Genomic DNA, 143,051 nt, shown 5'->3' on the forward strand with positions numbered 1-143,051 from the left:
GGATCCTAAAGCAATTGCCTGGGTCCAGCATGGCTGCCTAGAGGTTAAAGTCCTCGCCTTGCACATGCTGGAATGCCACAAGGGCACCAGTTTGTGGGCAGCCTTGCTTCCCATCCAGCTCCCTGCTTGTGGCCTGGGAAAGCAGTCGAGGACGGCCCAAAGCTTTGGGACCCTGCACCCGCGTGGGAGACCTGGAAGAGCTCCTGGCTCTGGATTGGCATAGCTCTGGCTGTTGTGATCACTTGGGGAATAAATCAGCCATAGGAGGATGTCTCCACCCCCCCCTCTCCTTCTCTCTGTATACCTGACTTTCTAATAAATAAATCTTTAAAATTTTTTTTTTTTAAAAACAAATACCCATCAGATTAAAAACCGCCCATGTCCTCATTCAAACTGGGGGTGGAGAAAATCCCAACGGCTGATTGGGAGAATGGTCCCCTACTTCTTCTGCAGAGGAGGATTCATAGCTCTCAAAGGCTTGGTGGGATGAATGCTGAAAATCTGCCTAATTCTCTCTCCATTGATAGAGATCAATTTTAGCTTCATAGAGACTACGGTTGATAAAAAGACCGAATCATGATGTTGGAATACAGTTCATAAGACAACAGTATGAATTAGACCCCAATAGACAAAAGATACCCTGAGAATCAAAAGGAGGAATGTAGTGGGACTTTCAAAGAACCCCTCCCCTATCCTCCAGAAAAGAAACAAAACAAACAGGGGAAAAAACCCCAAAAATGCTAAATGATGGTTAACCAAGGCTTTTCTGAAAAGAGGGTGGGCAGAAGGGACTTTGAAAAGAAATGCCCAGATACTTCTAGGGGATCCATGCACCCCCCAAAAACACATTGCTCAAACACACTGCACCAATTTCTTGGGATCCAGTCTACACAGCGGTGACAAATTGTGGGATGTTAACTGAGCGTGAGTTATAAAACTAAAAGTTGTTTGTGCTAAAGTATTTAGGGTAACGGTATGCTTTGCTTTAGGGCCCAGAATTTGGAGAAATGTTGCTCTAAGCATTTAAGATATTTGAAATTCTGGGAGGATATGTGATATCTCATTATATAATGTGGACAGGGTAAAATATATATATATATCTCCTACCAACCATTTAACAATTATTTTATAATGAAAACACCCCAAAAATCCTATTCACATCCACTATTTTATAGGTTCGTGTTCAATATCCAGTTTGCAATGCCAGTCTTTCCCATCTATGACCATTTTCATATTTTTAAGTTTTTCAGAAATTCTTTCCATGAGCCACGTAAGTATCCCTCCCGATTTGATTCTTCCTTCCTCTTGGAAATGCTGCTGTGTGAAGAGTGATAGTTTTATTTTCTCAATTTTGCTGTTGGAGGTGACCCTCTCCCTTCTCTTTCCCAGTTCTTTAAGGAAGAGATCCTCAACCTGCTATTCCAAGTGACTGGTTGTTTAAACATCTGTGATTCCTTCTATTGTAATTTTACTTCTTGGGCATTTGTTTCTTTTTCAGATCGTTGTTCTGTTAATATCTTCTCCTGTTTTTCCAACAATTTTAAAGCAAGGCAAACATGCCGGCTGGCACTTCAAGTTACAGTGGGGGCGTGGCTGTCTACATACTTAACTAGATGTGGGATGGAAATGGACAGGGTGCATAGTCAATCTTAAATAAATAAATAAGCAGTAAGAGCTTTGTGTTCCAGTAGAGGCAGGTTTTAAAATGGCGATTTAAAACCCAAATGAGGGACTTCAAGATTTGAGAATATGGGTGTCTCACACTCTAATAGTTGACCGGCGATAACATACTCACCCTTGAAATCTTCAGTCAGGCTTTGCCATCTCTTGCTTGCAATCTGCCCTTTGTCAAGTTTCTCATTGAGCTGCGTCGTTCAGGAACCTGACGGGGAGACCTCAGTAACTGAGACGTTTTTCTAATTTGTTTTTTTTTTTTTTTCTTCACAATATTTGGAAACACCGCTCTCACACAAAAAGGAACGATCAGGTTGCCCGAAGCTTGTTGCACGACTGAGTGCGTGGGAGCGCTGCCAGCCCCTTTGGGCGTCCTGACCGCGCCTCTCCCATGGCCACCACGCCTCGCCTCGCGCCCCACTGCACCCGGTCACGGTCACGGCTCCACGAGCCGAGCTCCTGCTACCACCTCAACGTCTCAACTGCTGTTAGACCCAGCCCTGCTCCTTCAACAGCGGAGCCATGCTGCTGCTTCTGGCGTTTGTCTCAGGACTCAGTGGTCTGCACGCAGGCATTGGTGAGTCCCGGGCCAGGCTCCCGAGGGGGACTTCGCTCATCCAAGGGATCTGGATTTGGGGGGCCACCTGTCCGGGCCCCGACTTTTCCTTGCTTCGATGCTCTGTTTGCTTCCCATTCTCCAAGAAAATTTCCTTCTTCATTATCAGGGTTCTCCCCTCTGGCCGCAGCATTAACCGGATTATTCTAGTGCCCATACGTCTTGATGCCATTGCTGTCAAGTGTTTACTTGGTCTAGTTTCAAAAGACAGAACTGTGTGCGTACACGGAGATGGATAAACACTTCATGAAGGGTTAGGAAAAAAAAAGTCGTGAACAATGACTGGAAAGACTGGGAAGGAAAAGAAGTATCGATGAGTTTAAAGTACCTGCAAATGCAGAGAAAAGTTGCAGAATTAGATTGAGTAGTCTCAGATCCCAACCAACAAAATGACACCATTTGCTTTTTTGTTTTTAGATACTCAGAAGAACTATATACAGACCACAGTTCCTGAGAAGATTTCATCATCCAACGCCAATGAAAATCCAGAAAATAATGTAATTGGAGCACAGTCCTGATGTGTTTTACTTGCTGACACATTTCTCTAACATGGTGACTACAGCTGTGATGTGTGGGCAGGAAGCAGCGTTGGTGGCTCCCAAGAGTGAAGGGGCAGGATAGTTTGATACCTAAGGGTGTGAGGTCGGGATTCTGTTCAGGACGAAGGGTTTTAGGGACCAGTTCTCCCAAACACATAATTTAATGGAGATGGCAAGCTCTGGGGCTTTCCCTAGAGCTAGGATTCAGTTGGAGCAAGTAAAGAAAAGCATACGTGTAGGCTCCAAAGCCTGTTTTTTTTTTTTTTTATTAAAACATTTGAAGATATGTTTCCACCGAGGATGGTTTTTTTAATGGTGCTGCATTGAAACATTATCTGTCTTGATTGCTGAATTTTCTAGTACCTTATTCCCAACTATACAGATTGCCGTAGCCACGTGGTCCGGCTTTTAGTAAATCAGGAAGGTTCTGCATGTGGATAATCCTTGGGGCAATTTTTTTTTAAAGATTTATTTTTATTGCAAAGTCAAATATACAGAGAGGAGGAGAGACAGAACTATTTTCTCTCCAATGATTCACTCCCCAAGTGACTGCATCGGCTGGTGCTATGCCAATCTGAAGCCAGGAGCCAGGAACTTCTTCCAGGTCTCCCACGCGGGTGCAGGGTCCCAAGGCTTTGGGCTGTCCTCGACTGCTCTCCCAGGCCACAAGCAGGGAGCTGGATGGAAAGTGGAGCAGCCAGGATTGGAACCGGCTGCTTCTGGTATCAAATAACCAATTTGCATTATAATCATCCATCTCCAAGTTTTCCCCGTTTTATAGATTTAAAAATCTATCTTCTCTTTTTTGCAAATGAATATACTCATTTTATGTTTCTCTTTTCCCCATTAGCTCTTTCCTAGTCTTTTTTTTTTTTTTTTGGTTAACCAGTTTTTTTTTTAATGTAATTTCTAAAAAAGATTTATTCATTTTTATTGGAAAGGCAGATATACCGAGGGAAGGAGAGACAGAGCGAAAGATCTTCTGTCCTCAGGTTCACTCCCCAAGTGGCTATAATGGCCTGAGCTGAGCAGATCTGAAACCAGGAGCCAGGAGCTTCTTGTGGGTCTCCCATGTGGGTGCAGGATTCCAAGGCTTTCAGCCATCTTCTACTGCTTTCCTAGGCCACAAGCAGGGAGCTGGATGGGAGATGGAGCAGTTGGGACACAAACAGGTGCCCCTGTGGGATTCTGGCTATGGACTTATTTAACCTTGTTTAGCTGGTTTTATTTACCAACATGTCCTCTGCTGAACATTCAAGTTCATCACCTCTAAAGTTCTGTTTTCCATGAAATACCCGAATGTAATCCAGGCAGGTTATCTGGTACTTTAAAACAAGGAGCACCTGTATTTCAGTTCCCAGTAAATTTCACCTACTTCCATTTGCAACCTCACCAGTAATAGAGTGAACGTGAACATGTCTAGAAACATTTTATATTGAGAAGACTTCGTCAGGTTAATGTCACAGGCTGGTGTTGTAGCAGAGAAGGTAAAAGCTGTGGTGTAGGCATCCCATGTGGGTGATAGTTGCTGGGCTGGCTGCTCTACTTCTGATCCATTTCTGTGCTTATACATGTGAGAAAGCAGCAGAGGTTGTCCTAACTCCTTGGGCCTTTGCACTCCTGTGGCATGGATGAATCTGCTGGCTACTGGCTTTGGCTAGGTCCACCTCTTGCCCAACTAGGTCCTTGTAGCTATTGGAGGAGAGAGGCAACAGATGGAGGACCTGCCCGTTCCTCCCTAATGTTGTGTGTGTTTGTGTGTGTGTGTGTCTAAATCTCTGTCCTTCTCTGAAACTATACCTTTTCAAGCAAATAATCTTAAAACAAGTTTTAAAGCAGAATTGTTGTCAAAGATAAAAACTAAAAATATAAAAGGTATTTCTCAAATACCTATTAAATTTCAGACCCTTTAAAAAAGAGATTTATTTATTTATTTATTTATTGGAAAGTCAGATGAAATTTATGGAAAGAAGGGAGACCGAAAGATGAGAACCATTTTCCATCTACTGGTTCATTCCCCAAATGGCTGCAATGACTAGAACTGAGCCTATCTGAAACCAGGAGCCAGGAGCTTTCTCTTGGTCTTTGCAGGGTCCCAAGGCTTTGGGTCATCCTCTATTGCTTTCCCAGGTTATAAGCACGAAGCTAGATGAAAAGTGGAGCAGCTGAGACATGAACCAATGTGAGTGTTGTGGTTTGCAAGATGAGGATTTAGCCATTGAACCAGGACTGGGCCCTAAATTCCAGACACTTGAAAACTGTTTATTTTGCCTTTGAGAGGGAGCGATTGAGGGAGAGAGAGAGAGACTTCACCTGCTGGTGTTTACTTGCTTGTTGTCTGCAGAAACAAAGAAGCTAAAATTGTGAATTGGGAACTGAGTCCAAGTCTCCCATGTGAGTGAGTGGCCGGAGCTCAGTTACTTTTGCCAGCAGCCCTGCCTGCCCCGGTTGATGTTAACAGTAAGCTGGAACCAGGAGTCAGACCTGGGGCTCACGCTGGGTAACAAAATGCAGGCTGTGTGACAGTTGCCATCTCAAATACCAGGTCAAATGTCAACTCCTCAAAGACTTTCGTATGGGATGTTGCCATTCATTTAGTCTACTTAAAACAAACAAATAAACAAGCAAGCAAACCAACCAGGAATTTAACTGCATATGTATTGTAGGAATTATGCATTTGCTAAGACCATTAGGATCTAATATATGAAGAATTAATTCTTACAATTTTTAAATATTTTAATTTAAAAAGTACCAGGTATGAAAGAGTTTTACACACACACACACACATTCAGATACCGAGATAAAGATATAAAAGTCTTCCAGAAATATGTATATATATGACATATACTTTACCTTATTCCTTATTCTAAATACAACTAAAACCACTGTAAATAATATATCAGATGAATAAAATAAGGCTTATAAAAGTGAACGGATGGCAGACGTGTTAGAATATGATAACCTTATAAGGTTTGTGTATGTCTTGTTTATTAAAAAAAAATACTCCTTAATTTTAAAGTCAGTTACAAAAAGAGTGGAGAGATGATGGCCGTGGCTGAGCAAGGCCAGGGCAAAGCCAGAGGAGAGAAACTCCTGCTCCAGGTTTCCTACTTGGGGCCCAAATGCTTGGGCCACTGCTGCTGCTTTCCCAGGCACGTTAAGGGGATGGCACTCAGTTAACGGACTTGGATGGAAGACTAGCAGCGGTCCTCGAAGCAGCACCTGCATGGAATGGTGACATTGCTGGTGGTGGCTCAACGCGTTCTGCCACAAGGCCAAGCCTTCCTGTTTCTCTTGCTACAGCATTTATCCCATACAAAATTAAGTGATTAGAAACTTCAGTGGCTGTTTCTCTGGCTAAAATAACTTTGAAATAGCCAGATGCATAGCTTAAGTTAATGCTACTGTCTCTCCTCTTGCTCTTCCCTCTGCTACTTTCCGTTCTGTGAGAATGTGTTTGTTTACATAGATAAGCAACATGCAATGGGACTTACTGTGATAATACTACGCAAAGTATCAGATTTCCTTTTTTTTAAGGATTTATCTTTTTTTTTTTTTTGGTTTGGTTTTTAATTGGAAAGGTAGATATATAGAGAAAAGGAGATAGAGAGAAAGAATTTCTGTCTACTGGTTCACTCCCCAAGTGACTGCAATGGCCACGGCTGAGCCAATCCCAAACCAGCAGCCAGGAGCCATTAGCTTCCTCCAGGTCTCCCAAGCAAGTGCAGGGTTCCCAAGGCTTTGGGCCATCCTCGACTGCTTTCCCAGGCCACAAACAGGGAGCTGGGTGGGAAGTGGAGCAGCCGGGATATGAACGAGCACCCATATGGGATCCTGGCAGATGTAAAGCAAGGATATAGCTACCAGGCTACTGTGCTAGGCCTGTATCACATTTCTTATAGCTCCCTTCATTGGGATTGATTTTGTCAATAAGCCGGAGGAGTTTGCCTTCCTACATGGGAGCCAGGGGCCCAAGTGCTGGAGCCACCACCTGCTGCCGTCCAGGATGAATTAGCAAGAAGCTGGATTGGAAGTGAGTAGCTGGGACACTAACCAGCACTGAGGTATGGGAGGAGGTCACCGTTGTCTTCTACAACGCCAGCCCAGGACATTTTTCTGTGGTATTCTCGGTGGGTCTTTCAGAGATAACAATCAAAAATTGTCACTTCAGTTTCTGTGCCAGAAATGCGAATACAATGAAAGGCAGATGCGTGCACAGTATAGATCCTTGTTTTCAAGTTTAGACTCCTGAGGTTTCAAATATCAACACGGGAGGGAAAGTCGATATAATGGCTTTTTGCGCATATATTTTGTCAATCATTTTATGACATTACTTAGAGAAAGCATATTACTTAGTACATTATTTACGAATTTATTGCTTGTAATAAATTTATTACTTCTAATAAATAATAAATATATATTACTAAGTACTAATGCAAAAGCAAATCTGATTTTTTTTTGGTTACTCTTGTTACAGGTTGGTTATGTAATTACTTTAGAAGGAAAGCAGTATTTTATCCATGTCAAAAAACAGTAAGTTATTATTTGGTCATTTAAAATCTCAATTCTTTGGTTTGTTGACTTGTTAAAACATCTGCTAGTGGAATAATTGCAACTGAAAAGTGCCATTCCCTCCTACATATCAGTCAAAATATTAGACACATAAAATAGAATCAACCATAGTGCATGGTTAAAGAATTTATAATAGAAGAAGACACATTTAAATATAATACTAAAGAAACAGAATTTTGTGATATTTAGGAATTTCAAATACTTTAGTCGTTGCTCAAAAAATACATCCATCACAGTGTAATAAACAGAAGCATATTTTTGAGAGAAAGGGGTGGTTTGTTTTTGTAAGATTTTGGGGTGGGCTTTTCCTCCCCACTGCAACATGAAGACAAGAATTTGAACTCCTGAGGAGGCTGAGTAGGTATGTAAGGGCATAGATTTAGTAGTAAGCTGTACTAAAAAAAATTAAAACAAAACAAACAAAAACAACAACCCCCCCCACATATATAGGATTTTTATAAATAACTCATTGCCTGAAGTCTGAAACTTGGAAAAAGGCCTGTGTTTAGAATCTTTTTACATCTGTCATCTATTTATCAATTTCTTTTTGACATATCTAGCAAGTTAGGGTGTTTGATTAATTTGAATTTTTGTTATTGTGCAAAACTCTAGCTAAAATGCCCATCTTGGAGCCTTACATAATTGACATGAAAGTTTTCAGATGATAGGATATACCAAGTAGATGGGTACCACGTTAAATTCCTTAGTAGAAACAAGAATTGTATGTAAATAATATCGTTTCCGATTTCTAAATTTCTTCTGAGCATGTTCTTGTGATTTTTGCCTAGATCATTTTTATCTCCAACAGCGGTTACTCATTATTATGACAAATATGATGAAGAACTTCATACACCTTTGATAACTCAGGTACAACTTAGCTTTTTAACAGAGTTCTTCTGCAATGAATAATATAAAATATTTTGCTAATTTTTACAAAATCACTTGACACATTAATTGGAATTTAATGCCCTGGACAAGGGCTTATTTCTCCATGAAACAAACTCATTGGATAATTGTAAGTCATATCGAAGTATTTAGGTTACTAAAGTAATAGCTGTTAATAACTTGTGGGATTTCTTTTTTGAAAGAAATTATCCATTTGTTTTTTTATTTGTGAATTATTTTTTTTTTCAGATGGATTGCAATTATAATGGATATGTTTCGGGTTTCCCAAATTCTCTTGTGACACTCAACATTTGTTCGGGACTCAGGTTGTAGACTATTTAGAGACATTCATCCTGGCGATATTATATCCTGCTAATGTATGAATTACTCCTTGACATGTCTTTGCCACTTCTACACTCAGTTTTGTTACTTCGGTTCCATAAGGAATGAGTCAGAGGAGCCTTGAGTTAGAGTTGTGCCCCCTAGACCCGAGAGAGTGCTCCTGGTACTGACAGAGGCTGCTCTTGGAGATGTTGAGCAACCTTGAGTGTAAAGGGTATTGAATGGCCTCTCAGTACTTTTCTAGGTTTTAAAAATCCTGTTTCTTATTTCGTGATATGTAGAATATTGGAAACTGCACAATGCCAGAGAATGATAAACATTGTGGCTATGTACTTAGTCATTTTCGTGCATGAAGCATCTTCATTTCAGCCCACACACAAAAATTACTTAAGCATCAGAACAGAGTTAGGTATATCAATGAGAAGGGACGTAGGAATATGAAAAGCATACGTAGAATGACGTAGAATATCTGGATATTGGGAATGGGGCTTAGCATATTTAAGCCCAGATCTACGATTTCTTTAAAATGATAAAAAGGAGGAGATATTTGGTCCAGCAGGTAAGATGCCTAGGCCCCCACGTTAGAGTACCTGGTTTTGAGTTTGGCTCCAACTCTTGACTTTGACTTTAGCCTGAGGGACAGCAATTTGGTCTCAAGTCATTGGGTTGCTGCCATCCACATGGGAGACCTTGATTAAATTCCTGGTTCCTGGCTTCAGCTAGGAAGAGCTCCGAACCATTCCACTGATTGATCTGGGAGATGATCAACGATGGGTGCTTCCTCTTCTGCGTGTCTGTGTAAACAGCTGGTTTTCTCTGTGTCACAGGAGACCACAGTCATAGATTCATAATATAAAACAATATCCGTACTCTTTTATCGTGGTATGCTTCTGCTGCAGGACACGAATAAGCAATGCAATAAAGTAAAAAAAAAAATAGGGTGCTTTTGAATATTTAAAAAAATCTAGCAAAAATGTCTTTTTAGAAATATTTGATTCTAATTTTGGTAGAATCATTTCAGACTTAAAAATATTTCTACATTCAGGGGCTTAATTCAGTTTAAGAATATTTCATATGGAATTGAACCAATGGAGGCCCTATCAGGATTTGTACACCTGATTTATGAAGAAAAAACGGATGAAAGCATTATTCGTCTATTTGAAAATGACATGAATAATTTGCTTTATGACTCCAAGAATGCAATCAGAAAATATCCAGAAGTAAGTGTTGTTTTCTTATCTTACTTCCTTCAATACGCTTTTTGTAAGTAAAACTATGTTTTTCAGAGCCAAGTTTGATTGGTGACCTGCAAATCTTAAAATTATCTTACTTTTCCCACAAGACTCTACTACTTTGAAAATGGCTGTGGAATTCTCTTATGTTTATTATTGTGCCTGATATTAGATGAAAGTTTAGGAAAGATTTAGGTAGTTAATCTTGGACACAAGAAGATGTAAATGCAAGATGGAAAGAAACTACACCATTTTCAAATGAATTTTAAAGATTTATTATTTTTTTTTTATTGGAAAGGCAGATCGGATTTACAGAGAAAAGGAGAAACAGACAGATTGTTATTCTGCTGGCTCACTCCACAAATGGCCACCATGGCCAGAGCTGAGCCAATGCAGCCAGGAGCCTCTTCTAGGTTTCTCATGCGAATACAGGGTCCTGTACTTCTTTCCCAGGCCTTAAGCAGGGAACTGGATAGGAAGTGGAGCAGCTGGGATACCAAACAGTGCCCATATGAGATCCCAATTCTTGCAAGGTGACGATTTAGCCATTGAGCCATCATGCCAGGACCACAAAAGTTTTTACATTGAAAGTGAAACTTTTTTTTCCTTCAGTCAGACAAATAAAAATATTAAGTGATCTGAATCTATTAAAGTTTTTGTCTTAAGAGCATTCAAAATGTATAATTTCAGTAGCTTATACAAGGTACAAGGAAAGCAAACTGATAATATATTCCTCTACAAAATTTTGCAAAATCTTATCAAACCTGTCTGTATTACACCACCATTTTTGTAAATAATATTAGTGTTTTACTAAGTTATGTTATTTGACAGAAGTAGGAAGTGGGAAATCAGCCCCTTTGTGTGATTCATATGAAATTTTCAGTAGGCTAAGAAAAGTAAATATTTGCTCTGTAAACATGTGATGTTCAATTTCAGTTATTGCAAAAATGAAAGAAACATGAGTTCTTATAAACCTTTGAAAGTGTAGTTCAAAATTCATCCTACTCAGAGTAGAGAGCACTTTTTGAACTGTGATATTCAAAACAACATCTACATTTTGCACTTGGAAATAACCTTGCTATATATGACCAGTAGCAACACCACTTTGAGTACAATTTTGACACTCAATCTTTGGACTATAATTTTAGTAGAAAGGTAATTTTTCATGAATTCCTTAAAACCTCTTATGTGTCTTTTGCAGAGAACTGACTTTTCTAAGTTATTCCAACGAAACATTGAAATATACGTTGTTGTGGATAAAAATCTGGTATGTTTTATTTTTTTGTATCATTGCTTTTTTTTTCTGTTTTTATTATTATATTTTGACAATCTTTACATAGTTAATTAGGGTAAAAAGGTTCAAGGGCTACAGGAAAGTGGGTGAGACTATTATTTTTTCCATATTGTTTCCTTCATGTTTAAAGGGGGTATTAAGGGAGAAGGCCCATCCAATTTCCCACCCTCCCCAGGTCCCGGATGTAGGGTATGCTCTGAGGTTCTTGCTCAGGTGGTTTGATATTTCAACAGTTATGAATCGCTGCCAGTCTTGCCACTCCAAGCACTATGAGGTCTTTGAAGAATCCACTGGTTGACATAGTCCATCATAGAGTCTCTGTTTGCCCCGTATTTCACTGCTAAGATATAGCTGAGATGGTTGGTTGACCTGTTCTGTCTTCTGTCTTTTCTTGGTTTGGGTTCTGAGTCCAGCGTTTTGATTGGGGAGATCTCCAAGGAAACTGTCTGAGGTGTTCTCAAACCAGATTCTTGTATGTGCTAGCAAGTACAGGGCCTGGCACAGTCCATCGCCCCGATCAGCTGGTGTTTGCAATTGCTGGGTTGGTTCTGTTTTCACTCCTGACTTCCACTGGAACCAATGAGTGTTGCAGTCCAGCCTGGTTCTGCCCAGCACATACTCGGCCCTCGCATAAACCAGTGGGAGCTTATTTTCTTTTTAATATTATTTACATAATTGAGAGGGATGCACACCCACGTGGGTCTCTAACTAGGGTGGGGAGGATCAGATGTGGTGGAAGGTAGGTGGACACATAGTTTTGTTCTTTTTTGTCCTCGTGTGCCCACTGGCAGGGGGAAGGAGGGCTGCTTCTTGCTGTCGTCAGCACCCGGAGATGGAGGATGATCCTTTGATGATGTCTTAGATACCCCAATGTGGGGAAGAGCCTTCTAAAAGTTTTGCTTGGGTGGTTTCGTTGTTTCCAGGTTGAGAAGAGCTTTCCAATTGTTGTCAAGTATTTGTCAATTATTGGTTGACCAAGCCCACCTTAGTGAATTCACAGACTCAGGATCATGCTGCAAAGTTTGACCAGGAAAATTGTCCAGCCTGTTCTGCTTTCCATTCTCTGATGAGGCAGTCAATATCCCTTGTTGGCCTAGATGACCTGGCTGTCATGTCTCCACATGCCATCTGTGCATGCTGTTCTCTACACACAGGCATCAGCAACTTGGGAGATAGAGTCCTGACACGTGTACTCCAAGGTCAAACAACACATCCTGTTGGTTTTTTTTTTTTTTTTTTTTTTGCTGGGATCAGGATTTGAGTCCAGTGGTCCAGTTGGAGAGTCTCCCAAGAAACTTATATGGAGTGAACTCAGGCGCTAGCCAGTGCAAGGTCCAGTTCAGTCTTTCACCTGCACAGCCAACTCACTTTCCAGTAGATGCAGCTGTCTGATTAGTTATCTGCCAGTCCCACACTTCATGTGAACAGATGGCTGCTGTGCCCCAGCCAGCTAGCCTGCCACACGGTCTAGTCCTGGCACATACGGACAGATGCGATGGCTGGTTGGGGCCAGGCTACGTTGGCATTCCTGTAAGTTAGTATCATATCTGTGAGCTCGCAATCCACAAGGAAACAAGCCATTGTAAGCAATGTTCTAGCAAAACTAAAACTAATAGATTGAAATTGAAAACACAAATAGGTATTCAATAACAGAAAGAAAAAACCCTTGCACCCCAAGGGAATTTGTTGATTCTGTAAGACTATGGGGTAGGAAAGCTGAGCCAGTTGTTGGCAGGAGTAATGAAAACAAAGCTCCATGACTTCCTGACAAGCTGGGCATTGTAACTTAAGCTGATCTTGTACAATGGCAACATATACCCTGAGATCACACACCCCGACAATGGTGTTGGTACAGTTCATCGTGCAATTTGTTAGGGAATTTTCTCTTTGGAAACATGGCCTGCTGCTAGAAAAATCATCCCATTTCTCTTAATTGTTTTCTGATGTGTGTGTGTTTGTTTCAGTGGTTACAATGTCTAATGATATGTAGCAAAATGATAGGTGGATGATTTGGCTCAGAGATTCAGCACTGAATCCTAATTTTGCCCATTATAAATGTATAATATTGTTATTGTAGTTATAAATTCCCCTGTAACATTAACCTTGTCATCTTTCTAAAAGATTTATTTGAAAGAGTAACAGAGAGAGAACTATCCAATGGTTCACTCCCCAGAAGACCACAACAGTCAAGGCTGGGCTAGGCTGAAACCTGGAGTCAGGGGCTTCATCTGGGTTTCATGTGAGTGGCAGGGCCCCAACACTTAAGCTATAGTCTATTGCTTTCTTGAGCGCATTAGCAGGGCCTGGACCAGGAGTGGTGCAGCCAGAACATGAACTGGAACCCACTGAGTCACAGCCAGGGTAAACATATCTGTTTCCTGGAATATTTAATGTTTGTTTTGTGTGAAGGCATTATAGTCTTTTCTTCTAATTAAGTGATAACTTCTTACTCCTCTCTAACTTTAACTTAAAACACATTAATCAACGTTGCTTGATATGCTTCCCAACCTAGCCATTTTGAAGTTGCATTAATTACATGCAAGAGTCAGATGTATACAGAGAGGAGACAGAGAGGAAGATCTTCCATCAGATGGTCAATTCCCCAAGTGACCGCAAGAGCTGGAACTGAGTCCATCCGAAGCTAGGAGTCAGGAGCTCCTTCTGGGTCTGCCACATGGATGCAGGTCCCAAGGCTTTGGGCCGTCCTCAACTGCTTTCCCAGGCCACAAGCAGGGAGCTGGAAGGGAAGCGGGGCTGCCGGGATTAGATACAGCACCCAATGGGATCCTGGTGCATTCAAGGTGAGGACTTTGGCCACTAGGCCACTGCGCCAAGCCCAAGGATTTCAATTTTTCTGTACCAAAATAAACATCTTTTAGTTCCACATACCATAAGCTTTTTGAGGTACTTTTATATAAAACAAAATTTCCAGAACTTAAAAACAAATATATTTGTTTGTAATCATATTGATATGGTATAACCTTGTTATATCAGGTAAAGAAAATAAAAGTAATATAATAAATTTGAGCAGCACAATGAGAAAATATGGCTGTACAGAAGAAAAATAGCACATTATATATTTGATGAGAATCAGTAAGTAGCAGATCCCAGAATTAACCAAAGATTATGGCAGCAAATAGCAAAATACTGAAATTGTGCATATTGTATATTGCTTTACTTCAGTCACTTTATGCTGGCAGTGACTATGAATTCTGCCTGGTCTGAAATAGAAAATTCTTAATTAACTCTGGCCTGCTTGGGGCCCGGCACAGTAGCCTAGCGGCTAAGGTCCTCACCTTGAAAATGCCAGGATCCGCTACGGCCGCCAGCTCTAATCCCGGCGGTCCTGCTTCCAATCTATTTCCCTGCTTGTGGCCTAGGAAAGCAGTCGAGGACACCCCAAAGCCTTGGGACCCTGCACCTGTGTGGGAGACCTGGCAGAGGCCCTGGGCTCCTGGCTTCAGATTGGCGCAGTTCCAGCCATTGCAGCCGCTTGGGGAGTAAATCAATGGACAGAATATCTTCCTCTTTATATATCTGACTTTGCAATAAAAATAAATAAATCTTTTAAAAAAGTAAAGTAAATGAGGGTGAAGTATTATTTCCTGGATATTGCTTAGTAATGGAGGTCTTCTTATTATTTTTTTACATTAATCTCCCCTGCCTCTTCCTCACCCTCCCTCCCTCCTCATCTCTGTCTTCTCCCCACCCTTCCTCCTCCCCCACCTTCACCTTTTTCTCCTTCTTTCCCTGGTTTCCGTTTTGCTTGGCATGTCGCAATTGGCTTTTCACATTTTCAGGCTGCTAGCTTCTTCAGAATCCAGTCAGAAATGCTGAGGGGAAAATAGTTTCAATGCACCACCCGAGAGAAGAGTAACGTGAAAGAAAATGCCATTTTAGTATGCAGGGTGACACCGTTTGGAGTCCCAGCTGAGAAGGAGGCAGAAGTTGGCTCCACTGCTTGGGCCTTTGCAGCCATGTGGGAGGCGTGCCTGCAAGCTCCTGGCCTCCACACGGCCCGCGCTGGCCAGCTGGGGAGTGAACCCTCAGATGGCATCTCTCTGTCTCTTTCCCTGTCTCCCTCTCTCTCTGAAACTTACAAACGAATAAAGAAATCTTTAAAAAAATATATACAAGCCATGATGTATCATTTATTACGTTTCACTGGTTGTAATGCCCTAACATGTGTGCCATTAGCTTCGCTTTCATTAGCTTTAATTGTTTTCATCCGCTATGTAATATGGAGCCGTCTTAGCTGTATTAAGTGGTAGGACTAGAATAAAGTCTATACAATATGTATTTTTGGACATGGAAACCTAACTTAACCATAGTTAATAAGGATTATTTTTTTTCTTTGAAGCATATCATTTTTGGACTGGGGCTCTATTTATTAAAAATAAGTATACATGACACTACATTTTGATAATTTAAGATTCAGTTCTCATAAACAGTAATACTATACGTTGAGAATAATTGGACAAAGTGTATTTACTGAACCTTTATGTGCATTATCAGTGTGTTTCATTTGGAACGTAGTATGTTCCACATGGTCAGTGATGGGATATATTGGATGCATGTACTGGCTTTTAAACACAATTTGCTTTTTGCAGTTTGTTTACATGGGCTCTGACACAAAGATCGTAACACAGAAGGTTCTTCAGATAATTGGCCTTGCCAACACTGTAAGTTCTTACAATTTTTGAAATTAATTCTATAAAGACACAGAAAACATTAAGTGATGTATATGAGTTGCCATTCTGCTTAATGCTTTTCGTAACTAAAATATTGCAGTAAACTGATTCCAGTGTAAGCATACTATAGTGTTTATCTAAACGTTTTAAATGTCTTCCTTTTAGATTTTTGCTCCGCTCAAGTTGACTCTTGTAATATCATCAATTGAAATCTGGTCAAATAAGAATAAAATTCCTACGGTAGAGCAACCTCATCTTACTTTATTTCGATTTTTAGAGTGGAGAAAGGACTATCTTAAATATCAGTCACATCATTTTGCATTTTTATTTGCGTAAGTGTCATATGCTGTGTTGTATAACAATGAGTAGCAACACATGACAGCCTTGTATTTATGAAAACTAAAGATTAACGCCATATATACTCAGTTTTTAAAATCTGACAAATACAAAGGGGGTGAGAAAAGCCGCAAGCTGGAGTTCCTGTGCGAGGAGAACTGGTGCAGGGCAGGACAAAGATTATCAAAGAACGTATAAGTCTAATGTTCCAAGTGTGTTTGAAAGTATTAACACTACTGTACTACTAAAGCTGAGTAGGAGTATGTTGTATTTTATCTCTTCCTGCCACCAGAAAGACAAATAATAAAAAAAACTACTGAAATAAGCAAGTTTATTTCTTTGCAGTTTTATATTGTCTTGAAAATTTTGAGCTTCGTACTTATATAAAGGGAGCAAAGTGCAAGTATTTCAAATATACAATGTTAAAAGCATAGGGGTACGTTCCAACCTAATTTCCCTCCCTCCCAACTGCCATTCTTCCTGCTTCTTCTCTTAATCTTTTAGTATTCGTAATGATATATTTACAATTTGCTGTCTAATCAAAAGCTTACCCCTCTGCTAAATGAAGAAATTAGCATCATTAATGATTTCATTAATGATTTCATTTGTGTTACAAATTTTATTGTCTATGTTTCTAAATTCATGTCTCTAATTAATTCTAATTAATCCACGTTTTTATTTGCTGAAGACCAAAATTAACAAATTACACTATTATCCGGAACCAATATAGAGAAAAATACAACAATTTTTAGTTCATTAATCAGTAAGAGGATTACAGAAGTGAAAATCTGAGCTGTGTATATAAAAGGGAAACTGAATGTAAATTTCACCAATGAATGTGTTGGAATTTTGAACGATGGTTAAGTGTCATTATTATCATATATCTAGAGGTTTTTCAGATTCATCATTGGCATGTTGAAATATTCTTAAAAATATTTATTTTTCATGGAAAGACAGATTTTACAGAGAGAAGTAGAGACAGAATGATCTTCTGTTTGCTGGTTCACTCCCTAAGTGGCTGCAGCGGCTGGAGCTGAGCTCAGCTGATCCAAAGTGAGGAACGAGGATTTCTTGTGGGTCTCCCACATGGGTGCAGGGTTCCCAGGCTTTGGGCCGTCCTCCACTGTTTTCCCGGGCCACAAGCAGGGAGCTGGAAGGGAAATGGAACAGCTGGGATACGAATCCATGCCCAAAAGGGATCCTGGAGTATGTAAGACAGGAGGACTTTAGCCACTAGGCTACCATGCCAGGTTCTGAAATATTCTGCTAAGAATTTTTTTTATCAACATTAAAATATTGATGTTTTGCATTGACAAATGATATTTAAATAGTTAAGTTAAAAAAAATCATGGTGCTTAGAACACAGTTAATTGTCCTGCTGTATTAACTGGAAGGAAAGTTGTTATTATTAATTATAGAGTTTTACAATGCGCTTATGAGGAAAAATATGATGTTTTTAGACTTGGGAAACAGCATGCCCTTCTAGGAGCCTCGCTTCCAGGGAAAATATGTGACAAGGAATTTGCGGCAGGAGTTGCTCTGGTAGGTCATTTTCAAGTGTTCTCTACATATATTCATGCTTCAACCTTTCTCAAATATTTGAAAGAATAAGCAGAAAAGTAAGTTTACCATTTTCTTTTAGCTTGTCTCTGATTTGCAACAAAGATATTTTGTATTTTTAAAAGTAAATATAGAGCATTTAAAAGTTGATCATGCAATGTGACTTTTATTATTATGAATGTATTTCGTGCATTTCAAAGAAATTATGCTAAGGACACTTGATCTTTCTTGCCCCCCCTTTTTTTTTTCAAATGAAGTGGTTTTAATTTATGTGTAATCTCAGGCATAAGGGAGCTCAACATAGTGTCCAACAAGGAGAAGTAGAGAGATCGCTATTCAACAGTCATACAGCATGGACTGTAAACAGTAATCTGATCATAGCTTGTTGACTTCATAGTTGTACATTCAAGCTTGTTTGCACTCCACAAATAGACACAAATCAGAGAGAGCATGTGATGCTTGTCTTTTTGAGTCTGGTGATTTTCAGTAAGCACAATTCCTGTCACATTTTAAAATATCTATTTTTTTGCATAAGACAGGATTTTATTCTTTTTGAAGGTGAGTAGTATTCCATTGTGTGTATAGGTATATAGCCATCAACTGATGGGCATGTGGGTCAAGTCCACATCTTCATTATTGGGAAATGACCCACTTTAAGCACAGGAGTGCAGACCACACTATGCTGACTTCATTTGGAAGCGGATGTCTGCATGAGAAGGCAGATGGATCTTCTGCCTGAGGAGTCTGCATGCGTGTGTCTTCCATAACCGTCTTACAGTCCTACTCTGTTAGGATCCATTTTTTTCCTTCCCTGTTCACCCTGCATTTGCGGTTTTTGATTTCTGTATGATAGCCGTTCCCAGTGGAGTGAACTCTCACTGTGGTTTTGATGTGCAGATCCCCTTTTTTCTGTTTCTGTGGACGTTTTGAAGTTCATTGTTTGAAAAGTGACTGTTCTTGTCTTTGCTTCTCTCTTGCGGGCATTTTGCTACTGTTGAGTTTTGTGAGGACCTTACACATCCTGGATACTAATCCTCCGCCAGATCCATAGTTAACCAACAGTTTACCCGACTCTGTTACTTGCTTCTTCAAGCAACACACTTTTCTTTTCTGTGCAGACATGTCTCAGCTTGTCAATCTCTCAGCTTTTGTCAGTTTCTGTTGTTGATACCAGAGTTTCTGGAGTCTTATGGGGGAATTCTGTGTCTTATGGTGTTTGCCCTGTTTTTTTTTTTTTTTTTTTTTTGCATAAGTGTCTTTGATCCATCATAAATTGTCTTCTGTATATGGTATTAGGGAGAGTCTTGTTTCATTCCTCTGGATGCCCAGATCCAATTTCCTAGCCTCAATTTTGAAGAGATGGTCCTGTATCAAATGAACTTTTCAGTTCATTTCTTAAAGCTTTGTTGGTTGTAGATGTATGGATTAATTCCTGTGGTTTCAGTATTCTTCTTTTGGTCAATATGTTTATTTTTTTTTTTCTGAAAGTACCAAGTGATTTTGGTTATTACTTCCCTGTGGTATGTTGTAAAATCTTGTGTTTAATGCCTCTAGCTTTGTTCTTTATTTTTGTTTTTATTAAGTGGTTTATCCATTCAATGCCTCTTCTGCTTATATTGTGCATATATATATGTGTGTGTGTGTGTGTGTGTGTGTTGGAATCTTTTTTTCTTTATTTGAGACGTGTGGGTTGTAACGAATGTGTAAGTTACTTTTATTTATTTATTTATTCATTTATGTTAGTTATTTTTAGTTGGCATGGCCATTTTGGTAGTATTGGTTCTTTTAATCTACAAACATGGAGATTTTTTTCCCCCCCAATTTGTTCTGTTTTCTGTTTTTCTCCTTAATGTATTGTTGTTGTTTGCTGTAGATAGCTTTCATATTTTTGGCTAAATTTATCCCAAGGCAATTAATTTTTAATTTTTGTTTTTTACTGTGAGTGAATCTGTTCTTATGAGTCCTTGTTTAATCATGGCGTTGTTTGTGCATACGTAATGCTGCTGAAGTGTATGTTGCTTTTATAACCCGTAGCTTTGCCAAACTCTCTTTGGGGTCCCAGTAGATTCTTGACCTCAGTGAGTTGGTTTCCCTCGCCAGAGGATGATGTCATCTGCCAACAGTGGCTTACACTTTGTACCCTTTGATTGCTTTTGATTGTCGGAAAGATCCAGCTAGAACATCTGGCTGGTGAGAATGGGGACCCCTTTCTGGTTACAGATGTTAGATGGAAGTGCTTCCAGCTCTTCTCCGTGCAAGAGGACGTTGGCTGTGCGGATGTTCCATGTTGTGTTGAGGTCTATCTATATACCCAATTTGCTTAATGTTTTTATCATGAAAGGATGTTGTGTTTTATCGAATACTTTTCCTTCTTCTGTCGCTATATGCGAATGGTTTGTATTTCTCAAACTATTAGAGCTCTGTGACATGATTCTTGATTTTTCCAAGTCGAGCCATTCCTGGGGTATATCTGATGTGGTCTGGCTGGATGATCTTTTGATGTGTTTTTGGTTTTGATTAGCTAATATTTTGCTGGGATTTTTTTTTTTTTTTACCAGTTCTCTTTCTTTTCACATCTCTTTCTTTGCCTTACCTGTTTCTAGTTTTAGAATCCAGGTGATTCCAGCCTCGTGGAAGCAATTTTAGTGGACTAGTTCCCTTTTAATTGTTTTGAATAATTTAAGAATCAAGGTGAGAATTAACATTAGTTTTTTAGATGTTTTGTATAATTCAGCCATGAACCCAATTCGCTCATGAGCTTTTTATTGCTGTTCTTGCTGTTGTTGTTGGGGTGATACTTATTACTGATTTATGCTCCTTCTTGTTTATTGATGTGCATAAATTTGTATATCCTTACATCTCAATTTTGGTGAATTTTATGTTTCCATAAATCAAATCTATCATTTCCTGATAAACAGCTGTTTGTATAATCCTTTATTTCTGTGACATCTGTTGTAACATCTCCTTTTGGGTTTAATTTTACACGTTGTTTTCACAAAAACAAACAAAAAAACCCAGAGCTCTTGCTTTAAGTCATCTTTTGTGTTCTATTAATTTTAGAATTTGTTGTTTTTATTGCATTGTGAGATCACTAATTTTCTGATTTTGCAGTTTATGGATGTACTTCCTAATTGCTATAAATTTTCCTCTTAACACTTTATTTTTGCTACATCCCATACATTTTGATATGCTGTACTGTCACTTCCATTCATTTCTAGGAATTATTTGACATCCCTTTTGATGTCATCCATCACACACTGTTCATTTAGATGAATATTGTTAATGCTGCATGTATTTTAACATTTTGTAGAGTTTCTTTGATCATTAATTTCAAGCTTCATTGCATTGTGGTCAGAAAATATATATATGGCATTCTTTCAGTTTTGTTGAATTGTTTAGAGTTGTTTTATCACCTGATAATGGATGTACCCTAGGTAAAGTTGTAGGCACTGGTGAAAACAATGTGTGATTTCCAACTGTGGGATGAAATGTACCACGTGCATCAGTGAAGTTGACAGTGTTATCCGTTCTGTTGTTGATGTCTTTATGTGCAATTAACTGTACATGGATGGAACTGGCATGCTGAAGCCCCCATTGTTATGATGATGGAACATTTGTGTCCATTTACGTCCTTAAGATTTATTTCAAACACCTGGTTACCCTAGTAGTGGGTGAAATTACATTGAGTGTAGTCACATCTTCATTTTGAATGGAATCCTTAATGATTACCTAAAACCATGTTTGGCTCTTTTAATTGATCCTTTTTGCCTTAAAATGCATTTCATCTTACATTAAGGACTATTTCTGCTCATGTTTGATTTTTCATTGTTGTTTGCAGTTATATTTTTTCATTCTTTCGCTTTCGGTGGGCATGTATCTCTGTTGGTGAGGTGTGTTTCTTGTGGCTAGTCTGTATCTGGTTCTTTTTTTTTTTTTAAGTCATTTGGTAGTACTGTATGCTTCATTGGGATATTTAGTCCATTCATTATGCAGGCAGTCTAATTGGACATTTCTTACTGCTAATCTGCACATTTTAGGGAGTTTTAAACATTTGATTACAACTTCTCATGCTGAAAGTCTTCCCTGATCCTATGCATTTTCTATACTTAGATGTTTTTATGTTTCTGCAAATTAGGGATGTTTTTTCCCCTATTATTTCATTGAATAAGTTTTGTAAGACATATTGTTTTTTTCATTCCTTAAAGAATCAATACTAAGATACATTTGCGTGTTTTCTGGTATCTCATAAATCCAAAATCCTTCTTTGTCTAGTTTTCTCTCTCTTTGTTCTTATTTTTGTATCATTGGAGCATTTCCAAATATTTGTCTTCTGCCTCAGCTATGTGCCTCAGATACGTTTTCTTTTGTTTAATTTCTTCTGTCTCGCTCTTCTTATATGTTTGATGTATTTTCAAATATTTGTCTTTTGCCTCGGATATTATTCTGCTTCATCTGCTTTTAACAGCTCTATACACTCTATAGCATGAACTGGGCTTTCCATAGTTCCATGCTAAGCACTCAGGGTGTTCTGAGCTTTCTAGCATGCAAGTCACGGTGTGCAGTGTTCCCAGAGCCACAGAGGGTCATAGGATCCACTTTCTGTAGTGTAGACCTCTGTGTCCACAGCGTGAGCCTTCCTGTCCCTCCAGCCCACTTGAAGTGGATTGGCCCATGGTTTGCCAAATTTCTCCCATTCTACCAGGTGTGTTTTCAATGTGTTTATTATTCCATTTGCTATGCAGACACTTCAGAGTTCGATGTAATCCCACTTGTGTAGTTTTGCTTTTCTTATCTGACTTTTTGATATATTATCCAAGACATGATCGCTTATTTCGAGTCTTAAAGTGACCTGGTAACTTTTATTTTCTAGCAGATGTGTAGTTTTATGTCTGTTATTTAGGTTTTCAATTAACCTTAAGTGAATTTTTTATATGGTAAGATAAGGGGTCTAACTTTGCTTTTTTTTTTAATGTGACATGTAATACTTTTATTTGTTTATTTTTTCCATATTGTTTCCTTCATGTTTAAAGGGGGGTGTTAAGGAAGAAGACCCAGCAATTTAACTTTGCTTTTAGTCATTGGTGAATCCACTTTTTTTTTTTTATTGTTGCTTACATTGTATTATGTAGTACAGTTTTATAGGCACTGGGGATTCCCCCCACCCCTCCCATACCCCTCCCCCCATGGTGGATTCCTCCACCTTGTTGCATAACCATAGTTCAAGTTCAGTTGAGATTCATTGCTTGCAAACACTTGCCTAGCATAAAGTTCAGCGTCTTATTGTCCAGATAAGTTCAGTGGCCTCTTGGGGAGACCTTCTATGGTCTGAAGATAGGTCTAACACTTTTTCACAAACATTTATCGACAAGATTGTGCTTCATTCAATGTACATGTTGTTTTAGATTTCTTTTAATGTGGAACTTTTAATTACTGCTTCAGTTGCATTACTTCTCTTGGTATTTTAGATTTTCTATTTGTTCTTGTTGAGTTATATGCATACAAAAAATGTGACCCTTTCTTTGAAGTTTTCTAGTATGTTATCACATGTTTGTGCATGGTAGTTTTATATAATTGTTTGTGATCCTTTGTGTATATATGCGTGTATAAATATTCAGCGAGAGAGAGAAATTTATAATTGCTGATTCACACTTGACATGGCTACAAAGCCAGCTGCTAGAAGCTTATTCTGCTTTTTCTTTTTGTTTGTTTTTAAGTGTGTGACAGGGAATAAGTACATTGGAACATCATCTGCTGTACAGGATGCTGATCTCACAGGAAATTGATTTCCTTGCTGCACCACAGTGACGACCACATCGTTAACACATTTTTAAAATTCAATTTTGAATGCTAATTTTTGATCGCAGCAAAATAGTTAATAGCAAATATATTATAATTGATCATTGATATTATTTTCCTTGTTCTTTTCTTTGTATTTAGTATCCAAAGAGGTTTTCCCTGGAATCGTATACTATCATTATCGTGCAGTTGCTTGGAATTAGTTTGGGATTAAATTATGACAGTGATGACAGCTGCTACTGCTCAGGAGATGTTTGCGCAATGATGCCAAAAGCAATGTAAGAACATTTTGTTTATTAAAATTACATATTTATTTTTTAAACTTCATTTACATGCACATGTATTTATGTTTATGTCAAACTGAGATAATTATCAATGAGAGAACAATTTACAAAAATTCATCAATGTCCATATCAAACAGGCCAACAAATGTCTGTGGTTTCTGAATGTCCACGGGCTCTCTTTCCCACTGCTTTGTCCAAAAGCTAGATTCAGAGGCAGACTTCACGATCAGTTCGTACCCATTTTGTGATTGTAGTGAGGAGGTGATATCTATGAACTGAAAACTGCAAAACATTAAAATGCTGAAATAAAAGAAAATATGCCATGCTTATGGATTTGATGAAACAATATCATAAGAATATCTTTACAAACCCAAATCAATTTTCAAGGTTAAAATTCATAAAACTCCAGTTTCATTTTTCAGGGAAACAGGAGAAACATCACTGATAAATTCAGGTATCCAATTCAAAATTGAGAGAAAAAGTACACGAAACAGTAACCTCATACAACCAGGATTCAAAGGATGCTACAGACATATGAGGTTTCTTCCAGTCATTTGGGAAAGTGGAAAAGTAAAACTAAAAGTAAGGCTTACTTTGGGACCAAATGAAAGATCCATGCAAATGAGGGGCTTTCAAAGGTTAAAGGAAAATGCGTGTTATTTTAAAGATATGTGTAAGTTTAAAAAACTTGTTTTCCCTGCTTTTATTATTTCTAATTTATATATTTTTATTTTGAAGTTTTCAATTATGTGGTACAATTTTGTATAGACTGGGATTCCCCCTGAAACTCCCGCCCCACGACAGATTTTCCCCATTTTACTACAATGGTGTAGTCCTTCGTAAGGAATCACAATTCCATCAGTCTCTTATTTAACTGTACCCCAACATTGCTGGTACAGACAATGTCAGACAGTCCAGCAACCCATTGTCTACACATTTCCAACAGTTTCATTGGGAATCCATCTTTCATCTGGAAGCAGGGATGCACGTTGCATTATATCCCTACATCTGGATATGGTGGTTCCCAGTACTCACTCCATCACTATATACATTTCCATGATTGAGAAGTCATGAAACAAGCTCAACACCTGGTATGAGTTAGAACAACTGCAACAACAACAACCATGACAAAAACATTACAGCACCATGAAAAGCACACCACAGAGTAACCAGCACATGGCTGACAAGAGGAAACACAAAAGTCTCTTGGGAAAAATGATGCCACCGTGTAATCCACGAATCAGCAATGAATTATACAAGAGAAAAGAAAGTCTTTGGAATAAATAAAACTGAGATAAAGAATATCAAAACACACGGGATGCTGCCAAAATGAAAACAGAAACAAAACAAAAAGCAAACCAGTATGGATTTAATTATTGAAGTTACTCTTTCCATTCTGATTTTCTTATGTAAGAGAGAACATACGGTATTTGTTCTTCTGTGATTGACTCATTTCACTGAGCATAATGGTCTCTAGTTGAGACCACCTAGTTGTAAATAGTATAATTTCATTCTTAATAGCTGAATAATATTCCATGGAGTAGATGTACAATAGTTTCTTTAACCACTCATTTTTCGATGCACATCTGGATTGTTTCCATGTCTTTGCTATTGTAGACTGTGCTGCTGCAAATACAGGATTACAGATCCCCTTCTCACATGTAGATTTCACTTCTATTGGGTATATTCCTAGGAGTGGGATAGCTGGGTCATATGGCAGGTTCATTTGCAATTCTCCAAGCACTCTCCATACTGATTTCCACAGTGGTTGTACTAGCCCACACTCCCACCAGCAGTGAAGGAGGGTACATTTCTCCCCACATCCATGGCAGCAGGTGTTGTTAGTTGAGTTCTGAGTGTAGGCCAGTCTCACTGGAGGTAGGTGGTAAGTCAACATGGTTTTCATTTGTATCTCTCTGATGGGTAGTGAGCCTGAGCATCTTTTCATATGTCTGCTAGCCATTTGAATCTGTTCTTTTGAAAAATGTTTGTTCATTTCTTTTGTCCATTTTGTTAGTTTTTTTTCCCTGTTCCTGGGTTTCTGAAGCTCTTTGTAAATCCAGGTTATTAGTCCCCTATCACTTGTGTAGTATGCAAAATTTTTCTCCCATTCTGTTGGTTATTTCTTCACTTTGTTGATTGTTTCCTTTGCTGTACAGAAGCTTCTTACTTTGATGTAGTCCCGTTTGTTAATTTTGGCTTTGACTGCCTGTGCTTTTGTGTCTTTTCCTTAGACAAGTCTTTCCATGTTCCTATATCTTGGAGTGTGCTTCCTATGTTTTCCTTCAATAGTTTGATAGTTTGTAGGTGTAGATTTAGGTCCTTGATCCATTTAGAGTAGATGTTTGTATAATGTGACAGGTGTGAGTCTTGCTTCTTAATTTTGCAAACTGCTACCCAGTTGTCCCAACAGCATTAGTTGAATAAGCCAGGCTTTTTGCCTGAATTGTTTTCAGTTTTGTTGTCAAGGAATAGTTGGCTATACATGTGTGGGCTCCCTCCTGGCGTTTCTACTCTGTTCTATTGTTCTTCTCTTTCTGTACCAGTACCAAACTATTTTGACAACTCCTGCTATGTAGTATGTCTTGTGGTTTGGAATTGCAATTCCTCCAGCTTCATTTCTATTTTTCAGGATAGCTTTAGCTATTCATGGTCATTTGTGATTCCAGATAAACTTTTGTATCATCACTTTTATTTCTGAGAAGAATGTTGTTGGGATTTTGATTGGGATTGCATTAAATCTGTATATTATTTTTGGTAATATGGTCATTTTGATGATGTTGATCCTTCTAATTTAGGAGCATGATAAGTTTCTCCAGTTATCAAGGTCTTCTTCTAATTCCTTTAAAAAAATGTCTCATAGTTTTCATCATAGAGACCTTTCACATATTTAGTTAGCTTAATCTCTAGGTATTTAAGATTCCTCTCCTCTATCTTAAAAGGGACTGTACTTAAAAATTCTTTCTTATCCATGGAATTATTTGTGTACACTAGTGCCATTGACTTGTGTTCATTAATTTTGCCTCCTGCTACCCTGCCAAAGTCTCTTATGAGTTCCAATAGTCTCTTGACCGAGTCTTTTGGTTCTCCTAACTTGAGAATCGTGTCATCTGCAAATACGGATAATTTCATTTCCTCATTTCCAATTTGGAGTCATTTAAATCCTTTTTCTTGCCTAATAGCTCTGCTAAGGACTTCCAATACTATATTAAAGAGTAGTGGTGACAGTGAACATCCCTGTCTAGTTCCAGATTTTAGTGGGAAGCCTTCGAGTCTTTCTCCATTTATTATGATGCTGGCATTGGATTTTTTGTAAATTGCTTTGATTGTGTTACAGAATGTTTCTTCTATGCCTATCTTGCTTAGGATTTTCAGTATGAAGTGTTGTTGGATTTTATCAAATACCTTCTCTGCATCAGTTGAGAGGATCATATGGTTTTTATTTTTCAATTTGTTGATGTGATATATCACACTTTTTGATTTGCAAATTGTGAACCATCCCTGCATGCCTGGTGCAGGTGAATGATCTGCCTGATGTGTTGTTAGATCCTATTGGCTTGTATTTTATTGAGGATCTTTGCATCTATGTTCATCAAGGACATTATTCTGTAGTTCTCTTTTCTGTTGTTTCTCTGTCTGGCTCTGTTATTAAGGTAATATTAGCTCCATAAAAAGAATTTGGAAGAATTGCCTCTCTTTCTATTTTTTGATAAAGGATGTGAAGAATTGGGGTAAGTTCCTCATGAAATGTTTGGTAGAATTCAGCAGTGAAGCCATCTGGTCCAGAACTCTTCTTGGTTGGGAGAGCTTTAATTACTGATTTAATCTCAGTGCATGTTATTGGTTTATTTAGACTGCTAATTGCTTCTTGATTCAATTTGGTGGATTGTAGTATCCAAAAATCTGTCCATCTCTTCTAGGTCTTCTGATTTGTTCACATATAGTTGCTTGTAATAGTTCCTGATGATTCTTTGTATTTCTGAGGTATCTGTTGTTATATCTCCTTTTTTGTCTCTGATGCTATTGATGTGTATTTTCCCCCTCCTTTTTTTGATTAGTTGGGCTAGTGGGGAGTCACTTTTGTCAATTTTCTCAAAGAGCCCGTTCTTTGATTGATCTTATGTGTAGTTCTCTTAGTCTCTATTTGGTTTATTTCCTCCCTCATTTTGACTATTTCTTTTTTCCTACTAATCTTGGGGTTGCTTTGCTGTTGCTTTTCTAGTTCCTTCAGCTGTAAGGTTAGCTGATTTACTTGACGCTTTTCTAGTTTCTTGACTTAAGCACTGATTGAAATGAATTTTCCTCTTAGCACCACCTTGATTATGTTCCATGAATTTTGATATGTTGTTTGATGCTTTCATTTGTTTCAAGCAATTTTAAAATTTCCCCTTTGATGTCCTCACTAACCCATTGCTCATTTAGTGACATATTATTCAATCTCCCGTGTTTGCAAGTCTTCCTTGGTGTTTTGACTTCTTGGTCTCTAGCTTCACTCCATGATGGTCTGAGAAGATGCATGGTATGATTTCAACTTTTTAAAAATTGCTGAGGCTTGTTTTGTGGCCTATAACATGATCAATTCTGGAGAAGGTTCCACATACTGATGAAAAAAAAGTGTGTTCTCTGTTTGTAGGATGAAAGGTTTGATAGATGTCAACAAAGTCCATTTGCTCTATAGTTTGGGTGAGTTCTATTGTTTGCTGATTTTTTTGTTTTTTGATCTGTCTATTGATGTTAATGGGGTATTAAGGTCTCCTAGTATGATCGTATTGGAGTCTATGTCTCCCTTTAAATCGTTAATATTTGTTTCATGTAGCCAGATGCTTTGGCATTTCGTGCATATTCATTTATTATTGTGATCTCTTCTTGCTGAATGGATCCATTGATCAGTATGTAGTATCCTTCTTCGTCTCTTTTGATGCTCATCGCATCAAAGGCTATATCATCTGATGTAAGAATGGCTATACCTGAACATTTTTCCTTACCATTTGCTTGAAATATTTTTTCCAACCTTTCACTTTCCATTTTCTCTGATCTTTATTGGTGAGATGTGCCTCCTGTAAGCAGCAGATGGTTGGGGTTTGTTTTTTCCTCCAGTTCTCCGATCTGATGAGTTAAAGCTGTTTACATTCAGAGGTATTATTGGTAAGGGGTAGTTTAGTCCTGTCATTTTGGTGACAGGGCTGCTGGCTTTCAGCTCCAGGGACCACGCAGACCCTGCAGGGTGTGAAACTGGTGCTCCCTTTCACGCTGGATCAGTTCTGTGTGATCAACCAGAAACAAGCCCCCTCTGGGCAATTCCATCAACTCTGTTCATCAGGGATTTTTGCCTGTAATTTTCTTTATTTGTTGTGTTTGTTTCCAGTTTGGGAATTAATGTCATACTGGTCTCATGGCTTCCCTAAAGGAGTGTGGGAGGATTTCCCACTTTTTAAAATTATTTTGAATGATAGAAGAATTGTAATTATTTTGTCTAGAAAAGTTTAGTGGAATTCAGGCAGTGAAGCCATGTGGGCCTGGACTCTCCTTTGTGGGAGGGTACTTATTATTTTTCCAATATCTGTGTTAACAATAGATCATATTACGTTTTCTAGGTCAACATCATTCAATTTTTTTTTTTTTTATTGTTGCTTACACTGTATTATGTAGTACAGTTTTATAGGCGCTGGGGATTCCCCCCACCCCTCCCCATACCCCTCCCCCCATGGTGGATTCCTCCACCTTGTTGCATAACCATAGTTCAAGTTCAGTTGAGATTCATTGCTTGCAAACACATGCCTAGCATAAAGTTCAGCGTCTTATTGTCCAGATAAGTTCAGTGGCCTCTTGGGGAGACCTTCTATGGTCTGAAGATAGGTCTAACAGAGTAAAGATCCGGTCAGTTAAAAGCCCCAACAAGGCCTCAGTATCAATATACAACATTATGGAATTAATTGACATAGTAATGGGTAAACAATATGTTAAGAATAATGCGAGTTCCATTCTTCGAAACATCTGGGTTGAGACAGTATCAATGACAGGTTCAAAAAATAACAAACAACCAAACAAAAAATTACAGGTTAAATCAAGGCAAACATGTGGTATCTAATCTTTTGGGATTCACTCATTTCCCTTAGCATTATAGTTTCCAGTTGTGCCCATTTAGCCACAAAGAACTGCAATTTGTTTTTTTTAATAGCTGAGTAGTATTCCATGGAGTAGATGAACCAAAGCTTTCTTATCCAATCTTCTGCTGATGGGCATTTCGGTTGCTTCCATGTTTTTGCAATTACTGATTGTGCTGCAATGAACATAGGGATGCATGTTGGTTTGTCGTAAAACAGGTGTTTTGGATATATTCCTAGGAGTGCTATTGCTGGGTCATATGGCATGCAGATTCCGAGTTGTTTGAGTGTTCTCCAGACTGATTTCCATAAAGGCTGTACCAATTTGCAGCTCCACCAGCAGTGGAGTAGGGTTCCCTTTTCCCCGCATCCTCGCCAGCAAGCGTCGTTGGTGTTCTTGTTTATGTGGGCCAATCTTACTGGTGTTAGGTGGTACCTCATCGATGTTTTAATTTGGATTTCCCTTATTGCTAGGGAGCTGGAACATTTTTTCATATGTTTGTTTGCCATTTGGACTTGTTCCTTTGTGAAATGTTTGCCCATTTCCCTTGCCCATTTCTTGAGTGGCTTGTTTGTTTTGGTTTTTTGGTTGTTTTGAAGTTCTTTGTATATCCTGGAAATTAGCCCCCTATCGCCTATATCGTGTGCAAAGATCTTCTCCCACTCTGTGGGTTGCTTTTTTACTTTGTTGATTGTTTCCCTTGCTGTACAGAAGCTTCTTAGTTTGATGAGGTCCCATTTGTTTATTCTGTTCTCAACTGCTATTGCTTTTGGTGTCCTTCTTAGAAAGTCGGAACCTACTCCTAGGTCTTGCAGTGTATTTCCTACATTTTCTTGTAAGAGTTTGAAGGTTTCTGGATGTAGATTTAGGTCTTTTATCCATGTAGATTGGATCTTAGTGTATGGTGATAGATGTGGGTCTATCCTTTTGTTTCTACAGGCTATCAGCCAGTTGTCCCAACAACATTTACTAAAGAGGCCTTCCCACTTGCTTGAGCTATCATTGGTCTTTTTGTCAAAGATTAATTGGCTGTATTTGTGTGGGTTCCCTTTTGGTGCTTCTATTCTATTCCATTGATCTTCCTTTCTGTCTTTGTGCCAGTACCAGGCTGTTTTGATAGCCACTGCTCTATAATATGTCCAGAGGTCCGGGATTGTGATTCCCCCTGCTAACCTCTTATTTTTCAGGATGGTTCTAGCTATTCGTGGTTTTTTGTGTTTCCAGATGAACTTTTGAATCATTGTATCCAGTTCCGTGAAGAATGTTTTGGGCAATTTGATTGGAATTGCGTTGAAAATGTATATTGCTTGTGGTAGTATAGACATTTTAATGATATTGATTTTGCCTATCCAGGAGCACGGGATGTTATTCCATCTTTTGAGGTTTTGTTCAATTTCCTTTTTAAATAGTTTGTAGTTTTCTTCGAATAGGTCTCCTACGCTTTTGGTTAGATTTATTCCCAAATACTTCATACTTCTCTCTGTTGTTTTGAATGGTATCCTGTTGGTTAGATCTTCTTCCATCTTGGTGTTATTTGCGTACACTATGGCTGTTGATTTTCGTTCGTTAATTTTGTACCCTGCCACTCTGCCAAACTCTCGTATAAGTTCTAGCAGTTTCTGTATTGAGTCTCCTGGTTTTTCTATGTATAGGATTATGTCATCTGCATATAGTGAAAGCTTGACTTCTTCGTTTCCTATACGTATGCCTTTGATTTCTTTTTCTTGTCTTATGGCCTCTGCAAGTACCTCTAGGACTATGTTGAATAGCAGTGGTGATAGCGGGCACCCTTGTCTTGTTCCAGATCTCAGTGGGAAGGGTTCTAGCTTTTCTCCATTCAGTATGATACTGGCGTTGGGTTTTTCATAAATTGCTTTAATTATGTTGTGGATTTTCCCATCTATGCCTACTTTGGCTAGAGTTTTTAGCATGAAGAGGTGTTGGATTTTGTCGAAAGCTTTTTCTGCATCTATTGAAACTATTATGTGGTTCTTGTTTTGCAGTTTTTGGATATGGTTTATAACATTTATGGATTTCCGAATGTTGAACCATCCCTGCATTCCAGGGATGAATCCTACTTGATCCGGATGAATGATCTGTCTGATGATTTTTTGAATTCTATTGGCTAGGATTTTGTTGAGAATTTTAGCATCAATGTTCATCAGAGAGATAGGTCTGTAGTTTTCCTTCTCTGATGGTTCTCTGTCCGGTTTTGGGATTAAGGTGATGTTGGCTTCATAGAATGAGTTTGGGAGGGTTGCTTCCTCCTCTATTGTTTTGAAGAGCTTGTAGAGGATTGGGGTTAGTTCTGTTCGGAATGTTTTGTAGAATTCTGTAGTGAAGCCGTCTGGGCCTGGGCTTTTTTTCGTTGGGAGATCCTTGATGACTGTTTCAATCTCTACCTCGGTTATGGGTTTATTTAATTCTGCAGTTGCCTCCGGACTGAGTTTTGGTAAGTGGTGGGAGTCCAAGAACTTTTCTATTTCTTGGTGGTCCTCAAATTTGTGGGAGTACAGTTCTTTGTAGTAATTTCTAATTATTTTCTTAATGATTGCAGTGTCTGTTGTTATGTTGCCTTTTTCATCTTTAATGCTATTGATTCTCACTTTCTCTTGTTTTTTTTTGGTCAATCGGGCCAGTGGAGTGTCTATTTTGTTTATTTTCTCAAAAAACCAACTTTTTGATTTGTTGATTTTATGTATAGTTTTTTTGATTTCTATTTGGTTTATCTCCTCCCTTGTTTTGATGATTTCTTGTTTCCTATTGTGCGTGGGACTCTTCTGCTGCTGTTTTTCCAGATCCTGGAGGTGTGAGGTTAGTTCCTGTATTTGGCGTCTTTCTTGGGCCTTGACATGTGCTCCGATTGCGATGAATCTACCTCGTAGCACTGCTTTGGCGGTGTCCCACAAGTTTTGGAGTGTTGTATCAGAGTTTTCATTGGTTTCCATAAATTTTTTGATCTCATCTTTGATTTCTTCTCTGACCCAATGTTCGTTTAATAGCATATTGTTCAATTTCCAAGAGTGCCTATACTTCCTGGGGAGTTTTGAGTTGTTGATTTCCAGTTTCATCCCATGGTGGTCTGAGAGGGTACATGGTATGATACTAATGTTTTGGAAGTTGTTTAGATTCGCTTTATGTCCTATCATGTGGTCGATTCTGGAGAAGGTGCCATGTACCGCTGAGAAGAATGTATAGTCTGTGGCCTTAGGATAAAAAGTTCTATATATGTCTACTAAGTCCAGTTGTTCTATTGTTTGTGTGAGCTCTGTTGTTTCTTTGTTGAGTTTTTGTTTCGTAGACCGGTCCATTGTTGTTAGAGGTGTGTTGAGATCGCCCACAAGAATTGTCCGGGTGTCTATGTCTTCCCTTAAGTCTGTAAGTAATTGCTTTACGTAACTAGGTGCATTAAGATTCGGTGCATAAACATTAATGATGGTGATTGCTTCTTGATGGATCATTCCCTTCACCAGTATAAAATGGCCTTCCCTGTCTCTTTTGATGTTAGTTAGAATGAAATCTATCTCGTCTGAAATTAGGATAGCTACCCCAGCTTTTTTTCCTTGTCCATTAGCGTGAAATATCTTTTTCCATCCCTTCACTTTCAGTTTCTTTGCATCCTTTCTGGTTAGATGCGTTTCTTGTAGGCAACAGATGGTTGGGTCTTGTTTGATGATCCATTCTATTAATCTCTGTCTTTTGATTGGTGAATTTAGACCATTTGTGTTGAGAGTTAAAATTGAGAGTTTGCAATTTTGCCTTGCCATGTGATTGTGTTGTGTGTGTGTTGTTGCCTATGTAGTTGTCTTGTTTGTGCAGCTTTTAGTTTGGAGACCTTCTTATTTGCCATCTTTGTTTGTGATTTGCCTCCTTTTTGTCCGGGACTAGCGCATTTCTAAGGAGACTTTGCAGAGCTGGTTTTGTGTAGACATATTCTTCTAGTTTTTCTTTGCTATTGAAGTATCTGATTTCGTTCTCATATACAAATGAGATCTTTGCTGGGTAGATTATTTTTGGTTGACAGTTGTTTTGTTTCAGGACTTGGAAGATCTTTGTCCATTCTCTCCTTGCTTGTAGGGTCTCTTCGGAGAAGTCAGCAGTGATTCTGATGGGTTTTCCCCTGTATGTGATCTTTTCTCTACTTCGTACTTGTCTCAGGATTCCTTCTTTGTCTTCATTGGAGTAGAACCTGAGCACCGTGTGTCTGGGTGAAGATCTCTTTGGGTCATGTCTGTTGGGAGTTCTCTGTCCATCCTGTATGCGGGGTGGATTCGTGTTCCAAGTGTTTTGGAAGTTTTCCTGTATAATTTCATCAAGCACTGCTTGCATCCCAGATTCTCTTTCTACTCCCTCAGGGAGGCCGATGATCCGAATATTCAGTTTTCTAAGGTAATCCTTCATCTCTTGCATCATTTTATTAGTTTTGCTGAGGTTTGTCTCCAGCTGTTTAATTCGCTGGGCACTTTCATTTTGTGTGTCTTCTGTTTCAGAGATCCTTTCCTCTGCCGCATTTATTCTGTTGATGAGGCTTTCAATTTTATTCTCTTGGGCATCCAGTTTGGTTTTGATTTGTTGTATTTCGGTGATTATGCGGTTCTGGTAGTCTTCCAGCTTTGTGTCCACGTCTCTGAGAAATTTTAGCATTATTTTCATCAATTCCTTTGCTGGTAACACGTCCATGTCTTCATCTCGCATCGCCGATATTGATAATGGCTTTTGGCCCATGTTTGGTGGGGTGCTGGCTCTTTCATCTGGAGCACAGCTCTTTCTGGTGGTTTTTCCCATTGCGTTGGTGAATTCTGGTGGGGCAAATGAACCCGTGTGTTGAGGGGCTGTCAGATGCTTTCCTGTAGAGATTGGAGCCTGCAGACGTGGTGTTGTCGAGCGTGGTAATTTTCAAGGCACCGTTGGTGCGTTCTCAGGGCCCGGGGCTGTAGAGCACCACCTTGGGGGCCCAGTGGATTCCAGGCACACTCTGGGCACCTCTTCTACAGGTGTGACACCCCAGGGCGTGGAGGGATGGAGGCGCTCTCTGGGTGTGCCCCCTGCACGGGAATCCGCAGGACTTAGAAGGTTTTATGTGCTTTCTCCTTGCGTTCTCCGTGTCAGGGACTGCAAGGTTTTTCAGAGCCCACCTGGTGCGTCTCCCACACACGGGACTGTGGGTGAGGCACTTTCCAGGCGTGGCTCTTGTGCAGTGAATCCACCACTCGTGGTGTGTGGATGTTCAGAGCCCCTGTTCCTGTGTGGCTCTCTCACACCGGCCCTTAGCGGAGGAGTGGCCCAGGCGCCCTGTTATAATTTCACGGCAGGTTCGCACCGTGTCAGTGTGATGCAGGAGTTTTCAGTGCTCTCCTGGTGGGTCGCCCACGCTCAGAACTGCAGGGTGGGAGGCGAGAGGTGAGCAGTTCACCCTATGGGAGTGGTACCTGCGTGTCGGGGACACACAGCACTACACTTCCCAAAGCTGGGCAGAGCTCTTCTGACACCTGACACCTGCGCTGTGGAGGCGGCTGCTGCAGGCGGGGCCGCCTAGTCCGCTCGGCGCAGCCGCTCGGCGCGGCGACCAGGGTCTTCCTGATGTTATCTCACTTCCACCAGGCAGGATGTGGAGGACTCCAGATCCTCGCCAGCAGCCTCTGCGCACCGAGACGCACTGGCCCCCCCAGTGTAGGAACACCCGAGGCGCCCCCCCGGGGCCCCCTCAGCCACCAACACCACTGCACGCAGTTCCCAAGGCACAAACCCAACAGTTTCAGTCCGTCTGCCCCGCGTTCTCAGAGGCTAAAACCTCGGCAGGGGTCTAGGAATGCGGAGGCTGCCACGTCAACCCCCCGGCTCACCAAACGTTCGGCCGCTGCAGTCTGCCTCCACCGCTGCCGAAGGCCTCCCGCCGGCGACGATCCGCCCGATCTCCCCGCCTCCGGGCTGTCCGCGTCTCCCGTCAGGCCGTTTTCAAAAGTGACTCAGCAGGTCTGGAGTGGGATGTCGGTTTCTCTACCTTTGCCCTGCTCCGTTCTCGCTGTTCTTCCGAGTTGTGTGGATCTTTTTGGCTCCACACTGTCCCAGGGAGCCTCACGGACCTCTCCCTGCGATTCCCTGCTGTTCCTCTTTGCTGCTTCTGTGACTTTCTATCCCTCTTTCACTGGAGACTCCCTCACAGCCTTCCTCCTACGTCGGCCATCTTCTCTTCTCCCTCAACATCATTCAATTTTGATGGATTGTATTTGTCCAGAGATGTATCCTTTTTTTTTTTTTTTTTTTTTTTAGATTTTCCAATTGATTGGCATATAGCAGTTCTAACAATTCCAGATAATTATATCTTTGTGTTGTTGTATCTCCTTTTTAACGTCTGATTTGTACTGATTTGGGACTTTTCCCTGTTGTTTATTGGTTAGGTGTATCTATTTTGATTATTTTTTCAAGGAATTAGCTGTTCACTGATTCTACATATTTTTGTTCCAAATTTGCTTATTTGCTAATTTTAATTATTTCTTCCTTCTTTATAATTTGGGATTTGATTTGTTGATGTTTTTCTAGGTTTTTGAGATGCCTTGATAAATGATGTATTTCCCATATGTTGATGCAGGCATTAATGACTATGACCTCCAAGTCCCTCTTAACACTGCTTTTGCTGCATGGGTTTTAATATGTTCTCTTGTCACCTCAATTCATTCCCAGGGTATTTTTTAAATTTCCTTTTTGATTTATTCTATGACCTGTTGCTCATTGAGTAGTGCTGTTTGATTTCCACATGTTTGAGCATATTACAGTTTCTTTAGTTGTTCATTTCCAGCTCCAGTCCATTGTGTTCATAAAAGATACATGATACAATTGGCAGAGCATGGTCATTTCCGGAACAGGTCTTACGCATACTCTGCCTTGTCAGCTTGCACTCTAGAGCCTGTAGAGGGTTACAGATGTGCCTCACAGTCCTTGATAGGCACTCATTCCCTTTAGGTCACTAGCCCAGACTCAAAAGTCAGTGAGGAACAAGGGTTTTACCCTTGGCAAAAATTATCTAGTCATGTGTTTCCACATAGTTGCAGCCACACGCTACAGCTATAGCAACCATTGCTGATCTTAAGATGGCACATTATCCTTGACCGATTGAATGCCCCTTGGGAGAATGGGAGAAAAGAAGTTGGCTTTGCTCATGGTGATTTGTGGGTTCCCTTTTCCCTACTCTAGTTCCAGTCCAGTGTGGAGTCAGGTCAGGTGTGGTCAGTGAAAGTCTACATCACGCAGTGGCCTGGCTAATAACTCTGGCTGTGAGGACCTGCTTCCAGCTCGTTCTCCTGACCTGCCTTTCCCCCCATCCCTTTCGTGGTGTCCCCATTTACTGCTGCAGGATTACACACTCTACGCTTCTCCATGGTGTCTCTCTGCTCTTTGATTTCCACACAAACTTCTCTTCACTCTCCCACAGCAATGTACCTTCTCTGCTTTTCTCTTGCTAACATCCCCTAGTCAAAATAAGCATGTCTTTTCCCTAGTCAACCATCTTGAAATACCTAGAAATGAACACATTTTAAGATATATTAGGAAAGCAAAATGCATTTTTAAAAGTATGACTATCACTTTCTGTAAGTAATAGAACTTTATTAGTAACAAGATTCTGTTCACTTATTTAAAAGGCAAAGTGAAAGAGAGGAGAGATAAATCTTTCATTTGCTGATTCACTCCCCGAATGGCTTTCGTGGCTTGGGTTGAGGCAAGAAGAAACCAGGGTTCCAGCAGTACTGCTGGGTTTTCTCCAAGGGAATCAGGGGCCCAAGCACTCGTGCCATTTCCCACTGCTTTCTCAGACACGTTAGTAAGCTGGATTGGAAGCAGGTTATCTTGAGACTTGAACTGCCACTCATAGAGGATGTGAGTAGCACAGACGAATCACAATGCAGATGTGAGAATTTGGCTCTTTAGAACTATTTTCAGAACAATGTAATGAAAAATGTATAGACCTACAACAATAATTGTATGTTATACATACATTTTTTTTGCATTTTAGATTTTCAAGGGGTATTAAGGATTTTAGCACCTGCAGTTTGGATGACTTTAAATCTATCACTTCACACTCTGACGCTCAATGCCTCTCGAACAGTAATTACAGTCCTTTTGAAAAGCCATTTTACAAACAACAAAACCCACAGAGAGTGTGTGGCAATAATATAATTGAACAAGGGGAACAATGTGACTGTGGCACTGCAGCGGTTAGTATAAATTTTAATTTTTTTTCTTAGTTTCCTATGTACGTGTAAAATAGCACTTAACAAAAGACATTTGAATAATCTCATTCTGCAGTAAGATAAGTTTGAAAATACTTGCAACTCTTTGAGAAATATGGGACCTTTAAATACTCTAATTTTATTATTTTAGAGTGTGGGCAGCTTAGGCTCTCTAGATAATTTTTAATTTCCAAAAATTGCCGCTGACATTGTTAAGTGTCTCTATTAGCTCCACATTTGAAATGAATAACTGCAAAGAATACCGCAGGTGTTGAGGGAATATCCAATAAAACAGCCAGAAAGAATATTTCCACGTATACATTACAAGACCAAAATCAAAGACAGTGCAAAGAAGGGAACGTACAGGCCAGTTTCTATAACAAACACAGATATAAAATTCTCACAAAAATATTAGTAAACAAAATTGGACATGGTGAAATCATATTTACTTCAGCAATGCAAGGACGACTTAACAGAAGTACAATTATGGTCTTCAATCCGTACGTTTGAAATACTTGTAATTCGTTCCGTTTACAAATACTAAATATAGTTAAAAACCAATGAATATCTATATGATCACATAAATTGAGGAAGGTATTTGACAATGTTGTGCTCATTTTCTCAATAAATCTCTTAATCGTAAGTGTAATTTAAAAATGGTCAAGGCCAAAACAGCCATTAATGAGGATCGAATTCTCAGTGGAGAAAAATTAAAAGATTTTCCACTGAAATACATTAAAAGGTCAAGATGCTCACTGTCATTGGTTTTGTTAGAGCTGATGCTGTAAGCACAAGAAAGAACACTCCATGAAGAAAGAAGTAAAGGGATTCCAAGGAGTGCAATTGCAGCTTACTCTCAGGTGCCATGATCATGTATGCAGAATACTCTCACCAGTTCCAAAAATTAAAAGAAAAAAGTGAGACTATTATAACTAAGAAGTTGACATACAAAACTGGTAGCACTTTTGTATTCAAAGAGTAACTGGACTGAAAAAAATAAACCACAAAGAGAAATCTAATGAGCAGTAACATCAAAATATTTAAGAGTAAACATAAACCTATGAGGTTAAAGCTACGTAGATGTGACAGCCTGTGAAAATGACTTCTTTATAGTCAAACAAAAATTCAGACTACAATAGCAAAATCACACAAATGGGATTACAGCAGACTTTAAATTTTGTGTACAATAAAGGGAACAATAATGTAAAAAACATAACCTACAGGCTTGTAAATATCCGTGTTTATGAAGAGCAGAAATGGGCAGGTAGCCTGAAAGGATATAGGGAGGAGGTGGTGAGCGTCGCTAATCCTTAGCTGATTTCCACATCGAATGGGCCCCATGGGACACATGCACACCTGCTACAGGCAGCTAGTGACCACCACATTGAACTCTGTGGGTCTAGAACATCATGGTTTCCACCTTTCCTAAGGAAGGTCGAGATTTTAGGATTTGAACAAGTATAGCAAATGGTTTTACATTTATAAAAATTATTCAACTTGGGGATTTATTTGGGTATAAAATATCTGAGATGCACGTTATTATTACAAGAAAGAATATAAAGAATTTGGAGAAAATGGTAGTTAGGGTATCTGATATCAGTTTCTCCCAGGTTTAAGTTTGGTTCTATAGCGGTATTGCTCAACTTACATGAAATACAGTGAGACACACTTGTTTTTCTAGTACTGAATAAGATGTTGGTTCTTGTAAATCTATAAGGATGGGATTATAGAAACTGTGACTGCAACACATGCTTTATTCTTTGTAAATTTGTCTGTTGCAGTTTTATTGGATGGGGTCTGGCTATATCTAATTAAGTGCCTCCACATTTCTCTATAGAACTGTACACATAAAGATTGCTGCGATCCAAGAACTTGTACAAAGATAAGTGGCAAAGACTGTGGCTCTGGAGAATGCTGTACAAAAGGTTGCAAGGTAAGAACGAGTGATAGTGGTACTCCACAGTCTCTTCCAGAAAATAGAAGAGAAAAAAAAATCTACAAAAGCATTACAAGAAAAGACAGTATTCGCTCAGGCATTTAGATGTAAAAGCAGGAGCAGACACTTGGTACTGTGCTGGGACTGACTGCATCGCATCTGTCAGAATGCTGGAGTCCAGTGCAAGCTTTTGATTTCATCCTATCCCAAACACCCTTGGGCATTTGATGGCTCTGGGAGTTTGGGTCTCAGGCTACCCATGTGCAGGAAGCTCAGGTCCAGTTCTTGCATTTTAAATTTAGTCTTGCTCAGCTCCAGCTGTTGTAGGCATGTGGGAGAGTGCGCCAGTGGACAGAGGATCTCTGTCTTTCAAATAAATGAAAATAAATAAATTAAACATTTTAAATTTACTATGAAAGATGGAAACCTGTGAACAAAATTAACGCATTTGACTGAAGGGATCTATCTCAGTAATGCAACATCAGTTGAATCAGCATAAAACTTCATGTTAGGGCCCGGCGCGGTGGCACAAGTGGTTAAGGTCCTCGCCTTGCACACCCGGAATCCCATATGGGCGCCGGTTCTAATCCCGGCAGCCCTGCTTCCCATCCAGCTCCCTGCCTGTGGCCCGGGAGAGCAGTCGAGGATGGCCCAAAGCTTTGGGACCCTGCACCCACGTGGGAGACCCTGAAGAGGCTCCTGGCTTCCGATCGGCATAGCATCGGCCTGTTGCGCTCACTTGGGGAGTGAATCATCGGAGAGATCTTCCTCTCTGTCTCTCCTCTCTGTATATCTGCCTTTCCAATAAAAAAAAATAATAAAAAAAAATGTTAAAAAAATGTTTCTATTAAAAAAAAAACACTTCATGTTAATGAAATAAATACAACATATTTCCAAACAATGAAGAAGTATGTGTGTGCATGTGTGTGAAATGTTACCCACTCTTCATTCATTGCATGTTTGGGCAAGTGTAAAGAGCGCTGGTGAAAACATCAGAGCAGGTAGCCTTTTGAGACAATGTGTTCATATCTTTTGAGTATTATTGGATTGCATCGTTGCCTTCGTTTTTAGAGAAAGAAATCTCTGCATTTTTTCTGTAGTGGTTCCATGAGTTCCCCGTTCTCCATACCCTTGTTACTCTCTGACTTTTGGGTAATAGGCAGCCAGGAATGGATATCTCACCGTAGTTTTGATGAACAGTTCTCGGATGGCTAGTGGTGCTCAGCGTTTTTTTCATAAATGTACCTTCATTTTGTATTTCTGCTTTTGAGAACTATCTATTCAGACCCTTTGCTCATCTTTTAAACTGGATTGGTTGCTTTATTTATGTTAATTTTTTGAGTTGTTGATATATTCTGGATGTTAACCCTTTGTCAGATAGGTTACTTAGAACTTTTTCCCATTCTGTCAGGTGTTTCTCCATTCTTTGTTGTATGGAAACTTCTGAATTTGATATAAGCCCGTGTTTTGCTATTTTATTTTTGCACTTGTGCTTTGTGGGTGTTATAATTGCCAATCAAATTTTTAAAAGATGTATTGATTTGTTTGAAAGACAAAATTACAGAGATAGGATGAGAAACGAAGTAAGAGAACTTCCATTTGCCAGTTTACTTGCCAAATGGGTTTCACAGTGGTGACTGGGCTAGGCCAGACCAAAGTCTGTGGTCCTGGAGCTCCATGTGAGTCTTTAATGTAGTGTCAGGAGTGCAAGTAGAACCAGTAGAGTGATGAAATATGGCTGAAAAAGTATTCAAGGTCAGGTCAATATTGTGGCACAGGAAATTAAGTCTGTGATGCAGGCATTCCATTTGGGTGCTCATTTGATACCAGCTGATCCACTTCCTATCCAGCCCTCTTCTAACAGGCCCTGAAAAGCAGTGTAAGATGGCTCAAGTTCTTGTGTGCCTGCTCTCACGTGGAAGTGCCCAGTAAAGCTGCTGCCTTCTGCTTTCCACCTTTTCCAAACTCAACCATTCTGGTCTTTGAGGAGTGAGCCCGCAGATAGAAAATTGCTATCTCTGCCTCTCCCGCTCTCTTTAAACTCTGCCTTAAAAAATAAATAAATAAGCAAAACATCAACGAAAAAGCACTTGAAATACTTTAATACTCTTAGTTTTTTTTAAAGATTTTAAAAATTTATTTTTATTGCAAAGTCAGATACCAGAGAGGAGAGACAGAGAGGAAGATCTTCCATCCAATGATTCACTCCCTAAGTGAGTGCAAGGGCCAATGCTGTGCTAATCCAGAGCCAGGAGCCAGGAGCCTGCTCCAGGTCTCCCACGTGGGTGCAGGGTCCCAAGGCTTTGGGCCATCCTTGACTGCTTCCCCAGGCCACAAGCAGGGAGCTGGATGGGGATTGGAGCTGCCAGGATTAGAACCGGTGCACAAATGGGATCCTGGTGCGTTCAAGGTGAGGACTTTAACCGCTAGGCCATTGGCGCCTGGCCCAATACTCTTAGTATTAAAGTGATTATAACACAAGGAAAGTTTCTACTGATACACATTTGTAAAATGGTGAACATTCTGAAGAAAAGAGGTATTAACCATTTGCATAGGATAATAATGATAGCCATGAAACTTTGGGGCAAGTGTGAAGAAAGGTGAGTACGCAGAGACAATGGTGAGATAGACGTGTTTTGGCAAAAGCAGGTATGCTGAGCTGAAGCTCTGGAAGCTACCGTGAAAGCTGACTCAGGGAAGTGGCTAGCATTGTGGTGTAGTTGGCTAAGCAGAAATCGGTGTCTCCAAGTCCAACGTCAGGGCACTGATCTGAGTCCTGACTGCTCTGGATCCCCTGGGAAGGCAGCTGACGATGGCTCAAAGCATTGAGACCCCTGCTACGCTCATGGGACATCTGGATGGATCCCTGGATCTCGATGTTGCAAAGCCCGTTGTAGCTCTTCAGAGGTTGTACTACTGGATGGAAGCTTTCTGTTTCTCCCTTACTCTACCAGTGCCTTTCAAATACATATAATACAACAACATTTCAAAAAGAGTAAACATTGAATGCATTTATGGCAACTGACAGAAAAAGCTGTTTGGCAATATGATACATCAAGTAAAGTTTATTCTGCGTGTCCTTCAAATAGCGTTTTGTTGTTGTTGTTGTTTTTGTGGCTCAGTGGGTTAAGCCACCACCTACCTGCAAGCTACCATCCATATGAGTATCAATGTGTGTTCGAGTCATGGCATTTCTGACCCAGTTCCCTTTTTAAAACTGAACATGTCCCGAGTTCCTATGAATCAGGTGCAAAACCCAGATGGAGTTTAAGGCTCCTGACTTCATTTTGATATAACCCTGACCATTGTGGCCTTTTGGGGAGTGAAGCAACAGATGAAAGATGCTCTTTCTATCTCTTGTTTTTGCTCTCTTTCAAGTAAGTAAGCAAATAAGTCAATAAATAAATAAATAAATAAATCTTTTTAAAAATCTTTTAAAACGTATTTTTAAAGTTTGTAAGCACACTCACCATTGTGTACATTTTTGCTGATTCTTACACGAACATTGATGTATAGAGAAATTACAAGCCTCTAGTATGAACACAGGCAAAAATGGTTACAATGAACCTTTTGTTAGCTCTTCTTTTTATCATTCTTTTTTTTTTTTAATAGCAGAACTTCTGTATCTTTGAACTTGTAGCTTCTCTGTCATGACCATTACCCCTGACTTGAACATACAAGAACTTCAACCACACGAATCTTTTAGGCTTGAGTAGTGAACAAGATAGCTTGTCCCTGGGTTTGACAACTTAGGAAAGAAACAGATGGACATGTAGAGGCTAGAGAGAAAAGGAGTGGAAATATCCTTGATCAGTAATCTTATATTACCTTTCTCTCCCAGGTAAAACCACGGGGTGTGTTGTGCAGGGATGTCAAAGATAAGCAGTGTGACTTCCCGGAGTATTGCAACGGGGAGAGCCATATCTGTCCACGGGACACTTACACGCGCAATGGGGAGCACTGCGAGGACGGTGACGCTTTCTGCTATGAGGGGCTATGCAACACTGCCACAAAACAGTGTAAAAAGTTAATTGGAGGCGGTAATGAACATCTTCTTTTCTTCTTAAGTTATGATTATTCCGAAGTATTTTATTTCATACTCTAAGGCAAAAATGCAAACATGCTTCGTTAGCTGACTCGTCTGACCTAGTGTGTCGTGATATCAAAAGTCATACTTTGTTTGAGTCTGAGAAAAACTTCTGAATTTATGTTCGTAGAAGCAAGAGATATCAAATAGAAATCAAGCTTATAATATTGTATAAAATTTGTAGTGATGGCGTCTAGTTCAGACTGAATGCAAAGAAGGACTTTTCTTTGAGTTAATAAGATTAGACTTTAGAGTGCTTACTGTCTAAAATGGGCTTCTGCACCTAACCAGTCAACTTGATCAGGTACAAAGGGTCAAGGGCTACAGGAAAGTGGGTAATACCATTGTGTCCACGCTAATATCATCATTTTCCCTCTGTATCTAGGGTCAGGGGAGAAAAAAAGGAAGAAGCCCCACCCAGCCTCCCACCCAATCCAGGTCCCCGATGTGGGGCACGCTCCGAGGGTCCTGCTCAAGCAGTTTTGATAGTTCAACAGTTCTGAATTGCTGCCAATCCCGCTGTTTCAATTGCGATGAAATCTATTCAGAATCCACTAACTGACATAGTCTCTTCATGGTTGGGCTTCTGAGATCAGCAGTTCAGTTGGAGGGATTTCCAAAGAAACTTCGTCTGAAGTGATCCCAGATCTGACTCTTGTGTGTGCATGCCAGTACAGGGTCCGGCACAGTCCATCGCCCTAATCAGCTTATGCACATGCTGGTCATTGCAACTGTTGGGTCAGTTCTGTTTCCAGCCCTGTCTTCCCCATGAACCAATGGGTATTGTAGTCTAGCCCAATCCTGCCCACTTCATACTTGGCCCTCATGCAAACCAGTGGGAGCTGCAGCCTAATTGGGGTGACTCCCCATAACCCTCACAAGACCTGCCCCCTACCCTGGTTCCCATGCTTGCCAGTATGTAGCATAGACTTGTTCAGTCTGTCTCACATCTCATTTAGCCCTCGTACATGTCAATGGACATTAAAGCCTAGTTCAACCCAACCAACACTACTATCCAGCCCACACACATACTGACGGTGCCTTTCTGTCTAGCCACTCCAGCCCCATCCTGGTTTTCGTGCCCTCCAGTGGGAGTGGTAATCCAAGAGGGAGGTGCCCACTAATTCCCTACTAGGCCACTCCCACTCCCTGATTATGCACTCTCCAAGTGGTTCTGGAGTTGATCTTGACCGATTTAGTCCCCAGTGCCAGCCTCTGCCATCTGATGCTGTGGTAAAGCCCAACCAACCCTCACCCACTCTAATTTTTGCTTGTACCAGTCAGAACAGTCAGCCCAACCTGGTTTTTCCCTGATCTAGCTCACATGAGGCTCACAGTTGTTGTCGCCCTGCCTGGTCTGGTCTGCCTCCATCCCAATTCACACTCTCCAGTGGGAATGGTTGTCCAGGAGGGAAGCTCACATTCCCCCTGCAGGCTTTGCCCTTCCATCCCTGGTTCTCAATATGTGTTGTAGGGGCGCTGTGGCCACGTTTGGTACGGCTCACCTCACCATGGCTTTCTGTAATGTGCATTGGTTTGTCATGACCAAACCTGGCCCAGCCAACACTCTGTTCTGGTGTTCGGATTTTCCAGCAGGTGATGTGAACGGGTTCAGCCTGTTCTACCCCCAGCCTAAGCCAAATGTATGCCAGTGGATATCTTTCTCCGGCTTGGTCTGGGATGCTCCCTATAGTGGTTCTTGTACTCACCTGCAGGGACTGTGTCCCAATAGAGGAGTTTCCCAAGCTCCTCCATCAGAACCTCTTCCTGTGCCAGATCTTGTGCATGCTGTTGGTCCATGTGCCAGCCCTACCTAGTCCACCTCTTGTCCTAGTAGGAACAATGACCTTTCCTTACTGCCCTTCAATCCATTCCAGTTCTTACTGTTGGATGTTTCAGCCCAGTCAAGGTTCATCCGTACCCAGACACTGCTCACACATGGCTCAGTAAGGGCAGAGACCTAACCTAGTCCATCCTATATCTACCCAGGTTCTCCAGAGTACCAGATGGTGCTGGTGTCTAGCCTAGTTAGGTATACCTAGTCCCATTCCACACTTGTACCAAGGGAGATTGCAGCCATATCCAGATCAGAGAACACTCCTGCACTTTCCTGGGGGAACCCCCACCCATCAAGGGTATACTCTCACAGCTCCCCAACCATGCACATGCCAGTGGTTGCTCTGACCCAGTTGGCTTAGCCCCTCACCTGTTTCAGCCTTTGCCTTCGATGCTGTGGCCTAGTATCTCTGGCTCATGCAGACCAGTCAGTGTAAGAACCTAGTTTGGTATGACCTGTGCTCCAGCCTGATTTCTGTTCTTCCTTGTGAGTTGAGGTTTGCTTGGCCCTGTCCACTCTGCCTGCTTCCAGTTGCAGCTCGACCCACTCCACATCCTATTTTAGAATGCACATTTGCATGCTGCTGCTTTGACCTGCCCAGACTGTTGCCGGTTCCCTTATAGGTAAGTGATGGTTGGTTCCATGGTCACACGTAGATCAGCCCATCACCACCCCAGCTCGTGAGCTAACCTGTGGGGTTTGTATTTCCATAGGGTTGGGCCAACACTTCCCCCACAGAATCTGCCCCCAGATCAGGTTATCCCATTGTGCTGGTTAGTGTCTTGACCCTGCCAAGTGTGTCCTGTCCCCTGTTCCACAACTCGGTCAGGTACTGGTACCTAGCCCTGCCAGACAGGCCCCCATCCATAGCTTTTGTGTGGACTGGTGTGTGGCAGTCGGTGTTGCTCTACGTTAACAGTCCATCTCAGGATTCCCATGTGGGCTGGTAAATCAGTCTGGCCCAAATAGATGTTATGGACTATCCCTTCCAAACCACTAGGTCTCTGTCCCCACACTTGTCAGAAAGTTCCATGACTCCGTTGCTGGGAAGCACCCAGAATTCATCCCTCATTTATACTCACACTGGCCTTTTCCATGGATGTCCCTAGACAGCAATTACATATCCTAAAAACTCCAGAGCTTGCCGCTGGGTGGTGAGCAGGCAGAACCTGGCGGCCAATAGGCACATTGGCTGCCCAAACCCTAGGAATTGGTCACCGCCTGCTGGCAGTGACTCTGGCCTGAGTCCCCAGCATTGGGTCTGGCCTGGCTGGGACAGCTCCCACAGCTGCACACTGCAGGGGGCTCCATTTGCCCCAACCCCATGGCTGAACTGATAATTTTTTTTAATAGATAGGTTAGGTCATTGGAATATACAACCTCCCACACACAGCACGAGCATTTCTGTCTCTGACTTCTCACTAGGATTTATGTAACTAGGTCTTTGCAGAGTTCTCTAGATATCTTAGATGACATAAGTGCCAAGAATTGAAGGGAAATTAAACTAAGATATATTTTTTCTTGATGGTTATTATACCTTTTTTCTGCTTTTACATCAGCATCATTAGCTGACACTTCTGGAAAGACAATGGTGATAGAACTGAATTTGAAATAAATCTAGATGCACACAAATGATTCATAAAACTAGGATAATATAAAAGTAGTTCAAATTAATGATCTAGTGCCCATACAAGTGAAGCCAGGATTCATTTATGGCAAGATTCATTTGGAGCTAGAAAATGAATGCCAGTGTCTCAGAACATTGCACAAATTTATTGTTTCTATAGCATTAGCACTTGATTTTGTGTAATTTCAAAGCCCTCTGTGAAAAGTGTTGGGTATGGGGCGACACTGGCTCAGATAGCATAGTTCTCGTATTGGAGTCAAGCATGACATCCAAATTGCTGTTATTTCTAAATAATTGTTCTTCAGTCCTTCTGACGATGAATCAGTGGGTCTAGGAAGTGAGGAGTCTGCCTCTGACTGGTGGTTTCTTTGTACTTGCATATATATTATATATATAATGTATGTTCTCCTGCTTTATAAGTCTGTCATGGAGCTTGTTGGTAAAAGGAGGATGTTGAAAACACTTTCCTCAAAGACTTTATTCAATCAATAAACTCTGCTTTTTTGAATAAGTTATCTATGGCCTGTAAACTAAAATGGCTTTGGATAGGATTTGATATTCTGATGAAGGTATTAGCTCTGCAAGATAAAATTAACAGGATTCAGAGGTAATGGCCAATAAATATCTTATGCCCCATTCTAACACAAATCCAAACTTCTGCTAATTCGTTAGTTTCTGTTCACAACATATTGGATGATGTTGTCCTATTAAAATGCATAGCATAGATATCAAGCAATGACATTTAAAACAAAAAATATATATATAAATTTATACTGGGAGGTATATTGATTTTAAGCAATATACATTTAAAAATATATAGATAAGTAGAGGAAAGACATCTCATTTGGAAATGTTACCACCTCTAATCTCCTTTTGTTTTAAGTCTAGCTCCTACATTTCTGAAAATGGAGAACTTTCTATTATAAACATAATAAAAATTATTTTAATAGTTTTGGTCATTTGCCCTCCAGAGGTTAGAAAGTCTTACTAGTTATAAAGTCAAATACTGCATGTGTATATACCAGCACATTGAGTTGTATGGTACATAAATGTATCTGAGTGCTTATGTAATAGTGTATGTAAGAGTTTGATGTTAATATTTTAGGACAGTTATTATTTTCAGACATGGGGGTAAGGAACTATCCTGTGTACTGTAGGATGTTTGACAGCTAGACAAAGTTACTGGAGACAGTTTTGGTTCTCATAATTGGAGTGAGGTTGATACTTGTTTGCAATAGTTACTAGATAGGAATCCTTATCCATCTTATTCTACACAACCTGCTCCCTACTGCATGAATTATTGCAGTCATGTCAAGTCTGGGACTCCTTTCTCTTGAGAGCCACTGCTATGGCTACTTGAGTTCTTTGTGACTCTGAGAGGGATTGCATTTCACATTGAGTTATTGAATATATTCTCCCAGAGACTGGAATATGTAGAGAATGTTCTCCAAGTATGAAAATCTGAAGTGAACCCTCTTGCCACTTAGTAGTGGTGATCGCAAAAGATCACAATAATTTTAACATGGAATAACCAGAACGAAAGCAATTCTTCACGAAGCCACCAAGTGACAATGCTGGAGAAACAATTATGTATACGTTTGAAATGTGTCTAAAATTAAAATTAGACAGATTGAATATTTAAGAAAATTAAAGCAGATGAACAGTGATGCTCCTTCTGATTTTAAGAAGTTAAGACATTTCTTCAATTAATGCCATAAGGTTGTAAATGGTTGTTGATGTTATGTTGGGGCTTTTAATTGATTGGGATGATACCTTGCTGGCTTTACCTTCAGACCAGAGATGGTCTCACCAAGAAATCGTTGAACCCACTAGGATAATAAGACGCTGGACTTTATGCTTGGTAAATACTTCCAATGAAAGAACCTCAACTGAATTTGAACTGTGGTAACGCAGCAAGGTGGAGAAATCCACCATGGGGAGAAGGTTCGAGGAGGGGTGGGGGAAATCTCAGTGCCCATAACACTGTGTCACATAATGCAATGCAATTAATAATAATAAAAAAATACTAACACCTCAGCTTAAGGAAAAAAAAAAGAAAAGAAGTTAAGACATTTCTTGAGATACTTTCATCCCACTTGGGAGTTCAGTTCTAGTCTGCATTCTGAATTTCAAATTCTCATTGATGCATCCTGAAAGACAGCGAGGGATAGTTTAAGAATTTGTGTTACTACCACCGATATGGAAGAGTCAGCTTAGTTGTCAGCTCCTGTCTGCACTCCGGTCCAGCCCTTTCCAATGTGATCCAGCAGTAAAAGTGCTATTTTTATCTCCTCTCTTTCTTCTTCCCTCTCCTCCCTCTCTTCCTCTCTCTCTCTCCCTCTCTCTCATTCTCCTCTTTCCAACACCACTCAAATAAAATTAATTAACTAAAAAGTCAATGATTGTTACTTAGTAATGATATGAGAAAACAGAGATAAGAAGCAGGAGAGTTGGAACAAATGCTCAAAGAGTTTGTTGTCACTACTTTTCTGGAAGTGCAGTTTCTCTTTTCTGGAAGGGCAGTTCCATTTTGGAGTAAATGTAAAACATATGTTCAAATTGAGTAGAGAACAAAGACTAAAAAGAAGCAATTTTGTGAAATGGAGAAGGGCATAATTATTTATTTCCCAACAATAGAGTATTCCAGTGATTTGCTATTTACTGTGTATTTGAGGCAGAGGAATTTTGGCCAGACTTAACATTAGGAGTTGTCCCTTTCATCTATTCCTTATCCAGTATCATTTTAATGCTAATATGGTAAACTTCTTTTGGGATCATGCTATGATTTACAATATGAGTATTTTGTTATGACATAGTTTAAATTCAATATATGTAATTTACTTGAGATGTTGTTTTCAGATACTAGAGGTGCTCCATTTCCGTGTTATGATGAAGTAAATGCCAGAGGAGACAGATTTGGAAACTGTGGCAGAGATCCTTGTAATTATCCGTATGTATTAGATGATAATATTTTGTTTATATGTAGATTTTAGATTACAATGAAAACACATGTTTGGCTGGACTCCTAGAGACAGAATCTGCATTGAATGGCTTGATGCAAAGCCTCCCATTACATGTGTCCACTGACTAGTGTTAATTGTGACCACTTGTGTTCACTGTAGCTCAATTCACAATAGCTAGGATCAACATATCATCATGACTGGATAAAGAAAAATGTATATATACATATGCACACACACATATAATGCATGTATATATACATATGCATACATATAAACACGTAACAAAATGTATGGATACATTTTAATAACTCTATATATGTGTTTATTTTATGTACATTTTATATCATATGATATATAAATATATTTATATAATGTAAATATATAAGATATATGCCTTTATATTCATGTCTATTTTGCATATGAATACAGAAGAGTTTATATAATGTATAAGTATTTACTTATAATGTGTTTTATATATAAATATATCTTTATATTTTATACATCATACATATATAAAAGCACATACCACAGAATATTATTCAGCTACAAAAATGTAACCCTATCTTGTAACAAAATAGATGAAAATGGATTCATTTTGCTTAAGGATATATACCAGTCCCCCAAAGATCAGCATCTCTGTTTTTTCCTTGATGTGTGTTAACTAATCATCAGAATAGCAAAATGTTATCCATGAGTAAGGTTCACATTTGGGGATTTGATTATTGGTAACAGCCTCTGTACCGTTGAGGAGCAGCTTTATAATTCTGCATCCTATTTGCTTAATTCTTTATCTAAAGCTTGGTTTTGCAAAGTGAGCTGATATTATGCCATTATTCATATTAAAAAATAATAATTATGGAAGAAGGAGGATAGGGAATATGTTGGGAATGTGGATAACAAGTAAAATAGGGTGGGAAGTACCACACTGCATCAGAATCTGCACTGTGAAGTATTTGAAATTTGTTCACTTTGTGTACATAATTTAAAAATTGAGCTGTGACCCTGAAAGGCCTTCTAGACATGGTGTCAGGTAATTCACATAGTTTTACATACATCACATGGGAAGAGTGTGAATTACTGCACACATTTAAAAAGAAAATTGAGTACTGGTGATCAGTTCCTCAAATTCTCACCTCAGTGTAGACTATCTGGGTTGTCAAATTGTAGAAATCTTCAATTTTTTCTTGACAAATTGCCTTAGAAAGCAACAGGAACCAACTTTTAAGTGAGTGTGCTCAAAAAAACTTCACTGAGGAAAAAAAAAGATGATGGAGCTTTGGTTTAAATTAATAAGACATTCTTCTACCTTAACTCTTTCAGAAACTTGTTATTTCAATAAATAACAACATGCTTTGTTTCTGTTTTATGTTTTTAGAGATTTGCTATGTGGCAAACTAGTTTGTATATGGCCACACAAGTCATTTGTATTACGTACAAATTTATCTGTAATTTACACACATCTATATGACGAAATGTGTGTATCAACATATAAACCAGCTGCCAGACCACAAGATCAACCTACTCTCACAACATACAACACAGCACAGGACAGAGATGAAACATTTGTGTCTGACGGCACCATCTGCGGTCCTAATATGGTAATTAGTTATGAAAATGCAATTATAATATTTGTATAATTGTACCCATTTTGAAACCAAGCCAGTCATTTCATTTTCTAAATTTTATATTGTTACACAATACTTGCAAGCATTTTGAAATGTGTAATTCAGTTATATGAAGTGCACAGTGTTTCACAATTATCATAATTATCCTTTTCTGTAACATCCTTTATCTTTTATAACTAAAATTATATACTCAATTTACAATAATTCCCTGTCCTTTTTTCCACCCTTTAGCCATCACCTTTCAGCTTCTCTGTTTTTTATGAATTTGCCTCCTACAAGTATCTCACAGAATTATGCAATATTTTTATTTTGTATTTGTTTCACCCAGATAAAGGCATTTAAACTTTAGGTGCACTACAGCAAAAGTTATAATTTCCCTCCTTTCTGGAAAACTCCTTCCTGAACCCTCTTTTGGGCCAAATTATCTTCTGTATATGAATCACCCATTTTGTTGATGAATATTTATAAATAGTGTCTTTTGAATAATCTGCCCTTACTTATTTTGGATATATGCTCAGAAGTGGAATTGCTGATAGTTCTATTTTAGTTTTGGACTATTCATCATGTTATTTACCACAACATCACTCTACATATTCCTACGGTGTACAAAAGCTTAAAAAAATTCTTCATATTCTGACCAACTTTTTTTAATGTGAGCCATTTTAATGGTTCTAATGGTGTGGCATTTCATTATAGTTTTCATTTGATTTTCCCTACTAATTATTGATTGTTAGCATATTTCCATTGTCTATATTTAAAAAAAATTATTTATTGTACATGTAAGACAGAGTTAGAGTAAGTGAGATCAAAAGAGACAGAGATTTTCCATCCACTGGGTCATTCCCAAATAGCTAAAACAGTTGATGCTAGGATGGTCTAAAGACAAGTGCCAGGTCTCCTGCATGACTGCAGGGGGCACAAGCACCTGGGCTGTCTTCCACTAATTTCCCAGGCACCCATATGGAAAGACAGCATAGTCGGTGGAGCATTTTATATCCTTTGCAGTAAATTTTATATCATTTCCCATTTTGAAAACAAGTTTTTTGTTTATTTATATGAGTTCTTTATATATTTTAGATATCAATCCCTTAGCAAATATTACTTTATTTCTGTGTTGTCTTTTTAAGTCTTTTGTTAGTATATTTTGATGTGCATATACAAAAAAATTATTTTGTGTGTCTGTGTGTGAAACGCAACAGCTTCTTATTGTTGCTAGTGTCCTCATAATAGGTCCATTGCTTCATAATGTATCATTACTGTCTAATAAAGCCTGAAGCTTTTCTTCCTCTGCATTTTCTTTTAAGAATGCTTTAGGCTTGAAGTCTTGAATCTCAGTTTTTGGGCACATTTTGAGTTAATTTTGTATGTGGTGTTCATCCTAGAGCCAGTTGGTAACTAGTTTCTCTAGCACCTTTTATTGTAAAGACTGTCAATTATACCTTGAGTGAATTTGGAAACCTTGTAAAAGTCATTTTATTATAGATGCAAGGCGCTATTTAGTCTCCATTTTCTGTTCCTTTATTTTTCTGTCTTTTTTAAAAAAATATTTTTGCTGCTTTTTATAATTTCATTTTATGATATGGTTCCATAAGCCCTGAGATTTCCCTATTCCCTCCCCAATTCCCTCCCTCCTCACTGAGTTCCCCTATATCATTACTATAGTATAGTTCTTCATACACAGCCATGTTTCCATCATTGTGGGCATGGACAATGGCAGAGTCCAGCAGCCTATTATAAAGATATAGTAAACAGTTTCACTGGGAGTCCATCTTTGGAAGTACAGATTCATATTGCATTGTATCCTCACATCTGGATATTATAGTCTCCATTACGCAGTTACTGTACATCCCTTTAAACGAAAAGCCACAAAACAAAACCAATGACAGGAAGAAAAATAGAAATTTGCAACACCATGAAGTTAAATAACATGCTGCTGACTGACTAATGTGTCACTGAAGAAATGAAAAAGAAAATAAAGGACCTTCTTGAAGAAAATGATGCTACTGTATGATCTGAGTCACCTAAGAATGTAATGAGAAGAAAGTATTTTGAAGAGATGAAACTAATAAAAAAAAACACCAAAATCCATGAGATACAGTTTCTGCTGATTTTTGTTGGTGAAATGTGTCTCCTGTAGGCAAGAAGTAAGTGGGTTTTGTTTTTTAATCCAGTCTACTAATCTGTGACATTTGATGGATGAGTTTAAGTCATGTCCATTCAGGGGTAATAGGAATGGGTGGTAATTTGGTCCTGTCATTTTATCAATGGGCTGTTCATTGATTTAGTCTTGTGTTGTCATTTTACTGGGATGTTCTTCCCATTTGCATTTGGTTTATTGTATACTATTCTTTTTCTCTGTCAAGAGAATATCTTTTGAGCATCCTTTGTAGGGCAGGTTTGGAAGAGGCATATTCTTTTAATTTTTCTTTATTGTGGAAGAATTTTATTTCATTTTCAAAAACAAGGAAAGCTTTGCTGGGTACGTTATCCTAAGGAGTCAATTTTTGGCTTTTGGAATCTGGAATATGTCACTCCATTCTCTTCTGGCCTGTAGAATTTCCTGTTAGAGGTCTCCTGTGAGGTAAATTGCCATTTCCTTTGTAAGTAAATTGATTTTTTTTCATGAGCACATTTAAGGATTTTTCCCTTATGTTCAATTGAAGAGGGTTTGATTATTGTGTGTTGTGGTGAAGTCAACCCTGTTGGGAGTTCTGTGCCACTCCTGGATGCAGTTTCCCAATTCTTTCTCCAGATTAGGAATTTTTCTCTTATTATTTCATTAAATACATTTTTAAAAACCAGCTTCTCTTTCTGCACCTTCTGGATCTCTTATATTTGGCTTTTTAATATTGTCTTTCAGTTCTTGAATAGTTTTTTTTTTTTTTTAGCTTGATCTAGCTCTGTTTCCAGCTTTATCCCCCTAGTGACAGAAATTTCTTTCAATTCTGTGATTTTTTTCTTCTGCCTCCTTCGTTCTATTGTGGAGACTCTCCGCTGTACTTTGCCCTGTTGTATTCTTCATTTCTGATGGATCAGCTTTCATTTGATTTATCTTCAGTGCAACATATTCCTTGAAATCCTTGGATGCATGCTTTACATGCTTCTCATTGTAGATAAGAAGCTTTATAACAAGTGTTATGAACTCTGTATCACCCATCTTCCCGATGTTTTTCTCTGTGAACTCTGAGGTTGGCAAACAGTTTTGCTACTTTGCAGGGGGAGATTTCAGTCATATTCATTGTGTCTTTGTCTCTTTTTTTGCTCTTAGTCATTGTACTTCTAGTTAGCAGATTCTTGTCCTTGGAGCAGGTTTCTAAACTGTGTCACCCACAGGTCTACAGTTCGAATTTACTTATTAAAGTTGGTATACAGCTATTTGTTTGCAGTCACTTGTGCCACTCCCTCCAGTGAGTTCTAGGTCTGGGTTCTTAGTTTTCCACCATGGTCTCTGTAGCTCAAACTCCTGGCTCATCACTCTCCACCTCCTGTGATACTGTGCTGAGACTGCACCGTTATCTGTACAACCTTTCTTCCACTTTCAGTTCAAGCATGTCCCAGGATTAGGTATAGGTAGGTTATTGTTGGTGGTGATCTTGCCGGAACCTTTTGTCTGTTAAGTCAACATTTGCAAGACATTGTAGTTGGTATTATTTTCCTGTGGGGCCAGTGCAATGCACAAAACTCAGTGAGTTTGCTCTCTGCTCAGTGCACGTGCAGCTCACTCTTGTCCCTGCATTCTTAAAGTTTTCCCATACTGTACAAAATAACACCTGATGTGCCACTGCTAGAGTTCTTGATTTGCTGGCCATCATGTTGGAGGGCTACCATGACTTATCTTGGATAGAACCTGTAGGATGCCACGTTGCAGTTCACTGATCCAGAAATGAGTTTACTCCCAGCTCACTGCATGCACAGTACTGTCCATAGCCTTTGCCTTTTTAAACAAAGTGATGCCCAATTTGGCTCTAAGGGGTGGACTGGGCAGTGAAATTCACTCTGTTTCTGCACTGCCCATCTGGGATCTACTGCTTTGTCTCTGCTCCTAGTCAAATAAAAAAGACAGGTGGGAGGGAAACTTCTTTTTCTGGGTTTATTCCCTGATCGCCCAGTGAAAGTCCCTTCCCGCGTTGTGGCTGGTGAAGTTCTGGCTGCCACTGCAACTCAAACGCTGCTCGCTGAATGCTGCTGGGGTATCAATCACTGCAGCGCTACACTGTTGTGTCTGCTGCTTTCCTATGTCTGTCAGTCTCAGGTGCCCCTGTACTGTTTTTCTGGAAGGCGCCTTCTCTGGTTCACGCTTACCAATGTTTCTCCTTCTGTTTTAGCATGTCTCTATTCCACCATCTGATTCTCCCATTTTCCATTCTTTTCTATGTTTCTCTAAGTGCCCATCTGTTTATGTAAGTGGAGCATTGAAGATTTTGAAATTGAGGAATATAAATTTGCCAACCTTCTTTTTCAAGATTGTTTGGGCTGGTTAGGATTTCATGAATTGCACGTTGATTATTTTATCCCCCTGCTGCTGAAAACTCAGTCTCTATTTCTAGTGCCAAGTGAAAAATAATAAGGCTTGTGGCAAAGGAAAGGGAATGCTTAATCTAACCATAGATGAGGATGAGGGCTGACTGACACTTGAAGAACTACAGTCCTGCTTAGTGAGAACAGTCTGAGGTTCCTGAGGAAGCTAGAACAGATACTGGGCTGCTGACCCAGGTTCTAAAGCCAACTCTGCATCTGCTGACAGAATGTGGATGTCAGTGCAATCCTTCTGGACACTTGCGAGGAGTTGCAAACAAAGCAGCTCCAGAACATTGTATGTCTGAGAGCTGAAAGAGGCAAAGGATCATGTTAAGATATTTCAGCGTTTCAGTAATCAAAATGAAACCCACTCAACCAAGCCAGTATTATCATGCTCTCCATTTTCTGTAACACTTGCATTTTGTTGCAACAAATTGAAGCCTCTGGCAATGCTGAATGGGGAGGGCCAGATTACTTAGGGATTGCAGCTGGATTTCCCTAGGCTTGTTTCTAAAATCCACGAGCATACATTACTTCTTTGAACACACTCACTTTTTCGTCACAAATTCAGATGTTTGTTTTTGTTCATAAGAATGTGAAAAGAATGGTATATGTTGGCCTGATTACACTATTACTTTGCTGAGTTAATTTACTAGTGGTAAGGTTTTCTTGTTTCTGGTGAAATTTTTATTGTACATGTCAGATCATGGTATATGGAAAAGATATTTTTACTCCTTCCTTTCCAAATTGGATATGACTTCTTTCTGTAATTTACCTAATACCTCTGTCTGAACCTTCCTGTGTTACACTGAAAAGAAATGGGGGAAGCAGCAGCTATCTTTGTCTTATTCAGTTTTAATGGAAAATCTATAATTTATAATTTTTCATCATTAAGTATTAAATATGTATCTCCTTATGTTGAAGTGATTTCCTAATTTGTTTTTAAATCATGAAAATATTTTGCATTGTGGCAAATTCTTATTTCTTAACTGCTGTGGATCTTTTGTGAAAATATGGACAGTTACAAAGTATCTTTTGATCATGCAGCAGGTAATAGGATTGACTCTTTTCTGGTAAGGCTGCTCATTGGCAGTTAGTTTTTGAGTCTTGTCAAAAGCTATGACAATGCTTACCCCATACATTTTATTTAAAAACCATAGTTTTTTTTCTTTCCTTGTTTAACTTTGTGTCATGTGATTAATTCATATTCTTTGAATTTGAATTAATAACTTAGATTCCTTACATCCTCAATGCAAAAGATTCTGGTAAATTTTTATTCATTGTGTTGTTGTCTGCAAATTGTCTAATCAGTATTAACTTAAACTCTGAATGTTGCACCTGCAAGATTAATTCTTTAATTCAATAGTTAAAATTGCTTGGTTCAACTTGTTCTTGTTGGCACAGTGAAAGCCCTCATTTCTCTTCTGAATTTCAGAGAATTGGCATTTGTCATACTTTGGAGAAAATTAAAATACATCTGGTGGATGAGGCGCTTACATGGCTAAGATAATTTGATGCCATTATCAGTAATGTAAGAATGGAGACTGGCAAAATTCTTTCTTTGGTGCTATAGAAAGCATTATTTACTATGAGTTTGTTCAAAGTTTCTTTTGGAGGAAGTAAATATGATGAAGTCAAGAGTTTTAACAATTTTCTAGATGTTTTCAATACACTTTTGTGTCAGATCTACCATACTAGTAACAGTGATAAAATTTATATTAATTACTTGAAAACTTAGCCTGAGATAGTTGAATTTCTTTGGTATAACAGTTCATAATATGTACTTCATAAACTATTATCTAGTTAAGAAATATGAAGAACACCAAGTCTAATCTTGGCTAGAATCCTTATGGTTTATAATGGAACAAATCTTTTCTGCTTTACAATAGTTGTTTCTGGAATCTCTTGGCACCATTTGGTTCAAAATCATCCAGAAGAAAAAGAAATTGAATCTGAAATCAAATATATGAAAATTCAAAATTAGGCTTTATAAAGAAGTTGTGACTATGTGATGAAAAATAACCATAGGCGACAGATCCTTTAATAAACCTGATAGAATGAGAGCTAACATAAACAAGGGAGAAAGTTGTAACATGATAGCTCTGCTATGAATGTACAACTTGGGTTCAACATGGTGGCATAACAAGCTGTTGTCCATCTACTGTGAAGATATCCCATGTGGGCACCATATAGTGTCCCAGTGGCTCCACTTCCAGTCCAACTCTCAGATTATGTTCCTGGAAGGCAGTGGAGAATGGCTCAAGTCTTTGGACCTCTGCATGCTCATGGCTCATGGCTGCTAGTTGGCTTAGATGTGAAAGTTGTGACCATTTGGGAAATGATCTAGAGAATGGAGACCTCTTTCTCTGTTTTTCCTCTCTGTGTAAAATCTACCGTTCCTTTCAAATAATACTGAATAAATATTTAATTCACAAAATCAAATAGCTTGTAAAAGAACTACTTTTTTTTGTTCAAAGTACAATTATTAACACCTCTATACTCTGAGAATATTGTATAAAAGGTAAAGAAGTGTCGTGTAGTATTTGTGTTAACAATTTAATCCACACCAAGTTTCATTTGCACATTAAGAAACCAAATAAAAAATTTAAATTGGTGTGGAACTAGTCATTCATACAATCACATTTCATAAATTATCTTAAAATAAGCTTACCACAGTCAACACTAAGAGCTTAGCATTTAAAAAATTTTTTTAAGTTTCACTATTTTATGACACAGATCTATAGGCTCTGGTATTTCCCTTCCTTTCTTTGCTGATCCCCTAGCACCCACTAATTCCCCCTATATTGTTTCAATAGTATAATCCTTCAAAATCATTCCCAAGGTTATCATTCTGCTATTTAAGCATATCTTGACAATGAAGGCGTGGACAATGACAGCAAATCTAGCATCCTATAGTCAAGATATGCTTAACAGTTTCATTGGGAGTCCATCTTTGACTTGGAAGTAGAGATGCACACTATATTGTATCTTCACATATGGATATGATAACCTCTGTTACACAGTTACTATACATCTCCTTAAACAAAAAGCTATAAAATAAAATCAACAACAAGAAGAAAAATGGGAAATTAACAACATGAAGTTAAATAACATGGTACTGAATGCCCAATTTGTAGCAGAAGAAGCAAAAAGAAAATCGAAAACCATCTTGAAGAAGATAATGCTACTGCATGACCTATGAGTCAGTGAAGAAACTGATAATATTGTTGAGGGATGGTGCGATAGCCTAGTGCCTAAAGTTCTCATCTTTTGTGCACCAGGATTCCATATGGGTGCCTATTCTAATACCAGCTGTTCCACTTCACATGCAGCTCCCTGCTTGTGGCCTGGGAAAACAGTTGAGGATGACCCAAAACCTTTGGATTTTGCATCTGCATGGGAGACCCAGAAGAATCATCTAGCTCCTGAATTTGGATTGGTTCAGTTTTGGCTATGGCAACCACTTGAGAAGTGAACCAGTGGATAGAAGATATTTTTCCTCTCTGTTTCTCCTTCTTGCTATATATATGCCTTTCCAATAAAAATAATATACTTCTGCACCTCCTCAACTGTTGACATATGCCTTGTTAGAGTTATAAGGCAGTTTGGACTATTCCTAAAATCTGCCAAGTTCAGTAAAAATTATGCTTCAACACTATAAACTGCTAAATACAAAAATGAAAATAGACACGAGGCAGCTGAGTAGTACCCTATAGGCATTTTAAGGTGTATAGCAGCCGGTTGTGTATAAACTAAAATTGAAATGTCAATGAATTAGCCACAGGAGGTGGTTAAGAACTTGCATTTTCTTTTTTTTTTAAAGATTTATTTTATTATTTTTATTGGAAAGGCAGATATACAGAGAGGAGAGACAGAGAGGAAGATCTTCCGTCCGATGATTCACTCCCCAAGTGACCACAACGGCCGATACTATGCCAATTTGAAGCCAGGAGCCTCTTCAGGGTCTCCCACGTGGGTGCAGGGTCCCAAAGCTTTGGGCCATCCTCGACTGCCTTCCCGGGCCACAGGCAGGGAGCTGGATGGGAAGCAGGGCTGCAGGGATTAGAACCAGCGCCCATATGGGATCCTGGTGGGCGTGCAAGGCAAGGACCTTAACCACTTGCGCCACAGCGCCGGGCCCAGAACTTGCATTTCCTAACATATTGGTCACTCGATACCGTGTCAATTAACTCCATAGTGTTGTAAATTGTTGTTGTTAATGTTATGTTGTGGCTTTTCATTGGCTGGGATGATATTCTGCCAGCTCTGCTTTCAGACCAGAGATGGTCTTCCCCAAGAAACCGTTGAATTTATCTGGACAATAAGATGTTGGACTCTATGCATGGTCAATGTTTGTAGTGAAGGAATCATGACTAGATTTGCAACAAGGTGGAGGAATCCACCATAGGGGGAAGGTTTGGGGAGGGGTTGGGTGAATCCTAGAGCCTTTGAAACTCTGTCATAAAATGAAATGAAATAAAAATGTGAAAACAAACAAACAAACAAAAAACAGTAAATATTTTCAGAATTGATGAAGAAATAAAATATTAAAGGAAGGATAAAAATAATATACATCTTCAAAAAGAGTGTATTTTGAAACTCATAATTTTTTTTACATTTTTAAAAAATTATGAGAGTTTTGTAGGTTCTGAGATTTCTCTTACTTTCAAAGCCTCCATCCCATTGGTTAATACAACAGTATGGTTTTTCATAAACAGCCATAAATCCAATATTCTGCTATTTAAGTGTATCCTGATATTACAGACATGAACACTGGCAGAAAGACCATCCTCCTTTTGTCAAGACGGAGGCACAATAAATATTACTGAAGATCCTTGCAAAGCAGCCAAAGCCTTTGCCAACCTCAGAGTTAACTGAGCAATACATTGAGGTAATGGGAGATACAGAATTCAGAAAACTCATTATTAAGCTTCTTATCCACATTGAGAAGCACATACAGCAGTTCAAGGAACTTAAGAAATATGTCGCACAGAAAATAGCAACACTGAAACAAAATCAAGCAGAATTATTGGAGAAGAAGGATACAATAGAGCAAATTAGACGAAAGCCTCAAGAATAGAATGCATGTAGAAGAAAGAATCTCAGAATTGGAAGATATGTCTTGCTACAATGTGGAAGAGATGGAGCTGGGTCAAGCTAAAGCAGGTATTCAAGAATTAAGAGACACTGTTAAAAGGCCAAATTTAAGAGTTATGGCAGTTCCATGAGGCTCAGAAAGGGAAGCTGGGTTTAAAGATGTATTCAATGAAATAATAAATGAAAATTTCTCTGACTTAACGAATAGGGAACCAATATACAGGAAGGGCACAGAAACACAAATAACGTTGACCAAGAACAATTTTCATCATGACGTATCATGATCAAGCTCTCTTAAGTTGGACATAAGGAAAAGATCTTTGGATGTGTACACAACACACAAAAAATCAATTGGCATATAGCAAACGCACAGTAAGACTCACAGCTGACCTCTCAGAGGAAATTCTACAGGCCAGAAGAGAATGGAGCAACACATATCAGATTCTAAGAGGAAAAAATTGTCATCCCGGAATAACATATCCAGCAAAGCTTTCCTTTGTCTTTAAAATGAAATAAAATTCTTCCAGAGTATAGAAAAGCTCAAAGAATTCACCTCCCCTAGATATGCCCTACAAATCATATTTAAAAATGTTCCCTTGACAGAGAAAAGGAATGTGGAAGCAAATGTGGAACATGCCAGTTATTCTGAGGACCACTCATAACTATTTGGGTTGGAATCTGTAGGATGACAAGTCAGTATTCTTTTTTCCGTGGCACCAGTACCTTACATTGGGCCAGAATTGAGTTTACTCTTGGCTTAGTGCGTGTATAGCTCACTCTTGTCCCTCTGGCCCTGCCACCTTTGCCACAGTGCACAAAATTTCATGCAATGTGGCACTGGTGGGGTTGGCCCGTGAAATCCACTCTGTTCCTGAATTGCAGTTGAGATCTACCGCTCTGTCCCTGCTTGTGGTCAGATATAACGAATCAGCAGGACAGACAGTTCTTTACCGTGGTTCACCTCCTAATCTCCTGGTGAACTCCTCTTCCAACCTGGTTGTGGGCTGAGCTCTGATGACCAATTGCTAATAACTGCTGGGGTATTGTCACTGTAAAGCCTCTCCATTTTTTCTGCCTACCACTAATTCTTTGACATAGTTCCTGGGTATAATTGTTAAGCACAAATTTGTTATCTTTATGATAATGCTTTGATAACTACATGTAAAAAAAGCAGATTTATGTGTCACATCTTTTCATTTTAAACATATGGAATGCATGAATCTTCCTTCCTCTTGAGATAAAAGGAATTGACCTCAAGTCTCCATGCCAGGCTGTTCTGAGTCTTCATTTCCACATATTCTAACATTAGTATAAGTAAAAGGCAAAACACATCCAAATCCACTTCAGGACATTCTCAATTCCAGTCTAATAGTCATAGGTGAGCATAGGATATTTATCTTCCTCAAAGCACATCTAGCACCAAATACAAAGAAAACAAAACAACATGTAGTTCTGTATATGTGATTACATCTTCAAAATCTGAAGATCCACAGTTTATTCAACACAGTCACAGTATTTGCTTATATTAATGGACTTTTTGTGCTTATTATGAGCAATCTGAATCCTGGGATTTAAAAAAAACTCACACATTAGTTATGTATTTAATACTACTGCTCAGCTGACATTACTTCTCATTTCCTTTTGTTTTATTCTAGATATGTATCAACTTTGCTTGTAGAGTAGTCAATTCACTGCACAATACAAAACTTTGTGAAATGTCGGACCATTGTGGTGGTAACGGGGTAAGGAACTGTAGTGATTATTTTAAGCTCTATGAACAGTTGGGAATTTTTAAAGAATGGTTTGAATCATTCTTTAAAATGATTGGGTCCTTTTTTATGCTCTGCGGTATTACCAACCTGAGATTTCTATTTTTAATTTCATATTGCTTTGGTCCTGCAGATAAAAACATTTAATAACTCTACAGAGTGGGTGGAATATAAGATGCAGGATTGTAGGCATCGTCCTATAGGAAGAGCGGTGCTTTCCTGTAACACAGAGAAAAATTAATGAAATCTATTAGGGTTCTCTTGCTGTCTTACTATGTAGAATCAGACTAAAAGCTGGAAAGTAGATGGCAATTATTGAGACATTGTGTTGCTAATGATTATTGTGGGGGATGCCATGTGAGGGGATACAGCTTGAATTTTTTTTTTTTAACAAATTGATTGACAACATAATCTTGAGCTGCTTTCCAAACCATGGACAACTGCAAGAACAAAATTGACAAGTTCTCCATGTAGGATACACTCCATAGCATGGAATGTTAACTATGAAGTATGTATATACTGTGTACTAAGTCTTTATGAAAAGATATGGTGCAGATAAAAATCATCATTATTATTATAGATTTGCAACAATTTTAATCACTGCCATTGTAAGAAAGGATTTGCTCCTCCTAACTGTACAGCAAAACCAGGAGAGTTTGGCAGTGTTGATGACGGTCATTTCCAGGCAGGCGGTGAGTCTCCTTAATTCTTTCTGGACAGAATTAACATGATTTATTAACAAATAGTGTACCCATTATTAGTAGCATTAAAAGTATATATTTGATCACTTGTAATGGCAATGTTCTGTTAAATTGTTGTCTAATATAATCCTTGGCTAAAATAGTGTCAATAGTCATGTTATATGAAGTCCTTAACATGTTTCAAGCTGTTTTTTTTTTTTTTCCTTCTTAAGTACATCTGTAATTTACTTCCAAGACAGTATGGCTGCTGCAAAGTATTTTGAGATCAACTATGCCACAGCAAACTGGGAACAAATAGGTAGCATTTGCTGATTTTATAAGAAATTGGAGCTCCCGCCCCCCCAGGAAGGGGGAAGATAACCATCCCACCACCACCTCCTTTTAAGACTTTAAAGGTTCTGAAACTCTTGGATAGACTTATGTGCATGTCCATAGTGATCTACTTTTAGATAGATAGCATACAACTGCTTAAGTCTGTTTCTTGCTAAAAATAAAGTACAATGACTCTGGATCTAGCACTATCTGCAGACGTTATTTTCATGTAACAATGTGAAAATTGAGATTTATTTGACTTCTATGATTGGTTCTGTAATGCTGGTAGAAGACTAGTAGTGGGTTATTATGTGCATTCAGGATTTTTTTTAATTAATAATATGTGCATTTATAGAACTGAAATGTTGTTCTGGGATAATGTTGATAAAAGTATTCTCATCACATACAGAATCTCTGGCATTTTTTTTTCATTTTTCTATTAATATTATTGTCATTTTGTGACACAGTTCTCTAGGAATTTCCCATGCCCCCTCCTTATATCTCTGCCCACCCCCCCATGGCACTGAGTTCTTATATATCATTTCTATGGTATAGTTCTTCATGAACAGTCATAAATCCATAATTACAGGCACGGACAATGGCAGATATATTGTCAAGATGTATTTAACAGTTTTCCTGGGAGTCCATCTTTGATTTGGAAGTAGAGATGCGTACTGCATTATATCCTCACATCTGGATATGATAATCTCTATATATCCTCTTAAATGAAAAACCTCAAAGCAAAATCAACACGAAGAAGAAAAAGAGAAAACTAAAATGCCATGAAGTTAAATAATATGCTACTGAATGACTAATGTGTCGCTGAAAAATAAGACAGAAGAAAATGATTGCAACTGTATGATCTATGAGGCAGTGAAGAATTTAATGAGAAAAAAAAGTGGTTTTGAAGAAATGCAATTTAAAATAAAAACATCAAAATCCATAAAATCTATTTTCCACTAATCTTGGTTGGTGAGATGTGTCTCCTGTAGGCAAGAAGAGATGGGTTTAATTTTTTTAAATCCAGTCTGCTAATCTGTGATGTTTGATTAATGCATTTACACCATTTACAATTCAAGGTTAATATAAATAGCTGGTAATTTGGTCCTGTCATTTAAGCAATGGGTTGTTCATTAATTCAGTCGTCTGCTGTTCTATTGGGAAGTTCTTCATATTTGCCTTTTGTTTTGGTGGATGCTATTATTTATCTCTGTCAAGAGAACATCTTTAAGTATCCTTTGTGGGGCAGGTTTGGAAAAGGCATATTCTTTTCGCTTTTCTTTACTGTGGGAGAATTTTATTTTGTTTTCAAAGACAGAGGGAATTTTTTGCTTTTAGAATCTGGAATATGTTTTTTCCATTCTCTCCTGGCCTGTAGAATTTCCTGGAAGAGGTCAGCTGTGAATATAATTACCATTCCTTTATATGTCGGTTGATTTTTTTTCACAAGCACTTTTGAGGATCTTTTCCTTATTTTTGGTTGAAGAGAGATTGATTATTACGTGTTGTGGAGAGGATTGCTTTTGTTCTACCCTGTTGGAAGTTTTGAGCTCCTCGTGGGTGTTGTTTCCCAATTCTTTCTCTGGATTAGAGATGTTTTCACTTATGATTTCAATGAGTACATTTTTAAACCTAGCTTCTCTTTCTGCGCCTTCTGGAACTGCGGTAACTCTTATATTCGGCCTTTTAGTAATGTCTCTTAATTCTTGCATACCTGTTTTAGCTTGATCCAACTCTACTTCCAGTTTTTTGTTGGTTCTCACTTTGTAGCAAGACATACCTTCCAATTCTGAGATTCTTTCTTCTACATGCATTCTATTCTTGAGGCTTTCGTCTGAATTTCTAATTTGCTCTATTGTATCCTTCTTCTCCAATAATTCTGCTTGATTTTGTTTCAATGTTGCTATTTTCTGTGCGACATATTTCTTAAGTTCCTTGAACTGCTGTATGTGCTTCTCAATGTGGATAAGAAGCTTAATAATGAGTTTTCTGAATTCTGTATCTCCCATTACCTCAATGTATTGCTCAGTTAACTCTGAGGTTGGCAAAGGCTTTGGCTGCTTTGCAAGGATCTTCAGTAATATTCATTGTGACTTTGTCTCCTTTTTTGCTCTTGGTCATTATATTTCTGGTTAGCAGATTCTTGTCCTTGGGGCAGGTTTCTAAGCTGCATCATCCACAGGTGTACACTTTCATTTTACTTATTGCAGTTGGTACATTGTGCTTTGTTTGCATTCTCTTGTGCCACTCCCTCCAGCAATTTCCAGGTCTGGGTTCTTCAGTTAGACTTCCACCATGGTCTCCGTAGCCCCAGCTCCTGGCTCACCACTCTCCACCTCCTATAATTCCATGGTGAGTCTTCAGCACTGTCTGTACAAACTTTCTCTCACTTCTGGTTGGAGGAAGTCCCAGGATTAGGGAGACACCAGGTGTCCTAAGTAGCTAGGTTTTTGGTAGTATTGATCATCACAGAACCTGCTGGCCATAAATCTGAGGTCCACATGAACCTATTTTGAATTGTAAGATGCCAAGGTTGGTATTATTTTCAATGTAGGACCAGTACAATACACTGAGCTCAGTAATTTTACACAGGCGCAGCTCACTGTTATCCCTGCACTGTCAAAGCCTTTGCCATCCTGTACAAAATGGCACCTGATGTGCCACTCATGGAGTTCTTGATCTGTCAGCTGTTAGGTCTAGGGCTACCAGGATGTATGTTGAGTGGAACCTGTAGGATGCTACTTTGTTGCAATGCACTGAACCCGCAGTGAGTTCACTCTCAGCTTAGTGCTTGTGTCATCCTGTCCCATAGCCTTTGCCTCCCTACAGAAGATGGCACCCACTTTGGCTCTAGCCAGGGTCTGGGCTTGAAATCCACCCCGTTCCCACACTACTTGTTTCGCATCTACTGCTCTGTCTCTGCTCCTGGTCAAATCAAACAAACCAGTAGGACAGGCATTTATTTGCCTGAGTTTATCACCTGAGCTCCTGATGGAGCTAGCTTGCCTGTGGAGTTCAGATCACTGCTTGCTGACTTCCACTGGAGAATCTGGTCACTGCAACATCACACCATTGTCTTTGCTGTTTCTCTGTGTCTGTCAGGCTCCAAGTGTTCTACTGTATCAGTCTGTTCTCCCCTATTACTGGAATGTGTCCTCTGTGATTCACCTTAGTTAAGAGTTCTCTGTCTGTTTAGACATTGTCTTACCCTATTCTGTCATCTTGATTCTCTAGCATAATTTTAAATTGCTATTTTCCATTGTAGGGAGAAGTGATATTGTTGGAAGGCATGCTGTTTTTAAAAAAAAACAGTTGCATCTCATTTTATATATTTCCCTGCCTGTGTTTATAATTGTTGGAGCTGTCTTACTGAAACAGAATAAAATAAAAGAGATATGGTACAGAGGAGATACTGAAAGTGACGGAAGTGACAGGTAAACTGAAAGTGGAATTATTCCTTTCTCATCAGTAGTAATCTAAAGCTATAAGTAGTTTCATAATAAAACTAATAGTAGTATAAGAAGATGCCCAGAGACACGTGTGAAGTTGACTTGGATGTTCAACCTGTGTTTTTTCAGTATCATTTATTACTAAATCTACCCAATTTGTGTTCTGAATCGTTATTGGGAAAGGTTAACCTGGAGGTTCACTTATTTAGTGTGTTTGCTCTTTCCCTCTCTAAAAATAACCATGTTGTATACAAGATAAATGAGACTTGGTTGGAGTATATTTCAAAGAAGTTTGAAAAAAGAAATTGATAAATGTAAGTTCTCAGCAATTGGTTTCTTTTATGAACAACTGCTTTCCTAAATATTGATGATGTCAGTTTGTAAACTCATTTCTTCACTGGAAATAATTTATGCAGTAAATAATATCAGGGTAAGAGAATACGAAGCAACACTATAGAAAAAAAATGTGTAAGAAAATTTCATTTAGCTTTAGAAAACTTTAAGTATAAAATCGTACATGTTATAAAAATTATAAATAATTTCATCCTTTATGATTATTCTCCATTAGTTCTATGAAATGATAATCATCTTAATACAATAAAACTTTGAATATAATTGTTAATGAAAGTTTCATATTATTTATAATCATTGAAGCTATAAGTATTAAAGCTTCATATAGAACCTCTATTCCTAATTTGTACTAATTTCCAAACAATTCACTCCTAGTTTTAACTTTCAACAACTGATGTAAAGAACATAAATATGTCTTATGAGATGGAGAAAGAAATACATAGAGAGATACACTATCTGAAAATTTAAGTACTATTTTATGGTTTTGTCTTAATTGAGTATAAGGAATTAGGCATACCAAGGAAAAAGAGGCCCAGGCTATACAACTGTGGGCATACAACATAAATGAATGAATACATATAAAAGGAAGATTAAGGGAACCAATCGAATAGCAAGTGCTTAATGATATTTTTTTAAAGATTTACTTATTTTTATCGAAAAGCAGATATACAGAGAGAAGGAGAAACAGAGAGGAAGATCTTCTATCTGATGATTCACTCCCCAATTAGCCTCGATGGCGTAGCTGAGCCCATCTGAAGCCAGGAGCCAGGAGCCTCTTCCAGGTCTCCCATGTGGGTGCAGGGTCCCAAGGCTTTGGGCCATTCTCAACCACTTTCCCAGGCCACAAGCAGGAAGCCGGATGGAATTTTAAGTCATTGGGAAGAAATATTAATTTGAATAGAGCTTTATTTGAAAGTAGTGCTTCAAGTCACCTTTTAATTTGGGGGATTTAAAATTTCCTAAGTGGAAAAATTTTATCTATGTTATAGGTCAAAAACAGAAGAAAGCGGCTCCTCCATTTCACAGTGAGTATAGAACAATGTGTTGAACTGTTTTCCTTGGTATGTTTTCAGTATTGTTTAGGGTCATATAAAAATGATTAGTTTGAATCAAAAATATATTCATAATATTCCCAATGATACTTTATGGAATTCATCTTAGTGATAGCTCAGCTTTTATGAAGGACTTTTGAGCATACAAACTAGGATGCTTGTTCATTCATTTTCTTTCTCTTCCTGCCACTCTTCTTTTCTCCTTGCCCCTCCCTTTCTTCCTCTTTCCTCCTTCCTTCCTTGTTTTGTCCACTCATTTGTTCCTTCCTTCCTGTCCCTCTTCGAGGCCAAAACTTAATTCATTTTTATTTATGCGATACACTTTTACATTAATTCCATTAAAACACAAAGCCAGTTTGCTGAATTCAAAGTAGGTGACATAACAATAGTTTCATCAATATGTAACTCACAGGGTCTGTACAGCTTTGTTAATGTAATTTAAATAATCATGACAGAGTTATTGCAAGTTATAGGTTGGCTGTGGTTCATTTAAATGGTAATTTACAATGGAAATTAATTTTATAAAACTTAACCTACATTTATGTCTCATTTATAGGCACTTGGCCTTTTAGCTAGCCAATGAATGCTTATTCCATTCTTCCATCTTACAAAAAAAAAAAAAAAATGGTGCATCGGTTGCAGGGGCCCAGAGACCTGAGCCATTCTCCAATGCCTACCCAGGCTGTATGTGCTATTGTGATTGGAGGAGTCAGGAAATGATGTATGCCCGTATGGGATGTTGTTGCTGCTGGAATATGATTAGTCCACTATGCCAGCATGCAGACCCCTGTGGTGTTTTTTTTTTTTAAGTTTCTGAAGATTGGATTATGGCTTTAATAGGTGGTCTATCTTAGAGTAGGTTTCATGAACTGATGGGGAAAAACGTGCCTTCTTCAACCATGGGATAAAAATTTCTATAGATACATGGATTAAGTCTGTCATTTCCTGGTTGAATTTCCTGGTTGATGACAGTGGACTATGTTTTGATAGTAATGAAGGTTCCCCATTATTGTTGTATCGGAGCCCATTTTCCCCTTAATTTCCATTGGCAATTGTTTAAATAACCAGGTGCACTGGCATTTAGTGCATATAGATTTACAGTCACAGCTTTTTATTCTTGAATTGATCTCTTCATATTATGTAGCGCTCTCGCTTCTCATTTTTTGGTTAAAAATTTTTATATTAACATGGTTGCACCTACCTATTCTTTCTCTTTCTGTTTGATATCTTTTCACCTTCAGTCTATGTGAGTGTGAGAGTATGATTGCCGATGTGTCTCTTGACCCTCCCTCGCACCTCCTTAGCAATCAGAAGAAACGCATGGATCTTGCTTGTTTAAAAACCCATTCAGCCAGTCTATATCTGTTGATTGAAGAGTTTAGGCCATGGGTCATTTGTATTCAGGGATATTATTGAAAGACTGCAACTTTTGCCTAACGATTTTCATTGTTTTCTTTTTATTTCCTTCTTACATGGACTAAGAGATTTTCTACCTTCCATTCTATCACTGGTGACTCTCATTCCCCGTTTCCGTGTGTTGCACATCCTCATGTGTCTGGCTTGTTGGATGATGACACATTCTTTTCTGTTTTTGAAGAAGGTCTTTATTTTGCTTTTATGTGTAAATGAGAGCTTTGCTAAGTGTGGTATTCTGAGTTTCAATACCTGGATTTGATCTCCCCGTTCTCTCCAATGTGCAGGGTTTCTGATGAGCAATCTGCTGTATATGTCTGATCAGGGACCCTAAAACTGTCTTTTTTCCTCAGGCGTTATTAACGTGGGGGTGTCTCAGCCATACACCTCCCACCCGGGGAATGGGGTGCGGCGATGGCATTCCCTGGAACACTTGTCCTTACATTAGCAATCAAGCACAGCCTTATATAGGGTGGGTCCAGAAAAACAAGCCTTAGGGTAGTAACAGTATTTTTATTGGATTTAAGTATCTACCACATGAGCCTAGCCAGTCAGTACAACTGTCACGTACTTTGCCATGTGGCACTGTGTGGCCCACCACAACTTACAACTTACGTAACTCACCCGAATTCTGGAGTAGTTTACTACCAGACTATCACAAGATTATCACAAGATGGGTGTGGGCTAGGACAGGCCGGGGCAGGAGGTGATAGTTACTGGAAAGTACTCAAATTACCGGAAGAGGCTGAGGGGAGGGAGACAACCGGAGAGCACAGCCTGCTGTGAACTGCACGGAGTCTCAAGGTGCCCCCAAGGAGAAAAGTCTCAAGGCATGTGCCAAAACCAAGCTGGAGGGTGGGGGCGTGTCTTGAGTCTCTAGACATGCCATGTTATTGAGCAGTCTCTCACCAGAAGCTGAGCAGATGTAATAGCTCTACAGTGGGATTTCATAGCGTCCAGAACCATGACATTAAAAAATTCATTATTTGTAAATTATTCAGTCTTGAATATTCTTTTCCAACAGCAGGAAATGGACCAAGAGAACTGATGATTTTAAATGATTTTTTCACATCCCTTCGGCCATGTTTCCGTGTTTTTAGAGTAATGTCAGTTATTTTGCTCATTTTTAAAATCGGTAATTTCTGTTCTTGCTGCTGATTTGTTAGTTATAATTGCTATGTATTCATCTTTTATAATCAGATGGTTTGCAAATTTTTCCACCCATGCTATGCCTTTTTCTTTACTATTTCTTTATCATAATGACGATTTTATATTTAAATGACTCTATTTATTTATTTATTGCTTATGACCTGAACTACTTACAAGGCACTTTGCTTATTGAAGTCATTAAGTCTCAAATATGGGTATATAAACACTTGGGATATTTTCCTAAGCATCTTCTACAAAAGTATTTATAATTAAGGCAAGTGTGATTTTTTTTTTCCTGGCACTAATTTGAATCATTTTCATCTTTTCATTTCAATACACTTATAAATTTTATAATAATTAAATTACAAAGATGTTACTCGGAACAAAAAGGAAACAGAGTCCCACTGACATTTTGCTCTATTGTGTTTTGTTTCCTCCTACAGCGACAATCTCTCACCACCTTGAATGTTAATCCGAGGAGCAGATGCTTACCAGTGCAGCATCAGAAATGACCTAAATCAAGAAAAAAAAAAAAGTTTAATCCTTTCTGCCTCATCTCTGCTCTCACCACTGAGTGTTTTGACTCCTGCAATAATAAATTCTCTCTGCCTCATCCTCCCGTGGAAGGACAATGCCTTCTGTCTCTGTCCAGTCCCAGATTTTTCCCACACTTACAAACCTAATAAATGTGCAGATGAGGCTGGGGATCGGAGGAATCTGGCCCAAGAACATGGTCCCTTGTAGATAAGAGAGCCCGACAGTTCTTCCTATCCCCAGGACTGGGCATAGCCTCTCCTGCTTTGTGCAGCTTGGGCTCCCTGCATCTCCCACCTCTGTAGGAGCCTCCTCCACCCCTTCAGAGTTGCTGGTGTGCTGCTAGTCTGAGATTGTTCCCAGTTATACCTACTCAGACAAGATCCAAATCCAGTCTTCCTTTTACTTGTTGATTTAGAAAAGTATATGACTGTTGAGTGTCTTTCAAATTCCTGCTTCCTAAATGGTAGATTAATCAAGAAGTTTAAGAAACCACAGTCTTCAAGGCTACTTACCAGCACATATCTTTTTGAATATCATAGGCCTACTACTGCATTTTTTTGAGTTCCTCAATTTTTGTATTGTTCAGATCTGATTGAACTTGGATCTACCTGTGAAATATTATGATGTGTGGCTTAACTATCTTAACAACTGTGCTGAAATATCAAATGATAGTTTGAAATTGACCTTTATTGAAAATCATTTCTATAACCTATAAATCTGGATTCTCTGCCACCTCTAGAGAGTTGTATAATATTTACCAGAAGAGCACTCCCCCAAGGTCAAGTCAAAATCCTTCTGTTTTCATCTAAATGTCTTGTTGGAAGTACTTTTTCTTTCCAGACTTTAATCTGTCCCCAACTCTTGCTATATCAAAGTAATTTGGTTTCAGGAATGCTAGGGGACCCGGCGTGGTTTGGATAAGGATTGTCTGTATGCTACAGTAGGGGGAGGGACTGTGTAGTTCAGAACTGTGCTGTTACAGATATGGAAAAGCTGCTGAGAGACACCATGGCTGCACCAGCAAAATGGCAAGATCATCAAAGCCATAGTCTAACAACCTTGCAGTTGGAGCCTCTCAAATACTTCTTAACTGCAAGATCTATGGAGAGAAACAGCATGTAAGGCAGTCTCTGAGGCTAACTTCCACTTTGACAAACTAGAGCAAGTGAAATGGGTGAGTAGGACTTTCATATGGTAGTAAGCATTCTTTCTCTGAAATCTACAGAGGTTTTGTAGAAAGCAGTGAGAGGAAAGATTCCAAGATGTAATAAAAATGTCTTGCAGAAAAGCCATTTTGCTTTTAAATAGGAAAAGGAAGAGCGAAGATTTCATTCCAAAGGTGTGGCCAAAACTGATGTTTTGCTACCTGAGATAAAAGTTCTGTTATGCATAATTAGGATGTAGACATGGGCATGCAGATGTCTAAATTTTGCCTGTCACAGAGACATAAATTGCAAGTGAAGAAATTTACATGGACATACAAACAACAACAAGAATTATCTAACAGTGGGAGAGTAAGCACATTTTTATGAGTCAGTGTGGCCATTCCACAAAGAAATAGTTTGCATAAGTGGACGAGAGGGTTATCCAAAAGGGAGGAGGAGGAAGAGAGGAAAAATACCAGTGTAGCATTACTAGCCATGGTCTGTGATGTAAAGAGAGGAGCATTAACCATTTGTAGTCTCTTATGCTTTAGCATTCATGGAGCTATCTTGAATCCTCATTTTTACTTTTTTTTTTTTTTTTTGACATCTCCCAGATGAAGCAGGCACATCTTTGAAAAGGGGGTATCGTTGATTGACAGGTAAAGAGGATTCTAGCTCACTTAGATCTAGCTGCCGGCCCATCCATACCACTTTAATCCCAGATAATTAATAGCAATTCCCCCAACATATTTCAGTTTGCCAGTGCCTGGAATTTTAAAAGTACATTGTTGAAAACAGAGCATCTAACAGATTATCATCTAACAGATTATCATGCATGGGTCCCAATCAATGTCTCAGTGGCTAAATCCTCACCTTGAAAGTGCCAGGTATCTCGGCTGGTCCACTTCCCATTCAGCAACCTGCTTATATTCTGGGAAAGTAGTAGAGGACGGCCCAAAGCCCTGGAACTCTGTACACATGTGGCAGGCCTGGAAAAACTCCTGGTTCCTGACTTCAAATTGGTTCAGTTCTGGCCATTGCGGCCAGCACATGGAAGATCTTTCTCTCCGTGACTCCTCCTCTCTCTAAATCTGCCTTTGTGATAAAAATAAAATTGATCTTTAAGAGGAAAAAAAGATCATCCACATCAAATTATACATAAAAAATTTATTCTTGTTCATGACCTAATTGAAGAGGATTGGCGACTTCCAGCAGAAATTAGTCAACATCAGACACAGCTAAGTTGATTCAGCTTCAAATGAAGCAGTCTGTTTAATGAATGAAAACAAAATCTTGGCATCTAGAGCAGCTGCAGACAAGAGCAGCCTCCCCGACCCCAGACACCTCAGAAAACCCCAGGAAAATATCAGAGACTGAAAGTCCACAGATCTGAAAGGCCATGGGGAAGGGCAACAGAAAAACAGGAAGCAACAGAAATGAGGAAACTGCTGAATCTCGTGGGCACTGGTGCTTTTATTGTCTTTTCTTCTGCACTACACGACTCATGCAGTAGCATCAAATTCTCCAAGATTTTTAAAGTTTCTTTTTCATCACGTTAGGACACATTGGTCATTTTGTAGCATTTTGTTTAGCTTCACATTGGTGCACATTTTCTGTTTTGCATCCTGCTTCAGATTGTATTTTCTTATAACACAAGTGTAGTGTAGACTGACAGTTCCGGATGTTGAGACATAGCTCAGTATGCCTTTCTGCATCCAGACCAAAGATGAATTTCCAGTGAAACCTTTGAATATGTCCTGACAGTAGGAAGCTGGGGTCTCTGAAATTGCCCAGACCTGTAATATCAGGAAACACTTCAGCAGCAGAATAATGGACTGATGCCTGTTCATGAAGGACATTATGGTACTAGAAAGGAAATCATTAGTAAGAGGGAGGGGACTTGTAGAGGGAGATGGAAAACTTCAGAGCCTATGGAAATGTATCATAAAATAATAATAATAAAAGAAAAAAGAAAGAAAATGTGGTGGTAAAGAAAATACTGGCAGTGGAATAATTAGTACTAGCATTGTGCAATAGAAAGTTAAGCCACGTCCTGTAATGCCAGAATAGTTTTTGGGTTCCAGTACATATCCCGGCTGCTTCTAATCCAGTTTTCTGCTAATGTGTCTGAGAATGCAACAGATGATAACCCAACTCCTTGAGGTCTTTCACACATGATCGAAACCATGACAGAATTCCAAGCTCCTCGTTTCCACCTGGCCCAGCCCCAGCCATTGTGACTGTTTAGGGAATGAACCACTAAATAGAATATATTTCTCTCTGATCTGACTTTCCTTTCTATAAATCTGCCTTACAGATAATAAGAAAAGGCCTGGCACATTGGCCTGGTGGCTAGTCCTCTCCTTGTACTTGCCGGGATCTCATACGGGCACTGGTTCTAATCCTGGCAGTCCTGCTTCCCATCTAACTCCCTGCCTGTGGCCTGGGAAAACAGTCGAGGACAGTCCAAAGCCTTGGTATCCAGAATCCACGTGGGAGACCTGGAGGAAGTTCTTGGTTCCTATCTTCAGATTGGCTCAGTTCCGACCATTGCACTCACTTGGGGAGTGAATCATCAGATGGAAGATCTTCCTCTCTCTTCTCTTCTTGGTTTATCTGACTTTGCAATAAAACTAAAATAAATCTTAAAAAGATACAAATAAGAAATAAAATTAAGTAGCATATTTGTGAATCATTCTGTTAATAACATGTAAGGCCAGTAGAAAGCAACTATGCATACATACGGAAAACCATTTCATCTAGGAAAATATGAAACTATTTTTTAAATTGATGCGTTTATAGGTGTTCTTAAAACATGTATATTGTTAATAGTTTTATTACATAATTGACAAGACAGTCATGAGTTCAATAAATTAGTTAATAAGTGAGTCATTTTGGTAATCAAAGGAAAGTGATGTCAGGTTACTTATTGGGATCATATGCTGATAAAATTATCTTTATTTTTGAAGCAAAAAGCAAATAACTTCATACACTAATTTTTTCTGTGCTTCATTTCTGTTACTACAAATCATGTAATATATTTTTTCTCCAGCCTAACTTTGCTTATAATTAGGGGAACTTCACCAAACAATGATCTACAGCAATATATTTAGTTTTGCTGGGTTGCAAAGCCTTTTCCAAGCAAACCAGGAAAAATAGCCATAGGTGTCCTGAGGAATAAAAATCAAGCTGGTGGAATCACAATTCTAGACCTCAAAACATACCACAGAATAATAGTCATCAAAACAGTCTGGCACAAAAACAGAAAAGGCCAATGGATCAGAATAGAAACCACAAAAGCAAGCCCACACATCTACAGCCAACTAATCTTTGACAGGAAAATTGAAAATAATGCAGGAGAAAAGCCTAATCTATTCAACAAATGCTGTTGAGACAATTGGGTAGCAGTGAGCAGAGGCAAAAAGCAAAACACTCACTTGCCTCCATATGTAAAAATCAGCTCTACATGTATTGAGTACCTAAATCTACCCAGAGACCTTCAAACTACCAGAGGAGAACACGCAAAGCACACTGCAAGATGCAGGAAATGGGAAGGACTTCTTAGAAACGTCACCAAAAGCACCTCCAATCAAAGCCAAACTAAACAAATGGGACACCAACCTGAGACACTTCTGTACAGCAAAGGAAATGATCAACAAAGTGACGAGGCAATCGACTGAATGGGATAAAACTTTTGTGCACTACACAATTGATAGGGGACTAATATCCAGGAGTTGCAAAGAGCTTCAGAAACTCAAAAACAGCACAACAACAACAACAACAACAACAACAAAAACCTGTGAAGAACCAGGCAAGGGAAATGAACAGACATTTTTCAAAAGAACAAATCCAGATGGCTAACAGACATATGAATAAATGCTCAGGCTTGTGAGGTGTCAGGGAAATACAACTGAAAACCACATTGAGGTTCCACTTCACTCCAACGAGATTGGCCTACATTCAGAACTCTACTAACAACACCTGCTGCCGTGGATGTGGGGAGAAAGGTATCCTCTTTCCTTATTGGTGGGAGCATAGGGTAGTACAACCACTATGGAAGTCAGTATGAACAGTGCTAAGAAAACTGAAAATTGATTTGCTGTATGACCTAGCTGTCTCACTTTTGGGTATATATCCGAAGAAAATGAAGTCTGCATATTGGAAAAGGATCTGTAGCCCTACATGTACATACAGCGGCACAGACTGCACTGGCAAAGATATGGAAACAATCCAGACATCCTTCGAAAGAAAAGTTAAGTGGATAAAGAAATTCTGGTACTTCTACTCTACGTAATACTACTCAGCCATTAAAAAGAATGAAATTCTACCATTTGCAACCAAATGGTCCCACCTAGAGACCTTTATATTGAGTAGAATAAGTCAATACAAGATGGACAAATATCATATGTCCTGATAAACGGCAACCTTTATGTAAAATACAAGATCAATGGGCAAACATTGAGTATAAGCAATGCGTAAACATGCATGTACATAGAATCATCTGGAGAGACAGTGTGATACTCTCGAGATGTGAAGATACAAAGCACGGTATGTCTCTACTTCCAAATCAAAGATGGATTCCAGATGAAACTGTTCAATATATCTTGACAATAGGATGCTGGACTTTCTGCCATTACCCACACCTACAATGTCAGGATACATTTAAATGGTAGAATGATGAACTTATGACTCTTTATGAAGGACTATACTTTTGTAATAATATAGGGGAGATCAGTGGAGCGAGGGAATTTGGGGAGAGTGAAAAACCGCATGGCCTATAGAACTGTGTCACAATAACTAACTAACTAAATAAATAAATAAGTAAATACATAAATAAACAGAAAATCTGAAATTCATCTGTGGTTTCAGTGGGCATGTCCAGAATTCACCATTAGCTGAGACCAGGAAAAATGCTTAACGTCACATCTGATTTTAGAATCTCAGCAAAATATCTTTGATTGAAGCAATGATCCTAAAGCAGGTGTTATAGATATATATCTAACAATTTTGTGGTTGAAAATCTTTCATCCTTCTTTCCTAGACATCATTAAATAGTCAAGCCTAATTATTGTCATGACATTCCCCCTGTATATTCAAATTCTTTCTTACTGGTATACAACCTCTTTTGCTTTACTCCTTCCTATGAGTGATATTTATTACCATCTTCCCCCAAATAATTGCTGATATAATTCTACTGCCTTACTGGCACTATTTTTCCTCAGTCTCATTTTCTAAATGCACATTTTGTGCTTGCTAACTTGTAATCAACAATATTCAGCAGTTGGTTTTAGCATCTAACTGTAATCGAACCATAACAGGTGATGCAGATTTTTCAAGAGAGCCACAATGTGATGCATAATCCTAAAAAAAATTAAAAACCATTGGAGAACAGAGAAACAGATCACAATATATAAGACTTTAAACTGGATATTTGTCATACGAAATAAGATAAAAAAAAATCTTTACGAAAATTCAAGGAAACAAAATCACTCATTAGGGAAAAAGGCATGAACTTGAAATTCTACAGGTTCAACTCAAAACAGGTCCTGGTGGCACCCAGATCTAACAACCAGCAGACCCAGACCTCCATCATGCCATATCAGGGGCCATTTTATGTGCTGAGAAAAAAGTTGTGGTGCTGAAAGAACAACAGTGAGCTGAACAGGCGCTGAGCTGGGGAAGAACTCGCTTCACACTAAACATACTGCACTAATTTCACAGGGGAAAATAATACTGACTTGACATCCTATGGGCTCCACTTAAAATAGATCCAAGTATCCTTCAGACCCAACAGTCAACCAGTTTCAGCAAGACCAGCACTGCTGACAACCCAGTGATTTAGGACAGCTGGCATCTCCCTGATTGTGGGCCCTGCTCAAGCTGGGAGTGGGAGAAACACTATAAAGGCAACAGTGCAGCCACAGCGCAGGATCACAGGGCGTTGAGAGAGGTGAATCAGAACCTGGGGCTATGGCAATCATGGTGAAAGTTTAACATAAGACTGATGGGCTGAAATACACTGGAGGGATTAGCACAAATGGCTGAAAATGAAGAACTGGATATTGAACGCAGTCAGTACAACTGATCTGTAGAACACTGGACAACACACCTTAAAAGCTGACCCTGACCATGGCATGATAGCCTAGTGGTGGACGTCCTCACCTTGCATCAGCTGATATCATATGGGCACTGGTTCTAATTCCAGGTTCTCCATTTCCCATACAGCTCCTTATTTGTGGCCTGGAAAAGAAGTTGAGGATGGTCCAAAGCCGTGGGACCTTAAATCCTCATGGAAGACCTGTTGAAGCTCCTGGCTTTGGATCTGCTCAGCTCCAGCCATGGTGTCCACTTAGTGAATCAGCAGACAGAGATCTTTCTATCTGTCTCTCCTTTGTGTAAATCTGACTTTCCACAAAAAAAAAAAAATCTGCTGACCAGAATAAAAAATATGTAGAGAAAAGGAAGAGACACAGTCACACTTAGTATTACTGATACCTCCGCATAGGAGCAAAAGACTTTTTCAATCTCGGAGTTAAGTGAGGAAGACATCCAGGAAAAAGAATTTTAATGTTTTCTTATAAAGCTTCTTAACAACAATGAAAAGCACATTCAGGAGTTCAAAGAATTTAAGGAATATGTCACACTGAAAATAACAATGGATCAAATGAAAGCTGATATGTTAGAAATGAGGAATACAGTGGAGCAAACCAAATGAAAGCTGATATGTTAGAAATGAGGAATACAATGGAGCAAACTAAGTGGACGCCTCAGTAATACAACGAGTAAGTCAGAAGAAAGAATCTCAGAATTTGAAGATATTGCCTTCAACAATGGGGGGGAAATAAAAAAGCTACAAGTGCAACTGAGTATTCAAGCATTAAGGGACACTATTAAAAGACTGAATATAAGAATTATGGGAGTTTCAGAAGGTGCAGAAAGAGAAGGTGAAGCGCAGGTGCAATTTCCTAAGTGAAAGGAGCCAGACCCAAAAGGCTCCACACTGGGATGCTCAGAGGGCATTCTGGGAAAAGCCACCGCATGGGAACAGAAGACAGAGCAATGGTGACCAGGGCTAAGGAAATAGATGAGTTTGGCTTCTCCTGAGGGGACACAAGAGGGCACAAGGGGGAAGGAGCTGCTCCTTAAGCTGCTGGGACAGTGTTGCCAAGACTCCTCACAGGGGCAAAGGCCTGCACTTCAGCCTCCTGCAGACCAAACACACCTGTGTGAAACTCTCAAAAACACCCAAATGGACTGAAAATACAAAGGCATCAGCTGTACCCAGATGATACGTGTCATTATATCTGACCAGAAATTGTAGGAACCCCCAGCTGCCATGAGACCTCATTGCTCTCAGAACAAAACTTGGGTAAGGGTTTCAGAGCTGCTAGCAGACAAAACCAATCATGCCCAGCAGGAAACAGAGGAAAAGCAAGCCTCCCCTTCTTCTCTTTACTGGGTAGCAGGCCCTGTTCCATGAACTCCCGGTGTTCTCTGCTTTTGACAAGGTAGGTAGTTCACAGTGTTGCTCCAGGACGTCAGTCCCAGGCAGGCCAGCTGAGGGGTCTTCAGGTCACAGAAACCTCAGTTCTGTAAGGTCTGCAAGGGGTTGGTGCCCAGCACAAGGGTCTCCTTAGAAGCCAGCATCCCACTTAGACACCAGTTCATGTCTCAGCTGCTCCTTAAAGCTGACCACATGTCCTGAGATCGAGAAGTAATCGCTATTGGAAGCCTTCCCATCCCGGAGCCACCTTGCATCATCCTATCAGCCAAGCTCATTGGAAGCCTTCCCTCACTGCCCATTTTTGTGCTGCACCCACAATCTTCAAGTTCCCTTTCAATCTAGGTGATGTATCCCTAACAGCCTTGTTCACTTCCCATCTATCACCTCACACAGTTGAGTGCACTGCCAGATGACCTTTCCCCATTCTCATTCTGTCAGCCTCGCTCTTACACCCAAGTGATGACCGTGCTTCCCCTGTCCCCATCTGAATAACAATAGTAGTTGCCTACAATCCAGCAATGACTTGGTGTCAAGGTCTGGTATCCATATCACCTTCCCTGCTCCTCCCTGCTGGACAGGTCAGCTTCTTGGCTGACTGTGCAGAACCCTGCCCACTCTTGGTGTTCAGAAAAACCAATGCAATATGCTAAATGGTCCCATCATCCTACAAACAAGCTCTGATTTTTTTTTTTTTTACTAGCAAGGGAGGTAGGGTGGGGTCTTCTCAGAATTCTATAATATCAATTGTCCCAAAGAGGAGAGACTATGATGTCATCATGACCAAATATTAATTGTCCACTCCCAACACTAAAGAGGCACCCAGTGAGTGGAGGTGACCCTTTCTGCCCTTGACCAGTGGCCTTGAATCCCAGGAGTGGGGACAGAATGGGGACCCTGGCCTAATGAGATGAGTACTGGCTAGAGCTACTACTGAGGAGCAGGCTCTGCAGAAGGCTAAGGCATTGGTTTCATTTTCCTTTCCCTGGTGAGGACACGAACAAGCTGACCATCATCCAGAGGCTGTGCTAGTGTCAGAGGGGTATCTCCTGGCATCCACACAGGTATAGGGAAGCACCAGCCACTTGATACTCTGCCTTTTGGCAGGAGAGGCTTGTAAAAAGGTTCCAGATGACAAGGAGACTCTGGCCCCTGGTCCTGCTCCTTTCCACAGGACAATGAAGGAGTGTGCACACGCCTCTACATGCATGCATCAGTGGTTTCAGCAGTGCTTATGCTGGGGCTCAGACACCACATACTAAGTCCTCAGGGATACTGCTCAGGCCCAGTCCAACTCATCTGCTATCCTCATAGGCCTCTTTCCCACTCACACTGTGATTTTAGGACATGTGTATCCTTAGAGTGAGCCGATGCTATGTCATATGCAGCTCTTAAAATCCATGAAAGAGCCTTGGGGACCTCTGGAGTGGTGGAAGCAGAATGAAGGAGAGGTCACTGCTTGGTATGAATGAAAAGGGCGTGGAGTGGTCAACAGGCCACTAGTCAAGACACATAGCCAGGGCCTCTTGTCTAAGGTGCTCTGGGAAAGAAAGTCCTTTGTAAGGATCATGGCAGGTGATCAGCCTCCATCCTTCTTGGAGGGACAATGAGTGCATATAGGAGGACTCCAGGAATGGATCCTTAGGGACCTGACAACAAGAAACAAACATTTTAGTGCACTGGGCTTCCCTGCCAGGGTATTGGTGATGAGGCAATGGCCAGGTTTTGCAAGGCCACCACTGATGTCACAAGTCCCAGGGCCACAGCTGGCAGTGCAAGCACTCACCCCTGGTTGGATTCCATCCAGAGGTGCATGTTGGTCCTTCACTGTCTCGGGGTGGCCCTGTTAACTCTGTGAACAGGAGCCATTCTAGAATCTGCAGGCTTTGCAAAAATATTGGTATGGCACAGATACTCCATGGAAAACCACTTCCTGTAAATGCAGCTCCATGGAACAGAGCCAGAGGTGCAGATGCAGCAGGGAGAGGAAGCCATATTTCTCTGGAAGCTTCTGCAGTTTCAGCTTCCTCCACACCTCCCTAGCCCTAGTCTTGGACTGCCTGGAGCCTTCTGACTCAAGCACCTGTACCTGAGCCTAAATGGAGACCAGATCCTTCTTTGCTGTTCCAGGACCTGGAAGGTGCTGGGAAAGTGTTGCCAGTCCAGGCCAAGCTCCATACTCCTTGTCACAGATGGGCCCATCCTGGCCCTACATCGCCACCTTTCCATGCTGATGACCGCCACCTGGACTCACCTTCCACACAAAAGTGGTGGGCACAGTTTGAGGATGGGAGAGATACAGCTGTCGCCTGCAGGGTCTCACTGACTACCAGCACCAGCATCACATATATACCAGTTCAAGTTCTGGCTGCTCCACTTCTAATCCTGTTCGCTGCTAATGTACTTGGGAAAGCAGCAGCACATGCCCCAAGTACCACTTGGGTCCTTGCACCTATGTGGGAGACGTGGGAGAAGTTCCAGGCATCCACCTCTGGACCAATCCCGCACTGGCCATTATGGCCATTTGGGTATTAATTAAATCGGCAGCTATTTCTTTCTCTCCTTCTCTCTTTGTGACTCTGTATTTTAAATTTAAAATAAGCAAATATTAAAAAAACATATATATATATATGTATAAACCTGGAAGTGTTATTAAGGATTCCCACCTGGTCCTTGAGTTCACCCTCTCCTAATTCTTAGTGCTTTCTACTGAAGTCCACACTGCCTGCCTTCTGCACTCTCATTTCTAGAAAACAAACAAACTAAAAAAAACTGACTTGAGGAAGATTCAGTGAACAATGAGATTCCATTCTCTGCCATGGTTCATGCCTTGTTCCCTCCTTGCCCTATCAGTGGCTGTACCATTCCTGCTTCCAATGAGCAGAAAAGACTGGATTCCAAGTCCTGAGAGCCCTGTCTCCTTGGGGCTCCACCCTCATCCCTTATTCTCTTCCTTGGTCTTTAGCAGGCACGAAAGGAATCCATGTGCAAAGCAGAGGAATTCATTCTCGTCACCAGCCCCCAGACAGCCTGCAATGCCTGTTGCCTCACCAAAGACTGGGAGAGACATTGGGTTCAGATTCTAGGCAGTACCACACTGCACTCCCAAGCTCTGTGCATATTTGTTCCTCAGGAAGGTATTTAAGCTGGGATGTGGTCTGGTAAAGGAGTGCTTGAGAAGAGGATGTTCAGCAGATTAGGGGTGGGAGCAAGCAAGAGGGGATGAGAAGAGAGTGTCATGCTGAGTCATCCCCACTTCGGGGGATGTTTGACAACTTTAAAAGTTGTGAAAGTCAAACTCTGTTCACGCCCAAACTTGCATCTCTCAAATGACATTTTTATACCTAAGAAACTGACAGAAATGATTTGAATAAGCCAGGTCAATGAACACAGCAGCCCCCTATGTTAGTGATAAGGAACATGACGGAAAAGTTGTGGTAGAATCATCCCCAAATGGGTCTTTTCCAAACATCTTCACTGAGATATCATTCAGTTGCCTCACATTTCACCCATGCCAGGAAGACAGTTGAGGCTGCATTTAGTGTGGACACTAGTTAGGACTGCTGTAGCCTCTCCTGCAGCTTTGGTTAAAGTCTTGAACTGGTCCCAATTCCATCTTGGCGATAATATTCAAGAGGCTCAGCTGCTTCTTGTGATGCCAGCATTGTATATCAGACAGCCAATTTGAATACCAGCTGCCCTATTTACTGTGTCCACTTCCTGCTGATGAGCCATGTAGGAAGGCAGCAGAAATGATGGATCTCTGCCATTCTTGTGGGACAACTCAGTGGAGTTTGGACCCTGGTCTTACAGCATTGAAGAAGTGAAACAGCAGTTGTCTCTGCTGCTCCAAAAAATTATAAAACTTTAAGTGAAAGTTTAAAATTAATAACTCAAATGGTGTTTAGTATACTGACGGATATGTGCACCAATCACCATGCTTCTCTCTCTGATACCCTGCTCCATTTCCATGTGCAGCTTTAAATAACTACCGTACTAATTTCATCACTAGAGATCAACAAATCTGCCCATTTCACACAAATAAATGATGTGTGATCTGCTACTGAGCTAACAATTTCAAGGTTTATCCAAGGTGTAGCCAGGCCTGATTGCCTCTTACACTCAAGTTACTAATCAAATGGATATACCACGTTTTCTTCATTCATTCATAGTGGATGGACATTTGGAAATGGCCTGTTGGACCTTATTGTCCCTCCTCTCAACCAGAAATTTCTCACCTTTGTGATAGCAACTCTGCAGGTGGTCCTGGTCAAACTCCAGGTACAATGCTGTGCACCTACCTCAGTGAGAGAGGAGTTGGGGAGGGAGGATTATAGCAAGAAATCCTACCCAGGCAAGCCCAGCTTTGGTGGAGACTGAAGTGTGGGTTGCCCAAAGGACACACAAGAACCTCAGCCCTCAGTTTACATTGGACAGAGGATGCACCTCCTGGAGATAGGACATGTCCTTGAGCAAGAGCACACTTAAATTAACCCTTGCAAGATGGAATTGATGGCAAGGACTATCTGGGAGCACTGAAGATGCCCTTCATCAGTACTGCTTTCACTGCCCATTCCAAAGCCTGTTTTAGATGGATGGAGGACATGTGAGTTATTACAGGTGCAGGAGAAGTTAGCATGGCCATGGGCATCTGAGAGTGGACAGCAGCTGACAATGGGGTTTTTCTTGTTGCAGCTTTAACAGCTTCCAGGGCAAAGCTGCGTATTTCGCACTGAAAGATTATGACAGAAGAAACAACAGATTCTGTTTTGCTCACTTCCAGTCACAGGGTTTATTTGTGTTGGTGAAATCGAAAGCGTAAAGCCACAACAAAGGAGACACAGACAGGACTTTTCATGCTTGAGTTGGGGAAGTTAGCCATGAGTCTCTATGCCATATCCTTTCTTCAGTCTGTGGCTTTTGATGTCCTTGCTCAGTTACTGGGAAGCAAACACAGAAATGGAATGATGTTCACTCTTCAATGTTTATAGAAATTTTCTTATTCAACCACATGTTTAATTAATACCCCCCCCAAGGCAACCCTTGCAGACATACACTATGTTAAAGTCAATACTTGACTTATTATCAAACAGGTTATTGGTAAATTCAAGGGGAGAGGAGCTAACATTCAATGTGATCAACAAAACAAAAGCAAGATATAGTGCTTATCTTAGTCTTTGTTTCAGGTCATGAAATTAACAAACACTGAGATGAAGAATAATGGGAATAATTTTCCTAAGCTGGTGTATGGTTGAAAACCAGAAAGGTCTTCATGAGTTACATGGAGTAACATAATGCTTTTGACGTACCTTTGACTCTGAGACCCAGTGATGGTAACAATGCTGTCGTCTGCCAATGATCTGTATAAAGACAGCATTATGTTCTGGGTTAGGAAACATTAATGTTTAACAAATTCGACAAAAATTAAAAAAAAATCATCCTAACCAATCAATGAAAAAAAATATATCTCAATATTTCTACTTTCAGATATTTCTATTATTAAAATATTGATATTGATACTTTCAGTATTTCTATTTTCAGATAGATCTAAGCCTTTAAAAAATTAACTAAAATCAATATTTGCTAGCAATCAACTTTCTTGCTTGCCTAGAAAATGGGATGGAACATAGTATGTCCGACATGTTTTCCAAATTGAAGAGCTAATTTACATGCACACATTCAAATTTTTATATCACCACATGTTTAATAATAGTTCAATAAATTATCTTACCAAGATAGTTATCTGTATCAGAATAATTATCCATACCAGAATTCATTCTCACTGCTTAACACCCGTAATCAGGCAGGTGAATCTCTCAGCTACAAGTAGTTACATTTTGTGGTATTGTGTAACCCTCAGATTTGCTTTGGAACACTTCTGTATATCAGGTTTAATGCTGGAAAGGAGGATCACAAATGCCTGATCCTCACTACAGCTTCCTGTTCACATGTGAGAACTCTGGCGGCTTGAATTCCTTACTCATGAATCTATCCAGTGCCTGCAGAGTGGTGGCCACACCCAAAGCACAGACATCTTATCTAAGCACTGGGTCGTGTCCAGGCCACTCTACTTTTGATTCAGCTCTCTGCTAATGCACTTGGGGCAGCGGGGGAGGTGATGCATATGCCTGTGCCAAGGGACTTGTGTGGGAATCCAGGTGGACTTCTTGGCTCTTGAGTGGAATCTGGCCCAGTGAGGCTCTTCCGGCCACGTGGGCAGTGAACTAAGTAGATGGATGCTCCCTGTGTGTCTCTGTGTGTGTAATCCTGCCTCTCTCTCTCTGTGATCTACTTTTTAAATACATAAATCAATCGTTTAAAAGAATTCTATGCAGAGCTCTGGTTCTGTGTGCATGTGTGGGAAACCCTTACAGAGAAATATACTGTCTTTGGAGAATATGTGTTTGTAGACATAGGCTGTGGGTGGATATCCATATTTGGATTGAAAATTAAAATAGAAGTCGCTGGCATAAATGTGTTCAGCCAAATCAAGTCAGAGTGGTCATTTCACAAACACAATAATAGATGTTTTTTTTTTTCAATCCTAAATACTGGTTCGTCATTTGACATTTTGTGACAAATGATCCATTATTTTGGTATTTTGTCAAAAGTATGACTTTTGTAACAACAGTTCTTATTCTGAAACAAGAGTATGACTTGATCCATTCCAGTTATCTGTCAATCAAGGTCCAAACTCATTTGGTTACATAGATACCTTTATTCATAATCCAGAATATCAACCTTAGTTAACTATATGTAGCTAGCTTTAAAAATGTTTAGCTAATAAATATTACTCATATTTTGATAAACTGCGGTGTTGGTGGAAATTAGAATCATGAGTTTGTATCTTAATCCACATTCCTGGGAAACTGAAAGCCTTGCCCTGACTGTGTCTGTTCATCCCCTCAGCACAAGCCAATGTCACTGTAGTAACAGTGGTGTTGCCTAGAAATCCAACAGATCCTGGTGGAACCATTTGAGCCACAATGAATTCTCCTGGAGACTCCCTTAAGATTCCTGAGTCTTCGCAGCTTTTGCTGGGAACACCAAAGGTAGCCACATGCCTGCAATCTGAGACTTTCTTACTCAGAAAGTCTAAAAAGTAATCCATAAATCTTAGAGTCCCTGCTTGTAATATCTTGAATCATTTCCATTCTTCCGAGGACACATCCTGAAGCAAAATGTTTCCTTACCCTTCGGTTGAAGTTTCTGATCTGTTCTCAAACACATTTCTTTTTTTCCATCTTAAAACAATAATGCCAGTTATAGTGAGAAGAGGTAAAAAGATGTACAAACTGATCAAAAAGCCATTTTTTTGACGAGCTCTGTGTTGTGGTATAGTCCAGCGTTCATTTCTGCCTGAAAATATATAAGGATCCATAAACATCTGCAAATCATGTTCAGTTTACAATAATAATTTTAATCACAAGATTTGGGATCCAGCTATTATTTCTGCAAAACAGGTAAATATCAGTTCAAGTTTTTCCCACAGTCTGTGACAGTAGTCCAGATTGTATTTCATATTTGTGTCGGCAATTCAAAACAAGCTCTGCTCTGAGCATTGTGGCCATTTGGGAGGTGAAACAGTGGATGGGAGAGTCTGTGTCTCTCTTTCCCTTTGTAAATTTCCATTTCAAGTGAAAATAAGCGGATCTTTAAAAAATTTTAGATTTAAATGCATTAACATAAATGGACTTTTCCGTACCTTGATGGCACTAGGAGCAGACCTCATAGATTCTGAGGCAGGCATAAGAATTGTGTAGACACTCACCTCCTGCGAACCAGAATCCATCGTCTATACTTCCTCCTGGTGAGGTAGGAGATGGATCACAAAAAGGAGGACTGAATCCTGGATCACACTGACAGTTAAGATTTGCATTGCAAACCTAAAACACAAGGAAAAAACATGCATGTATGTGTGTGTGAGTGAGTCTGTGTATGACTTAAAAAAAATAAAGGCTTGATAGGCAATGTCAATGACCAAAGTAGTATAACTTAATATAACATTGTAACAAATACTGAAAGTTTTCAAATCAAAGTGTAATATGATGAATGTGAATGCAGTTTCTTCTCAGATATCCTGAAAGTATTTTCTTAGCTGTCGTATTTACAAATAAAAGTAGACAGCATTCTTCAAATAATTGAAAAATTTTAGAGGTAATGAAACTAGGAGAAACCAAGATTGTGAATTAAAATTTCTAATAAATTGTGCCAAATTAAAAACATGGGCAATGCTCTTTCGCTTAGCAACCATGATGCTGATTGGCATGCATGCCTTCTATGCCAGAGTGGTCAAGATCCATATCTATCTCTAATTCCTGATTTTGTCTTCCTGCTGATTAAAGCCCTTGGAAGCAGGGGTGATGGCTCCTGCAGTTGGGGTCTCGCCACTCACGTTGAAGACCCACATTGCTTTCCAGGCTCTACCCTCCAGCTTGACTCAGCCCTTGCTGTGGTGGGTGTTCGAGGTGTGAATGAGTGCATAGGGATTAATCCATCCCAGTCTGTCTTCTTTTCTCTCTCTATTTCTCTCCCTGATTCTCAAATACAAAGATAAATAAGAAAAACTTGCAAAATATATGGATTGACAATGGTTACCTCCACATCTTAGAATAAACAGAGGACAGCAGTCTCCAGAATGAAGACTGAATAATCCAACACAGATCATTAGAATTCATAGGGAAGGCTAGAAAACATCTGTGAATGTGTTCATTGAGTAAATAAAAAGAATGGATTGTGGCAGCATAAAGAAGGCAGAAATAAGGGCACACAGAGACTAAGTAAAGGAGGAAAGAAATAGGAAAGAAACAAAATTCACAGGGCACGAGAGTGACTCAGTGAAATGTTGGTACAAGGGTACAAACCCATCACTATTTCCTGAAACACCATTTAAAGCATGAATCATCCATATAACAGAAGCCAAAGTTTCCAACGTAAAACTGAATGCATGCTTTAGAATAGTTTGCAAAACCTCTATAACCAGGGAAATAATTTTCATATGATACACAAGGAGAATGGCAAAAGGCCAAAATGAACATATGGTCTTCAGAACCAGTTACTATCAGTTACTAACTAAAAAGCATTAGTAATTGTGCGTGTAAGGAGAGGCTTAAGGAACTGATAAACCGTTTTGGGAAAACTATGAAAAAAACCGTGTCTTCTTACATGGTGTGGCTGAAAGTTGAAATAGTACCTGAGAGAGAATATGCAGGTGGAAATAATTTAGATGGCACCTGCGTTTAGCCCAATAGCTGTTTTTCCATTTTAAAATTCATTTAAAGGGGACTGATTGCATATATTTCATCTATACAAATTGAATGACATAATAATACTTCCCTCCCTTCCTCTCTTCCAATGTCCCTCCTCCTCCTTTCTTTCTTATGTTTCTTTAAAGTCATGTAATAATATACTTTCAAATAAGTTTTACTGGCGATAGTTAGAGAAATTGGGATAAATATACAACAATCTCTGTTATTTCATGGTTGGTAACAATTTAAACTGCATTTCAAAGGCTATTAGAAAAGGCCTTTCGTAAAAGATTCATATAGAGAAATGAACAGAAGCTCTCAAAAGACGAAGCAAATCCTTGTGGGTAGAAACTTCAAATCACATAAAATGATAAATTATATAAATGTGTATACGATAAATATATTGTATGGCTTATGATCTATATGTAAGAAAATACACTCAACTATAAACAGTAGGTATATGCTTAAGTGTATAGTACAGATGTAATCCTTTAATGTTCCAAAATGTAGTCCCTTAATGTATTATACTACTATCAAAATGCCTGTGTCACATTTTTGTACATATTTAATGGCGTTTACGTTTCACACACAGTATCAATTTGAGACATACGTGAATGATATGCTCACATAAAATAATTTACTTTCTTTGACAACAAATTTTCTAACAGAGACTTATACATCAAATACTTTAAGCTTTTATTATTAACTTGAAAAGTGTGATGGACCAGCACTATAATCGCTGTACTAGAAGTAATTCAGGGTCAAGTATCGTAACATACAAGCTAAGACTGTTTGTGGCTCCAGCATCCATTACAGATGCCAGTTTGAGTCTCTGTTGCGCCACTTTATATCCAGCTCCCTACTAATGTGCTTGTTTGGGAAAGCAGTGGGAGGAGGCTTCCAGTACTTCTGCCCAAGACTCCAAAGAAGCTCCTAGCCACTCAATTTGGAATGGCCCAAATATGGCTATTTTGACCATTTGGTGAGTGAACCAGCAGGATGAAAAACCTCTCTCTCTCTCTGTCTCTCCTCCTTTCTAAATGCTTTTAAGTAAAAAGAAACAAAATAAGTATGTAATTAAAAATTATGCTAGGTATATGCTTGCAATGAAGGAATCTCAACTGAACTTGAACTGTGGTTATGCAGCAAGGTGGAGGAATCCACTATAGGGGAAGGGGTATGGGAGGGGTGGGGGGAATCCCCAGTGCCTATAAAACTGTATCACATAATACAATGTTAACAACAATAAAAAAAAATAATCTGAAGGTAACATACCCCGTGGTTTCGACATTTTATTTCTGCACTACAGTTTGGTCTATTTTGAATCGAGCCAATTTGTGTACAGATTCCTCTCATACATATCTGTAAACACATTTAATTGAAAAATGTTAGAGACAATACTAAAAATTTCACAAATACTGAAATCCATAGTTGATGCAAGAATTTTCTACAAGAATTATGTATGCATTCAGAACTCATGAATTACTATTTCATCTCCCCAATTCAAAACCACAAATGGATCGTGGATTTATTACCAACACCAACATGATATGTGATTGCCTTGTGAAATATTAAGTTATTCCATTGAGATACTTTGTTCTCCTCAGGGGAGCAGAGCTGTTGTTGTAATGCTATAAAGAACAAGTTAGGAACTCACGTTGTGACATAGTGGGTGAAGTTGTCACCAGTTTGTTGGCATACCATATTGTTGCTGTCATGACCAGGCTGCTCTGCATCAAACCAGTTCCCAGTGGATGGCATGTGAATCACATTTGAAGATGTCCCAGGTTCATGGGCCCCTGCCAACCATGTGGAAACCCTTGGATGAACCTCCCAGTTCTTTACCTCAATGTGGCCTCACCCTAGACATTGCAGCTATCTGGAGACATGAAGCAGTGAGTGCTGTATTCTCTCTCTCTCATTCCCCTGTTTCTATATAACGGATTTTCAAATAAGCAAATACATCTTATTAGAAGATTAGTGCACAAGACATTTGTAATCACTAGCATTTCTATGAACAAATTTTTGCTATTCTATACCTGTGCCACATTTTATCCTTTTTTGCCACGTAATTCAATTTACATGTTTAAAATCATTGACAGAGGTTGCTTCCTCACACATCTAAGTGAATACTAGGATACATCAATACTGCTGTACTTTTAAAGTTTTCTCTAACTTAAATGATAATGCACTAGCTCTCCACCAAGGGTCTGCCCATGAAGACATGAATCTGACAACTATTTATGCAGCAGTATGTGTCTTATAAGTGCCGATGGGACAGGGGGAGTGTTAATCGCTGCATTGTCCTAATTACTTGGATACCATTATTATCAATAATCTCATCATGATTTTCCACAATGCGGTCTTGCAGGTATTGCAATTCCTCCCTCCTCTCCTTTTTCTCTGCCTATGATCTCCTCTCACCATTATCCCCATATTATCACAGTAGAACAGTCGTTTGGTAATAGCTACAACTTTAACATTCTGCTATTTATATCGTGGCACTGGTAGGTATAGGAAAAGCTAGGAAATCTAGTTTCACACTGTCAAAGTGTATTTACCTATTTCATTGGGACCCCTCCTTTTATTTGGGAGTAGAGATGTGTACTACAATGTGTATTTTCCGTATGCTAGCTACCAATATACAGCCCTTCTATAAGAATATATGTACATACTTGCTTGCCTATAATTGTATTTATTTTTGTATATGACATGAAGGTTGTTTTATGTCAGAGAATATATGATATTTGTTGTTTGGGGCCTAGCTTATTTCGTCAAACATGATGATTTCCAGTTGGGGCCATTTGGTTACCAACAGTGGAATTTTATTCTCTTTTATGGCTCCAAAGTATTCCATTGGGTAGATATACCACATTTCTTTATTCAGTCTTCTTTTGACTGCCATCTGGGTTGTTCCTATGCCTTCTTTATTGTGGGTTATGCTTCTTAAAATATAGGGCTGCAGGTAGCTTTCTTGTATGCAGATTATTCTTCCTTTGGATGTATTTGGAGGAGTTGGGATAGTTGAATTATGGTAGATTTAGTTATCTGAGTTACCTCCATTCTGATTTCCAGAGCAGCCACATGTCTACACTCCAGTCAACAGCTGCAGTATGTACCATTCTTCCCACATCCTTGTGAGCAGGTTTGTTATAGGATATCTGGATGCAAGCCATTCTTATGGAGTTAGCTAGAACTTTGATGAGGTCTTTATTTGCATTCCCCTGATACTTAGGAAGCCTGAGCGTTTTTTCTTTTTAAGATTTATTTATTTTTGTTGGAAAGGCAGATCATATTATGGACACTAGAAGATTCAGAGAGAAACATCTTCCATTCACTGTTTCACTCCACAAATGGCTGCAAAAACCAGAGCTGAGTTGATGTGAAGCCTGAAGCCAGGAGCTTCTTCTGCGTATCCCATACAGGTGCAGGGCCACCAAGCTTTAGGCTATCCTCCACTGTTTTCCCAGGGCATAAGTAGGGAGGTGGAGGGGAAATGGGACAGCTGGGACATGAACTGGTACCCCTATGGGACCCTGACATTTTCAATGTCAGGATTTAGCCACTGAGCCATTGCACCAGGCCCATGAACATTTTTGAATTTGTTCTTTTAAAAAGATCTACTCATTTCCTTTGCTCATTGCTGAATTAGTCAACTAATCTTTGATAACAGAACTGAAAATGATGCTGGGGAAATTGTTGGTCTCTTCGACAAATGATATAGGGAAAATTGGTTATCTGCTTGCAGAAGTAAAAACAACAACTCCATCTTTCACTGTATATAAAAAGCAGCTTTGAATGCATCAAGGACCTAAATCTGCATCCAGAAACCATGAAATAACTAGAGGAAAACACAAGAGATAGGAATAGGAAAACAACTTCTTAGAAAGCAGACTGCCAGCATATGCAGTCAAATCCAAAATAAGCTAATGGGAACACATCAAGCTCAGAAGCTTCTGAACATCAAAGGAAATGATCAACAAAGTGAACAGGCAGCCAGCAGAATGGGAGAAGATCTTTGCACATTCATTATTTAGATTTTTTAGATAACTCAAATTTAGCAGAAAAAATGCCTGATTTCGTTTCCTTCTTTGAAATGACATTACCATGCATTTTGCGCCAGGGTGGTCTCAGTGGTTGCCTCCTTTTGCTTCAGGGTGCATACAGCAGCCTGCTCTTGTGGGCTTGGGGATGCAAGATTGCAAGGAAGAGTTGGGGATGGTGCTGGTGGGAGTGTGTGGGGACCTGGGGACTCATGTCCAGACAAGCGGAGGGACACTGGGGATTTTCCACGTGTATGGTCCCAGGTGGACTAGAGGCAGAGAGTCATAGATTAGCATGGAAGCCTGGTGTGCTGGTGGACCAGGCTTGTAGAACTTTGAATGGCCTGGATGTTGTGTATGTTAAGAGTTGTATACCAAGAGCTTGGAACCCTCGTGGGTGGGCAGAGCACCAGTCTAGCACAACACTTGAGCAAAAGACTGGGTTTCAGAAGGCTGGGCTGAGGATCCCATATGTTCCCAAGCACATGGGCTATGGGTTCACCAGATAAAGCGGTGTGTGGGATTGAGAACGACTGAAGAAGTATGTTGCAGGTGCAGGGACAGGTCACATCAGGCTTGGCCATGATACTCACCAGCATGCGAAAAGAGTTAAGTCTGGGGGCAAATTCTGTGGGGTATATGTGGGTCCACTCTTGTGGAACTGAAATTTGCACTGGTTTGCTTAAGACCTGGTGGTAGTGAAGGGCTGAACTAGGCATGGCCATGGAATCCTGCACATTCCTGCATACTGGGGATGGGATCAGGCTGGGCTGGACCAGGGTATAGCACCTGCAGCGACACCCAAGACTATAGAGTTGGATGGGCTGCAACATTCATGAGCTCATACAAAGGCTGGGATGGAGGGGCAGACTATGCTGAGTAAGGGCTAGCACCTGCCAAAGTATGTGAAATCTGTAACTGGGAGTTGACCTGATTGGGGAACATGGGAAACTCCTCTGGTGAGATGTATGTAGCTCCTGCTGGCAAGCATTTGATTCAGGCCTGGGTATTGGTCAAGCTGGACAAGGAAGTTCCACTGGTCAGCAAGTCTGTGGGTTTGTTATGCAGTGGGGTGGCCAGGGCAGGGTTGGGCCAACCTTAGCCCACTGGCATGAGCAGGAGCCAGGGGAAGTATGGGTCCTGCCAGGTGAGGCTGACATTCCCCTATTTGTATGAGTCAGGGATGGGAGTAGACTGGGCAGGGCTAGGCTGCAACACCTGCCAGCAAGAGTTGGGACTGGAGGCAGACCAGAACAAACCCAGACTGCAGCATCATATAACAAAGGCCAAGATGGGGAAAGGGTGGGCTATGCCAACATGGGTCAGAAAAACAACCGGCACACACAAGATCTGTGGCCAGGAACAGGCCTGGTTGGAGAGCTAAGGGGATACCCCAACTGGATTGTGGCTCCCACTGGTGAGTGCAAGAGCAAGAATGGGGGTGGGTGAATGATCTGGGCTGGACAAGACTGCAGTGTCCCTCAGCATGGATGTGGACTGGGTCTTGAGTGTGCCAGACTGGGCTAGATGCCCACACCTATGGTGCTCATGACAGCCAGAGTGGGAGTAGGATGGGCTAGGTCTTGACCCCTGCTGAACCACATGCGAGCTGTTTCTGGTCATGCACCAAGTGTGACTGGGACGTAGCACTCAACAGTAAGAATTGGAATGTGGGGCCCGGCGCAGTGGCGCAAGTGGTTAAGTCCTCGCCTTGCACGCCCGGGATCCCATATGGGCGCCGGTTCTAATCCCGGCAGCCCCACTTCCCTTCCAGCTCCCTGTCTGTGGCCTGGGAAAGCAGTTGAGGACGGCCCAAGGCTTTGGGACCCTGCACCTGTGTGGGAGACCCGGAAGAGTCTCCTGGCTTAGGATCGGCATAGCATCGGCTGTTGCGCTCACTTGGGAAGTGAATCATCGGACGGAAGATCTTCCTCTCTGTCTCTCCTCTCTGTATATCTGCCTTTCCAATAAAAAAATAATAAAAATAAATCTTTAAAAAAAAAAAGAATTGGAATGTGTGTGGGCCAGTTGGGCAAGCCACTATACATGCCAGGTCAGGAGATGGACTATGTCAGGCTGGGGCAAGGACCTATAGGTCTGCACAAGTTCTGCCACTGGGCAGAGACCTGATAGAGGAGCTTGGGGAACTCCTCTGTTAGGGTGCATTCCCTGCAGGTGAATGAAGAACCCTGGCTGCAGCAGCCCAGACCAGGCCAGGTAGTACCCACTGGCATATGTGTGGGTCATCTCTGGGGACATTTTAGGGTAGGTCAGTTTATAAAACCCACTGACAACCAGGACTGGCTGCTGGACAAGTTGGGTTAGGCTGCATCACCAGCCAAGTCATATTAGGCGTAGGACTGAGAGATTGGCTGGGCAGGGATAGGTTGTGTTACACACCAGCATGAGCTGGAACTGGGAGCAGACCCGGCTAGACCAGGACACAATACCCACCAACCAATGCCAAAGTGAGATAGGCCATGTCAGGCTGGGCCACAGCATCCACCAGCACACACAAGACCTGATTTGGGGGTGGGTGCTGAGCCGGCAGTGAGGCTGTTGGGGGCTCCCCTGCTGGGTCACTGTTCCCACTGGTGAGCATGAGAACTGGAATTTGGTCCAGACATGTAGGCACTTCTCTTATAGGCAGCAGCTTCCACTGATGGGCATGAGAATTAGGGCTGGGAGCAGGACTGGCTAGACAGGCTGTGGCACAACTGGCATGAATGTGCACTGGATATTGAGGACAATTGGGTTGAACTAGGGTTCAATGCCAATTAACATATAGGAGAGCTGCATGGCATGTGGGGCAGAGTGGACCAGTCTGTTGCACCTTCTGGCATGTGCAGGAACTAGGATTTGGGGTGGGTCTAGTGGGGTTATTGGGAATCGCTCCAACTAGGTTGCTCTTCCCATTGGTATACATGAGGGCCAAGTGTGTGGTGGGCAGGATTTGGCTGTGCCGCAACATTCATTGATTTACGTAAGAGATAGGACTGGTGGCAGAACTGACCCAACAATTACAAGTACCAATGTGTATGTAGGCACATGGGGGTGATAGCATGAGCAGGACCACATAGTGGCAAGCAGACCCAAATCAGGTTTAGGATCACTTCAGACAAGATTTCTTTGGAAATCCATCCCCCCCGCCCAATGAACTGTTGGAATTAACTACTCTAACCATGGGGAAAGTCGCAGGAACTATGGTCTTACCATAGTGTGCATGTGTCAGAACTAGGCCTCCTACATGGCTTAGTCAGAGCAGTGGATGGCATATCAAAATGCACATGGAGGGATATGCCCTTGCAAAGGACATCTGGAACCATAGTGAAGGAAGGACAGAATTGGTCAACTACCCTAGCCAAATGTTGACAGCAAATTTCTGGATGAATGGAAACTCCATGTCAGTCCTTGGGATTTTCTGATCCTTGGACTGGCGAGATGGGCAGCATGTGAGAACTGCCAAAGCCACTTATGCAGAACTCTTGGTGCATGCTCATATCAGGGACCCTGGAGTGATACTGGGTGGCTGTATCCCATCCCCAAGTACTGAGACATTTGTGAGGCATGCTGCAGCTTCTCCCATTAGATACAGGAAGAAGAAAAAGAAAATTTGGACACAATGGTCTTACCCACTTGCCCCTAATCTTGACCCTTTCCATTTTATTCAGCTATGTAAACATCATCAAAAGTCAGCTTTTTAAATGACATTGGCTTATCTTTTAGACAATTTTATTTTCAGATAAAAATCAGATCAATTTTTAGTACCTTCCATCCCTTACTGACAAATTACAACATCTCCTAGAAACTTTACCCTTATTACATAATGTTAGCAACTAATTTAGGATCCCTCGAATCCTAATCAATTAACTTTATACTGAAATCTTCCCTTTTTGAAGATTATTTGTTAATTTTAAAGGCAGAGAAGCAATGAAAGATGGAGGAAGAGAGAGTGACCTTTGTTTTATCAGTTCTAACACCTCCATTTTCATCTCTAATATGAATCTGAGTCTTCTCTCGCCAACCCTAATTTTCGGTTAATGGGGCTAATTGTTTATCTTCTTTTCTTTTTCCAAAAGACTAACTAGAGGCCAGTGATATGGACACTGTTCATATCCTAGCTTTACCACTTCCACTCCAGCTCTCGGCTTCGAGCCTGGGGAAACAGCAGAGGACAACCCAGATCCTTAGAAACCTGCCACCCATGTGAGAGGCCTGAAGGAAGCTCCTGGCTCCCAGCTTCGGATCAGCTCAGCCTCAGCCTTCGCAGCCATTTGGGGAGTGAACCAGTGAATAGAAGACCTTCTCTATTTCTCTCCTTCTCTCTCTCTAAAATTTGCATTTCAAAATAAATTCACATATTTAAAACTTGATTTCTCTGATCTTTTCTATAGTTTTTCAATTTTTTTTAATAATTCCTTTCATTCTGCTAGTTTGGGGGTTTGGTTTGTTCTTGTTATTTCAAGTCGTTGAGAGACATTTTTGGTTATTTATTTGGTATTCTTTCAACTTCTTGATGTAGTTGGGACTTGCTATAGCTTTCCTTTGAGACAGAGAGAGAGGAGAGAGAGGGAGAGAAAGAGATAGAGAAAATCACTGTGTATAATTTACAGTAAAATTTTAACTTGCCCTGTCTTCTCCGCACGTGGTTCCATCTTCCACCATGTGTGGGCCTGTTCTGGAATCATTTCTTGGTGCTGCAGACACACATAATTGATCTCCATAAAAAGTGTATTGATAGTCAAACTTTTTTGATTGTATTAAATTTGTAGTTTTCCATGCACAAACCAGGTTTCCACAAAACACGTGACTACAGGTATGAGGTAGTAAAAGTAATTCTTTAGTCAACATAGTCAATGTGCAATTTATTAGGTCAATGATAACTTTTATAACTTTAACTCAAAAATTTTTGAAATTAATGCTGAAGTGTTTTACACATGCACTGTTTTATGAATCCCAGGGTATAAATCTTTATTATATACATATATAAATATAAAATATATAACTAATATATGATATATATGTATGTGTATATATTTCTTGGCTTTTCTGAAGTCTACAGAATATGCACAGCATATGGAATAGTTTTAGAAAATAAATAAGTTGAAATTTTCTGAGTACCTACCTACTGAGACACCTACCACGGGCACATCTACCAAATGGGTCGTTCATAACATTTGTTTCTATTACACACATGTAATTTGCGCCTTTAGCATCTGAAAGAAAGTATAAAGTCACAACTACTCATATTTAAAACAAATCATTAGAAGATAAAAGTGTGGCAAGTCAACATAGAGGCATGTAACAACAACAAAAAGTGTCCTGGTAATGCTAGTCCTACAGATTCTCTTGCCATTTACTAGCTGTGCAAAAGGAGAAGCACTTTTGAAGGATAAGTCCAAATAGACAAATTAGCATTACAGTGCAGAAATGATAAAATAATGTGTCATTTGATCTCTTAAATGTTACTCTACTGGCCTTGTCCTTTCCCATCAGTTCAACTGAAATGTGATTAATGTTGTATCGTGTTCACACTGCCACTGAAAGATGCATTTTGCCTTTTAACACGAGTGAAAGTCCCTTTAATTTGCAATGTTATTATCAAATTTGGATGGAAAATCACAGCATGTTTTTAAAGATTTATTTATGTTTATCACAAAGATAGATACACAGAGAGGAGAGACCAAGAGGAAGATCTTCCATCTGCTGATTAACTCCCCAAGCAGCCGCAACGGCTGGAGCTGAGCCAATCCAAACTTGGATCCTCTTCCAGGTCTCCCACACAGGTGCAGGGTCCAAAGACTCTGGGTTGTCCTCGACTGCTTTCTCAGGCCACAGGCAGGAAGCTGGATGGGAAATGGGGCTGCCGGGATTAGAACCAGTGCCCATATAGTATCCTGGTGCACTCAAGGTGAGGACCTTTAGGCGCTAGGCCACAGTGCCGGGCCCAAAATAACAGCATTTTTTAGTGTGGTTAACCATTGCTGACTCTTTATAGTAACTAAAGATTAAAAATGAACCCAGGAAAAAAGATAAAATTCTTACATATTCCAAATAGTTGTGAGCACTGTCTTTCTAGACTTCTGCATTTTCCTTCCAAACAAAATGCAGTTTTATTATCACATTGTTGATAGTCGGCAGCTTTCATATCAGGTACACAAAATTCAGACGTTCCATTGCAATATTCTGGAAAATCGCATAAGTCTTGACTTTCCCTACATGGTGTTCCCCTTTTGGCAATCTGTGACACAAAGAACATGTAAGTGTGAGTGAGTGTGTATGTTTAGTGTTCTTCCATCATCACATACTAAAACATGTATAAATGAACATTGGGGTGGAGAGGTGCTCTGTTCTTTTTACCCTCGGATATTGATACACTATGGGTTAGAGAAGTATAAAGCTACAAAGGGATGATCACATAGAATGTATGAAGGTTGCCAGAAAAAAAAAATCCCAAGAAAATGTTGAGAAGTTAGGTCATTCCATGAATATTAGAAGGAAAGATTCTTCTCTGTGAAAGGTCATTTACCAGCAGATGGGACTAATAGCTTACAAACAAATAAAATATATAGTAACCATATGATTCATGTCTAACTCTAGAAAAAAGTAACACAGATACTGAAATAACATGATCCGTGACATGCTTATGGACATGAAAATACTACCCACATGCCATGAAGAACTAGGTCAAGCAAAGCTTGTTAGAGACAGAGCAGGTTAAAATATTTGAAAAAAAAAAGTCCAAACAGTTGTGCAAAGAATGTAAGAGGATAAACCAATCATGGTACTGCACAATGTTATACTTCGATAGCTTACCATGCAGGTTGCTTTATCACAGCATTGGCTAGTGCCACACTCAGCAAATCCAATCAGAGTACATTCTTCAGCATTACAGCATCTTGGGTGAGTACAATGCTAAAATCAAATACGGTCAAGTTAAGACAACATGTTCATCCACATAAATGATCACATTTGGTCAAGGATGGAATACATTACCAATGGCAGTCTGATAAGGCTGTAGAGGAACTGAAAAATCCTTACCCCCCAGGGATGAGGTTTATCTTGTGCAGTACAGTATGTTACTCAAGTGACTGAGCAAATGCTGGTGTAAACAAGCATCTCATACCATCAGTTATGTAAAATACGCCACATACCTCTGAGTACAATACATACTACTGGAGAGCAGTGGTAGTCAACTAGGTCATCAGGTACATATATTTGCTCATTTGTGCTTCTGACATGGTTTTGGAGTGTCCTCCTTCTACTCATGAGAGACAAGTGAACTGTAAAGCAGTCGTAGAAGGTGTCTCATAAGGAGGCTACATGAAAACATTGGTGTTACAGGAAATTTAAGCTCCATGCATATCATTGTCCCTGACGACTTGCCACTGAGACAAGAATGTGGAGGTGGAAAATGGTGAGACAGATGAGGCTGATGTGCTTTGGGCCTGATGAATGTGGATGCCTTCTCTTAGTTTCCATCATAAAATTCTAAAGGCAAAGCAAATAATCAGAAACAGAAAAGTTTATAGGGCTCTAGAGAAAGGAAACATATGTGTACATATTTACATCTAGCTTCATTTTGGACCTTGAAAAGGAGCCTTATTAACTTCCAAACTGCTGTCCCATATAAATGGGAGGGGCTCAAGTTCTTGGGCTCTCTTGTACTGCCTTCCCAGGAGCAACTGCAGGAAGCTGGATTGGAAGTGCAGCAGCTGGGACTCTCATTGGCACTTCACTACCAGAAGCAGATGTGGCAAGTGGCAGCTTAGCATGATGTGCCCCAACCCTGGCACATTGACTTCTGTATTTATTGATAGCCACCACTTCACTCATAACGTGTCGTTCATTTAGAAAGTTTTTATGGAGTTACCAGTAATGTCATGCTGTAGAATCCTGCAATGCCTTTAAAACTTTTTTGTACAAACATCTGCACTGTGAATGTGTACAGGTTTTCACTTATTATATCACAAATATATTTCCACATTTTTAAGTTTTCTAATGATGTAATCTTATAAATTTCTCTGTTTATTGTTGTATTAAGTTTTTACACATCCACTCATTCTGCTTTATTTATATACTAACATTCTTGTTACATTATGGTGTTCCTCTCCTTACGACATTTCCCCTAGCAATTTCATAGTAAGAGTATTGGCCCTTAACTTGTAATATGAGGTCGATTAAAAAAAAACATGCAGAAATGACAAAGTAGTATACATTTCCCATGAGCTTTTTGATGTACCCTTGTTTGTGTTAATGTATTTTACAAATTTTCATGACACCTTACATGAATAGCGGTAAAATTTATGAAAATGTTTGTGGTTAGTTATCATGTAACCATAATTAATTTATTTCTATTAAGAAGGAGATAAATAACTCTTCTATTCATCAGGGAAATTCCAATTAAACCCATTGCTAGCTAATAGTCTTCAGAAGTAACAAAAATTACAAAGTTAGGTATATAGCATGTCATGAGCATTGCGATGCTTTTCTTCTGAATAACTGTAGGACTCTCATTGAAACATGTAAACATATCTTTGCATTAAGATGCCAGGTTTTCTACCTTTGCTTATAATTACCATTTCATGATGCATTTGAATATCAGAAAATTAAACTTCTAATTTGTACTAAGGGACTATTCTATTGTGATAACATGAGGACAGATATGGGGAAGGGAGAAGAGAAAGAGGAAAAGAAGAATGATAAACAATATCTTGGGGAGCAATAAATTTTAAAACATATTTAAATTTTTAACATATTTAAAATATTTAACATATTTAACATTTAAAATATTTTAATAATTAATAATAATTTAAAATATTTAACATATTTAAAATATTTAACATATTTAAAATTTAAAATGACCAACCGATGGAATACCACAATCACATTGCTCATTTCCTTCCAAAATTCCATTGCCACAAGTTGAAAGTTATTCCTTGGTAAGCAACTTTCGGAACATTCTCTTTCTGAAGACATGCAAATTCAGGCTGTGACACGGAATGTTTGAAATCTTCTATGTTGCAACTGCTAAATAACTTTACACCACTGGACCATCTAAAATTAAAGTACATTCCTTAGAAAACTGGGTCAAAAACAGTATCAGAGTAGTAAAGTGTTAATTCTGAGTTATTTTGGTTGGAAAAAAAGCCAAAGAAAATGGGGGAAAGTCCTTTCAATACAAGCCTCAAACAAATGCAATGTGTTTGGTTTTTTGTTACACAATGTGATATGCTGTAAGAACCATATGGAAGTTTAAAGGATGTTAGATATTAACCTTGACTCACAATAAGCTCTACTTAGCAATATCGTTACATTATATAAAATCAAAACGATGATTAAGAAAATGAAACATACTGAGAAATTTAATTGGAGAAGTATAAGGCATACATGAGAGCTAATTATCCCCATGTACAATTCAAATTATTTGTCTTTGAGTAACAAAGTAATGAAATAAGATATTTCAGGAGGCAAGAACAAAAGGTACAAACTCTAGAGTCGATGTACTGTTTTGCACGTTTTACTCTTCGAACTACCAAGTGTAATGTTTAATGAGTTTTTGATTAACAATGATCTTACCACAGATTTGTCAAAAATTTGTTCCAAAATCACTGAGTTGGACATCAATACAACAGATAATAATTCTATGTACTTTAACATATGCTTCTGGTATAGAAATGGATTTTCCCTCAAGCTCTGGAAATAACAATAGATTTCTAGTATCTAACCATCAGATCCCATTCAAATTCACCCAAACATCAAAATATTGTAATTTCATGGAACTCGGCTCCCTTGTGGACAAGTCTATTGCACTCAGTTCTTATGAGTCCTTAGTCTACTAGTCTGAGTACTTGGTTCCGACTTTGCAAATGTGAAACGTTTTATAATTCTTGGGGAATTGTTCATAGAATTTCCCTCAGTTTATGTTAGTGACATATTTCCTTTTTGTTAAGAGACTGCATCATCCACACAGGAGCATGCCATAGGTCACTGCCTGAGCTGCTTTCTCCAAATGATGCTTGGCTCACAACATGCCACTTCATTTCCCTAAGCTAAAATGCTACTGTTTTCAAACCTAATAATTGGTAATTTTTTCACTTCCTCGACCACAAATCACATTCCAAGCCTTGTTGAGTTCTTAGAATTAATGGAATCCCAGTATCTCTTTAGTGCTTACACCAAAAAGCTTTTCACTACCTCCAGCAACGCCCTAAAACTTCTGTTCAACATTCTGTCTGCAAAACAGTGTTGAATATCAAGCTAAGTTAACACAGTTTCTACAATATCCTAAACTCATTTTCTATATAATTGCTCTTAAATACTATATATGATATTAAATATATTCATGCTAAGAAGTGTTGTAAGAGGTACACATCAAGAAATACGATGATTCTAAAAGAGAAAACATTATACATATACATATATATGCCTATGCTTGCATTTGTATGTCATATATCACAAAATATATACATTGTGTCATGTATATATCTTTATATATTGATATTTATATATGTTATACAGATATAACTTAGAATATTATATAATGTATATATGTATACATAAAACTGTAGAGGTGACATAAAATACTTACATTGCTGTGGGGTTCATCACACATGTAGTTCCTGAACAGCCACAAGTATGGATTTTATCATATGATAATCCCAGATTAATCCCAATCAATTGTGCCATAACAACTGAAAATGCCTCTAAAGTTAACATCTTTGGATACTAAAAAGAAAAACACTGTTACTATATATCCCCTTGAATGAAAAGCCATAAAACAAAATCCACAACAGGAAGAAAAATAGAAAATTTACAACAACATGAAATTAAGTACCATACTAATGATTCCAAAAGCCTTCTTGAAGTAAACGGTGCTACTGTATGACCTATGAGTCAGTGAAGAAATTAATAGGAAATAAAATTTTGAAAAAAATGAAAATAAAAACAAAAACAGCAAAATCCATGAAATGTAACAAAAATAGTATTGAAAGGCTATTGATCTTGTGTTTCGCATGAAGATTGCCTTCTATCAGAGAGAACATATGTTATAGTAACTGTGTAGTATAAACTATCATATCCAGATGTGAAGAAGCATCTCTATTTTCAAATCAGAGATGGACTCCCAATGGAACTGTTAAAATGTATCTTTACTATAGGATGCTGGACTCTCTACCATGGACCATACCTACAGCATCAGGATACACTTAACTAGCAGAATGATGGACTTATGACTGTTAATAAAGGACTGTACAATTATATTAATTTAGGGGAAATCAGGTTGAGGGAAGGGGACTTGAGGAAAGCGAGAAGTGAATTCTCAGAGCATGTAGATCTGTATCATAAAATAGTAAAATAAATAAATTAAAAATAATTTTAAAAAGAAAAACAGCATCAAATTTCCACACTATTTTAATATAGTCAATTCAGGCTCTAATACATGCATACAACTGCAGATTTAAGAAACTACTTTATCAAATATATATATATATATTTTTAAGGATCTAAAAGACAAAGTAGGTAGGTAGGTACATTTTATTTTTCTTTTTGAGTTATATTTTTCATCTACATGCAATTGGCATATTGCCTATAGATAATATGCATTTGCTGATAACTCACTGATAATCAAATATTATCAGTACAATTTTGCATGATAATCAGATTGAATTCCAACAAGTACCATTGATCAATTAGATATTTCCCAACATAACTTTACCAATGTGTTGTTTCCCAAGAGAAGACATTGGAACAGATATGCATATTTTGAAGTGTTTAATTGCAAATCAAGTATGTAGTGTATATCACAGTATGTTAAAGTTGCTACATTTAAAACAACAATAAATATTAAAAATGAAAGTTAAGGAGTTGAAATAATTTTTCTCAAAGCATAATATATAGCACATCGCAAGTTGCCTCTCTCCAAAATTTTTACATATTAATGAGCTTTGTGGTATTTCCGTGTATGCTGATTCTCAATATTGCAAAGTTAAAATAAAACAGTATATGTGCTTTTCATAATGCATTATAAATCCTTATCATATTAGCTTATTCTATGAACAGCATTATTAAATGCTTTATTGTTAATGGCCAAGTTTTCTTATCAATGGTTGATATTCCGTTTTGTGGATATTATGTTTATGGACATATGTTTATGCATTCGGCTATTCACGGCTGTCTTGCAATCTACAACAATTACACATCAAGCTGCTAAAAGTATGCCTGTGTATTTTTTGCATATGTCAATGTCTTCATTTCATTTGGGTAAATTTCAATTATGACCATTTCAAGATCATCTGATAGTAGTTCATTCAGTAATGCAAAGTGTCTCCTAAAGTGACTGTTCCTTTCTGTGACTTCATAAAGAAAGGTGACTGCGTGCGCCTTTGACTCTACAGTCTTACAACATGTGGAGCTTTAGAGTGGTCCTATACTGAGTGGAAAAGGAGTGAAAGTCTTTGATGTTGACTTGCTCCTTAGCATAGCTCTAGAGTACTCTTTTTTCAAAATAGGTATGGAGTTAAAACTGCTGCTTGTTACAATGCCCTGCTGCAACTTATCTTTGAGTCCTAGTTTGCTGAGGGATTAACTGTGAATTCTCTTCCTTTGGTCAATTTGTTTTTGTCCTGAATCAAACAATAGCATTGTATTGTCTCTCCTTATTGGTCAATTGAATTTGTTTCCATTCATCATTGAATGATTAGGTCAATTACTGTTGTTTAGATGAGTTACTATTAATTCCATAACAAATACTTATGTGAAATAAGATGCACATATGCAATGAAATCTATGCATAGAAATAACCAAGTGAAACAGAAATTGAAAAAAAATCCAGTGTAAATTCTAGAAATACTAAGCCCAAGAAATTAGAGAATTTACTAGATGCAATCAAACTTAACTTGATCAGAATTATTTTAAGTCAGGCCTGGCTCAATGACTTAAGTGCTGAATCACCCTCTAGCACACATCAGAATCCCATAAAGGTGCTGGTAACTGTCCGCTTCCCATCCAGCTCCCTGCTTGTGGCCTGGGAAAGCAGTCGAGAATGGCCCAAAGCCTTGGGACTCTGCACTCATATTGGAGACCCGGAAGAAGCTCCTGGCTCCTGCTTTGAATCAGATAAACCCCAACTTTGTGGCCACTTGGGGACTAAACCCATGGATGGAAGATCTTTATCTGTCCTTCTCTCTTTGTATCTGTCTTTACAAAAAATAATAAATAAATCTTAAAAATTATTTTAATTCATCATGTCAGAGAGAAAAAAAAAAGACATGATGAAGTAAGAGATTACGGTTCTTACAGTCTTACAGCTCATCTTGCAGGGGCTAAATACCTGTGTTTTGGAGTCCAAGAAGGGCACGGATGAGCAGAGGGGATAAGATAGACCTTGTTTAGGGAAACAATGCTGACATTTTGGGGAACAAGTATTAAAATAGTGACTGGGGTCAAGAAGCTTGATGAAATCCAGCTAAGGTGAACCCCTGAAAATCACCAAGAAAGTGTTTTGTAATCAAATTGTTAAAAAACAAAACCACAAGAGAATCTTTGTGACATAAGAGAGCTTCCATGTAACTACTGGATTTCTCAGCTATTTTTAAGCCCCAACATGATTGTAGCAAGGCAGTCAAAATATGGAAAGAAATTCAACCAAGAATGTTGTTTAGGACAAAACGGTCATTAAAAAATGTTGAGGATACTAAGAAAAGCTTAGGGAGTTCGTAACCTCTAAACCCAGTCCACAATAAGTGCTAAAGAAACTCTTCAGGGTGAATAGGATGCACATTAGACACTAACACTGAACTACAAGCAAATTGTGACTTCTCATGTGGGAGCACTGGGGCACACAGCAGATGAGGCTGATGTCTGGACAGCTACATCTCATACTTAAGTGTCTGGGAAGATATTGGCAATGTTCTCTTCTGCTAAATTTGTCTGGTAATGCACCTGACAGGAGAGCCCTTATGGGAGAATCCCGACTCCTGGCTTTGGTGGGACTTACCCCCGGTTGTTGCAAGCATTTGTGAGGGAGCACATGAATGGAAGATATCAAATTATGTAAAAGTGAAAGGGAGGTTATTTCAAGTGAACAGAGAATGAAAGAAAAATGTAGGCATTCTGGCACAAAGTATTCCAATACCAATGGAATCCAATTAGGAATCAACCGGGAAGAAAACCTTGAACACTCAAAAGCGTATAGAATTTTTTTTTGTTAAATCTCTCATGATTTTGTTTTTGTTTCTTTAAAGGAAAATATTCATCTACAGAGAACGGGTGCCAGTGTTTTGGTGTAATACGTAAGTTGTGTCCCTCAAGTCTATCATCTAATGTGAGTGCCGGTTCAATTTCTTAGCTGCTCTGTTTCCAACCTGGTTTCCTACTGCGCCCCTGGGAAAGAAGAGGACAATGGCCCAAGCACTTGGGATCCTGCATCTAGAGTAGAGATCTGCAAGAAGACCCAGGTTCCACCCAGTACACCCAGGGAGTGAACTATCATGTGTAACATCCCTCACTTTACCTCTCTCTCTCTCTCTCTCTAACGCTGTCTTTCATACAAATAAACTAAATCTTTACAAGAAAAAAGAGTGAACAATTTCAGTGAATTAATGAATACAAGATGGAAACTTAAAAACAATCCAGAGAAAAACAAAAATGAAAATAAAATACACAAAATCTGTCGAGACTGAGGAAGAATAAGTTTATACCTGTAAATGCTCACATTGAAAGGGAGGGTGATTTCAAATTAGTATCCTAACTGATCCCTGCTGGAACTAAACAACAGATGAAAAAACTAAACCCACACAATCAGAAGAACATAAATAATGGATAAAACTGTGATAGAGAAGATGATGCAATAAGAAAAATAACAAAAACTTGATTCTTTCAAAAGTTGCTTGACACAAATACATGGATAAAATCTGATAAGCTGATTTAAATATGATTTTAAGGGATTATACCAAGACTACAAGATAGGTACAAAATATGTTACTTTAAAGACATGAAAGGCAAAAAAAAAAAAGATACTCTCAATTGTGGCAGAAGATGAATTTCACAAGATTCAACAGCAAAACCAGTCAGTGACCCAGTAGTAGGAGCAGGCTATTCCAGGAAATACATTCCTGCAGGTATAGATTCAAAAGTTCAAGGACCACATGGAGAGATTTTTAACACCACTCATAACCATAGATACCAAAGTCCGATTATGAGATATCACCTCGCTCTATTACAATGGCTGCCACCAAACAAACAAAGCAGCAATATGTGAAATGGTGGTGACATTGTAAAGCAGTGCAATCACTTTAGAAATCATGCCACCCTACTATGTATTACATCTGCCACGTGCTTGAGCAATCCCGCTTCTGGATACATATCCATAAATAGTTAAACCAATGTCTCAAAGAGTTTCATGCACTCTTCATAGGCATTATATGGGAAATATCTAAATCTGCCAATGTAAGATAAGTGAATAAAAATATGGCACCTGTGGTGGAATGATTTACAGGCGTAAAAAGCAAAGAAATTGTGTCAAGTGCCACAATGTGGATACGCATTGAGTACGTTGTGTAAGGCAGTCACAAGAACACAAATACCGCATGGCACCACTTCCATGCAAATCTAAGTTGTCAAACTGATGAGAACAAACAGTGGAATGGTGGTTACTAGGGGAAAATGGTGCCATTTCCCTAGGATGCTTTCAGTCTCACAGGATGTAAGGTTCTGGAATTCTGTTTTGTTACTATTTGAAGATAGTTACTGCTTTTCTGAACAATCAAAATGCTAAGAGGTGAAGTTTGAGGTTTGTTCTTCACCCACAATAACATACATACCCCTTTCTCTTATTTGATTATCCCAACTAATAAAAACCATCATCGTTTCTATAAAGGGTTGACAAAGCACTGGATAGGTGTGCTTTATATTTGTTTACTGATGTGAATGCTAACTTTCTAAATTTGATATAACTATTAAAGAGATGAGGATAAATGCATACCAGAGCAACTCCTGTGGCAAACTTTGGATCACATGCCATTCCATGATATGTTGTTCCCACAAAAGCAGCATGTTCCCTATAACTAAAAATACAATTTTTTTGTGAAAATTTGCATTTTAATGTATTGGTGATTAACGATGTGTTTAGAAGTTGTGTCATAAAAATTGTTCATTTTTTAAAGTCCCATAGGCTCGAGGATTTCCCCTCTGCCCTACAGATTAGCACCCCCGCTACTGTTTTACCTATGTTGTTACAATAATACGGTCCTTCAGGAAAAGTCATCAATCCATTGTCCTGTTTAAGTGTATCATGACATTGCAGGTACAGACATGGTAGAAATATCACATCTAACAATTTGTCATTCCCTCCTTGAGTTGTGTGTCACAAGTCACATAAAGAGATGTCTTGAAAGGCTAGTGATCACTCTGTTGCAACACTCCAAACCTGGCAGTGTCTTTTCTGCCTGTTAATTGGTGTATGACCATCACCCTCCCTGATGGAATTATCATCGGAAGAAAAAAATCAAGATTGTTCATTGTAATAACATAGACTTAGTGAGCAAGTTGTAACTACATGTTAGCAGTGTTGACTTGGAGGAGAGAGAGAGAGAGAGAGAGAGAGAGAACATGCAACGGATGAAGTAGAGACAGTAGGTAGCAATGGCGCACATTCATCTTAACCCTTCCATGTATTTACTCTAGACTTCAAGAAGCTCCCTTAATTCTACTTCAAACATGAGAAGATTTATGGATTTATTTCATATTGCTTCAGGTTCCTGGCATTGTATTTTGTTTCTTAATATTAAAATTAAGAAAAATTAGAAAGTGCACAGTTCTGTGGAAAGAATCTTCCATGATCCAAATAGATCAATACATCCATCTCCACTCAATATAAATACACCAGTGAGGAACCTAACCAGAATGGTAGTGAAGTGGTCCTTTCCAAATACTTACTACTAAAATGTTTTCTGCTGTAACAAACACTTCAGGCATTCACTGTGTTCTGTGTAGTAATTTACAGTTTTATCAAATGCTAAAATGATGATTCGATCATTTTCTTTTAAGGTGATCAACCCCTGATTTTCCTGAGGCTTTCTATTTTTTCTGCCCACTTCCCTTCAACAGAAAGTCTACTCTGAGAATGAAAGCTTAATATGATTTCAATGTCAGCTTATGTGGCTATCAGCTTTTATAATATTAATTATAATTTTATTTTTCATTTTGCTTAATTTCCTTTCTAAAAATCTCATTGTCAATAACAACTCAGGAAATAATTTCAGTAGAAATATTGGGGCCCGGCGGGTGTGGCCTAGCTGCTAAAGTCCTCGCCTTGAACGCACTGGGATCCCATGTGGTTGCCGGTTCTAATCCTGGCGGCTCCACTTCCCATCCAGCTCTCTGCTTGTGGCCTGGGAAAGGGGTGGAGGACAGCCCAAAGCTTTGGGACCCTGCACCCGCGTGGGAGACCCAGAGGAGGTTCCTGGATCCTGGCTTCGGACGGGGATAGCATCGGCCATTGTGCTCACTTGGGGAGTGAATCATTGGACAGAAGATCTTCCTCTCTGTCTCTCCTCCTCTCTGTATATCTGACTTTGCAATAAATAAATAAATTTTGAAAAAAAAAAGAAAGAAATATTTTGGGAAAGTCCCAGCCAATATAGCAAGTGCTTACATTAATAAGTAAGACATCTCATGGGGTTTTTGTTTCCATGACAGAAATCTCTGTAGTATTTCCTCAGCATCCCCATTTGTTGAAATCTTATTTCCATCTGACCAGAGCTCCAGAGAGGACAGCATAATGGTGATGTTGACCTTGGAAAACATCTGAAAACAGGAGATAAATAATATAGGCTTGGTTCACTACAAGAAAGAATGTTACATCCCTGTAACCAGATGTGATGTATGCCTTTAATTAGTGTGTACTGGTGGTAGAATCCACTGGTAAATGGAACTAGCTCATAGGATTTTACTTTCTATGAGATGGAAATGCAATTTATACAAGCAATATGACTGTAACAAAATATGTCTTATACAAACATAAAACATAGATACTTACAGCATTAATAAGACCAAACATGTAGATAATTTTTTCAGCTGAAAGTACCACTTCAGAGCCCATAAAGTCACACTAAAAGACAAACATTTATTTAAGAGGTTTTTAAGTATAAAAGTGCCAAAAATATATTGCTTAAATGAGAGACAAAAATATAAGATTTTTGAAATAACTATGTCATTTTAAGCATAATCCTAAAAGTTACTGCTGTAACTTATGAAATTTAGATCTTTATTACCTAAACATTATATGGCCTGATACCTTTATACATGCTTCTATAGTTATACTATTTACATTGATACATAATTATGGGCATAAAGCATGTTACTGAAATTCGCCATATTATATTCTTCTTTACAGATACAGAAAATAAGATTTAAAGTTTGAGGATTCAAAGAAGGCATAACCAAAGCTCAAACCTTTCTAACTAAACTTCTAAGTCTATTTTGTCTGCTATAATTTACTGTCATAATAGAATGCAATGCATGGATCTCCTATTTGATAGCCATAATAGACATGTAGTGCTCTTAACTCTTTGAGCTCAGGGTTTATAGAGTGGACCATAAAACACATTGTTTATTGGAACAATGTACTATATGCAAACATTCAGATCTCAACTAACAACACCTTCTGGTGTGGATGTGGGGAAAAAAGGCACCCTCCTTCACTGCTGGTGGGAGTGTAGGCTAGTACAACCACTGTGGAAATCAGTACGTAGAGTGCTTGGAGAATTGCAAATGAACCTGCCATATGACCCAGATATCCCGCTCCTAGGAATATACCCAACAGAAGTGAAATCTGTATGTGACAAGAGGATCTATAATCTTATATTTGCAGCAGCACAGTCTACAATAGCAAAGACATGGAAACAATCCAGATGTGTGTCCAAGGAAGAGTGGTCAAAGAAACTGTGGTATATCTACTCCATAGAATATCATTCAGCTATTAAGAAGAATGAAATTATTCTATTTACAACCAGGCGGTCCCACCTACGAGACCATTATGCTCAGTGAAATGAGTCAATCACAAAAGAACAAACACCATATAATCTCTGTTATATAAGGAAGCCAGCATGGAAAGTGTAACTCCAATAGTCCAATCCATATTGGTTTTTTTTTTGATTGTTTGTTTGCTGTTTTGGCTGTATCCCATGTGTTTTGATGTTTTGTATTTCAGTTTGGTTCATTCCAAATCATCTGTTTTCTCTAGTCGAATTCATCACAGGATCATGAATTATACAATGGCACCATTTTTCCCAAGGGCGGAAAAAAACCTATGGTTTGGGATTGTGTGTGTAAACTTTTGTTAAAAACAGTTGAAAGTAAAAAATATGCTATCTGTTAACAGGAAAATTTAAAAGGAATATATTGTGTGATGCTTTATATATTAATGAATACAGTTAATGCAATTATGAAAATAAAATTTAAATAAAACAATAATTATCATAAAAATGATTCAAACAGAGGCTAAAATCAATCCACTAGTCCAATGGTAGCAAACAAGTGACAATTGAGCCTTAACAATTTTAACAGAAGAGTAGTACTTGAACCCACACATGTACATTTCAGTAATGCTTTTTAGGTTCCATTTGAGGATTGGTTGATTTGACAGCCAGAGGATGAGGGAGAGAAAGAGAAAGAGGTATTTCACTTGATGGTTTATTACTCAGGCTGCTTCCACTTAAAGCTAAGATGTTGGAACTATAAACTCCATTCTGGTTTCTGACTAGGGGGTAGAGCCCAGGCAGGCATCAGGTCATAAACTGCACCCTCGCTGGGATACTAAGAAGGCTTGCAAGGGGCTGTATCACAAGTGGAGCATCGGGGCTCCAACCTGAGCTCCAGTGTATTGTGCTGAGACTGTCATGCTGGGCCTCAATGCCAACCCTGTTCTGCAGAAAGCAACAACCTTATTATCAATGACTCTTCCCACTTGCAAAACACAGACCTCAACCTGAGAAGTGGAGAAATTATACAACGTTAAATAATTATAAAGACTAATATTTAGGAAAATGTGGGCCTTTTTTCTCTTCAGTAACTAATGAAAAAGGTTACTTTAGAATGGACATACATCCAAGGAACAGATTCTTGGAGAACTGTCGAAGGCACAGAAGTGTCTTCAGATAGTTACTGTTGATTAAAGCTTAATGTAGTAGAACCCTACCACATACGATTCTAGGATTCAATATGGGATTAGAAATCAATACCTGAATATTGACAACCCATCTCTGTGTAAAGGCAAAAGGTATTTCCTTAACTTATGGTGTACTAAAATAACGTATCTTTTAATATTAGGAACAATAGAAGTTTAATGCTCATATTCCCCATAACTTAAGTTTAATATGAAGACAGAATAAAATATATCAGTAATGCATACCATGGATTTATCCATAACAATGTGCGTTCTCAAAGTCCTTTTTGGAAATGCAACATCTAAATCTTTCTGCGAAACACAGGACATAATTAACGTTTTCAAAATTCTTGCATTGTCATTATTATATGTACCAAACATAGACATGCACAGGAGACAGAGGCAGAGAGGGGACAGACTCACTCACCCACACAGAACAGGATACAGACAGATGGATGCATATAACAGATGGATAGCCACAATGGAAAAATAAGAGAATTGATGCACACGCTGTAAATAAGTGGGTAAGAGTTTTGTAACTTGTTAAGCGTTTGTAACTTGTCAGAAGTATTTTAATTTCTATTCCTGGAAATAAGAATCTTCAAAGTGTCCAGAAATAAAGGAAAGACCATATTTTTTTTTTATCTGAAAGCATTTTTGTGTTGCTAATGGGACATCCACAGCCTGCCATCCTTCAACATGTTTCTGTCAACATTCTCTCATCATTGTGTATATTGGGGGGTGTTGTGCAGGGAGTAGAAGGACAGAGAGGGAGAAAGTGAAAATGGCTCACTCCTTAAACATCTCCAAATGCTAAGGTTGGGAAAAGCAAAACTCAAAGAAGGTTCAACATCTGAAGAGCCCAAGTGGGTAGAAGGACCTTAAACCATCCATCTTCAGTTGTCTTCTTGAATATTTTAGCACAAATGTGAATCAAGATCTGAGCAGCCAGGATTGAAACTGGAACTCTGATATGTTGAAATACCAGCCTGGAGTAAGGGGCTCCATGTTGAGATGGGCTACATTTGTGGGGACCCATGAGACTGTAGCCAAGCAGAGAGAGCCACATTCTGCTCAAATCCCTGGCTAGGCTATTCAAGCATGACTAGGAGAAAAATGAGCTTGAACTGGTGTAATTTTCTTTTTATGCCTGAAGTAGGCTCATATTAGCTAATAATATCTGATGCCCCAGAACCTCTCCTGGTTTGCAATTTTGCTTTCATGAACTCTGCTGTTCGGCAGTGCAGCATCGAGAAAGCTTCGGGGCATGAGTCCACTCTTCACTGTCAGCAGTCAAGGATCGCATCAGCCTGTGGTGCTCCTCTTCTGCACGGGATTGCTTGGGGACACAAGGCCAGTGTCACAAGCAGTAGTGTATTCTTCTGTATGAGGATGTCCATTTCCTTCCTCATGGTTTTTATATTTTAACATTTATGTTAGATTTGTGAGGTTTGTGTTAAACAAGACATACCAGTTTGAAGTATATGATGTGTGGCACAGTACGTACGTGAATGAATCCACTGTCACTAATACAATATTTCCATCACTTTCTCCCCTGTGGGTAGTCCACATGGCACAAAACTACTGATAATCTTCAGCCTTCCACCACAGGTTAAAATAATTTGATCTAGAATTTCAGCTCAGTGGAAACATACTAAGTGATCTCTTTTTTATCCAGCTACTTCCATTCGGCCTTCCATCAAATTGTTGGATTTATTAGTACTCTAATAGAGACACATTTCAACTTTATTATACACTAACTTATCAGTGGCCATTTGGAGTATTTAGATGTTTTAACAATTATTAGTACTGTTTCGCTGCATATTAATTTTAAACTCTGTGTAGTTTCATCAATATACACGGTTCCTTTCTTCTTGGCAAAAATTTATGGTATTTACTGAATCGGCAGCCTTGAATGGTGGCAGGTGGTTCACACCCTGATCTCCCCGCTCTGCTTGACTGCTCTGTGGGTCTATGGCGACACTGTGCTGCCATTTGACAGTTCAGCAGATTATGCTTCTATCTCTTCTCTTGTTTGAAGGCATGAATGCCATCAGGAAGACTGCCTCCTTCAACAGCTGTGTCACTATTTTACATCCCAAAGTTTAACTTCCAAATACATTCCCTGGGAGGGGCAGTGCCACTGCCAGGGCTTCAACATGTAACTGATGGAGCACCAAAACTGCAGTTCACAGCAGGCACAAAATCTTCAGAAACATTCCTTCAGCTATGGAAGCTGTCACACATGCTTTAAATCTGACCACGGGAGTTTTCTATTCTTGTTTTCTCTTATGAAAGTGTAAACTGTTGGACAGTGATGTTGCCTTTTCTGAAAATATTGTTATGCTCTGTAAAGATCTGTGAATAGCATATTTGAACTTCATATTTAATTTAGGATTTTAAGTAACATTGACACAAAGTTTTGTAACTTTACACAGATTAAAAAATCAAGATTGTCATTTTATTTTAAAGGGAACTTGATTAGATAAAAATTCTTGCAATATTTCATGTTTCACCGTGAAGAAATAGGAAATATTTAACTGTTTTGGAAGGGTTTCAGTCATTATGGCTGGTTTCTCTACCCTTTGAAGAAACAATATTTGAGTGTGCTATTTTTTTAATTTTGTATTGTCGATTTTAAAAGTTGCCTGGAAATTTTCAGCTTCATCATTTGCTCATCAAAGTTGTTTTGTTTTCTGCTGTTTTTCTAAATTATAGTGCATTTGATGATTTCCTTCTTGATTACAAATCTTAACATCTTAAATTTTCTACTACCAGCTTTCATAGCCATTGAGACCATACCTATTCTGAAAAACAAAATGCATAGATGTGTAGGTGAGGGGACTTCAAAACATCCATGCAAAAACAAATTTAAGAGGTAAGAATATTTCTCATTTTTATATGATTTATTTATTTTATTGGAAAGACAGATTTCCAGAGAGAAGAGACAGAGGGAAAGATTTTCCATCTTCTGGTTCGCTATTCCAAAAGCCACAAATGCCGGAGCTGAGCAACTCTGAAGCCAAGAACCAGGAGCATCTTCTGCGCCTCCTACACAGGTGCAGGTTTCCAAGGCTTCGGGTCATTCTCTGGTGTTTCCCAGGCCATAAGCAGGAAGCTGAATGGGAAGTGGAGCAGCCAGGACATGATCTGGTGTCTGTATGGGATCCCGGTGTGTAAAAGGCAGCAAGGGCTTAGCTACTGAGTCTTTGTGCTGGGCTCAGCAAAGTGAATTCTTTTCCTCAAAATACTCACAGAACTTTTATCTTCATTATAAAAACTGTATATGCATGGATTCCAATTTTTGTTCCAGAAAAAACTAATAATACTTGCCATACTAGTTGAAAAGTATCTAGTTTGAGACACAAAGTAGGTAAAACATAAGACCAAACATCGCCTACATGATCTGTGAAGATCACAGCAAGAAAATACACAGAATTGAAGATGAAGATGAACTGTAGCAATATTAAGATGATGGACACAGTCCAAAATGTCTGTAATAATACTAACATGACAAACCAGTGTTTGGAATAATTGAATATAAACCCTATAGTGGCAAGCCACTCACACCACTGATTAGGATCATAGTAGAAACATTATACATCATGACTGCAATTGGTTTAGTTTCCAGAATTATGGCTAAAAAGCAAAAAGTGGTGCAAACTTTGGCTTACTGAGTACCAGAATGCTTGCACCTAGATCAGCTACAGACAGGGATTTCAACTGACTAATCAAGTGAGATCAAGTTCCTGAGCAGGTTCTACTAAGAACATAACGTGGGAGGAACATGGATACGCAACGTGGTTTTGAGAAGAAGTACAATCTAAGCAATAACTATCTTGAAGTGGAGTAGTCCTTGCAACCAAAAGCAAATGGGTCAAAAGCAATGGTTGTGGCGGTATATTTCGAATGCATTGAATGCTTATGGAACATTGCTGACTTTTGGCAGGTCAAGGAATTATAACATTTGCTTATCAGGGTAGGGCTTTAAGAAAGTTAGCCACAGGTATAACACTGTGGCTCAACAGGCTAATCTTTCACCTGTAAGCACCAGGATCCCATGTGGGTGCCTCTTCTAGTTCCAGATGCTTCACGTTCTAGCCAGCTCCCTGTGGATGCCTGGGAAAGCAGTGGAGGATGGCTCAAGCCCTTGGGCCCCTGCACACACCTAGGAGACTGGGCAGAGGCAGTCTGGTTGCTGGTTTTCGACTGGTTTCACCCTAGATTGTGTCCATTTGGAGAGTTAATTAGCAGATGGAAGATCTCTCTCCTCTCTCCTTCTCTCTGATTACATTGTTATGGCTAAAATTCCAGGACTCTCAATTCTCTATTGATGTAAAATTAGCTAAGTGAACTTAGAAAAGTTTCTGCTGGAGATTACATGAAGAAATGAAGCTTACAATTTTTTATTTTTATTATTTAATTCCATTTCAATGAACTTTTAGAAGTGCATTTGTTTACATAAGAAATTGTGTGCTAATATAGACCTGACAAGATAGCAAAGTGATCCACGAGAGGGTTTAGACTGTAATAATTGGTGTTACAGTCTATTCTGTTTTCTTGCCTTTTATACACATACGGTTCGTATTTAATGTATGTGAATTCAATACTTGTAAAATGTGATCCAATCCACATATATGCAGATAGAGCATTTTTATTAAAATTTCATGCATTAGATCTCTTATATAATCAGATATATAAAAACATTAGAAAAAATAATCTCAAATTCTATAAGCATTACATTGACAAAATTTAGGAAATTTCCTAGGTTGTTCCTTTCTGTTTTTAAGCTTTACATCAAAATGATGTTATTTCCCCAAAAGAATAAATATTGGTTAAAGTGGCTTAGAAATTTATAGCTGTGAAATCTGTAAATCATCAATTTAATAATATGTAAATTCAGAAAGAAAACTGCATAAAAAATCTTTTCATTGAGGAAAACATACTGGGAGATCATTGATGATTTACAAATCACATGTCTTTATAAGGCTACATTTTATTTATTTATTTTTTAATGTAGAAAGGTAGAGTAAGAGAGAGATGAGAGAGAGAAATATAACGAGACAGATAGAAAGAGATCATCCATCTGCTGATTCATACCCCAAATGGCCTCAGAATCAAGGCTGCGCCACCTGGTGCAGTTTCACAAATTGCTTCCAGGTCTTCTACTTGAGCGCAGGATGCAAAACACTTGGGCCATCAGCAGGCCACTGGATAGAAAGTAAAGTTGGACTTGAATCCAGGCATTAGCACATGGGAAGCAGGTACCCTAAGTGAGAAGGTTACCTGAATACATCACAACGGGTTCCCCTGTCTCCAGTAGATGTTGCATTGTTCTAGCTGCTATCTGAATAAGCATCAAAAAAGTTAAAACAAATGCTTTCTCTTTAAGAAACAGTAGTGGAATCAACATCAACTAAATGTCCTTCACAGGTTTCAATGTGACTATTTTCATCAAGATTAAAGTAAAAAGGATTTACTTACATGTGACTTGACTATAATGCTGTAAAAATGCAGTGCATTCTTGCCTAAGGAGTAAATTTCTTGTAGGGAGGAATAACCAGCTTCATTCATCCTTATTTGATGAATCATGTGCTCATTTGTTATCAAAGATTCCAATGGTTCTATTCCATAGGTGACATTATCCAACTGCAATAATCCTCTAAATATGCAAACACAAAAGAACTGGAATTGCAACTAAAACACATTTCTCGTGAACATAATTAACTTGCAAACTAAATTTCAGGTCTTTTATGGAACATCGCCACAGTTTGTATTTTAGTGTTGTTTGGAGATGCATACATTCTTCATAAATGACTTCATATACCACTGCATAAATATTAAGATGGAAACTCTGACTTATCTTACAGAGAAAACAGGAGGAAAGAGGAGTTTGAAACAATATAGGAAAAACAAAAACCAATCTGAATCTATGTCTCTTTGCTTCTCTCACCGTACACATCTTGCTAACATGCAATTACCTGAGGCCAAAGCAGGTGTTGACAATCACAGCTGATTTTGGAATCTCAGCAGCATGTCCCTGGTAAAAGCAATGCGTCTAAAAGGATAACAGATGCATATTCATAAATCAGTAGGTAAGTGTGTCCTCATTTTCATCCTTTCTTCAAAGATAGTATCAAAGAGTCAAACTTTGCTATTACAAAACCGTTCATCAGAGTTTCATATTCATTACTGCTTGTCTTCACCCTCTTGCTCTTAGCCTCATGTGTCTGTAGTAATCTTAGCTACTGTCTTCACACAAATAGCCCATCTGTGATTTTATTGTTACACACAGGTTTTATTGACCTCTATGCTTCTCCAGCTGTCTTAAGGTATAGTGCATACATGGCACGCATATATGATGAAAGGCATTCAGCTAACTTAAAAAATCTACACCTATATTGGTCCGGCAAACATTATTTTCTGCAGAATTGCTAGCAAGCCAAAAAAGAAACACCCCCCCCTTAAAAAAAAACAGAAGAAGAAAAAGGAGCACAGCCCACATTGTTACGGGAAAGCACGGCAATATACAGCATGGGACTAAACTCAATGCTGGGTGCCTGCTTGCAAAACAGGTTATTATTGTTATTGTTATTATTATCATTATTTCCCTCAGGTATCAGCCTCACTAAATTTCAAAGCACAAACATTCATTGGATGGAAGACAAACATTTTTACAAAAGGAGAGAAGAAAATTCACGGATAATCCATGTCAAGATGGCTGAAACCATTAAACAAAGATTTTCTAAAAATATTTATTTCGTATATTTTAAAGGCAAATTTATACAGAGTAGGAGAGAAAGAGAGAATCTTCCACTCTCTGGCATACCCTCCACATGGTCGCAAAGGCCCAAGTTGGGTGGGTCTGAAGATGGGAGTCAGAAGGGTTTTCGGGGTCCCCTACATGTGAAAGGGTCCAAGAACCTAAGACATGCTTTAGAGAAAAAAACGTCACACAAAATATGCGAGTTCCCGTGCCCTGTGAAAAGCGAAAAAAAAAAAAAAAACTAAACTCATTGCTCATTTAGCCAAGACCTTCCACCAGAGGATTACAAAGATACTTTCTAGAGCCTGGCTTTGCTAGCAAGGTGGGAGTCCAACATTGCAGAACTTTTTACAATGATTTATTTATTTTTATTGGAAAGTCAGATATACAGAGAAGAGGAGAGACAGAGAGGAAGATCTTACATTTGATGATTCACTCGCCAAGCGGCCTTAATGACTAGAGCTGACCAATCTGAAGCCAGGAGCCAGGAGTCTCTTTAGGGTCTCCCACGCAGGTACAGGGTCCTAAGGCCTTGGGCCATTCTCAACTGTTTTCCCAGGCCACAAGCAGGGAGCTGGATGGGAAGCAGGGGCACCGGGATTGGAACCCTAGCCCATATGGGATCCCATTGCATACAAGTGAGAACTTTAACCGTGTTGGGCCCCTACGGTTACAACACTTTTATATGGACTAACCAAAGTGTTTGTGTTTTTCTTACCCATTGTGAATAGCATTGGGCACCATCTAACCACACGTGGGCTAGAACCAAAGTGGTTCTTGAACTTGTACGTAGCATGGATCTTCCTCACTGTTTCTCAAAGAGAAGAGTGACAAGTATCCCCACTGCTCATTGCTCCCTTCTTCCCAGTGAGTGAGACAGTTCACAGGGACAGTCAGAAAGCCTGGTGCAGATAAGAGGAGAAACTTTTCCTGAGGGTAGACTATCATTCAGGAGTACAGAAGGGGCTTGATCTCAGGCACAGGTGTCAGCACAGAGAGACAAGGGAAATAAAGACATAGGCAAGCGATCCCAAAGAACATGATAAACTCAAATGATTGTTTCTAAAGTAATGGAGTTACATAATGTAGCTGAAATAGCAATATGATCTCAGGAAGCTGTTCAATAAGATCATGAGAAAAATGCATGAACAAAAGGAGAATATCAGTACAGAAAGGAAATAATACGACGAGGTAACACAATAGCCAACTAGAAGATTCGCAGAGGATGGGGTTCAATGACAGACATGAAGATGATTTAGTAGCGGGATGAATGTTGTGGCTTAGCCAGTAGAACAAGACACCTGTAGTGGTGATTTCCTTCTGGGATACCAGAAGGCACCTGACTGCTGGTTTCAGATAGTTCACACCTTTACAGCCATTGCAGGAATGAAAAACAGTGGGAAAAAAAATCTCCCTCAACATCTTTCTCTGTCTCTTCCTTTTTCTCTAATCTCCACTTCTCAAATAAACAAATAAATCTTGAAAGAAAAAAAAATAATACAACACAAAGACAGAAAGCTGGTAGTTATTTGTAAAGAGAATCCAAAGGCAAAAAGAATGAATATTAAACCAGTAAAAATGTTTGAACCAACAGAGATGGTAAGGATTTCAGAAGATGGAAAGTCCAAGAATAGAACATGATATTCCAGTAGATAATGGTACCTGTGGAATTCGAGTAGTTAACAACTAGGATGTTTAGGAATCACTTTAAACATTAGTAACTGATTGATTGTGAGAACCTTCAAAATCCTCTCTTGAAGCTACTTTTATATTTGCAATAGAATTTTTAGCCACAATCCAGCTTTTATGTGATAATAGAAGCATTACATGGTAACATGTAAAATGAGTTAATAGAAGTTGAAATAATGAATAGGTACTCAGTATACATTTGTCAAGTGAGGAAGACCACTTAAATTCCGATTAAAATGCCTCAGAGTCCAAATACATCGCACACAATGATACACTTCAGGAAAAGTGTAAGATCAAAATCAGAGACAATATGGAAAGCACCAAGCCGACAATGACTTGTCATTCACAGGAAAACTCTGAAAGACTGCTGACAGCTATTGTTTTGCTTTCCTCCCTTTCAGTATAAAACATTACAAGACAGAAAGGCATGGAGTAATTTATTCACAGTTCTAACAAGAAAACAAGCAAAATAAGTGCTATTTATTTATTTATTTATTGTTTTATATTGTATTGCTATTATTTTCCATCATACAATCTTATAAGTATAGGGATTCCCACTTCCTCTTTCCCCCTTGAATTTCTCCCATATTATTACAGTAATATAGTCCTTTAGTAATATTGCAAGTTTAACACTCTTCTATTTAAGTATATCATAACATTGCATGTATAGGCAAGGTTAAAAAACAAACAAAAAAACCCCCAGCAGATTCTCAAGACAGGCTTCACTGGACATCCACTTTTCATTCAGGAGTATAGACGCATGCCATAATGTATCTTCACTTCCCGTTATAGACTGTGTCAGATAGTTTGTAAAAAATAACAGCCTGACTGGATAAGGAGCAGCACAGACTGCGTGTGAAATCTGGAGTTTGCTTACTGCTGGTGTCAGAGACCAGGGTCAAACTGCAGGCAGTGGTCTGGGAGTGAGCACAAGTCTGAGGCCAAGACTGAGGCCCGTGGGCAAGGATGAGCATTTGGGCAATAGGTCAAGGCCACGTGGCTGTGTGTTTTAGGATATCCTTGAGACAGTCACATACTGACTTGGTACTTGGGTCACGCTGTTGCTTCTTGATCATCGAACATCAGTTAACATCAATATTTATTTTGTGTTTGTCTCTTCTTATTTTTTCAATTGCAGGTCATTCCCCCTCCAACCCTGTTTATGACACATTGGTCAGGATAACTGTTCTACATCATAAATTTCTGAGAGAATATTTGTGTAAATTTGTTCACCTACATATCTATTTGCATTGTTTTTTTGGAGGAAGTTTACATTATGTTGGACAGAATGTAGTATCTATTTTTGGACTGGCCTATTTCACTGAGTACGATGATCTACAGTTGGGATCACTTTGTTGCAAACGGTAGAATTTGATTATTTTAATGGCTGGGTAATATTACATAGAGTAGCTGTACCGCAGTTTCTTTATCCATTCCTCTTTCAATGGACATCTGTTTTTTTTCATGTCTCTATTGTCAGTTTTGCTGCTGAAAGTACAGAGAAGCAGATCACTTTCTCAGGTGCAGATTTCACTTTCTTTGGCTCTAGTTTGAGGAATGAGATAGTTGAGTCATGTGGTAGATCAATTTCTAGTTCTCTCATTGATGCTCCATACTGACTTCTGCAGTGGTTGCACTTGTCTGCAACACCCACCAAAAATGGAGTAAGGTACTGTTTTTCCCACACCTTCATCAGCAGGTGTTGGTAATAGCAGGTATGTAGGCCTACTCCACGGAATTTGGTAGAACCTCAATGTGGTTTTATTTGCATTTCCCTAGTAGCTCAGGAGCCTGAACATTTTTCCTTATGTATATTAACTATTCAGATTTGACCTTTTGAAAAAGGTCTGCTAATTTTCTTAACCCATTTGATAAGAAAGCAGTCTTGCTACTGTGGCGTTTCTGAAGTTCTTTGTAAATCCTTAGTCCCCTGTCTATTATGTAATTACCTATTCAATCTCCATCCTGGTGTAGATCTTAGGTTTTTCATTACACCACGATTCACTTCTGGTAAATTATGTTTACCCAGAAATGTACCCATTTTGCCTAGATCTTCTGATGAGTTGTCATATTGTTGCTTGTAACAGTTCTTGGTAATCTTTTGTGTGTCCAAGGTATCGGTTGTTATATTTCCTTTTTAATATCTGAGTCAATTGATATTTTTCTTCTCCCTCGTTTTGGATGGGTTGGGCTAATAGAGCATTTATTTTGCTTATTTTTCTTGAAGAACTGGCTCCTTGATTCATTGATCATATATATTGTTGCTTTGGTTTTTGTTTATTTCTTTCATTGTTTTGATTCTTTTTTCTTCTGCTAATTTTGGCTTTATTTTCCTTCTAGTCTATCTACTTCAGATGTATGGTTGGTTCATTTGCCTGGCACATTTTTAGTTTCTCAATGTAGGCACTGATTTTAATAAGATGTTCTTGTTAGCACTGCTTTGACTGTGTCACACAAGTTTTCTTTTGTTTATGCATTAATATATCTCAATGAATTTTTAAACGTTCCCTTTGATTTCTAGTAAAACTCAATTTTAAATTCTTTTCTTCTGCTGCTTAGGTGAGCTCTGCTGTTTTCTTGCTAAGTTTCAGTCCCATCAATCTGTCCATTGAAGTTATTGGGGTTTAAGCGCCACTCTTATTATTACATTAGGGCCTGTATCATTTAAATCTGTTAATATCTGATCCACATAGGTATCTATGTAAATGTACCCTAGCATTTGATGCTCGTACATTTATGATTGTGATTTCTTCTTCTTGCTGAATGAATCCTGTAATCATTATGTGATGTTCTGCTTTGTCTCTTTCAAAATTTTTAAGTGTCAGAGGGCAAAACCAATGAGTCTATGGCTTGATTTAGTTCCTGCAACACCAATGGTTTCCCCTCCCTATTTGTCTGTCAAATGTCTCTGACTTTGGGATATCTATTTCCTGAAGTGCTGCTCCACTGTCTCTGATGCTTCCCCATGTCCACGGGTTCTAGCGAGTCTCTGCCATTGACCTACTCACTACTACTACCTGGGATTGCGTCTTCTCTGATTTTCCTTCACTGTCACTTCTCTGTCCACTGTATTGTGTCCTCACCATATTCTGCCATTTTCTTGCCATTCCACAAAATATAACATTCTACCAGACAGGAGCACTCTACAAAGAAGAATGTCCTTCAAGAGTGAAGAACAAGGGTGACCCTTTGGCCTAGCAGTTGAGATACCAGTTACCATACCCATGTCACACATCCTGCCTCTGATCCTCATGTCTTTTATTTGCTCATGTAGACCATGGCAGACAGTAAAACGGCTCATGTGGTTGAAGCCCTGACATCTGCAAGGGAGACCTAGACAGAGTTCTAGTCTGCAAAACCATGAGACAACCCTGCTCCTATTCCACCAAACATAAGCCTACTGGGGAATAAACAGGAGATATCTTTTCCTACTGTCTCTCTCTCTCCCTGTGCCTTTCTTAAATCATTAAAATAAAAATTTTTTAGTTGAAGGATGAAAGTCTATTTAAATAGAAAAACAGGGAAAGGAAATTAATCATCCTAAGTCTTCCTCAGTAGCAATGCTAAAGGATACTTTCCAAGCTCCTATGTAAATAAACTATACAGGAATATAATAGCACAAATGTATGAAACTCATTAGAAAATGCAAATACAAATACATGAGAAAAGTACACAATTACAGTAGTTGGGGTGGATAAATTGCTTTTAATTTGCAATATCTTTTAAGCCAATGTGACTCGAAGGTGTTATGAGGGAATAAACACAAACTGATGCAAAGTGTGATGCCATGAAACAAACCATGAGTGAGATAAATTATGATAATGGTTTTCTTTGAAATGTGATGGGATTATTTTAACGACTTAAAGTAGATTTTTGTAACTATTTTATGTAATCACCTGAGAGTAGACATATCATACCCACATCTTACTCTCTCCCCAACTCTCTCCCACTATTTCACGATTTCTCTTTTCTACTCACAGTCACTCTTGCTCTGTTTCTATCTATACCTTTCTGTATCACTAAAGAAAGGAAAGTCTAGCACATCAATGAAGGTAATCAGCAAACCACACAGAAGCACAGCTAAGAAAAATAAAGATAACCAGCAGAATGAAAGCCAAAGCACAAAATGCCAAAGGGATTCGTAAAGCAAACAAACAAGCGAGCAAACATGATTTCCTATCAATTATTGTCCTAAATTTAAGTGAATTCAACTTCCCAATCAAAAGGTAAAACTGAGTGTACAGATAAGAAAGCAAAACTAAACTAACACATATGTAAGAAACTCATTTAAGATCTAAGGTCACATAGGATAAAGTTGAAGGTATTCAAAGATATTCCATCCAAGTTGTAGCCAGAAGGATGAGGATGCTTCTAAATTTACAAATCATAAAATAGGCTTTAGGAATGTGCAAGGAAGCAAGCTATGACAAGGAACGAAAGGTGCTCCATGGATCAAACTACCAACACAAAAAGAATCAGCAGTAACAAACACCTGTGCACTTACAATCATAAACCTATGAAACAAAAGCAGGAGAAAGCCCAGCATAATGGCTAACCCTCTCTTTTCAAACACCAGGATCCCATAGGGGTACCAGTTGATATCCCAGCTGCCCCACTTCCCCTTCAGCTCTCTGCTTATGGTCTGGGAAGCCCAGAGACCTTGTATCCGTGTAGGAGTCCTGCAAGAATTATCTGGCTCCTGGCTTCAGATCAGCTCAGCTCCAGATTTTGGGGTTATTTGGATAGTGAACCAGCAGATAGAAGATTTTCTCTCTGTCTCTCCTTCTCTCTGTAAACCTGCCTTTCTAATGAGAATTAATAGATTTTATTTAATAAATTAACACAGGAGAAGAAACATCAAGACAACAGCCACAGGAAACTTCAATGAAAATAACGAAGCAGATTTCAAAAAGGAAACAAAGCAAATGAGTAAAAGCATACTCAAGTAGGTTCAAGAGAAGCAGAGAACATTGCAACCAAAAGCATGAGGTTACACATTCTTCTCCAGAGCTCCAACACTGGGTAACAAACCAACAATGCTTAAATCATGCCAAAAATATCTTCTGAGCACAAGGGGATTGGACTAGAAATTCTTTACAGAAGGAAAAGTAGACAACCACAGAGGAATTAAACTATGTAGATGAAAATAAGCATGAAAGCAACAGAACTAGAAAAGATATAAACTAATAATTAATAATACAAAAGACAAATCTGGTAGGCGCTATGAAGAAATCAATCCAACTAAGATTTAATTTTCTGAAATGAAAATAAAACTAATAAATTCTTCCCTGTCCTAAGGAAAAAAAAAGAAAAGATATTCAAGTAAACAATCTTAGAAATGAAGACAGAGGCATTATAACTGCCCCACAGAGAAAATAATTCCAGTGAAAATGCTGAGGACAATTATGTGCTAATAAACTAGATAGTTGAAGATAAATAAATTACTAGACACACACACAATGGTCCAATATTGAATGCCAAAGCATCAAAATTCTTGTGAGCAGTGAAAACAATTTAGACAGCGTAACAGTGACATAAACTTTCCAATTAAAATCCCAGAAAAAGGAAACTCTACTTGTTCATTCTGTGAAACACTTAGAAAATACCTGTGAAGAATCCTCAAACAGTCTGAAAACCTAACACAGAAGGAGTGTGTTATGAGCACTAAGCTCACTTTATGAGGCCGTCACTGTAATTGCATGGAAGCCAGGAACATCCAACACAAGATGAGAAATACATAGGTCGATACCGATGATCCACACGGAATGCAAAGATTGATTAATAACCTTTTGGCAGAGTGAGCCCATCAGCCATTTGGAAGGGTTATACACTGTAAGTACATGACATTTGTGCTTAGAATGCAAAGATTACTGAAAACAAGGAAACCAACGACGATCACCTACCACATCACAGAATAAACGATCACGTTTACATGGAAATCTCAGTAGCTGTACATAAAACATTTCACTGTAAAATGGTTCAACAGGATAAAACCACTTCCTGACAATAACGATCCCATGTGAAATATCAAACTCGGTGTCTCCTCCCTCCACAGTCAGGAGTAAAGCAGCAGTGAGTTCCCTGACTAGCTCGGTTACCACAGTAGGGAAGCTCTTACCGACAGCAACCAGGCAAGAGGTGTAGTCAGTATGGTCAGTGGAGTTACTGGAATATTCTATAACCATGGGATAATGAACTCCTATGACTTGTCTCAAAATGGGCTTTGTATCTCATGAGGATGACGTACGAAATAAGCCAGACCCTAAATGATAAAGATTGCATGTTCTTTCTAATACATGGGAGCTAAAAAGAGTAAATCTCCATCTAAGTGCACAGAAGTGACTGTTAGAGGCTAGCCTGATTAGGCTGGGATAGAAGCTGTTTTGACAGTAACAACCAAGTTAGAATTAAAGAGCAAGAGTAAGTTTTTACTCGAATATACCTTGGGGAGGGGAGTGCGGATAACATTTTAAATGAGTTCATGCTTTACAGGAAAAAAAAAGAACTAGAAAGCTAAAACTAACAGATTCACCAAAATTACTAGGAAAATGACCATACATTTTTATGCAAATATACCAGAGAATTAATTCAGGTAGAACTACAAGACTGAGGCAAACATGAAAAAAATCACTCTCCCAAAGAAATCTACAATGTGAGAAGCATTACAATTCCTGGATTCCAAATATACTACAAGGGCACAGTAAGCATAGTATTTGATCTGACAGCCCATCAAAGGACAGGGATACACAGATTTGGTCTTTAGCTCCTAATTTTGGCTTGGCCCCACTCCATTTTTGTGGACACTTGGGAGATAATAAAGTTGATGGGAGATTCTCTCTATCCCTCTCCTTTAAAGGGAGGAACCGCTAAGCTAGCTATGTAGATAGAGATTTCAGAAAATAATGATCATTCATTGGAGTTTTCATTTTAAATGAGTTTGTGATCTGTGTGCTACATAATTTTATAGACACTAAGGCAGTCATTATCTTCTCAACAATGACAACTTTACCACATAGAAAATGAAAATTAATTCAGCAGCTAATATATCTTACCTTTAACAATGCAGTATCTATGTATACTGTTCTTGATTTGTTGTATGAATAAATCAGAAAATTTGGATGTAGAAATGATCTAGTTAAATGAAAAAGTAATACTTTATTGAATAATATCAATTAAAATGATTTTTTAAATAATAAAAGCAAATTAAATTTATTTCCAGTTTTCAAAAGCAAACATTCAAAAGTAAGTCAGCATATCTGTACAATATCTAGTGTACTTTTTTTTACTACTCTATTGAATTAAAAGAAAAGCATGAGAAGCAAAGAAAGCTAGAAATTATTATTAGACTTATGGATTTAAAATGCTCAACTGGCAAAGACAGATTTATGTAAAGTAATCGCTAGGTTTTCTAAATGTCAATAACATTCTTAGGTTTGATTAAAGCATCAATAAAATGCAGATGTTAACTGCTTTGTTTAGCATATTCTAAACAATAGTGATGGGTTATTTCACACATACAGACATCTATGCCAACATACACACATTATTTCGAATAGTTCGTGGAAACAAAGTTCAGGGATCAATCTTGAGCTCAAGCTACTGGTCTAACTTGTGCAGATGGCCTGGGAAAGCAATAGAGGACGACCTATGTGCTTGGGCCTCAACGAGCCCGTGGGCTGCTGACTTCAGCCTGGACAGCACTGAACATCATGGGGGTTTAGGTCGTAAGTCAGAAGTTTGAAGGCTTATCTCTCTTTGCCTCTGCCTCAGGCTTTTCCATTCTGTCACTCTGCTATGCGATAGCATCTAGAGTTGATCTTTGTATATGGTGAAAGACTTTCTGTTTTGTTTAAATGATGTATGTATTGTTATGACATTACCATGCTACTTGAATTATAATAGTTTTACAGTATGTTTTTAATGAACATATTGGAACTGAGCAAATCTAGAGCAAAAAGTGAAAACCAGTCAGCCAACACTGACAGACATGTGCTAGACACCGTTTAGAGAACCAGCTGTGCCTCTTCAGCTCTGGCACTGCCAGCACCTTCAGAAAAAGGCTCAGCACTCAGTGGTGGAGACATGAGAGGTAAACACAGTGGCAGTGGTTGTGGAGGCTGTGGCAGGAGGGCAGTGTATGATCCCAGCCTGTGGTTGAAAAATCACTGGAGGGACTGGTGTGAGTGCCACCGTGGAGTTCTGGGTACTGGACAGTCAGTACCTAGTAAAGTCAGCTTGCAGACCTGTGGATGACACACATAAAAAAAGCAACATCTGCCAAGGGAAAAATACTAATGTTAGGTAGATGGCTAAAGGGAAAATATGAGCAACCCTGAAAACTGACTTTTCCCTTACAAAGGAGAAAAAAAAATTGTTTCGATTTCAGAATTAGCTGAAAAACAGCTAAAGAATGTTTAAAGATCATTATCATGAAATTCTTCACAAATCAGAAGCAGAGTTCAAGGAATTTATTAAGCAGCAGATAGCAGCATTGGAACAAAATCAAACAAAAACCATAAATGAAAAAATTCAACGAGCAAATTAAAAAGCAATGGAAACTCTCAACAGTAGAATTAATGCGGCATAAGAACAAATATCAGAAGTGGAAGACACTTCAGGAGAAAGTGTCTGGTGAGAAATATGAGAGAGAAACTGAGTAAGCTAGGAAAACCATCCAGGAATTATCTGACACCACCAAAAGGCCAAACATAATGGTTCTAGGACTCTGTGAAGGCAAGTAAAGCAGTGAGAGATATCACTGCTGGACCTCTGCGTGCTTAGCCTGTGTGGGAAGTTGTAAGCATAGGGCACACTGTGTCCCAGGGAACCGCCTGACAATGGTTTTGTCTGACACGTCTAACTGTCCTGTTCACTGACTTGCAGCAAGAGCAGTGGGCTGCACACCATTCTTTCTCCCCTGTCCTTCCTTGGATGAGCAACACTTGCTGAAGACACCAAACTTTTCCAATATTTTTGTTTGTTTGTTTTCTTCAGTTTTCTCAGCAAAGATTGGTTGGTTATACATCTGTTAGTTCCCTTCTGGAATTTCTATTCTGTTCCATTGATCTTCTTTTCTGCTTTTGTACCAGTACTAGACGATTCTGATGACCAGTGTCCTACAGTGTGACCAGTGTCCTGAGCTCTGGAATTATGATTCCTCAAGCTTTAATTTTATTCTTCAGGACAGCTTTGACTAATCATGGTCACTTGTGTTTCCAGGTGAACTTTTCTATCATCTTTTCCATTTCTGAGAAGAATGTTGATATTTTGATTGGGATAACCCTAACTTTGTATATTAGTTTTGGTAGCGTGTACATTTTGATGATGTTTTTCCTGCCAATCCAAGAACGTGGTTCGTTTCCGTGTTTTAAGGCCTTCTATTTTTTCTTGCTGTTCCATAATTTTCATCATAGAAGTCTTCCACATTTTTGATTAGCTTAATATAAGTTCTAATCCATGGATTTATTTGTGTGCTGATATTTAATTTTAATTAAAATTTTGTGTGCTGATATTCTGCAAAATTTTCTTAAGATTTCCTAGTCACCTGATTGAATTTTTTGGTTCTCCTATGTAGAGAATTATATCATCTGAAAAGAGGGTTGATTTTAATTCTTCTTTTCTGATTTGAATTCCTTTAATTTATTTTTCTTTCCTAATAGCTCTAGTGAGGACTTGAAATGTAATTATATTGAATAGCAGTGGTGATTATGGACAATCTTGTTTAGTTTCAGATCTTAGTGCAAGAGCTTCCAATCTTTTCCCTTTCAGTATGATGCTGACATTAGATTTTTCATGTATTGCTTTGTGTTGTAGAATGTTCTTTCTATGCCTGTTTTGACTAGGGCTTTTAATTGAAGTGGTATTTATCAAATGGCCTCTTTCCATCTATTGAGATGGTCATAGGTTATTATTTTTCAATTTGTTGATGTTTTATATCACATTTATTGATTTGCATATGTTTTTTAAAGCTTTGTTTATTTTTATTGCAAAGTCAGATAGACAGAGAAGAGGAGAGACAGAGAGGAAGATCTTCCATCGGATGATTCACTCCCCAAGTGACTGCAATGGCTGGTGCTGTGCCGATCTGAAGCTAAGAGCCAGGAACTTCTTCCAGGCCTCCCAGGCGGGTGCAGGAACCCAAGGCTTGGGGCCGTCCTTGACTGCTTTCCCAGGACACAAGCAGGGAGCTGGATGGCAAGTGGAACTGCCGGGATTAGAACCGGCACCTATATGGGATCCTGGCACATTCAAGGCAAGGACTTTAGCCCCTAAGCTACCTTTCCAGACCCTGATTTGCATATGTCAAACCACCCCTGCATGCCGGGATAAATCTCACCTGGTCTGGTAAATAATTTGCATAGGTACTGTTGGGTCTTTTTTACTAGTAATTTGTTAAGGATCTTTTCGTCTATGTTCATCCGGGGTATCAGATTATTGTTCTCTTTTATTATTGTGTCTCTGTATTTATTATTAAGGTGATGTTGGCTTCAAAGAAAGAGTTTGGAAGGATTGCCTCCAATTCTATTGTATGGAATTGTCTGAGGTAAACTGTATGAAGTTTGGTGTCTTCAGCAAGTGTTGCTCATCCAAGGAAGGTCAGGGGAGAAAGAATGGTGTGCAGCCCACTGCTCTTGCTGCAAGTCAGTGAACAGGACAGTTAGACGTCTCAGACAAAACCATTGTCAGGCAGTTCCCTGGGACACAGTGTGCCCTAAACTATTGTATGAGGTAAATTCTTGAAGTATTTGGTAGAACTCAGCTTTGAAACCATCTAGTCTAGGGCTTTTCTTGGTTGGGATTTTTTAATTACTAATTCAATCTCAGATCTTGTTATAGCCCTTTTATATTATGAATTTCCATATTATTCAATGTTGGTAGATTGTATCACCCCCAAATCTGTCCATTTCTCTATGTCTTCTGATTTGTGAACATATAATTGCTTGTAATAGTTATGAAGATTCTATGTATATCTCAGGTATCTTCTGTTCTTAATATTCAGTACAATGATATATATATATAATATTAATACTATATTAGCTATAAGTATATGTATATTAGTGTTATAAATAAATATAATTTTATAGGAATTAGGAGCTTCCTCTTAATATCCCACATGGCTATGGGGCCAAGCACTTCACTACCCTCCACTGCCTTTGTAGGCACATGAAAAGGATTTGGCTATGCAGCCATTTATACCAGACTCCAACTGGTGCCTCTATGCAATGCCAACACCCCAGGCAGTGGCCCTAGCTGGTATACCACAATGCCAAACTCCTCACACCCTACTTCTGTGGGAACGGAAGTTCTGGAGTTAACTATTTATGTGACAGTTTACTGCTCTTAATGAGCATTTTTTATGAGCTTTTAATGTTTCATTTTTCTTTCTCACATGAGAATTTATCACGAACGGTGAAGCTTGGGTTTTTCTTGTGTCTGCAGTTAAATTAACATTGAAATCATCTTCAAAGCCTGACTGATTTTACTGGCATTGGGGTTGCTCATTCTTTACCTCTGCAGCAATTTTACCCTTACATCTGCACTATCTAGTAAAATGGTGACAATCAGACAGCTGTGTGACATGACAGGCATGATGAAAACTAGTAAACATGGGCACATAAAAGTCATATCATTGATTGTCATGCTTACGGCATACTTTGAAGACTTATAGAATTATATTTTCATCAGAACTTTATTCATATTTTCATTCATAAATAAGATTTTGGCTACATAATGAGATTTAACTCTAAAATTCATATTCCGTCAAAAGCAATTTAAGATATTGACTGTAGAAATTAAGACACTAATAGCAATTAGCTGAAAATAAAGCAGACCACTTACTGTCTTTCAAGAAGAAGCGTGAATTTCTCTTTTCCAATTTTGATTGAGTAAGTGACCTGCATAAAAGTTCATACAGAGAAGTAGCTGTTAGAAATTACACACTACTTTGCATTGTATGTAGACTTTCATGTAACATTGACTGTATTCTGCCTGCTTCAGATTTGGGATGTGTTTAAAAAAAATCACTAATCATTGAATTTAAATAAAACCACACTGTGTGTGTCCATACCTAAGGGCACTGCTGATTAGCACTTACTACATGTCATAAACAGATTTGCATTTAAAATGAAGATTGCGTTTAGGGATGCTGAGTAACTGCATAGAAAACAATTTGTGATATATTTTTTTTCCTTTTCTGTTCCAAATGAGTCTCTTAAAAACCAAATAGACAACAGTATTTCCTCATCAAGAGTGAGGCATTCGTTCCACTCATATGTCATTCCCAAATCTCTTTCTCTTTGTTGTTTGACAGTTGCTTTAGCTGAAGAAGGTCACTCGAAATGACGTAAATCTCCAGGAAAGCCCATATTTTTCAGAAACCATCCTTGTAAATGGATATTTACTCTCATTGAAAAAACAGGTGCAATACAATGATATTTTTGCAACAAATTCATCTACAAATCAACAATTACCCTTTTATATTACGAAGGGGATTCATTCTGATGGAATTTATCTGGTGACATAATGTGTATATATTTTAGTCATATGTAAGATATTGAGATAGAAAGCTTATGAAGAAATGATCACTATAATCAAATTGATTAGTATAACACTAATGACATATAGCTGTGAGTTTATTTCATGTGCCGAGAACAGTTAGATCTACTAATCCATGTTGACTATGGAATCTGATCTGAGATCACCCCAGATGAGGTTTCGTTTAGGATCTTCCAAACTGAACAGCTGGACTCAGAACTCCAACAATGTGGAGAATTTCAGTATGTGTGGACTTCATGGACTGCATGTGTTAGAACTGGGCCTCAATAGCTTAGATGGTGTGATGGATGTCATGTCCAGATGCGCATGGAGGCTGTGACCGTCCATTGGAGCCTGCAGAGGACATCTGGTACCATAGCAGAGGAAGGAGGGCAGAACAAAGAAGACAACTACTCCAGCCAAGCTTTAACAGCATGTATCTGGATGAATGGAGACACTAATTTGGACTATGAAGCCAAAGGACTTTGGAAGGATTTCTGCTTCCTTGAATTGGTGAGATAAGCAGCATCTCAGAGCCATCCGAACCACCTAAGCGGAACCCTCAGAGCATGCTCTGCAACAGGGATCGTGAAATGACATTCAGTGACCAAGTCCACATCCCTGGGTACTGAACAAGCGGTCCTGCTATTTACTGGAATTATATTATTATTATTATTATTATTATTATATGATATAGTTCCATAGGCTCCAGGACTTCCATCTCCCCTCCCTAACTCCCCTCCCCAATACAGATTTCCCTTCTCTTATTACAATGGATAGACCTTCATGAACAATCATAAGTTCATTCTGCTATTGAAGTGTTTCTTGACATTGTAGGCATGAACAATGTCAGAGAGATCAGCCGCCTAATATCAGAGCCTATTCAACATTTTCCCTGGGAGTCCATCTTTGGACTTAATGCAGAGACATACTGCACTATGTCTCAAAATTGGACCTGTCAGTCTAAGCTGCCCTTCTATTATACATCCCCTTATATACAGAGCCAGAAAACACAGTCTGCAACAGGGAGAAAAACAAAATTGTCACCAGTATGAAGCTAAACAACATGCTACAGAAACAGCAATGTGTCACTGGAGTGATGGAAATCAAAACCTTCTTGTGGGAATTGATGCTACTGGATGACACATGTGACACCGAAGCGGTCCTCCCTCAGTGAAAGGCAAACAAAGAGAACCCTCCGCTCCCCCTCCAGCAGGTGGCCAAACCTGGCTAACACAGGTTAGCACAATTAGGTTGAGTCCCAAGCACAGAGAAAAACAGGTCTGGTCAGTAGCAGGAGGAACTTGAGACAAAAACAAACAAACAAACAAACAAACAAACAAAAAAACCAAAAAACTAGACCAGCAAGACTTCAGGTCATCCACTAGGTGGCAGCAGAGATAACCATGGGGCGAAGGAAGATAAATGAACCAGAGGAAGGAGCCAGTGCCTCCCCAAAAACTCACCAAAAGCCCGGTCAATCGCAGAGATTACAGATGAAGAAACTGAAGATGTATCAGACAAGGAGTTCAGTAAAATAATTATACTCTTCAGAGACAACGAAAAATGATGGGAGGACCTTAAGGAATTCAAAACTCATATAATTACAGAAACAAAATTACTCAAAACCGAAATTCAACACCTCAAACACACATCGAAAGGTTATCCAACGGAATTGCTGCAACAGAAGATAGGATATCTGAAATGGAAGACTCCCAGAATGAAAGCACACATATCATTAACCAATTGGAGACACATGTACACAAGGCATCCAAGGCATTCCAAGAGTTGAACAACCACATGAGGAAGTCAAATATCAGAATTATGGGGCTCCCAGAAGGAGTGGAAGAGAGACAGGCATACAACCAGTGCTCAACGAAATCATACAGGAGAATTTCCAAAATGCCTGGAACGTGAGCACAGTCCCAATCCAGGAAGGTCAGAGAACACCCCACAGGATTGACCCAGAAAGATCTCCCAGACAGGTGGTTATCAAGCTCCCCTCCAATGAACACAAAGAAAGAATCCTTAGGCTGGCACGAAGCAAAGACAAGCTTACATTTAGAGGCAGGTTCATCAGAATCACCACTGACTTCTCAGAAAAGACGCTCCAGGCAAGAAGGGAATGGAATAAAATCTTTCAAATACTGAAACAGAACAATTGCCAACCAAGAACATTGTACCCAGCAAAGATCTCCTTGGTATTCGAGAATGAAATTAAATACTTCCATAACAAAGAGAAATTAGAAGAATATGCCAGCACAAAACCAGCTCTACAGAATCTCCTCAGAAATGCACTACTTCCAGAGAAAAAAGAACCAAACCACAAGCAAGGATGGCAAGTGGGAAGACTACCACATTAAAGCTCACACAAGGAAAGACACTCAGAAACCAACATCTTCAAAGACACACGCTCATGGCAGGACAAAATCACAACCTCTCAATAATAACCCTTAACACAAATGGCCTCAATTCATCAGTCAAAGAACACAGATTGGCAGACTGGATTAACAAACAAGACCCAACTATCTGCTGCCTACAAGAGAGGCATCTAACCAGAAAAGACGCTAAGAAACTGAAAGTGAAGGAATGGAAAAGGATATTCCACGCCAATGGACAGGAAAAAAAGGCCGGTGCAGTGATTCTAATTGTGGACGAAACAAACTTCAACATAACAAACATCAAAAAGGACAGGCAGGGCCGGTATATATTGTTGAAAGGCAGGATCCATCAGGAAGAAATTACCCTTCTTAACATTTATGCTCCAAGTCCAGATGCAACCTGCTATGTGAAACTACTACATGTATCCAATGCAATAAGATAATGCGTTGTAACCTATAAAACAACAATTAATGTGAGTCAGAATGCTTATGATCCACATCAAAGAACTGTAAAATCTAAAACACTCATAATACCCTATGTTACTCCATAATGGGGAGGGAATGCAGAGAAATCTTCCATCTCCCTAAAAAGTGAGAGGAAGACGTGAAATATAGCCTACCAGGATCAAATCTGATAACCCATAGACAACAGACTCGAGTCAGCACTAGACAATAGTAAAGCTACACAGGCATAAGGGGGAAATCGGGAGCGACCCTGAAAGCCTCTTATCAGGAGGTCATGCGTATGGAGCAGAGGGGAGACTCCAGAGTGGAGTGAGAGGTCAGGGGGAGACTCGCATCCCAACCCTGAAGACTCCCAGATCCTCACCAAAGACCATTAACATCAGACACCAAGGACTACATCCCAACTGCTAAGGAGACCACGGGAATAAGAGTGCCTTTAGAGGCCAAGAACTCTGAGGTCACCCACCCCCATCTGGAGGCTCCACAGGGGATGGAAGAAGTCCAAACTCTGCTGGACAGAAACCCGTGGCATCAGAACAACGGCCAGGAGCCCTGAGCGATCTGCAGAAACAGAAGAATAATAAACTTCCTTCGGGACTAGGGAGGAGAGCTCTCTCTGGTCCTTGCCTGGCTCTGGTTCTGGGTTCCCACCCTCCCTCGCGGTGACTATTAGGATCGCTCCAGTAACCCCTCAAAACAAACAAACAAACATACAAACAAGAAATCTAGAATGGACAGACAACAACATGGGAAGCTTAGAATCAGACAGGAAACGCCCAGCGTGGACCCAAACATGCCTCACTAGGTGGGACACAAAAATTAGTTATGCCTCACTGGGGTATTGGGAATGTCTCTGCACACACATCCTAAAAAAATGTACTGCACCTAAACTGATAATTGTATGGAATCAGGTTGAATATAAACCAAAATGGCAATGTCTATGAAGAAGTCACAGGATGTAGTTAAGAAACCGCATTTTCCTATCAACATACTATTAACCAATTCCATGTCAATTAATGCCATAAGGTTGTAAATGGCTGTTGGTGTTATGTTGGGGCTTTTAACTGATTGGGATGATACTTTGCTGGCTTTAGCTTCAGACCAGAGATGGTCTCACCAAGAAATCATTGAACCCACTAGGATAATAAGACACTGGACTTTATGCTTGGTAAATACTTCCAACGAAAGAACCTCAACTGAATTTGAACTGTGGTAACGCAGCAAGGTGGAGAAATCCACCATGGGGAGAATGTTTGGGGAGGGGTGGGAGGAATCCCAGTGCCCATAACACTTTGTCACATAATGCAATGCAATTAATAAAACAAATTTTTTTTTTAAATCCTTGAAACAAATTAGCATTAAGTCTGTTGGTTGACTGTGTGAGAACTGTTGCTTCTTTGCTATGTTTCTGTCTCATCAGTCTCTCTATTGATGTTAACAGGGTGTTGAGGTCCCGGTATTATTGTAGTGGCATCTATTTCTCCTTAGGTACATCAATAATTGTTCCATGTAGCCAGATGCTCTCGTATTTGGTGTGTATACACTTATTCTTCTGAGTGATGGATTCCTTTATCATTATGTAGTGTTCCTCTTTATTTCCTTTAATGTTTCTCATAGTGGAGTCTGTATCATCTGATAATAGAGTGGCTACACTGGCTGTTTATCTTTTCCATTGACATGAACTGTTGTTTTCCATCCATACTTTCACTCTTGGTTTAAATGTATCTTTGTTTATTAGATGTGTCTCCTGTAGGCAATGCATAGATGAGTCCTGCTTTTTGATCCGTTGTTAATTTATGTCTTTTCAAAAAGAGATTTATTTTTTATTGGAAAGTTAGCTACACAGAGAGGAGGAGAGACAGGGAGGAAGTTTCATCTGCTGATTCACTCCCCAAGTGACCGCAACAGCCAGTGCAGCACCAATGCAAAGCCAGGAGCTATTCCAGGTCTCCCATGCAGGTGCAGGGTACCAACGCTTTGGGCCGTCCTTGACTGCCTTCCCAGGCCACAAGCAGGGAGTTGGATGGGAAGTGGGGCTGCCAGGATTAGAACTGGTGATCATATGGGATCCGGGTACATTCAAGCCAAGGATTTCAGCTGCTAGGCCATTATGCCGGGGCCGATTTATGTCTTTTGATTAAGTTAAGCCATTTGTGTTCAGAGTTAATGTTCATAGCTTGTAAACTCTGTGTGTGTGTGTGTGTGTGTGTGTGTTTGTTGTTCAGGTCTCTGTTTAACTTTGGTTTATTTTGTGTGCTTTCATGGGAAGATCTTCCCCTTTGCCATCATTGATTATGATGAATTTCTTTTCATTCTGTCTTCAGCACATTTGTCAGCATCAATTTTAGGGCTGGCTTGGTGTTTGCACATTCTTCTAACTTATCTATATAATGGAAACATTTTATTTCATTGTCAACACAAATGAGGTCTATGCTATCTATATTCTTTATGTTCAGTTGATGGGAATTTACAATGATGTGTCAGAATAGGTTTTTTTTTTTAATCCAAAATGTTCAAGGTTCTCTGCCCTTCCTATATTTGGGTTCCCATTATGTTCTCTATAATTAGAAAGTTCTCTTTTGTAATTTCATGGGACACTTCCTGCAATCCTGCCTCTCTTTCCATGCCTTCAGGAGTACCTAGAAATTCTGGTACAGTTTTGGATGGTGTCATTCATTTCTTAGATCAACTTCTTACCTTCATTCATTCTCTTCCCTATGTCTAATTGTGTTTTCTCAAATTGGTTATCCTCCAAATCTGATATTCTTTGTTCTGCAGCATCCATGCCATTGTTGAGGGTTTCTGTTGTGTTCTCAAGGTCTTCAGTTTGGGGCTTGTTTATAGATTTTATCTCTGTGGTGATATATTCTTTAAATACCTCCAAAACTTGCCATCTTTTCTCATTGTCTCTGAAGAGTTTTGTGATGAGTTTTTGTACTTCCTGTATGATCTTTTGTTCATTTTTGAGGGACATGCTAGCTTCCTGTATATTCTGTTGCTTCCTGTTTTTTTCTGTTGCCCTTTCCCATGGTCTTTTAGATCTGCAGGCTTTCTAGTTGCTGTTGGTCATGTGCATGCTCCTGTGTGCCTTCAGTCTCTAGTGTTTTAGTGGGGTTGTCTGAGGAGTCTGGGTTTGGGGAGGCTGCTGAGATTCAGGGACACCCACTGTGCACCAGCTTGGGGAAGGTTCCTCTCTGACCTGCCTGCTTCCAGAATTGGATCAGGCAAGTGGTGGATTAGTGCAAGCGGTGGGTTGGAATGGATAGGGCAAACACTAACAGCTGTGGCCATTTGCAGCTGACAGATACAGATTTCACACTGGTATGCACACATTTGCTCCAGATCCAAACTCTGTCCCCCAGGGATCCTCTCTCTCTCTCTCTCTTTGCATGTGGGTGGACTCAGTTCTCATTCCATGTGTCCCTCTCAGATGCTTCTCTCCCCAGATGCTATCTCCCAAACAGCTTATTCACCAGTGGTGTGACGTCTTCAGCCAAGGGATCATTTGATCAGACACCCATGGGTTTCTCCTCAGGTTCATCTTCTTTGACCTTCCTTGTCCTACAAGTTTTGTTTTGTTTTGTTGTTTGTTTGTTTTTTGTTGTTGTTGTTGTTTGCTTCCCACTGTCTTTTTTGGGAGGCTCCTACTGGGATTCTCTCCATTCCTGTTCCTTCTGTAGTGGTTGAAAACTCACTAGGTTTTTGTCTGTGGCTTGGGATGTCTTCCCATAGTTTTCCTGTGCTCATGCTCCTGGGATACCAGCTGCAATACTGAAGACCATCAATTTATGTTTATTAAGACCATCAATTTATGTTTATTGGCTTTATACACTGCTACCTTGCCAAACTCTCTTATGAGTCCCATTAGTCTCTTTGTTGAGTATTTTGGCTTTCCTGTGTATAGAATAATGTCTTCAGTGAACTGGGATAATTTTAATTCTGGGGTTAGCCTGAACTTATTTTGGATAGCATCTGTGGGATACCAAGCCTGTAGTATTTTCCTCGTGGGAGCAGTGAAATGCTTCCCTGGTATGAACATTATGTAGAAGCCTTCTGGAGAGCTGGATGTGCAGTCCTCTCTGGGCTTAACTCACGTGCCGTTCACAGTTGCTTTCCAGGGACATTGCAGCAGTTCTCAACATGGCACTTGAGGTACCTCTCCTGATGCTCATGGTGCCGGGTTGCTAACTCTACCCTGTTTCAACACCCTCCACAACAGCTCCACTGCTCTACTGTGGCTCATAATTAGATTAATAATGCAGCAGTACCCACATCCTATGGGTTGATTCACCTCCTACACTCCAGGTGTTCTCCCCTGCCTATCTGTCCACCAGTGGAGATCTGATTGTCACTGAGGTATCTGTTTGCCACCGCAAATGTCCACGGCCCCCTGGTATCTCTGCTTTCAGCCCTTCCACTCCTTTTACCTGGAATTGTGTCCTCCTTGCTTCTCCTCTGCTAATCTGTCAGTGTCCAATTTAATATGTCCTCATCCTATGCCACCATCTTGCTCTTTTTTCCCAATATATAACTTTTTTGAA

General features: G+C 39.2%; 2 protein-coding genes and 1 long non-coding RNA gene across 3 annotated transcripts; 1 reads left to right on the top strand and 2 right to left on the bottom strand.

Annotated features, from left to right (window-relative positions):
* Positions 1-11,103: 11,103 nt before the first annotated feature.
* On the top strand, positions 11,104-72,578 carry LOC121150029 (disintegrin and metalloproteinase domain-containing protein 5-like). Its single transcript, XM_040970673.1, has 15 exons — positions 11,104-11,127; positions 15,765-15,836; positions 16,011-16,177; positions 17,642-17,723; positions 23,679-23,815; positions 37,935-38,136; positions 39,989-40,084; positions 43,929-44,127; positions 50,498-50,588; positions 51,977-52,199; positions 63,497-63,583; positions 64,191-64,302; positions 67,889-68,057; positions 69,413-69,448; positions 72,481-72,578. The coding sequence occupies exons 2-15, from the start codon at positions 15,774-15,776 to the stop codon at positions 72,500-72,502; spliced, it is 1,686 nt and encodes a 561-aa protein (XP_040826607.1). The 5' UTR covers positions 11,104-11,127; positions 15,765-15,773; the 3' UTR covers positions 72,503-72,578.
* A 13,409-nt stretch (positions 72,579-85,987) lies between these two features.
* On the bottom strand, positions 85,988-88,571 carry LOC121149870. Its single transcript, XR_005882864.1, has 3 exons — positions 88,414-88,571; positions 86,530-86,580; positions 85,988-86,160 (listed from the first exon to the last, which is right to left on the bottom strand). It is a non-coding gene; the product is annotated as an uncharacterized LOC121149870 (long non-coding RNA).
* Positions 88,572-94,271: 5,700 nt separating this feature from the next.
* LOC121149903 (A disintegrin and metallopeptidase domain 3-like) lies at positions 94,272-141,484 on the bottom strand. The gene is given in 15 exon segments (XM_040970574.1): positions 94,272-94,309; positions 100,557-100,752; positions 101,328-101,426; positions 103,381-103,443; positions 103,445-103,568; positions 105,103-105,239; positions 110,494-110,575; positions 112,165-112,316; positions 112,549-112,620; positions 114,922-114,987; positions 120,160-120,337; positions 120,657-120,733; positions 130,183-130,261; positions 134,640-134,727; positions 141,208-141,484. Coding segments are annotated over 15 exon segments (1,728 nt in total).
* Positions 141,485-143,051: the final 1,567 nt, after the last annotated feature.

This window comes from Ochotona curzoniae, unplaced genomic scaffold (genome assembly GCF_017591425.1).
Source record: "Ochotona curzoniae isolate NIBS_2020 unplaced genomic scaffold, NIBS_Ocur_1.0 contig_1976, whole genome shotgun sequence".
In the NCBI taxonomy this organism is placed as follows: Eukaryota; Metazoa; Chordata; class Mammalia; order Lagomorpha; family Ochotonidae; genus Ochotona; species Ochotona curzoniae.

Bases quoted from the DNA above. Each gene is read 5' to 3' on its own strand.
- LOC121150029 (XM_040970673.1), top strand. From the start codon at position 15,774: ATGGGCTCTGACACAAAGATCGTAACACAGAAGGTTCTTCAGATAATT. The intron at 23,816-37,934 runs GTAAGAACATTT...TTTGCATTTTAG, and splicing joins GCAATGATGCCAAAAGCAAT to ATTTTCAAGGGGTATTAAGG. The intron at 50,589-51,976 runs GTATGTATTAGA...TTATGTTTTTAG, and splicing joins AGAGATCCTTGTAATTATCC to AGATTTGCTATGTGGCAAAC.